Source organism: Callorhinus ursinus, unplaced genomic scaffold (assembly GCF_003265705.2).
Source record: "Callorhinus ursinus isolate GAN/ISIS: 27379988/994484 unplaced genomic scaffold, GSC_fseal_2.0 scaffold3, whole genome shotgun sequence".
Classification (NCBI taxonomy): domain Eukaryota; kingdom Metazoa; phylum Chordata; class Mammalia; order Carnivora; family Otariidae; genus Callorhinus; species Callorhinus ursinus.
The window spans coordinates 30,454,599-30,577,398 of record NW_027397065.1 but is presented as its reverse complement, the minus strand read 5'-3'; the positions used below and the strand labels follow the sequence as shown (position 1 = coordinate 30,577,398).

The following is a 122,800-nucleotide window of genomic DNA, read 5'->3' as shown; positions in this document are numbered from 1 at the left end:
CCCCCCCCCCCCCCCCCGCCCCGGCCCATTTTGTGCACTGCTGTATCCCAAATGCCTACGATAACGCCTGGCAATGTAGTAGGTACTGCGTGTATATTTAACTGAAACTGTCTCCTCACTTGGAATCAGGATTCCGCCGGCTGGTCTCTGTAGAGCTGGCACTGAGGTGCCTGCCCTAACTTGAGATCTGAGGCAGCCACGTTCTGCAAAATGGACTGAGGAATGTGCAGAGGGAAAAGGAGGAGTAAGAAACAGAAACCAGAGGGATGCAGCAGAAAGAGTCCGGACAGGCGACAGGAACATATGCCTCTATCTTCTTGATAATGTTTCCTTTTCGCCCTAAGCTAGCTTGAGTGGGTCTTGATATTTAAAACCAAATCATTCTAACCAAAACAGCATGTCTCCTTGGAGTCCCTCCCTGAAGGGATTGCTGAGAATTCCTATGCACTCTTGAAGTATTTTTAGCCTAGTGCACTTGGAGGCATGAAGGACAACTTTAATCCTTCACCACATACCTTGTCTGATCTGCTTACTGAGACACCGAGGTAGGAAGGAGGTAGGGCAACTCTAGAGCCCAACTACCTGGCTCCGAATACTGGCTCCCTCCCACCATCCTGCAACCTATGGCAGGTGATCTAACTTTTCTGAACCTCGATTTCCTCCTTTGCAAAATGGACATGTTAGTAGCATCTACCTCCATGGGTTATTTGAAAATCTAAAGTGCTTTGCACAGTGCTTAGCACATGGTTAGTGCTGGATAAGTAATAATAATGTATCCAATCCACTGAACAAGCGGGATTCCTATAAAAGCAATTTATTTTTATCCATCATTTCCCTTTATACCTATTCATTGTGTGCAATCTATTCCTTGCTCCAGAATGAGAATTTGGTGAATCCCGAGTTTCTTAACCACTGTTAGGTAATAAAAGGTCCTTTGATCACTTTAACTCAGGGACACTGCCTCAATTCAGTACTTACATCCTCTCCCCTCCTCCCCATAGGGTCTGCTGCCAGCATTTCTACTCCTCCATTAGCTTGCTAACCTATTTTCTGGATACTCCAAGAATCACGTGGGGCTAGAGGAGGAAGGTAATGGGGATAGGAAAGTTCTCAATTGTTTATATACTGTGAAAGCCTGGCTTTGCACTCTCTGAGTGTGACAAATGTTTTAGGTTGACAGTTTCACACTCAGATTTTCTGGAGGTGGCCCTGCCGGACCACCTATGATGACAACCTCTCACCTGCCTGCGTAGGGTCATGGTGCTACCTTCCCTCCTCTGGCACCATCCCCCACTTCCTTGAGCATGCGTCAGACCCAGGCCCACCACGTCCCCCACTGCAGGGCACCCAAAACAAGCTCTCTGAGAGTCCCTGAATGACGAAGGGCTAAGGCTGAAGCACAAACTTCTTTTCCAAAGAAATTTTCACAAAATCTTCCCTAAATCTTAACCACCCAACCCCGTTCTATCCTCCGAAGTGGTGAAGAGCTTTGAGAAGTGTGGGACTGGCTTGGGGAATTTTTCTTTTGTAAATTCTTTACTTGGCAGTCCCTGCCCTGCCTATGGAAGGCAGCAGCTGCTGTACCTTGGTGCCTCTGCTGAAACTCCCATTTTGATCTCCTGTTAATAATAAACTGACGTGTGCATTTAACCTTTCCGTTCAAAAAATGTGATCAGGTGCACTGTCTCAATTCCTCACAGCAACTCTATCAAGGTGGCAATTCTGCTCTCCCCATTTTGTGGATGAGGAAATGTGAGGCACAGAGAAGTTGAAAAGCCTATCAGAGATCACATGGCTGAAGATTTGGAGGCCGGTTTGCACTGTCTGCCTGACTCCTTTCCATAGCAGCACATAGCTTCCCGAATGAGGAAGGCATGGGAGGGCTCTGTGCCTTTGCTCTGTGCTTGCCTGGCACTTAGGCTGTGAGCCTTCCATGGCCCAGGGCACTCCTGATTCAAGGGATGTCCTAGAGGCCAGCTCTGCAAGGCAGTAGCCTCCTCAGTACAGAACTCAAACACAGACCGAGACTTCCCTGATGCGGATCGAGGAGGCCAGCCCTGTGACTGGCAGCTGGGTTCAGAGAACCAGCCAAAGAAAAGTCTTGCTTCCTTTGCACATAAAGCGCCCATTCTCAGCCACACACAGTGGCACAGACACTCACAGACCAGAGCCTCAGAGGGCTGGACAATGAAACAGACACAGGCAAGAGCAAGAGATTTTTTTTTTCTTTCCAAATGCAAAACCCAGATAATACTCAACACTTATATACGATTTGCATATGAGCTGAAATTTTTATAGGAAAGGCAGAGATTTCTTGTGCCAGAGTTTTGGGGGCAGATGGCTGGGGGAGGTGTCTATAAAGACAGCTTTATAGCCTGTGGCCACTTCCTCATGGTGATCAGCACATGGGCCCAAAATACACCAGCTCCCTTTTCCCCCATGTTGCTTGTCTTCTACCCATCTTCCTTTCTCCTAGGCCCTCTCCCCCTCTCTCCGTTACTGATACCTTCCTAGTGGCCAGCCCTGGGCTAGCTACAGAGATGAGTGATATTCCAACCTGCCTTCTAGGGCCTCGCAGTCAGGTAGGGAGGCAGGAAAGGAAAAACCAACAATGAAAATCCAGGATAATAAAGATGGAGATACATGCAGAGCGCTGCGGGACCATAGAGTAGGGAGGAGGGGGGAGGGAGCGAGGGGATTTTCGAGATATTTTATGACTGGTACAGACAGACAAGTGGTTGCCTAATGCCTCAGAACAGATCCCAGCCTTTACACAGAACTGAGCGAATGTCGGCCCGTAGTGGACTGAGAGAGAGCTTCTTGGAGGAGGAGAGGCTTGAGCTGAGTTGTGAGGGCACGTTCATTAGGCAGACAGAATGCAAGTTGGGGAACTACAGGCCGAAGGAACAGTCAAGGCAGAGAGGCAGGAGAGAGAGTCTGGTGTGTGATTTCAACACAACAAAGTTCCCAAACGCAAGCCTATACGTCGTTGGAGGCTCAATCAAAGAAGTAGTGACCTGGTCCAATGATGGAAATGAAACAATCTTATTGTATGACGCACATCTGATGGGCAAGTCCAGTAATTTTCAAGGGTGGTTTTTTACAATATGCAATGCAGTTTAAGCTGTGGAATTTAATGCCCCAGTAAGATGCAGTTGTGCTGTGTACAGCCTCCCAGGCTAGGAAATGGGTCAGCTAGTCTTCAGGTTAAAAGGCCCTTGGCTTGGCGGTCATCCTTACGCCCCTTTGTCCTTGGAGTGTCTGGAACCTTCTGATTCCCAGTGGCCCAAATACTTAGATTTTGTCCAAAACCCAGTACTGGTTTTCCCAGATGTAGGAACATAATGAAAATCTAATTGACCCCACTCTGGTCTTGGGATGCTAGCCTCTGATTCTCAACTGCCCCAGTCTTTGTGTAATTAACCTCTTGACCCCAGAAATGAAGGCTCCATAACAGAATTGGAAGGTCCTCTCCAGGACAAGAAGGAGCTTCAGAGCTGAGACCTTTTCTCTTTACTATCTAAATGTTAAAACTCAATGGAGTATAACAGCCATCATGTGGATCCATAATTCTAAAGTGACCCAGCCTGACAGGCACCAAATAACATCCAAATTTTACCCTACACAGTGAGAAAGAAAGAAAAATAAAATCAGGCTACTTCATTGTTTTTCTCTCATGAACGCCTCTTATGAATATTTTGCTTTAAAAGACTAATGTGCTGAGGACTTGGGAAGACGTATTTGTGTGCATTCATTAAGTCTCCAACTCAGAAACACATTCTGGGACTAATTATTTTTTAACTAACTAATCAGCATGTTTCATTCATAAATTGGGATTTATCAGTATAGCACATGAAAGGAGAGAACATATTATTATTTTAATTTGGTTAATATGCAAAAACGCGCTGTGTTTGTAATGACCTGCTTTCACTGAATAGAAGCAGCCTGGAAACAGTAGCGGCTTCCTCTAATGAGGGTGCTGGCTCCCGGCCCCAGCTGTTCACCACTAGACACTCTTGTTTGCTCCCTGACCTACCAGTGCTGTGTGTCTCCTGCAAGGAGGCAGGAGCGATTTCCTCGCAAGGGGAAATACTGAACGCCAGTGTGTTTGTTCTGCTGATAGAACCAGTTACACCCGCTTTGTTAGGGGGAGGAAAAAGCCTGGAGCATGAGGGTGGAGGGTAGTGGGAAGGAGTGTTCACTCTTGTTGGCTATAAAACACGCACACGCACGTGCGTGTGCACACACGCACCCTGAACCTGTCAAGAACAGGGCCCAAATCCATTAATAAGAGATTCCGCTGTAATCAAGTGATTCTTGTCTCCTCTCACCCCATTGTGCCTGCCGTCCCATGTGCTGTTTGTCTGTCATGCGCAGAAATCCTGTTCTGAAGTCCCCTGATAAAGGGATTTATTTATCAGCCCAACCTGAGTATCCCATTTGTTCCTGCAAATGAGCGGCTCCTCCTTGCTCCCACGCACCCTGATTTAGAGCCACGGAACCAGGGCTGCAAGTTCACCCAGTTTATCGGGAGCCTGGATTATCTCCCCACCCCCTCCAACTGTCAGGTCCGGCTTTGAACCAGAATCGTCTTGCGCCTCTGGCCTGCAGAATCGCTCTGGCCTCGCACAGAGGCGCAGTGTGGGGACGGGCGGGGGCAGAAGTCATCGCTGGCCTTTCTGGGACATACTGGAGCAGGGTCCAGCTGCATTCTTTCTGTCCAGCCCTGGTGCCAGTCTGCCTTGGTCTCCGCCCAGGGACATCCTGATGTGGCACATTCTAGAGCCAGGCGCTGCTTTTGTGTTTTAAAGAAGGACATTTCCTCTTCCTTGTTTTTTAATTTTTACTCTAGGAGCTATTTTTAAATTATGAAAGAAATACACATGCTCATTGTAGAAAATCTAGGAAAAGCAGATAAAGGACCATTAAAAAAGGTCTATAATCCCACTACCAAGAGACGACTGGCACGTGCACTCCCGTTTGGGGTGTTTCCTTGTGCCCTTTTGTGCCTGTGGCAGAACGGGCCCTCTGGGTGAGTGAGAGCACCCTGGGCTTCCTCTCTTAGTGAAGCAGGATGGGAAAAACTGTGCTGTATTTTAATGTTTACATGCAACAATCAGAGTCACGTGATTGTTAAACGGCAAGAGTGTATCTGTGGCTATGTGTAACTGTTCAGAGTATCCCTGTGATTATTTATAAAACTGCATTTAGAGATCATGTCAAAAGGCTAAATTTGAGACCTTAAGCGAACATGAGACCCTGTCAAATTGCTCTCCTGGGTACCCCACCCCACCTCCACAGGTCTTGTGTATGTGTGTTGGTGCTTTTATTATGTTAGAGATCACACTGTCTTCACATTTTTCTATTCTGACTTAATCATACTTTGTTAACATTTTTAGAAGTAAAAAAATTCTTCTGCAACCAAGTTTTGATGGCTTCCCAGCATTCTATATGCACACTTACCACCTAAGCTTTTACCCATTATCGAACAGTTCAGAGGATTCCTTTTTTTCCCCTCACTACGATAAATAATACTGCATTGAACATATTTATAGGAAAGCCTTTGTGACTTCCTCTGGATGGATTTCTGAAAGGGAAATAACTGAGTCACAGGGTAGGAACATTGTAGTGTCTTGTTTCACGTTACTCAATTTGTTCCCAAATCGGCGGTACTGATTTACCACGAAAGTTAGAACATTTTCATTGTTTTAATTAATCTTTAATTGCAGAAGTAATTCACAGAATACAGGCTCCTTGTAAAGGAATTTAAAAGGTAAGGCCAAAATCTCTTTCAACCACCTCTTCCGATCTCTAAATCCCTCAGAGGCAGCTACGGTTTGCAGTTTGGCAAACGTTCTCTGGTAATGCATTTAATTTGTTATCTGAGTGCTTATGTGAAATGTGTGCCTATGAACTAATAAAAACTTGTATATCTCTGTAACTATAGAAAACATGATATTCTTTGTGTCTGCAAAATGTAAAAATCACTTCTTTACACGAATGATAACATGTTGTATGTGCGTTACATGACTTCCTCCCCCGCCCTTCAGCTTTCTGTCTTGGAGTCTTTACTGGGTATATATAAATCTACCTCATTCTAACTTTCCATACAGTTCTGTGGGGTAGATATAGCCTCGTTTTGACAACCATTCCTCTATGTATAAATAGTTTGGGTGATCCCATTTTTTTTTCATTTTTACAAATAGTGCATGTACCCTTTTACACAAGCAGATTATTTGAACAAATTTTTTCTCTACAGCAGAAACCAAGAACTAGAATTTCTGGGTCATGGGCTATGCACATTTTGATAGACACTGCCAAATCATAGAGGGCATTTTAAATTACTTTTACTAGGGATATTCTAGAATGCCTCGGACTTAGGCTTCATTATCGGGATGTAGATCTGAAATGTTCTATTAGGTGGGATGTCACCCAAAGGTCTGTTCTTGTATTCATTCATTAGTCCATCCATCTCTAGCTTCTGAGGACACAACATGGCCCTTCAATACAGAGTACACAGTCATCAATGAATGTGGGTTAGGTGCTCGTCTCTTCACCAGCCACACCCTCGAGGGGCCCCAACCGGACACCTGATTCCTTTGCACACCTGCCTACGCCTAGCTCAGCTTTCCAGACAGCGCTCAAATTTCCCCTCTTCTTGGAAGCCCTCCCTGGAGCCCAGGCTGAGTAAGGCAGCTTCTCTCCCGTGTCCCCACGGCACCCTTGTTTACTGGCTTGTCATGCTTTCTGCACTTTGGAATTTAGTCATCTCTCCCCCGTTGCACTGGATCGTCTCGGGATCTCGTTGGTGCATGGCTTTGGGGCATCACCTGATACACGTGTGTGGACTGCTGACTGAACCACAAGCATGTACCCATGGCTGTGTGTCAGCTTCGAAAGGGAACAGGCCAAGTGTATGCAGCATTTTTCATACAGACCTTCATGGGAAAAGGTTGTAAACAATTAGATGGCTAATGGTTGACCCTTGATGGTGATCATGATGTTGATAAAAATGATGAACGATTGGTAAGTAGAGTACATCATGAACTCTCTCACACACACAAATTTAGAACCATGTCATTCACCTCTCTGGAAAGTGTTCATGACACTCCTCACCTCAATATTTCTCCATGAAATCAAGAAGTTTCTTAGGCAATTTATCTTTTAAAATGCATCGCAGGGATGACAAACAGCAGTAGAAAACCTGCTCAAATAGTTGGAGTGTGGCAGCTTCCTGTCATCAATCTCTAGGTAGGGTCTCAACTATGAAAAGGAATGGATGGAAAAAAAAGACTGGAAATAAAGATATCGAAATGTGAATAATGGTGGCATCGGGGGAGTTAGGGCAACATGTGAGGTTCTTTTTGCTTTTTTAAACCTTTTGGATTATTTTGCTGTGTATATAAATTCATTTTAAATCAGAAAGCTAGAAATCACAAAAAAAAAGTCTAGCAATTAATGGCATTTCATTTATTTTAATTTTTTAGGATTTTATTTATTTATTTGACAGAAAGAGAGAGAGAGACAGCACAAGCAGGGGGAGTGGCAGAGGGAGAAGCAGGCTCCCCGTTGAGCAGGGAGCCCGATGTGGGGCTCGATCCCAGGACCTTGGGATCATGACCGGAGCCTAAGGCAGACACTTAACCGACTGAGCCACCCAGGCACGCCAATTAATGGCATTTAAAGAGAAAATTTAAAATAATTGTGAGTGTGTACATATATGACAGAAGAAAATAATTTCAACAGGACTAACCTGAGATATCAGCTCTCAGATTACCTAGTCACTCATTCAATATTCACTGGATACCCGGGGAGGACTGGGCTAGGGGCAGAGTGGTGGATGCCACTTTCACAATGCTCACATCTAGTGGGAGCCACAAACTCAAATACTAAAGGGGGTCAGGCAGCAAAGAGAAAGAAGTGAAATCCACCCACTGACCTACTCCTAATATTTGCTAACATTTGGTGGCCCAGGGATACAGTATAAATGGAAGTCCATCTACCATATATCTAAATACTTTTAAGTTACAAATAGAATTAACAAACTGAAGTATGGTCTAGTCTCCTACCTTGACAAATACACCTTTATAATGACCTGGAAGGCCAAGTTCAAGTTAGAATTCTCAGACTCCTCAGACTTCCTTACCTGAAAATGCTAATAGGGTCCCTAGCCCGAGGTGCCCCCCTGCAACACACCATCCACACTTCTGTTCCTCCCTTGCCTGACTCCAGCTCACACAGCAAAAGACTTTGTGCAAGCGGATGGCGCCTTGGCCTGCACATTCAAGCTTCATTCCCTTCCCTCCCCACCAAAACACCCTAGCTTTCTCTGACCACTCCTAAGGCCCAGGGTATGTACTCTAGTAGGGCTATTCACCTTGGGAAAAACTAACTGCGAAAGAGGTCTCTGGAAGCAGGCACAGGTCACATGGGCAGGGAACTCGTAGGTCCCTTGGCACCGGCAGTATGGTCTATAAAAGGCAGTGCAGGCGTCCCTTGGCTTCATGAACTCCTGGGGAAGGGCACCTTTGGAGAGGGGCCAGAGTGGTGTCTCTAAGTTACGGGGCCAAAGGTAGGGACCCACTTGCCTGGTTCCCAGGGCAGCATGATCAGCTGGATGGGTAGGGACTATGGTGAACTGGATTGATGAACACCCCATCTTATGAGAACAGCAACTACTTAACTCCAGCCCCAAATTGCCCTATATGGGAATCCAGATGGCCACATCTTCCTTTTTTTTTTTTTAAATAGATACAAATCTGGGTTTTCTCATAGAAGTGCATAATTTCTACATGTTAGCAAGTAATAACTTAAAAAAGGTAAATTATTCTGCAGGCCCAATATAAAATATCTGTGAACCACCTGCCTGTGACCTAACACACAACAGAAGGAAAGAAAATTAAAATTCCATTTACACATTGCTTGATCACTCTTTGGCTTTGAAAGTGATATTCACCAATTCATTAGTGTCACTTAAGCCCATAAGTAAATGATGATATGTCTCCATTGCTGTATATGTGTTTGAAGTCCATGCAGCTTCTGTTCTCCAGCAGAAATCCAATTTACTTGGTACCTTTCTGTACTGATGAATGTCCCCGTAACCCAGCAGGAAGGGCCTGATGGATGGATCTGCACCTTTTGCTTTCGTGATGCTGGCTTTCCTCACCTTCTCCTCTGGTCTGCCATAATAACCTGAGCACATAACCCTCACTGCACTTCCCATACACTGCTGTCATTAGCTCCTTATGTCTGTCACTTCCAGAATCATCTCCATGTCTGCAGGGCCTACCACAGGGCCCGTCACATGGTAGACACCTAATCTATTTTGTTTGTTCTGAACTGAATTTGTTGGTGGTTGATGCTCCGTAATCACCCACATCTCCCCAACCACCAATTAATAATAATCGCAGCTGACATTTCTTGGACATTTGCTATAGGTTAGGTGCTATGCCAAGAACTTTACGTGTACTGCCTCATATTATCCTCTCAGCTAACTGCTTAACAATTTTTATCCCCATTTTCCAGATGCAGAAACTGAGGCTCAGAGAGACGAATAGACCTGCTCATGGGTTGTTCAGCAAATGGCAAATGGCACAGGTGGGATTTGAACCAATCTTGATTCAAAAGGTGTGTGTCCTGAACCAGTAAGCGAGTATGTCCCTAAAAGTGCCACTGACAGTCCTTGAGACACTCTCAGGTGGTACATGGGGAAACTCTGAATCACTAGGCTTTTGTTCGGCTCTGTACATATTTATTTCAGTGTGTGTTAGGAAAACATAAATAGCAGCATCTTTTTATGACATGACATTGATTTTTCTGCTTACATTAGTGATACAAAATTTTCTTTTTAAACTTATTTAGTTAAGTTCTAAAAAAAATTGAGTCCATTTCCAAATAAAGTTGGGCGAATAAGTAAGATAGGTAATATAATAATACAGCAACAATCATGTGCTTGAGTATACAAAAAAGACTAGAATTTGAAAAACTCTGCCTCATAAACCACCAGATAGGGATTCAAAAGAAACACACACACATACAATGAGACGAATGTTTAAACTCTCACCATGCACTTACAAGTTTGTAAAACGTTGCTTAGAAAATGCATCCCAGACCTTGCCTAAGGAGGGCTCCAACCAGCCTCTAAACTTCTAAATTTGAAGCATGTTTATTTCTTTTTCCTTTTTCTATTTTTGGAACTTAAATGGCCGAATGGATTAAAAAAAATTGCCTCTAAATAAAAAATGAGCTAGGGGCCTGGAGCGCTCCTCTGCCTCATTTCAACTCCGGGCAAATGGTGAATTACAACACCCCTGGACATAGTGGTTTCTAACTGCCAAGCTGCTAGGCTTTTAAATAACAGCCACACAGAAGTGTGGCCATAATGCTACCTATTTCCCTTGCTAAATTATTTATGCATTTATTTTATTTTACATGGGCTGTTGAACCTGAAGGTACTTTTGTGGAGGCCAGGTCATTTCAAGAAACCCATTACTGAGAATCAACTCAGCTACATTAGAAACTGGTACATCCAACTGTATATGATACTGCTCATTAATATTATATAATTACTGCCTCTGCAGTTGTTTTTGGGTGGTGATAACTTGACATGTATGCATGCGTGTGTGTGTGTGTGTGTGTGTGTGTGTGTGTGTGTGTGCATGCACTATCCAATGGCTTTGAGGCAATCCACTTCATTAAGGAGCTGTTTAACATTGAGGGTGTATCAATACAGACTAGCTTAATGCAATCATGGAACTGTACCTAAACTGACTCGGCCAAATGAAGCTATTACCATGTATAATGCGTTTTACACAAGATTGAAGTGGTTTACTAAGTTTATAAACCACTCTCCAGGATTTATAGTGACTGACTTGCCAGAAGATCAGCAGTGTGGTAGAAGTGTTATGCCAATAGTAACTTGATGTATGCTAATAGGAGATTGCTGTATTTTTCACAGAACAACACAGAATAACAATAAAATCTAGAGTGTTCTTTGTAAGATTTTCCAAAGTATGCTTATTGTTAAATTCAACTTAACATTTATTACTTTGGGTTTACTTGTGACTTGTATATGTGAAGGGAAAAAAATTGATTAATTCAACCTTAATTCAACACACACTCAGTAAAGGCCTACCATGTGCTGGCATAATGCTGGGCGCAGAGGATACAAAAGAGAAAAGAGTAGCTGACCCAGAAGAGCAAGACTAGTGAGTGGGATCTAAATAGTCATTAACATAATAGTCAATTATATGGCTAAGTGTCTCTGCCCACTTAGGAGAAGACACCCACCTTTGCTGGGAAGTCAAAGAAGGCCAATGAGGGTGCTTGAGTAGGAGCCCCTCTGGAAAACAAAGTAGGTGTTCTTGGCAAACAGACACATATGGAAAGGCCTAAAGAAGTTGTGTGGTAAGCATAGGAGACATTTTTTGACTTCTTTCCAAAGACTCTCCCTTTACCTTTGCTAGCAGAATCCTGATTTGGGGTTATGTTTCATGTTGGGGGTTCTTTAGTCTCAGGGAAGGTGGGCCCAGGTCTGGTCTGGATCGTGGCATGTGACCCAGTTTTGAACTAAAAACTCTAACAGGAAGTGTGCTGAGGGGCCCTCGGGAAAGACCTACTCTCCTTGATCAGAGGAAAACTCATGACCAGAAAGAAACTCAACTCTTTGAAGCCCTTGGTTTCTCACCTCTGAAAGCCATGGTATGATGACCGGGTCTGTGGCAGACATCTTAAGACCTTGAAGGAAAGGTCTAGAATCTAGAACCTAGAGATTCCAACCCAGAGTCCTGACATCATTGACCAGCCAGCACGAGCAACCACCACCTCTAGACTACTTGATGTGTGAGAAAAATAACCTCTTAATGGTTAGGTCATTCTTACTCATGCATTCTGTTACTTGTAGCAAATAGTATTCATGACTGATGGCAAGTTCATGGAACTTCAAGTTTTTCAAGATGCTTGGAACGATGTTCTGGGAGAGTTGCACAAAATGATGTTAAAATGTCATCCAGTTTGTCAGGTGCATGGGATGACATGTTAAGGAGTCTGGCAGTGTTTTTCAGATAGTAGGTCCTTTTCCAGTGGGGTACACGAGATGATTGCTGGTTACACCCAGACAAGGCAGTGCATACTCTTAAATCACACAATGAGAAATTTAGTTCCCTTTCCAATCCTTGTCAGTCCCTCTAATTATGTAAAGATCTTTCAGATTGGGCTAGTAAGTCTTTAGCACCTTTCTAACCTTAGTAATCTTCCTTTTTAACAAAAAGGAAGAAGCCCTCAACATTAGAGCTTTTGAAATGCATATAGGATCTAGGAGAAATTCATACCATTATTTTGTTTTCAATATTTAAACATGACAATTATTTTTGGTTACAGTAAGTGATAACTGTTTTTCATTTTGAGTGGTAAATCATGTTGCCCTAAATAAGGTTTTAAGTTTTTTTTAGAAGGTAAGCCAACTTACAGAAACATTAAATGTGTGACACTGCCGGAGCTATACTAATATGGCAGAAATTGTGATGCTGGAATGACAATCACTGAAGTTTGAAAAATACAGTTGAGGTGTGCCTGGGTAGTATAGTAGGTTAAGTGTCTGACTCTTGGTTTTGGTTCAGGTAGTGATCTCAAGGTCCTGAGATCAAGCCCCACGTTGGGCCCAGCATGGCATCAGCTTGTGTTTCTCTCTCCCTCTCCCTCTGCCCCTCCCCCCCACTCTCTCTCTCTCAGATAAATAAATCTTAAAAAAAAAAAAGAAAAATACAGTTGAATACATCAGGAAGCCACGGAAAGTGTTTGAACAATGGAGTAATGTAAGTAGACTCCCCATTTAGAAAGATTCAGTGAGCAAGGCCAGGTATTAAGCCCGAAGATAGCATCTGCAAAAAAATCCAGGTGAGAAATGATCAGACTTGAACCAAAGCAGGATATGGAGAGAAGGAGGAGATGCTGAAGAGAGAAATGAAGAAAACCTAGGGACTAACTATAAGAGGATGGAGGAGGAGAAGGAGGGGTTTAGGATGACTCCTACGTTTGCCTTAACCAACTGAAAGAATGAATCACGGCACCACTGAGTAAACCAAAGGAAAGGCAAGGAGGACTAAGGCTGGCTACAGTGAACTGAAGGCCCTCCTTAATCCCAGGTGGGGATGGTCTGTGAATCACTGGTTCTCAAACCAGTGGCATTAGCATCTGAAAACTTGTTAGAAACACAGATTCTTGGCTCTGCCCCATACCTATCTAATCAGAAATTCTAGTTGGTTTTAACTTGTCCTCCAGGCAATTCTGAAGCATGCTAAAATTTGAGGACTATTGGGTAGAAGAAGAGTGCTGAGTCAAGATACCTGGGCAAAATAACTGAATTATTTTAGACAAGGCCCTTCCCTGGACCTGCTTCCTCAATTGCAAAATGAGGGCATTGACTTGGCTGTAAGACTCAGGTCAGTCACTAAACTTCTCTAGGCCAAAATGCCTCACCCATCAGTATCCAACTCCCCTTTTCTTCATTGTTAATAGAATGTCACTTTTTATAAAACTAGGTACATGAGTGTGAAATAAAAACTTCTTTTGCCCAAGTTGTGCCCATATGGCCAAATGCCCACCAGGGGGAGGAGAATGGAAGTGATGTGAATGTCTTCTGAAAAGTTTCCTCAAAGAGAAGGGTCATGTCTTTCATCATCTTTCTCCTTCTTCCTTCAGTCTAAAACACAGGCATGATGGCTGGAGCTTGATCAACTATCTTGGATCACAGGCAGAAGTTACATTTTGAGGAGGGAAGCAATGGGGTAGAAGGAACCTGGTTTCTGATGACTTCTTGAAGCCACCCCACCAGCCCTATATTGACTCTCCCAAGCCTCTTTCATGTGAGAAAGGAACTTTTTGTTTTAGCCATTCTTGTTTTGGTTTTTCTGTGTTCTTGTATTATTTTGAGAAAAATCTCTTGAAGTTTAAAATTTTATGAGAAAATAGTACGAGAAAACTTAATCAGAATATCTTGGGTGGGGCCGGGCCTGGAAATCTGCATTTGATGGGCTCCTACTGGGGACCAATGCACACTGAAGTGTGAGGTTGGATGCTTATGAATCAACTCTCTCATAACAGTTCTTCAGGACTACATATACTCCAAGAATAGGGGACCAGGAAATTTGGATATAAAAGAAGAGGAGCATCTTTAGTAATTTTTTTTTTTTTATAGATGCCTTTCTTTGAACCTTTATTGCTTAAGAGTTCCAAAGTGAAACTGTTTAGGTAGCAAAAATTCTGGCTAAAAGGAAATCACCAGACAAACTGAACCAGTGTCTATGAGTTTATGGCTATGTTGGGGCTAGAATTTTGGTCTCTGACTCCCGGCTCTCTGACCTCTGGACCCTGAGGCTTCCCTACAAGCTCTAAAAAGCTATTCTTTTTCCGGAGTCACAGCTGAAAATCCTACAGCCTATCTGCAGGGTGTAAGATGGCAGCTCTTGAGAGGCACAGCTGGGGTTGGGTGCAGGGAAGTGAGGTTGCGTGCAGGGAAGTGAGGTGTGTCCAGTCAAAACAGCAAGGGGTAATCTAGGTCAGCAGCCCATCCATATAGGTGGCTGAGGCCACGAAAGAATCCAAGTCATCCCATGTGATGCATATCACAATTTGGAAGGTCAACCCCCTCTTCTGCTCACCTAAATCTTTGCCAGGATAAGGCAATTTCAAGTGAAGCATGTCTGTGTCTAGGGCCTTTCCAAGCCATTTATTCAGTAACAATGCATTGGAGGAACTGGCTTCACCACCCCCACCAAAATGCTTGTTAACTATGGACTCTATGTGAATGATAATACCTTAAATGGGAAAGCAAGAGGAAAACAGTGTTTAAAATGCAGAGGGTTTGTGCAGATTATAAAACAACAAACAAGAAGGGAAAATATAACCCAGCAATTAACCATAAAAAAAAACCACACACACAAAAAAAAACACAAAACACAGTGGCGTTTTCTAAGTAAACGTGCACACTTTTCAATATTAAAACAGGGTGAAGAGTAGAGGTGGGGTTTAATAAAACCTGCCTTCAGGACTTGGCTTTGTTTCTGTCCAGCTTGCCTTCTGGGAGTAAGCATCCAGATACTTTTAGAAAAGAAGATATTCCAAAAGTAATTCCACTCTTCTCTCTTCCTCTACCTTCATAGGACCTACCTTTAAATATTATTGTTATATTCTTTTAATTTCAGTAAAATATATATTCCACCACTACATGAGAAGGCTTATTAATGAAGCTAAGCAAAGTAACTGCTGGGCATTAATCTCTTAAGGGATAGGACCATGGACATGCCCAGGCTTGTCTTCTTGCTACAGCTCACTATTAAACAACACCAAGGACACCGTGTCCTTCAATGCCATCACAGAAAGCTCCTGGGCCACCGACTCTAAACTATAAATGGACCAACTGCTTTAAATATTTCTGCATGCAATGAGCCTGTACTCATGTAATTTACGGTAGTATCTAGTCACTTTTTTGTATGGGTGTCATATTTCCATAAGGTGCCTCTGTTTTACTCAGATGAACTGAAGCAGGGTTGCCACATTGTACAACTCCAGGGGGTGGCATTCACATAATAGTCTGTGGTGCCCTGTGAGTTGTATAGTGCACAAAATGAGCGGCCTTGAGTGGCAACCCTGGTTACTAAAGTCACCAGGCAGGCCCCTGGGGAATTGGATGTGTGCTGTTGGAAGAAGGCTAACAAATGCTTCAAGGGCAGTGGTGGAGGACATCAGAATTGGAATGGGGCAGAGTTCATTCTGTGTGATTACAAGGTGAGATTTATATCACCCGCCAAGTTTTAAAAGAGGCTGGTGAAAGAGATATTAGGGCCATGCTTCATGGGAGGCTTGGGTTTGGGGTGTGGTGGACCTCAAACCCCAGAGGGGGCTGGGCAGTAGCCAACAGGGTACATGCATTCACTAGTCTACAGGTTCTCTGAAGGTGTGTCAATCCCTTGCTGGACAGGGAGGGAGGTTTTTTTTGTTTTGTTTTTTGTTGTTGTTTTTATCCGGTAGCACCTTAATGTTTGGACGGAGCTTGCTTTCTCTGCAACCTGAAAGGTTCCCAGTGAGCATGCTTCGTGGAGGGGCTTTCTTCTGCCAGCAGAGCATTCAAGCCAGCACTCATCTGCAACTGTAGATCCCTTTGGAGATCCTAAATGGAGCTGCTGAATAGTTGTCATGGTTACCTAGGCCAGTTTCTGAGGCCAGGATGTTTTTAAGGAGGGCAGCCCTGAGCTGGGTATCCTGGGTTTCTGAGCAGGCAACTGACCCAAGAGAACTGTTTCCCCCTTCCCTCTCCCATGCTCCTACTCCCTAGCCAGGAGCCTGACGTCTATAGAGATCATCTTAGTTTCACTCCAGCCCAAACCTACTGCCCACATCTGATTTAGACTTAAAAGATCAGGCTGACCTATTAGCATCCTGACTGTGGCTCGGGTGTGTCTCCTCTACAAACCAACACAGGTTCCTGGATTCAGTCATACACACAGCTGCTCTAGGCAAAAGACACCTGTGAAATACAAGTTCTCTATGCTTCATATGTTAATAAGGAACTAATATTTTTTTAAAACCTCAGCCCAGCACTTCACATGTAGCTCATGTAATTTACCAACCTAGTGAGAGAGGAAATATCATTCATATTTTATCCATGAGGAACTAGGGGCTGGTAAAGGTAAAGCCCAGGGCAGTACAACTAGGAAGTAACAGAGGTAGGATTCAAATTACAAGGTTGGGTTCCAAAGATAGTCCTTTTTCTTTCAAGTCATGGCTGCCATTTTAGCCACTGAGAACTGGTAGCTTCAAAAGACTCAATCATCTACCGGGTACTGACCATTCATTCATTCATTCACTCAGTCTGCTTTGTGCCAGACCCTATGCCAGCCACTAGGGAAACCAAGATAAGTCAGATAAAACCTCTGCCCTTAAGAAACTAACCCACTGACAACTAGCAGTAATTTAAAGAGAGGAATCTACAAGATTTTAGAGAGAGGGCAGTCAGGGAAACCATTCTGGAGGAAATGACACCTAACTGAATCAGCAAGTCTCAAGGTATGTCCAGTTGTGGGGAATAAACAGCAGGGTAAGACCCTATGCTTAAAGAACTCAGAGTAGAGTTGCAGAGGTAAGACTCAGGGTCATGATACAAGGAAAGAGAATAAAAATCACTTCTTAAGGCTCTGAACAGGTATTCTACATGGAAGTATTGGCAGATTGAGAAACTGAGGCAGCAGAAATCAGGGCCATTCAGGGAGGACTATAGAAATGAAATGGAAGCCACCTTTGTTCATAAGAGTCTTCTTAAAAGTCTTTGATCTCTCTTTGTTTTCCTGCTCTGGCTCTACCGTGATTTCTTCTCTTCATTTCTCATTTCCTTCTAAAGGAAAACACTTATCCAATGTCCTTAGAGCCTGTGCTGAGAGCAAGGCATTACCCTAATCCCTGATGATGGTCCTAAGCAGGAATGTACAAAGATGAACAAGACACACACTGGAGCAGCTACTGAAAACCTAAAGGATAAAAGTCTGAGAGATGTGAACTCCAAATCAAACAGCAGAAATAATGAAATTATTCAGACTTGGAAAAGGGACTGTCATTCAAGGTAACTCCACCATAGTTGGTTTGTTGATTCATTTTTATCAGCATTCATTCTGCAATGCCTCCTATCCACAAGGTCCTCTCCTCAGCGAGCCAACGGTGGAGCCCAGGTCTGGCTGACCTAAGCCGCCATTACAATCGTGTGATAAATGAGCATGAAAGACATACACGCATAGGACTTACGAGCCATGTATGCTCGTAAGAGAATTCAGAAGAAAGAGCCGGTGGTAGCTTTTGAACGGATTCCTACAATAAAACAGGAGTCTACCAAGTGGAGAAGAAAGGAAAGGGCATGTTAAAAGGCACTGAGAGTATCTTTGGAGCAGCTTGGTGTGGGGCATTTGTTCGGAGATGAGGTGTTAAAACGCACTGCCCACAGAGCGGAAAGGCCTTGAATACCAGACCAAGGAGTTTGGCCTTTTTCATAGAAAGAGATCTGAACAGGTGAGGAACACAGTAAGATTTTTGTGTTGGAAATGTCCCTCTGGTATAGCCTGTACGGTGGACTAGAACAGGATGAAGAAGAGGGCTCGACTACCTACGCTTACAGCAGCTGTTATCTTTGTGCCTGACAGACCGTACCAGACGGGTTAGCTAAGCCAAGCTGGGGAGTGGGGGTGGGGGAATGGAAGGTGAAGGGAGAGTCCCGCGTGAGGGCTACAGGCAGGACAAGGACGTACGCAGTTCTAGGCACCGCACAGCTGCTGGGGAGACCCGCCTCCCCTTCCAGATCCCTCTGGGGCGGAGCTCGAGCCAAAGCACGTGATGCCTGGGGACCCACCTTTACTGTGGGCAGGCCTCCCGTTCATCCGCGGCTTCACCGGTAGCCCCTTGGATCCCCAAGACTCGGACTCTTTTTCTTAGTGCTCGAGGGATCTGTTCTCTTCCGTGCATCCCTATATGCAACTCCTGCAAAGCGTGGTGAGGGGAGAGAAACAGCGAAGGAGTCCTTTGCCCATACTAAAGATGGCAACCTGCTGCGCTCACTCTGGGTGGGGGTTCCAGGCGCCCTGCCTCACTGGGCGAGGTCCAGACGGAAGAGGCGTCCCTCGAGGTAAGTTTTCGACCTTCCTAGGAGGGGACCTGAGCCGGGGGCGTGGCCTCGTCTAAATTCTAACAGCTGATTGGTATTTCGAGAGGTGGGCGGAGTGCCCTCGGTACCCCACCCCTCCCTCTTCGAACCGGAAGTGTCTCTCGGTCTTTCCAGCTGGTTGTCATTTCACTCGGCTCGGTCCTGAGGAGAAGGACTCAGCCGCGGCTGCGGGACCCGGGCACCGGGAGGCGGTGGCGGCGGCGGCGGCATCGGCGACAGCAGAGGAGGAAGAGGAGGAAGAAGGAGAGAAAAAGAAGAGCCAGGTGGAGTCCGCAACAACGACAGCGGGGACTGCGGGACCGGGGTGAAGCTACGGCGGCGGCGGAGGGGACGACGACGGCCCAGCAACCGTGAGGGGAAACAAAAGCCTTCTAAATTATAGATTTTTCTAAAATCTGGGGGAAAAAAGAGAGAGAGCACAAAGGGGGGAGGCCCTTCTCTTTTAGAATAACTACACTAGTGGGTTTTCCCTTTTTTTCCTCTTTTTTTCCCCCTGCGGAGAATCGAACTGAGAGAACTGAACAAACCGCCCCTGGGTCCCATGAGGGAAAAAAACCCCGGAGCCGCAGAGAGGGGAAGAGGCCGAAACCGCAGGACCTTCCAGGTCGCCCCGTTGGTCCCCGCACCCCCGGGCCGCCCGCTCGCTCTCGTCGAGTCTCGCTAGATCCTTCCTGATCGCGATCCCCCCAAGAGGGAGAAACGGGTGTTTTCAGCCCATTTCATGGGGGAGAGGAGGCCGGGGGGAGCCCAGGAACAGCGACCGCAGCAAGATCTGCACCCAGAGCCTCAGGAACAGCCCCAGAGGCCAAAACTGCACCCCGTGAAAGAGCAGAAACAGGACCAGGAACAGCAGAAACCTCCCTGCAATCATCTTTCCATTAGTCAATGCTGATTTCCTCTCCTGCAACCAGGAATTCACCTCCCACCCTAGATAACCTAATATAATCTATATATATAAATATATAATATATAATGTTCTTAAATTATTCCTGATTTTTTTTAACCAAGCTGCCAAGAAAAGAACGTATTCTCCTCTTAGCCCTATTCTAATTTTTATGTGAGTGAATCTAAACTGCTGAGGAAGACCATATGTGATTGTTAAATTATATATATATATATTTTTACTCCGCGCAATGCTTATTCTTCTACATCCATAGATGCTTGAGAAGCTGTGTTTTTGTCATTCATGTACATTTTCCTTTGGAAAAAGAAAGCGCCTATTTTACTAACCAAAGACTTGATTTTTACCCTCTTCGTTTTTATTCCCTCCTAGAAATAAGCCCAGTTGGATTCATGTCAGTGTTTTAAGAGATTTTTGTTTTTAGTTTTTTTTTTTTCCTTTCAGAGGCCAGAATTCCAAATCAGAACTATTTCAAGTGATAAGCTGCGATCTTTGAGCTAGCTATAAATAAGACATTTCAAACAAACAACTGAAATTTTGGGTAGAGGATACAAAGACGTGAGACATCAGGTTGTCATTTTTTATTGTAAGAATCTGATCCTAAAAATAATAAATGGGGGATTACGGGTTTGGAGTGCTAGTGCAAAGCAATACTGGGAATAAATCTGCTTTTCCAGTCAGATTCCATCCACATCTGCAGCCTCCACACCATCACCAAAATGCCACCCCCAGCCCTGCTGCTTTTATAAATAATAACACAGCTGCCAATGGCAGCAGTGCCGGGTCAGCTTGGCTCTTTCCTGCTCCAGCTACCCATAACATTCAGGATGAGATCTTGGGGTCAGAAAAAGCAAAAAGTCAGCAACAGGAACAGCAAGACCCTTTAGAAAAGCAGCCGCTCTCCCCCGGTCCAGGTCAGGAAGCTGGAATACTGCCTGAACCCGAGAAGGCAAAATCAGAAGAAAATCAAGGGGACAGTTCTTCAGAAAATGGCAATGGGAAGGAGAAAATAAGAATCGAGTCACCAGTGTTGACAGGGTTTGATTATCAAGAAGCCGCGGGGCTGGGTACTTCGACCCAACCCTTGACGTCTAGTGCATCGTCTCTTACTGGTTTCAGTAACTGGTCAGCAGCGATAGCACCTTCTTCCTCTACAATCATCAATGAAGATGCAAGTTTCTTTCACCAGGGAGGGGTCCCGGCTGCTTCGGCTAATAACGGTGCTCTGTTGTTTCAAAATTTTCCCCATCATGTCAGCCCTGGCTTTGGAGGCAGCTTCTCCCCTCAGATTGGGCCCCTCTCACAGCACCACCCTCATCATCCTCATTTCCAGCATCATCACAACCAGCCTCAGCAGCAGAGGAGGTCTCCTGCCAGTCCCCATCCCCCACCTTTCACACACAGAAATGCTGCTTTTAACCAGCTGCCTCATTTGGCGAATAATCTTAACAAACCCCCTTCTCCATGGAGCAGCTACCAGAGTCCCTCTCCTACACCATCTTCTTCCTGGAGCCCGGGAGGTGGTGGATATGGGGGCTGGGGAGGTTCCCAGGGCCGAGATCACCGCAGAGGGCTGAATGGAGGAATAACGCCCCTGAATTCCATCTCGCCTTTGAAGAAAAATTTTGCAAGCAATCATATTCAGCTGCAGAAGTACGCTCGCCCCAGCTCTGCATTTGCTCCTAAATCCTGGATGGAAGATAGCTTGAACAGGGCTGACAACATTTTTCCTTTTCCGGTAAGATTATGTTCCATTAATAGATTAAGATGAATAAGGAAATTGTATGGTGTAATATCTATTTAACTAAGAGGTTTGAATGGTCCATGTACATATCAGAACACTTCTTGGAAAATGAGTTGATTGCTAGACATTATTTTGGCAGGACAGGGGTATAATTGGGAACAAAATATTCAGCTGTTTCTTTGATAAATTTCTAATTGTAATCTTCCCCATAGATAATAGTATGAATTGGTATAATTATGACTACCAGGTAGCTAGTGATGTTGGAATTATTAACTATAATATGTTTCTAGCCTGACAGGATCATCAGGGTTGGTTTTTCCTACTTTTTTAGGTGAGAATAAATAATATATAGATATACGTATACTTCATTGTGCAAACCGATGATAATTTTCTGCCCAGATGAAGTAACTGTATAACAAAAAAATTCATTTTTTCCTCCACGTAGGATAGTGATTTACTGAAAACCAACTATTGAATTATAGTTTTCTCACTGGTTACACTTTAAACCTGGAACCTCTCTGAACCTTGCAGTCTGAACAGTCTGAATTCATCAATTCAGCAATTCCTCTTAAACCTCTTTGCAAATTCTGGCCTGCCCCGTGTCAGTAAGGACTGGTACAGAAATGATTTAAATGTTTTCTTCATCCCCATTTATTTTCAAATACCATGAAACTGTTGATCTCAGAGTGACTCTTTTATGATGCCTTTCATCCATTTGTTTATTTTCCAGTGTTAACACTAGGGGTGTAGATAAACCATTCCTAAAAATAGATCCAGGCAAAGATCACTTGTCTTTCTTGCCACCAGTGTATCCTTACTCTGCAAGAGTCACATGGTTTGATGTTTTTGAATTAATGAGCAGCCAGTCTAGTTGATAAATATGAGATAAAGGGAATTTCATAGTTAATTGAACATCAGATGCCCCACTGCGTTTGCATATTTGAAGGTATGATTGTTTATATGTGTTTAGGAAATTTATATGGGCTAATAAGCTAACATTGAATCAGTCCTCACAGTGACCCCACAAGGTAAGTTCTGTTATTATCCCATTTTGCAGATGAGAAAATTGAGTATCAGAAAGATATAACTTGCCCAAAAGCACACTGCTGATAAGCGTACAAAGTCTAGGTTAAAAAACAAGAATTAAAATATATATCTGTATACATGTGTACACATATGTGTATGTATATACACATGCGCCACAAAGGGTTATTTTAGAGATCTTTCTGCAAGGGCTAACACAGATTACAAGACAGTTGCAATGTCCCCAAATATGATGTCAGCACAAGCAGAACTATCTGTTTGGTTAATAATTTGCTTAGTGGGAGGGCAAGTTTGCTAAGAGAATCCTGTGTCATTCCAAGGAATTAAATGTCCCTTCCCTGAAGGATTCAGGTGGAATAGTTAGGATGTATCTTACAATATTTGATTAAGTTTAGTTTTAGATTTTTAAAAATAATTTTTTTCCCTATGTATCAAAAAGCTGTTGGCTTTTGCTTTTAAAAAGGGTTTTTACTCAAACTGAATTATCTTGCATTAGTAGCTAGGTAAAAGGCTTTTAGACATTGGTAATTTCATGAAGTCCATTTTTAAAAAGTTGCTTTTAATATTCTTTTGAACGTAAATTTAAAGAAAATTTAGTGCAAAGGTGACTTTTTTGAATTATTCATTTCTTGCTAATTTTTAAATCTAAGGTGGCATTCTGTACATTTTAACTGGATTAAGATTGGCTCAGAATTGAATACACTTTTTTCATTTTGCTACAGTACGCTGACAGAACAAACTTATGTGACTGAACTTAGATGACCTCAGGGTTTATTTTCTATTCTCAGTTTACTGACTTTTGATGAAGGTTTGCTTTGGGAAAAACAAAAATTTCAGAAAATGAATGAACTGTATGCATGCATATTCTCAATATTTTGGGGGGCTAATGGAATGTGTTTACATGTGAAATCTTTTGGATCAGTTGGAGATTAAGCTGGTTTATGAAATAATAATAAAATTAACTAAGGTTGATACTAAAAAAGTGTTAGAAACTAACTCTTCCCTTAGAATTGTTGTCTTATTATGCTGAGGATGGAAAAAGGATGAGTCAATATACCTGGCTCAAATATGGTAGGATTAGAAAGTAAATTGTTGATTTCTGCTCATCATCCCCCACCACTTTTAGGAATAGGAGGGAGGGTTCAGGGAGCCAGGAGCAAGTGTGGGGGTGATTTGAAAGTCACACTGGGGTTTTTGGGTTTTGAAAAAAACACAAGAAGTTAGTAAACTGAGTACTGTATGCTTACTTAATGTATGTAGTTCTGTGTGTGTGCATGTGTGTGTGTTTTAACAGTTACCCTTTTGAATTGGTTTTGGCAAAAAAGAAAAAAATAACAGTTTTGGGTTGGTATGAATTACTTGGTTAAATTTGATATGAAAAACGTGAAGGAACATTTATTTGACTGGGAGCCTGGAAACTAGGTGTGCTCTTTGCCCTATCAGTATAACATTTGGGGGCCTCAGTTTCTCCATAAAATGCGGGGGGTGACGGAGGTGATGTCTAAGTTCCTTATGGTCCTGAGGTGAGCTCCTGTGAAACTGGAATTGCTGCAACCACAACCACACTTTCTGAACTGCTGCCATCTTATTTAAATCTATTACCCTAAACACTATTAATTTTAGGAAAGAAATTTTACAGATATTAGTAGTTCAGTTTTAATGGCTATTGTCAAGAATTCCTTAGGTGTTATAGAGAGATCTGGAAATATACCACAGAAATGACAGGATCCAGCAGTATATATGGCTACATTATAATATTAGTATTATTGAAAGGAAAGAATTTACCTGGTACGTAACTAATACTGGGCAAGGTTTGTTTTGACCCTTACATTAAGAAGAAAAAAATCCTCCGTGTCCTGCCAAACACATCCTGGAATTCCAGTGTCCAAACCAAATAATATATTGGGGCACTTGCCAATAATTTTATTTGAATACAGCACTTCTTTGGAGGGGTGCCTAGATCTTCTGTCCTTACAGGAAAGTAAAGGAGAATTGTGTAGAGTATATTCTGATAGTCTCTTATCTTCAGCTCAGTTATGCTCACACCTCCATTAGCTAAAAACCAGGAAGTAGGCAAAAAACTAGAAAATGAAAAAATAGAAAGGAGGAGGGTAGACAAAATCTTTCACAAAGACCATCTCTAAAACTTGGTAGGGAGACATTTTAGGATTTAGAACCCATTTGCTCTTACTTGAGACACAGTCATCATGGATTTGTTAAGTTGTCTTAACCAGGCAAATAATTCATGTCACTTTCATAACTCTGCTTGTGTTGTCAGTTTGTTGATCCTTAAAATTATATATGGCATCTTATATTTGAAAATAGAAAGTTACTGCATTGCTTCAGTTCTGAAAATCATGGTGAATTATTTCAATTGTCTAAGTATAACCTCATTACACTTTTTGTTTTTTAATATAGTCCCAGGAGGGATCTTTGTATGGGAAACATTTTCTTTGACTTTGTATTTATTTCTATTAGAGGAAGGGAAATTAATTTCATTATAAAGTATGGGTTAGATGGTTTTGGCTCCAGCAGAATTGAGATACTGAAAAAACTTTGGGAAAGCATACCAGGTATAATTTTACGCCTTTTGTAGAAAGCCTTTGAACTAGGTTTAATTGCTTTTCTGATGGAATCAAAACTTGGGCGGGGTAGAGTTTTTTGATTATTTTTTGTTGTCTTCACAGAAGCCATGGAATATGATCAACACATTGTTCCACACCTTTCAGGAAAAACCTATTTATAGCAAGCTTAGTGAACGTTGCAACTAGAAAGATGCTCTTAGTTCATGGGTTTATGCTTTTAAGAATAATCCTTGTTGGTGTTCATGAGAAAGAAATGGAAAACTAATCTTAAAGTTAACATATGCCTAGTTTAAATTTTATAGCCTATATTTATTTTTTTATGACTTTATCTTGCTATAAGGAAAATTAGCTTGAAGATCCATTATCCCATTTTTTTCAGCACTACATTGTACCTCAGGTTTTGGTCCCATCACAGATAAGATAATGTGTATAATGCATTTCTCTTTAAGGCAGGGAGCTCATAACATGAGCATTTGTTTTAATATTTCCTGACAAACTCATTTTATATTGTTCAAAGAAAATTACTCTTGCAGAAATTAAGGTATATTTTTACCATGATAAATTTATAGCAATCTGTAATTTTTTTTACTTCAAATTTAGTATAGATTCTCATCACATTTTATATTATTGAAACAAAGAGTTCCACTTTCAGGTTTTCAGAAAATTCTTAGTAGATGGAATAATAAAGGTATAGTCCTATTTTTAATCAGTTTCTGAAGGTGAAACCTGAATAATTACTGAGATAGGTTATTGTATGAGGCCAAACATGTAGTAGAGTGAAGCATAAGCTCTGGATCCAAGCACACTTGAATTTGACTCTGCACTGTAATTAGCTGTGTGACCTTGAGCAAATTGCTTAAATTCAGGAAGAAAACCTCATCAAGGTAATAATAATAAAACCTCATCAAGGTTTTTGTGAGGCACCTTAAGTATGTGGCCATAGTAGGTGGCTTAAATTTTTTTTTTTAATTTAAAGTATGCCTCTCTAAAATTTGTAAAATAATGAGATTAATTACAAATATAGTATCTATGAAAGATTTTGAACAGTCCTTTGTATTGCTTATCTTATTATATGTACTTTACTTCTTAGAGTACTCCTTTTGAATAAGCTAGATGTAACCTAGGACAGATAAAACATTTAGCAGAATTAATCAGTTTTCTTGAGAAGTTTTATAATTGTATATATCTAAACTTTCATTAGTATTGGTAGACTACATCTTTCAGTATTTTGAAAGATTTGGCTATGGTTATTTTAAGAAATTTAGAACATTTGATTGCTTTTGTATACATTAAAAGAGACTATTTCAAAGGAGAACTTGTGATTTTTTTGGATAAGAGATAGGAAGAGTTACCATAGATTTGAATTGGGTCTATTTTAGCTTTTATCCTGGAATTCAGTATTGTTTTTTATATTTTAATTAACTTATTTAGTACATATTTATTGAGTACCTCCAATGTTATGGACTAGGGACAAGCCTAGATAGCTCATAAAAGTTGTTTTGGTTTGATTTATAATGTATTTTTGATCTGTGCTAATCCCTGAATGATGCTAAACATGCTTTTTGTCCTCATTATAAACACATTAGCACCTGATAATTTCCTGTCATTTTAATCTATGAGCTGTTTTAAACTTTAAGGCAAATTAACAGATCCAACTTTAGGTATAAAAAAAGTGTGGTATTTTCAAACATTTTATTAATGGTCACATTTATAAATGTCTTACTTGTATGCAGCATGTGCTTATTTAAGTCTTGTGGCAAAATGGTACCACAAAAGGCAAACTTTCACCTATGGGTAGTAGAGTTCAGGTCTCATTACATGTCAAGGAAGAGACTCCATCAGCCACTTACAGGTCCTCTCTCATGTTTGCAGACTGAATTATTAAAGTTCAAAGTCTTAAGATGTACAAGTACTTTTCATATTGTATTTAGATTGGGCAATTTTTGTTTGCTGAATAATTATCAGAAATATCCCAATCATTATTTTTTTATATATCTAAACTATGTTATAGCTAATCCCTCACTATTATACATTCTAAAGCCATGTTTATATTTAAATATTATGTAACATACTTTTAATAGTAGTCCTTCCAGATGTTTTTGAGGAATGCATCTAGTGCTAGTCAGTAAAATAGCTGTTGTCATCTTACATCTGTCAGAACCTTAAAAAAAAAAGTGAGCATAAGAATGTTGCTATTCAGAAAAATCTCCTAATTATAGTATGGAAGTCAGATCTGGGTTCCAGATATGGGTCTGCCACTTACTTACTGTATGACCTAGGGCAAGCTACTTAACCTTCCTGATCCTTCATTTTCTCGTTTGTTTTGACTGGTCATCAGATAGAAATATTAATTCAAAATCTTGAAAATAGCACATATTCTTAAAATATGAAATATGGTATAACTTGTATATGGTAATTTGAGCATAATTTTAAAGAAGAATTTCATGAACCAAATATAATTTTTTAAAATAAAGTAACTGTACTTAAATAATAGTGGGAATCAGGCTAGATGATGTCCTCATTTTCTTGAACACTGCTAAAAAATTTAGTGACCAACTGTTTTTCTTTTTTTCCCTGTCTCTATTTTGGTAAAGTGTTTTCCTTCATGTCTTATTAAATTTTTTATTAGGGAAAAATTTAAGCATATTCAATAATAGACAAAATAAGTATAACAAACCCCCATGTGCATGTTATCTGGCTTCAACAATGATCGACTCCTGGACAAACTCCTCTGTCTTCTTCCTAACCTTCTCCCCTTTCATGTTATTTTAAAGCAGTTCCCAGAGATTGTATCATTCCAATTGTAAGTGCTGGAGTCTTTTTTTCTCCCCATAAAAACAACAACAAAGAAATTTCCTAGTGGTTTTTAAGAAAAGATAGAAACCTAAGCAAGGCCCACATTTCTGTTGCACCTGCTCAGCTTGTTTCACCACTCAAGCTGGTACTAATCTCTAAGGAAATCACTATTGGCCTCATCTCCTCCCTTCTGGACAGAGAAGTTGTTGGTGGTCACATGGCCATAAAAAAAATAAGGGAAGGGTGAGAGGTCCAACAAAAGCACCAAAACATCAGTTGGTGACTGAAAATTTGGGAGGAGATTCTCTAGTTTTCCTTTCTCCAGCTTATTCTTACCTTCTTAGCCCAGGTTTGGGCTTCCATGGACTTGTGGGAAGGATCTCTGAAAGGATAAGACTGAGAGCTCTTTGGTTGTGTTTTTGTTTTTAAAGAAGAATTTAGAGGTTTGGGGCCATTTGCTGGCCTTTGGACTACATCAAACTTTTTCACCTCTTGCTCTCTTTCAACCTATAAATGTTCGATACTTTCATTGGCCCATATGCTGGGAATACATGACCAAGGCAAGCATGCTCCTTCTCCTTGTGACGTGTACAGTCTGGTGACCTCTTTGTACCTGGATGTTTAGAAGTGCCTTCTGCTCAGGAAACTCTGGAGAGCTAAGGATGGGAAGGGGGGGTGGGAACTATGAGGGCCCAGAAAGGCTGACACTGGGCATAGGCTGCTTTTTGACATTGCTCTCAAGGCTCACAAGAGAGATTTCATGGGTTATAGAACACAAGCAAACCTCAGTTTAGGAATAAAGATTGTGCATTTGGGTGACCATTTTCTTTGCTGACTTTGGACCCTGATCAGGCCCAGCAGACGTAGAACAGAGGAAGGGCCAGAAGGGTCTAAATGACTTCATTCCTTAGGGTTGAGTTTTAGTAGTATTTACCTGTTTTCCTGAAATGAGTGACTTCTTGCCCTGAGTAGCTTATTATGTAGGAGGTATATGTTTTCTATTTCATTTTCCTATGAAAATGGGCTACAGGAAATAGCACAGAATAGCGGAATTATTCAGATATAACAATATCTAATTTAACATGTTAATTTCAGGCTCTTTTGCCGTTTCACCAGAGAGAGAAGTTGGCAGAGGGAATGTTTATTGAATGGATCTACTAACTGCTGCACCTTTTGTACAATCTGTCAGATACCTTATCTCATTTCTCCTCACCAGTTTTATAAGGGAGGGGTATCATCCTCATTTTGCTGATGAAACCAAGGTTCAGAGATTCTGTGATGTCAAGATCACTTGTCTAATAAGTGGTAATTTAAACTCAGTTGTTGGAATAGAATAGTTTTTTGTTGTTTGTTTTTTTCTAGAGAGAGAGCATGAGAGTCCATGTTGTGGGGGAAAGAGGGAGAGAATCTTAAGGAGGCTCCACACCTAGTGGGGAGCCTGACGTGCGGCTTGATCTCACAACCCTGAGATCATAACCTGAGCTGATATCAAAAGTCGGATGCTTAACTAACTGAGCCACCCAGGTGTCCCTTGGAATAGAATAGATTTTAATTATTTCTCTCTGCCAGGCAAGGTGAGAATGCACACGTAGTCAAGAGAAGAAGGGGTCTGTTGATCCAGGAACTGACTTAAGCAAGTCTGGAATGGCAGTTTGTTTTTTTAAATTCAATTAAGTGGTGACAAGAAATGTTTACGATTTTAAGGATTTCTAATGCTCAAAATGAGTATGGTTTATTTAATGAAGGTGGAATTAAAGAAAGTTTTCTTTTTTTTTAAAAGATTTATTTATTTTGAGAGAGTGAGAATGAGAGAGAGAGAGAGCACATGAGAGGAGGGAGGATTAGAGGGAGAAGCCAGCTCCTTGCTGAGCAGGGAGCCCAATGCGGGACTTGATCCCGGGACTCCAGGATCATGACCTGAGCCGAAGGCAGTCGCCCAACCAACTGAGCCACCCAGGCGCCCCTAAAGAAAGTTTTCTCAAAGGCTTTCTGAAGAGATCTGATTCATCAGTTCATGTGGGAACAAATGGACCTGTTGCTCCAATCGGGGTAATACACCAAAGACATTCATTTATTTATAGTTTTTTATAGGGAGCATTTGGTAGCCTATGGTCTATAAGATTCTGCCTTCATTATTAAGCTGTCATGATGAGAAAGTACTGACTAAGAGGGAACATGTTTAGAAATACAAGATGCTACTGAATGTGGTTTCTTCTACTTTAGATAATTACCTCTTTGACTTTAACCTCTGACACTCGTTCTCAACATTCAGGCCCTCTATATAGTGAAGGATGTCATACCTGCCAGGTGTTTGTTTATAAATTGAAATTTCAAGGTCATGATGAGGCTTATTTAAATGAACCACTTTTCTGAGCTTCTGCTCTGAAGTCAGACTCCTCCACTTACTGTATGACTTTGAGAGCAATTAGTTAACTTCTTACAGCATTATTTGCCTAAAATGGGGATGATACTTGTATACACTTTACGTGATGGTTGTGAGGAACAAATGCATGTAAATCATACATAATTCACATAAGATGCACAACACTGAACCAGGAGGGACATGTTAGCCACTTTAATAATGGTGGCGGTGATGATGGACTACAGTGTGCTACACATATGCTACAGTCTGTGGCTATGGAGAGGTGAGTGGTACTCACAGTCCACTGGGGGGATAGCTGTAAGGGAACTTGTCAACATCATAGGAATGGCATCATGCTAGGGGGATGGGGAAAAAGGGACTTGTGCCTGCACAGGGATGTGAGGATCATCTGGAAGTGGAATCTTGAAAGTTGACTATGTAGTCGATTTTTGATGCCTGTGGGCTTAAATACTTAATCTAAGAAGAACATTTACATTTTGGCAAATCTCAGATTAAAACTCCTGTAGTACCTTTGATTAATTATGGGCTCACTGGCATTTCAAACTTCCTATTTATTTTGGCAGCTGAAATACTGGCATATACTTTCAAACCAAAATATTTTCTTTTCCCTTCTTCACTAGGGAAAGTTTAAGCCAGAAAGAGAAACCTCATCAGCTGATACAGATGCATAGCTGTCTGGGAAGTGACGATCACAGTAATGTCTGTCTTTATAGGGAGAGTGTCAGTTAAGGGAGTAGCTGACTTTTGGCTTTGGTTCTTAATGATGTGTTATATTCAATTAAGTACTTTGTGTGTTTTAGACCCCGTCTAGTAATGGGAAAACATACTAACTCAAATATAAAAAGACAAGACCAATAATAGAGTGGTCATGGTGGTTGATTTGTTGAAATTGAACTTGACTGTAATCTTTTTCCAAGTTAGGCATCTCAGAGTTTGGAGAGGGCTTCGTTTTAGGTTCTGAGAGCAAGGGCTGCCTCTTCATGTGGAAACCTTAAAATGGTTGATGTAGCATATTTAAGCCGAACTGTATCATGGCCAGTCAGCTGCAAATCACAATGCCACCTACCTAAGGAAATTAACCTGTTGAATGTAATTGCTTAACTCAGTGCTTCTCAAAGTGTGGTCCCTGGCATCACTTAGAAACTTGTCAGAAATGTGAATTCTTGGACCCTACCCAGAGCTACTGAATGAGACACTTTATGGGTAATCTATGATTTGACAAGACCTCCAGATGGTTCTGATATGCTCTCAAGTATGAGAAACACTGGCTTAGAGTATCCATTTGGATTTAAAAAAAAAAAAAGCCACGAATGATGATTTTGGTTTGTGATATAATTGCAGTGTAGTTATTCTTCCTGTTGGTAATAGACCAACGGGTTCACATGTTTCTTTTGGCTACTTCTGGAATGTTAGGAAAAGTCATGTTATCAGTTATTTGCTGATGTAAGTCTTCCTATTTTGCCATGGCAGTCAGGATTACTGGTGTAAATTAAAAGGATGGATTCTGATTTTTGAAATACTAATTTGTTTTATCAGAAAATTATTTTTTTTTTACCAACTTTGATTTTCATATTGACTTGTATGAGGTCTAAGTATGGTAATCAAGTTTGCTTTGCTGAGCCTTGAAGATAATTGGTGCTCTTCTATTTTCATTCATGATTATTAAGCTCACATGTTGTAGAGTCAGAAGGCCTCCGTTCAAATTCTGGTCCTCCACTTACTTTGCATTGATAGAGTTATTTAATCACTCTCAACCTCCGTTTCTTCATCTGTGAAATGGGATACCTAATTGTGTAGGATTTTTTACACATGTAAAGCATTAGAGCTTGATAAGCATTAGCTGCTGCTGTTATCATTATTACTACTGTTACTACCACTTCCACTTCTGCTGTTGGCAGTAGATGACCTAGAGAGGCATTTGTGGAAGCTTTCTAGTTTGTGCACCACATCTATTTGTCACCTCAGTAGGAAGAAGGAATTATCTTATCGGGCTTCTTACCTTTTTAGTACCTCTGATATCATTCCTATATTTTTCTTATATATACATTTTGTTCTTTTTTTGATTTATGGAGAAATATTTGAGTGCCTACTGTTTGTTGGGCACTTGCCAGCGTGTTCCTGCTCCCAGGACCTTTATAGCAGAGTATCTCATTCATTCAAATGTATGTCTTAGAGTGGTCCTTTGACTGCCATGACCATTACCTTACCCAAGGAATTATTGCCTGCTTTGGAGGGAGACTTAGGCTTGAATCCCAACTAAGCTGCTGATCTCTGCAGAAACCTGTCTGTGCAGTAATTATGGAATTTTCCTTGGTCTTAGTTTTAATCATTAAAACAGGAATAATGCCATCTAACTTATAAGGAGGTATTAATTAAGACAGTATTAATAAAGTACCTAAAATAAAGTCAGGTACTTAGTAGATGCTCAGTAAAAGGTAGTTCTGTTTTTCTACCTTTTCTCCCTTTAGGCTGCCGAGAGAAACTGGTGATGGTGGCTTGAAGCAAATTTGGTTGCTGGTGTTTTTTTGTTTCATGATAGATTCTTTGCTCTATTATCTGAAATCAGGACATCCCACTTCGACCAATTGTTTTAAGTAAATTTTTTTATTTAAAAAGCTTGTTATTTTGCATTATGTATAGCATAAGAAGATGCAGTGACTGTCCTAAGATGCTAAGGGTTCATTTTCTTATTAACCTGAGATTGGCCCTCATCTTCTTGTGGGCACAAAGTGATGAGTTTTTATTAATCATTCTCCTTTACGCTTTGCTTCCTGCCATACTCACCACTATAATTTAAATTAAATCTTGGGAGAGCACAAGCTAAGGATGTCAGAAAGCTAGAATACAAATATATTTCGGAGTTAGGAAAAGGACATTAGAGATCTAATCAAACTCTTTCCTTCTTCAGATAAGCAAAGGTCTAGAAGACGAAAGGGCCCAAGCTCACCTGACACATCAGTGGTGGAGTTGGGGCTTCCTAGTGTCTAATGCTCATTCTTCTCATTTATGCTGATGTTCATATTTTGGTTATCAGCTCACATTCAATCAAGAAGAGTTGTCACTTAGCAAGGTTTCTATCTTATAGGTAGTTTACTTTCTGGGAAGATAGATAAGTGATTATGATATTTGGCCCAATTAATAATCAATACGGGTAAAATCAGAGAATGAAATATGGCAATCCAAGCCCTCTTGATCTGACACTTTATTAGGTAGGAAAACCAGGATCGTTTGTGCTGCTGTTCTTATTCCTTGGGTTTATTTATTTGTGTCTGCTCCTCCACCTACTTCCTAGTGGCACACTTACATTTTAGTTTTTTGCTTTTGTTTTTAATTAGAGGTTAAAAATTGTTGGAAAAGATCAGTGAGAGGGAATAAATCAAGAAGGATAAACTTTAGACCCTCTCTGAGAACAGAATGTTTACTTGACAAAATATGTGGCTTTTGAATTCTTTGAACTGCCAAAGCATCATAAGAAATAAAACATACAAATGTAGTCATTTATAATAATTATAATAAGGTTGGACTGTGGGGAAGAATGCATATTGGCAAGGGTTGGCAAGAATGTGGTAACTGTGCCATTGAGTCCTGTATCTTGCACTTAAATCATCAGCAATCTGTCCAGACCCTATTCTCTTCTGAACCCATACAGAGCCTGAAAATCCTTCCCAACACATTGCATCTGAGGGGTCTATACCAGTTGATCAGAGTTTGTATATTGGTATTTATTTGTCACTCTTGTATTAAATCATGACAAAGTGTAAAAAGGATTGAGGGTTTGTTTTTAATCCTATAAAGCATTACTTGAAAATTTAAAAATTCCATTTAGGATTTTAATTTTAATATATTCCACCAATTAGAAGTCAGGGGTTATCTTAGCAAAAATCTCATGTTTCAGGTAATATGTGGGGGGAGGGAGTAACAAAGTGGCTTTGCTAAAATTCCAGTACCACATTTAGAAACTTACAGGTAAAAAGGAAGCTTCTTTATTTAATGGACACAGCTGTCATAAACCAAAACACACTGTAATATTCTTTATCAACCGCTTCTCTTCAGTGATCTTGTTATTCAGTGATTGGCAAATGCAAGTTCTGGAAATTCACAAGGTTGCTTACTGCTTTAGTTGCATTAAAAAAAAAAAAAAGCTGAGTACCCTCTACCGCACTACCCATTACAGTTATTTTGGCAAAAGAAAACCTACAACACTACAGCAGGAAAGGGAAAATGTAAAAACAAACCTTAAGGAAGTAGAAGGAAAGACATGTTTTAAACATTTACAAAATTACTTGAAGGAATTCATTTATTCATTGCTTTAGCAAACACATATGCCTTCTACCTGTCAGGTCCTGTGTGAGGCACAGTGATACAGAAATGTAGGACAAGGCTTCTCAACCTGTGTCACCTCATGGCACACCTAGAAAACATAATATTGAAGCAGAAATCATCTGCTAGGGAGTTCCTACCACATCTGTCAGTCCTGTGGGCTTAGGAGATAAATATCTTGGCATGCTGTCACCCTGTGGAGTTGTATACAGTGGGAACATTTGATGTAAGATATAACTTCCTACCCTTGGGAAACTGGCCAAGGACATAGACAAGTTACTAGACATGGAGAATTATTGCCTCCAAGATTGGTTTTGTATTGGAGATAGTAGAGAAAGTGGCTGGCCTGGTTATGGGTGTGGTTCATAGATTTCAGAACAGAGGACAAATCTAGTAACTGTAGAATGAGTGGAATTTCGTATTAACTTTTTTCTCAAATTTTGCCTCAAATCCACTTTGCTTCCAAAAGAATATGCAATACAAGTTTTGATTTAATTCAGTGAAGAAGGATAAAAAATGAAGAAGGATAAAAAAAAAAAAACAACAGAACAGTATTTTCCTTTTTGTGAACACTAACCTTTAGAAATTTTGATTCTGACCATGTGTCCTCCTTCTTCTCTATTGACCATGTTGAGTAGATGAAGACGATAAGGAAAGAATCAAGAATAAAAGCGGGAAAGATGTTCTGGAGGGAGTCATACCAGTTCAGAGCAGAATAGCATGTTAAGGCACCTGCTCCCCATCCCCATCTTGATCCTCTCCACACCCCCCCCACCGGAAAAATCCTGTAATGCTCTCTGTTTTAAATATTGGATTATAGCCAAATATAACTGTCTTTGGACTCCTGGAGTTACAGAGGTAAAAAAAAATTGGTATTGTAAAACAATTACTTCAGTGAACATTCTGATTATCTACATGGTGGGGTGGGGTCAGGAGAAGTGATCCCTATTTCAGGGAAATAAGACAAGTAGTGTTATGGACGAGATCGGGCGCGTTCAGGCTGGTATGGCTGTAGACGACAAGTAGTGTTATGGACGAGATCGGGCGCGTTCAGGGTGGTATGGTTGTAGACGACAAGTAGTGTTATGGACGAGATCGGGCGCGTTCAGGGTGGTATGGCTGTAGACGACAAGTAGTGTTATGGATGAGATCGGGCGCGTTCAGGGTGGTATGGCTGTAGACGACAAGTAGTGTTATGGAAGGACAGAGGAGAAATGTCAGGTTGATCAAAAAATGCTGTCCAGTGGAGAATGTGCTCTATCAGCCTTAAGGTTCTAGAAGTTAGCTAGGAAAGGGAGAAAGTTTTAAAAAAAGTTTAAAGTTTAAAAAAGGGTGGGGGATAAAATCCGGTGAACTTTTTTATAAAGCCAAAGCTTTGAGTTAAAAAGTAATGTAAGAGAAAATACAGCTGAAAAGAAGGTTATAGAATTCTGCTTGTCAAACTCCTGTGGAAGCCCCTTTTTCTTTAATATTCTTGCAGTTGTGTCCATGTGTGTACCACCAGTTTTATTCTTGAGGTGGGTCAGAAATCTGTATTACTGCTTCCTAAAATGTTTCATCTCTTACTTTTCACTTATCAAGCCACACTTTAATTTTAGTTATTTCTAGTACTTTTCCTCCGGAAGAATGCCAGAGCAGTTGGGTCGTTGTATATTTTAAGATTCCTCACCCACTCTTGAAATACATATTGTTAAGCCAGGATTTAGACCAACAGTGTTGACACACTGTCTTCCCTTTAATTTTAATGGCAACAAAATCAAGACTACTTTGCCACTTAGTGGTCTTATAGACCTTGGATAACTACTTTCACCTATGGTTTATAAGAAGATATAGCTATTCTGAATAACTATTCTGAATATTGCTATTCTGAATATTGCTATTCAGTAGCAGTATCTGCTGAATGGCAGCGCAGTACATGACTGCTGGAACAAGTTTGGAAAGTTTTGCCTTGTTACTGCAATCTTAAGTGGCAGACAAAGATTATGAATTTTATTTTACATTTGTTTCATGTTGTTGACTGTATGGAAACTGGTTTTAGTTGCCTCTGCTTTATTAGTAAAAATAATGCTTTTATTGAAATAATTATTAGAAATCAAATCACTCTTTGCTGAGCCTTGGCTACTTTTGTGGTTTTGATGTTTTTTAAGTGTTAAAAATAAAATGCAGTAATAATGTACCTTATACATGGAGTAAAATTGCCTTTTGGATCTGTGTCCCATTGAAAGCAGCTTATTGTCTCCTTTTATAATTAAAAGCTATTTTAAAAGTGGTTTGTGGCTGTTTGTGTTTACAGGATCGCCCCAGAACATTTGATATGCACTCACTGGAGAGTTCACTCATTGACATTATGAGAGCTGAAAATGATTCCATTAAAGGTAACTTTAAAAATCTAACTATTTGATTTTAGTGAATAGTTAAAATTTTGTGTTATATGTATAATCTCAGCAGTATGGCAAATATTATGGATTCATATTTTGTATGTAGTCAGTTCCATCAATTTTATACATATACCTCTCTTATTAAAAACTCAAAAGTACTTGATGGGTATCCACTGTACGCCCATCACAATATCAATTAAGAGAACTGCAAGAGTACTAATTGCTAAGGGTGGGCAGTTAACTGGAAAGACATGAATGCTCAGTGCCTCAAACCTGTATGTCTCTCCACCCATGACAATGACTATACACTAGTAAGAGTTCAAAATGTTGATAGAGTTTTTGGTCTAGTTTCACATTTTAAAAAAATGGCCAATAGTTTCAAAGTTGAGATGAAGTTGTGTTCTGGAAATATTTTCTATGGATCATGTTAAGAAAAAATAGTGCTATTTCTACTTGGATTCTGGTCTCAATTCTAATACTAACTAGGTGTGTTATCTTGAATAAGACATTTCATTTTGACTAGGCCTCAATTTCTTTTCCTTTTTTTTTTTTAAGATTTTATTTATTTTGAGAGAGACAGAGCGTGCATGAGTACAAGTACAGGGAGGGGTAGAGGGAGAGGGAGAAGCAGATTCCATGCTGAGATTCCAGGACCCTGAGGTTATGAATTGAACTGAAGGCAGACGCTTAGCCGACTAAGCTACCCAGGCACCCCAAGGCCTCAATTTCTAATCTTTGTAATTAGGGACTTAGAATCACTGTGGCAGTAAGGGACTTATAATGGGAAGCTTTAAAAATAAAATATAGATGCCTGGGCCCCATTCCAGGTGTGGGGTAGGGCTTGGCATGTTAGTTTTTAATGTCTCATGTGATGCTCATGGGTAACCAGGATTGAGAATTACCAGAGGAGGTATTCTCTAAGGGCCCTTCCAGGTCTGATTTTGTGAAAACTACCCCACAAAATAAAATATTTTTCTGCACAAAAGTCTTTTAATTAGGAAGGAGGGTTTTTTTTGTTGTTATTTTTCTTTGCTTGTTTTTTTAAGAAATTTGGAATGTTTGGTATATTTGGTCATCCCAGTTGTTTATTCCTTCATTTGTTCATTTGTCCATTCATTCGTCTGTTCATTCATTCATTCGTTCATTCGGTGTTTATGATCCTGCTTTGTGCCAGACATAGCTTTGCACTGGGGTCAAAGGTGGCAAAACAGCCTGTGCTTTAAGTGATGACCAGCCTGGCCTGGTTTTCCTTTGAGTTTGGTTTATTACATTACTAATACAATGAAACTTTTAAGTACTTTTCAACAGACCAACAATGGTAAATTTTTTAATGAGGAGAGCTGGTTGAGGTCTGGAGAGATGAAAAATAATATGTGAAAAAAATATGCATCCAGCTGTTGAGATAACTTTGAAGTAAAAATATTTTGGGAATATCTTTACTGAATTCCTCATGGAATTCTGATGGGTGACTCTAATCCAAATACACACTCTGTTTCTGAGGAAAGATGATCTCTCATTCACAGTCAGCTTTATTTTTGCCATTTCTTAGCACTCTGACTTTGGGTAGTATTTCAGCCTCTTTGACCCTTCTTTTTGTTTTCTCATCAGAAAAGTGAGGGGAGTCTAAGGCCCTTCCTAGCACCAGAAAAACTGCACACTCTTAAAAACTAGCTAAAGGAGAAATTTGAATATGGTCGGTGGATTGATTGTACCAATGTCAGTGTCCTGGTTTGTACTATAGTTATGTAAGATGTCACCACTTGAAGACACTGGGTAAGGGACATATAGGATCTCTCTGTACTGTTTTTTGCAACTTGCCGTGAATCTGCAATTATTTCAAAATTAAAAGCTAAGTACAGAAAAAGTAGTTAAAGGTAAAGGACTTTGTTTATTCTTAATGTGTTAGATGCCTTCAGCAACTAACTTGCTTGCTTGCTTGCTTGCTTGCTTGCTTGCTTTTTTTTGGCAGGGGAGCCTCTTATGTACTTGATACTAGGGATAATAAATAATTAGAACTCATTTTCAGTATAAGTGCCTATTTCTTTTTATTTCATGATATTTTATTTTATTTATTTTATTTCATGATAAGGGCCTTTCAGAGAAAACACAGTTTATAAACAGTAGCAGATATAAACGATTTATTATGTATTGCTTCTAAGAAGCAAGCCTCTAACTACTAACTTAGGTTAAATATAAGAGTTGCACACATTATTCCAATTAGACTAACAGTAGCATTTCCTGGATTTAGATATAGCCAGGACATCTCTCAGGTTTATTTCTATTTCTTCTCCTAGTTTGCTAAATCATTGTGTAAAGTTCTGCTTTTATTCTATATTCCCTTTTTAATTTCTTCTACCAGCTTTTACTTAAATTAAGTTTCTTTAAGCTGATTCTGTAGGGATAATGAAAAGTTAAGTCTGATGACAGAAAACATTAAATCTGATTGGCCTAGTCTGAGAACATAACGGTTTTGTAAAATAGTTATTTATAAAAGGAAGTGTGGCAGAGTGAAAAGGCCATGCATGTTAGAGTCAGGTAGATCTGGATTTAAACTGCCATTCTGCCACTACAGTTTGTGGTGGTTGTGAGGATCAAATGGTATGATATATCTATGAAATGCAGCCTACTGTGTAGTTATAGAAAACACTCAGTAATTGGTACAGATTATTACTAAATATCTATTAAGTCTGTTTTCATGCCTATCAAATGAGAAAGTCAGTTTCTACGTAAACTTAAGTGCTAAAGTGACCTAAGTATATTAAATGAACTCTGTCCCTTTTTTTTCTTCAAAGAGCTGTAAAGAATTCATAGGTGAGTTCATGGTCCTAAAATACCACATTATAGTTATGCTTGTTTTTTTTTGTAAACCAAGATGATGAACTTTATATCACTGTAGTCTGTCACTACCAAAATGTAGTTTGGCTCAAGGGAATACTTCATTTCTGGTCAAACTCTCCTTTGATTTAGATAGCTATTCGGAAAGCTATGCTTGATTTTAACAGTGATTCTATTGTGAGATTTTGTTTAAAGATGATAACAAAAGTTGAATATCTTAAAAACAACATGTTGTCCTTTTAAAATAAGTATATAAAACCTGCCAATCCATTTTGAAAATAAAAACCCCTCCATGTGCTCTGCTACCTTAGAAATGGAGAACACAGAAAATGGACAATGATTCTGTCAGACTAATAGAATATAATATGCTTCTCAGAAAAAAAAATTATAAGAATTCAGTTAAAAGAATTAATTTGAGAACTGTTTTAAAAAAGAGCCCATCATAGGGAGGCAAATTTTATATTTGGGTTTATTTTATCTTAAAAATAATTTCATAAAGTATATTATGAGTGACCTCATTTATTTTTATCCTTCATTTGCAGTTCCTCATAGAAATGCGATTTGTTGTATGTGTTCAAATAATAAAGCCTAGAGTTGATACAAGAACTACAAGTTGAATGGATTGATATGGCTATATTATTCATTTAAATTTAAAATGCAAACAGAAAACTGAATTTTGCTTTTCATTTTGGGCAAAAAATAAAACAACTCCTTTAATGTAGTGCAAGTTTAAAATTTTATTTTTGCAGTCAACAGACAAAATGCTTAATATGCCTAGGAACCTTCAAATATAGCTTTTGAGTTTCTTTATGAATGTGTTATTGATTCCAACTGGCTTGCTGAAAACCTTTCATGTTTTTTTTAACATTTTAACAAATGTGCAAAAGGAGTACCTGGGTTTCATTTCATGATTTATATTAGTGTTGCTTACTGTTTAAATAGTTTCTCTAAGAATTTTAAGGCTACTATAATTTTCTCCATATACAGGGGATTAGCTCTTTGGGAGGAAAAGGGTCCTCCCCCTACCATATCTCCATGTCCTTTCTCTGATCAGCTGGCATGTCTGTATGTTATTTTTATCCACAGAATTGTATATTGCCTTCTCCATAACCAGTGCAGGTAACTGTCCGCAGAAGCTCTTCCCCCGAGACTGATTTCATTTTCTTTACTGCATACCCAGTCTCGTAAGCTAAGAGCCTAAGCTACAGACGGTCAAATGAATTTTGATATCCCAGGTGACAGCTTGCTCACTGCTGCAAAATTATGAGGCTTATCAAGTATTTGCTTCACCTGGACAGAAGAATCTTTTACCATTACAGGTAGTCAGCTGATCATTTGGGGAATATTGTATCTTACTGTTATTTGTGCCTTTGCTTGCCTGTGAAATTGGTACTTACTGTTTAGAAATGGAGCAGCATGAAATACATTAAAACCACATGTGAGTACATCTGTTTTCAGCCTTCTGAAGCATAGGTTGGACACAGTGAAATAAAGATTCATGAAATGGTATTATATTCAGTGTATAGTAGGAAAGACCTCAGAAAATTAAGGAGCCTTTTTTCTTTTCTGCGTGGGAAGGAAATAAAAGACTGTAGATATAAACCAAGAAGTAGCAGTTATGGAGTGGAAGCAGAGGGAGACCACACAGGAATAAAGAGGGAAAAAAAATAGTACTTGAAAATTATCAGATGTCAGATGGAGTAGAACAATCCAGAGTTTCATAATAGTGGTTGAGCATTTTAAATCCTATATATGAAAACAATTTAGTATCCAATGTGCTTCATTTCACCAGAAAGCCAAATGAGACAGCAAAATTATTGAGAGAAAAAAGGCAATCTGTAAATTGTCAAAACATTATAATTGTTCTTCAGATATTAATTAACTGAATTATGAGTCAGAATATCATCTTATTTTTCCTCAGAATATTGTGAAATTGGAATCTTTTTCTCTTCATATTGTTATAGAATGTATCTTGCTTTCATTTTTTGGAAGAGGGAACTCAACATATCTACCCAATCCCCTTGAGTTTCAGGCATTTTAAATACTTGATTTGAATGTAAGCAATAATGATTGCATTCAGAAATGCAAGTTGTTTCAAGTGCCAGTCTTTTACATATCCCATGGTGCCCAAAAAACCTATTGCATATGGAGAGTAAGTAGTGGGAGTTATGTTATACAGCTAGACATTACTGTCACGCTTGTGTCATGTATTCATTTAATAAGAATTTATTTTAAGAGCTGGATCTACTTCAGAGATACTATGTATTTAATTCCTGACTGCGGAAGGTATCGTGACCTTGCGTTTTGAAATATTTTTGTTATATGTTTTTCCTTTTTTACTGCACATTAAATTTGGGGACCCTTCCCCCCGCTAGTTTTCATTCCTGTGGATTTGTTTGAAACGCTTAAATGAGTAGGCAAGCGATGATTCCATCTGTGCCTCTTTTCTTTGTTGCTAAGCAAAAGAATTTATAATGATCTCTCTAGAAGAAAATCATGAAACTGTTGAAAGTTTAGTACACAAAACCTGTTTCATTTATTTTGTATAAGGTTTTTTTTATGTCACTGTAAGAGAATGACCGTTGGGATAATTTAAATTCTTTATCTTTACAGTAGGGGGAGGAAAAAAGTTAGTGCTACTTAAAAAAAGATAGCGTTAAAAAATAACTAGGAAACCTTAAATTTTCCTTTGAGGAACAATTTTTAAAATATTTCTATATTCCAAATTGCAGCCACGTAGTTCTCTATTTTAAAGAGCAGATGTTGCAGACTGATACAGATGTTTTAGAACATACATTGCATACCGGCTTTATGTAGACTGAGATAGCTCCAAAAACTTTCTATGAAAGTTGCTGAAAATAGGACTAAATTTAATATCATTGTTATAGATTTGAATTTTGGAGTAAATAAAAATATAAAAAACAAAAGGCGTTCTTACTAAAATAAGTTCTGTCGCTGTAATATTAAAATGATTTATTTAAATGGTGGTGAGGGGTATCATTTCTTACAGTATTTAACCTTTTTCTAGTTGAATCAGTTTGCCTCTGGCAATTTGAGAAAAGACTGCTATGCATTACCCTGCACCCCACTCCTCCATCACTTTTGTACGGGACTAAATGGACATTTTCCTTTAAGGGAGATGCAACAGAGCAGGATACAAAGTACGGTAAAGAAGAAATGAATAATGCAAACCAGCTCATTTTGCTTGTGATTCTTAATCAGATTTCGCCTTCCAAGTAAATTACCATTACTTGATGTCAGATGTCTTCTGGTGAACTGGGGGACCTTAAATATTACCCTTTGAAGAAGAAGGGTAATATTTAAAGGCCCTTCTTGAAGATTCAGAGTCCGCCAGGCGGCTGCTCTGAAAACCCTGCTGGAGCCTTCCTGAACTCGGCTGGTTCCTTCTAGCTCTGTTTGGATGATACCAAGTAACTCAAAGCAGCATAGCAGGGGAGTGGGCGAGGCCTCCAGAGAGTAGAAAATTGCCTTACTTCTAGAAGCTTCATAAGTAATGGAGTAAGGTACATAGCAAAGAAGACAGTTTAAACTCAGCTACAACAAGCTTTGTGTGTGGCTGTTTAGAAATGAAGTGGTTTCTTCTCCTTTTGCACTCTCCCTTTTATGACTGCTGAAATGGAACATCCTAAACAGGCTTTCTCTTTTGCTTGGCTTAGTTGTGTCGCAGGATGGGACCTGGGCTTCTGTGTTGAGGTAATTCTTTTGTGAGCAAGGAGAGGACAAAGTAGTGGGGCATGATTTTCTTTGTATTACGGATGCAGGGTGTATTCTTAATTTTGAATCACCGTCTCCTTTCTGGTTTCCTGCTGGTTAGGATTTGTTGGATTCCTCACAGCCCTGTGTAGGCAGAGTTTACAAAGGTGTGGATTTTGAACAGTGTGACTACACTTTTTCAGATTGGGGATTGCTGTTGTTTTTGGTTTTGTTGTTTTGTTTTAAGTGGGGGAGGGGAATGCCTGGGAGAACAAAATGTGATGTGTGTGAACACTGATGTGCTCATAGCATTGGATTGAAGTCCTCCTCACTCTAGCCTCTGAACTGAAACAAGCTCAGTTCATACTAAACACTCCTTGTGCGGTGTCCAGATCCTCCTCTGCCCAAATTATTGACTTAACATGTACTGGTAAGTAGAAAGTAGTGATCCTTTGCCCTCTGTCCTCCACACATTTGTGATAGAAAATTGACCCTTGTTTTTATTTGTTCTGAAAGTCATATAAGCAGTTGTCACAAAGGGGGAGTTTGTCTTATGTCATCTATGATGTGGGTCCATAATTACTAAAGCAGTCCTATTAATCCTGACCATGGAGCACAAAGAATCTTATTTTGAGTCCATGAAAATTGAGTGGTCCCCTTAAAACATTGTTAATCTCTGATTTTACCTGGGTGAGAGGTGAAGGTAAAGGGGGTGGAGGGGGTAAGTGAGAGTGAACTTTTTATAATACTAAAGGTTCAAGATCGTAAACATTTCTTTAAAAGAGGCTTTTAACTTAGTAACTTGTTTTTTCCTTTACAAATTGTGTAAGTATTTTATGGCTGTTTTGACTTAATTTTGTTGGACACCTTCAGAACGGGGAATGGTGATAGTTAACACTTAGAAATAAGAAAATAATAACTTCGAAAACAAGCAGCAGTCAGGTAGCAAAGTAACAAGTGCTTTTCTGTAATGTTTTACACTTCCACAGTGTTGTGTACAGCTTAATAAGTATTATAATATGGACAGAAATTAATATTATTTTCCATTCAGAAATGAAATTAGGATGACATTTCAGTAGTAAGGTTTTCAGACGTTGTCAGCAGTTTGTCAGTGTTAAATATTACGGACCTCTCTACACAATAAACATCGTAGAAGGAGGTCCAGAGTATTTATAGAGAATCATTTTGTTTCTGCTCTGCATCCAATTTAATAATAGAAGTGTACCTTTTGGTACTGTCACTTATTTTTCTGTTTTCCCCTTCTGAATTATAAAATCCTATGGAGAAGTGACTTGCTCTCTCATTTTATGACAGCTACTAAACCAGCCCTGTATACTAATATCTGCATAATGAAAGCTCTTTTGTTAATGGAGTAATACAATAGCAAACTGTGAAGGTCTTAAGACTTTCCTTGATCCTGTTATATAATCCTTGAAAGTTATTTGCTGACTTTGAGGGAGGGAAGCAATACCACCTGATTCATAGCTGTCATAAAAATACCCAAGATTCTCTTTGCATTCAGCTTAGTAACAGGACGGACAGAACCGTTGCACAATTGTGCCACAAAATTATTTCTTCCTTGATATGCATGGAGTTTCTACCTGACTATTGTATGCAGTTGATTCATTTATCACCTATTCATGCCTCATACAGTGAATTTCTCTACCCCAGTGCTCCTTATTTTTCTCCCCTCACGTTGCCACTGTCCTCAAAAGATGGAAAAGAGCAAAAATTCAGTGAATTTGTTGTTCAGCAGTAAAAATATGCAGCAAAAGGAATACTTTTTAACTAATTTTGAGCTAGTTACTACTTTTTTCAGTCAGGTACTGAAATGGCCAGGCTGCCTCTGGGCTTCATTATTTCGTCTAACTGACTGATTCTGAATTCAGTCCCACGCCATGCACTCTGTTCTAAAAGCAAGGCTTTGTTTTATTCCGGGTATTACCTGGTAACCAGTCAATTAAGAACATTAGTGGAACTCTGAAGGGAAAGCAGTTCTATAATCTCTTTGGAATCCAGTTGGGCTGGTGCCAGTTGCTATACATTGGGAAAGAGAAGGAGGAATCAACCAATTAGAGGACCCTTTTTTAATTCTCAAGAAACCAACAATAAGTGCAAATCTTAATTCTGAAGAGTAGCCATGATTAATTGAAGTATAAAGAACTTAAAAAAAATCTAACTTCTACTAGCTCTAATATTCCAAATAATAAGTGCCTGGTATGGTTAATTAAATACAGATATTTAAATTAGCCACTCAGTCTCTTTGTTGTAAATGATCAGTAGTTGTTAGCTTATAACAGACTTTCCCAAATTGTAAGAGGTAAAAAGAGAAGCATTTAGGATCGTGTTGCTCTGCCATTAGCAGTTATAATATGGCCTTAGGTCCATCACTTCTCTCTAGATCTTGGTTTCCTCACCTGGTAATGGAAGGACGAACATCATGACATTTACATTACTAGTAGCAATTCCATGCAGTCTCTCTGACGTGGTATTCCTGAGTGATAAAATTGAAGGTTTTTGTAGTTTAATGACTAAAAGTAGTGTATGAATTTCATGTGAGTTAGCGTGTAGCAGTATTTAATATTGAGTGGTTATAGAAAGGGTATTCCAGAAATCCGTCAAATGTAGTCAATTGAATGAAGGCTTGTTTTAGACAGCATCTTTTCTTTTTGAGATAGGTCTAAAATATGTTTTAAGAAGTTGTTTAAACTTGGCCTCATGGAATGTTTTTGTTCTCAATCTGTGGACCACAGGCCTCTTCACCCATGGGAATTATTTGATGGGGCCTGTGAATCCATTAGGACTAAGCATTCCAGTTACGTGATAGATTCATTTACATATGCAGGATTATTTTTCAAAACCATGTGGATGCTGATGTAATGCAATTAAAATACATTTAAAGGTGTTGCTAAAATCACAGAAGCCTTGTATTAAGGTTGTCGTTGTTTTACTTGTAGTATTCACTGAAGTGGGGGTTGGGGACCTCAGTTTTAGCATGATGGGGGGGCTCTCTGAAATATTTTGATTAAAGTTGGTCTTAATTACAGAAGTTTATGAAACACTGCTCTAGAGAACTTATTTAATTGTTCTGCTTTAAACTGCCATTACAGTGTACCCCATTACCAATAAGAACATAGCATAAGAAGGAATTTAGTAGAGGAAATGGTGAGGATGAAGACAAGAGGGAGGAGGTCACTTGCCCTATCCTAGATTATTATCTCCATCAAATGGCATTTTGGAACTTTGTCTCTGACTTCTGAAACCGTCTATTTGCCCTGTGAGGCAGGGCTAAGAGTGTGGGCTGTTTAGGCTGCATCTGGCACGATGCTAAGGTACAGGGGGAACCATATGACAAGAGGAATGCACCTTGGAGTTGGGTGTTAGGGGGAGACAGCTCCCCCTAACACATGATTTGGAAGTATCTTACATTTTAGCTCCTGCTTATATTCTAGTTCCACAAATATTTGAGCACACTCTAGGTACCAGGTAGTAGGAGATCAAAGGACACATTCGGTACCAGTCTACATTTTTCTTTTTTGAGATAGATCTGGACATTCTGTATAGGAAGCAGTGTTAACAACCAGTTCCAAGTGAAAGAGCACTTACTTCTGATACTATTTCTCTTTTACTTTGTGCCCCTTCTGAGATTTATATACCTTAAATTCTTACAGTAACCTTTTATGTGAGTTTTGTGATCTCCATTTTACAGCTGGAGAAATTGAAGTTCAGAAAGACACAACAGCTTCTGTAGTCACTCAACTAACTGGTACCTAGAGGATCAAGACAGGGAACACACAGCTTCTGACTCCTGGTTCAGTTGCTTGGGTATTTATTGTGTAGCATTTAAGAAGGAAACACATAAAAAGAACAAACTTTTTTTTTTTTTCAGTATGCTTTAGACGGAGAGTAGGCATTAAAGTTTCTTAATTTCTACTTAGGAGACTGGATATAGAATTTAAGAGCTGTATTTTATCATAGTCTATAAAAGACTCAGATCTCACATCTACTGGGTTCTTATTGAAGGGTACGTTTTGGGGGTGGAGGTCAAAATAGAATCATTGAGGGAACTTTTCCCAACTGGCTTATTCTTTTCCCTGATTCTGATTCACCAGGTCTGTCATGAGACTTAAGCATGTGTATTTTCCAAATGATTCAAATACACTGCTCTCCTGCCCCACCCCTGTCTTCACTCCCTTTGTGAACCACTTTGATATAAAGCCATGGGAGGCCATTCATACAGCAAATACATATCAAGAATCAGCCACGTGCCAGGCACTATTTTAGGCTGTTGGGATATATCAGGGAATAAAAACAAAGACTCCTGGCCTCGTGCACCTTATCCTTCAAATAATTAGCAGATATCTTTGAACGGCTTGTTTATTATTTAGTTTTGAAGGCTAGTAAGAGGAAGACTCTGCCTTGAATATAGATAGGAGAAAATAGAAACTAGGGCCTTCTGAGAAATAGCAAAAGGTGAAATTATAACAGGTATGAAAATTCAAGCACATTCTCCATTAAAAGTTCAATAAAGTCATCAGAATTTGTATTAAATAAATGATTAGAGTTAATGATAGGTATGTATGCAGAAAGCCAACTAATGACTTTACTGATTGCTTTTTGGGGGGTCGGACTTCAGTAACCAGTTTTAAGAGCAGTTTATCACTCTTCTCTCTAAAGTTCTTAATCTTTTGCAAGCATCTTGGCTTTTGGTCCGTAGAGATTTCCTAAGTTTGTGTTGATCTTTTATGTTCATGTCAGTACAGAGAGCCATTTCTCATAATCATTTTTTACCTTGGGGCCACATCTACAACTCTTTTATGTTTATCCACTGGCTCTTTTCAGATGTGTCTCTTGTAACACATGCGTTTTTTATTCAACCTTTTTTGCAAGGTAGGAGAATTTTAACTTACTGTCTTGACTTTTTTCTAGATTACTTAAAACTTTTCTACTACCCGTTGATCTGTTTTTCCACTTTTCTTTCCATTATGTTATCCTTTTTTTAAGATTGGCTTTTGTTAGTTTAAATTTGGACAAAAACTATGCCTCGTTTTTTAAGCTTAAAAAATTGCCATTAATCACTGGTATCATAACATCCTCTTAAGGCAAGTTATCTTGTTGCTCTGTCCTCTAAATGTAGCATCCAGAGTCAGAAGGCCTCTGGCAGGGATAAAAATAGCCTTCCTGCTTGCTAGCTTGTTGTTGGTTTACTGGCAGTAGGAAATCTTTTGAATTCCTTAATTGGGTCAGCTCTTCACTAGTTTCTCTCTAGACATTCCCTTCTGCCTGAAATTCTTAGATGCTTTGAGATCTTGCAACTTTGTAACTGCCCTGAGTTACAGTCAAAGCCATCCTTTTATATGAAACCTTCTGTAATCTATAGAAACTCACCCATTGACTTTCCTTATCTTATGGATAAATGTTGTTATTATTATTTTTTTTTGCCACTTATTACAGTCTCATATCACAATTGAAAAAGTAAATTTGAGCCATTGGTACAAAAGGAAGACCTGCTTAGTTTTTTTAAAAAGGAACATTATTCAGTTGAATTTTCAGTTTTCATTTCCTAAAATACTTCTGCTACTTTGCCAGTTTGGCTATTATAAAAGTAAGGAGTTCGATTTTTTTTTTCCTCTTGCTTACCCCAAAGAAGAATTACATCCATTTGTAAACAAGAACACTAGCAAACTCTGAGTTTTCTGAAGCTGAAAAATCCCCCAGATGGCCTACTCCCTTCTCCCAAGTTTTCAGTTTGGGTCTTATTTGGCTAAAATGAATCCTTCCTCTTTCTTTCACAAGTGGAAAATTGTTGATTATCTCTGGCTTATATTCTGAGAGGGGAAAGGCTTTAATATTAATAAAGCACCTATTCTATATCCGGGGAATTTTCTGAGCATTCTGCAAAAATGGTATCACGAATTTCTCAATAGCCTTGTGAAGTAAATGGAAATATTTGTTTTACTGAGGTTCATAGAAGCTAGGTAATTTGACCTAGCTCACAAGATGGGATTGTTTTGACTGTCTACCCTTTCCACTGCATGTTCCATGGCAGAGAGGCCACCAGTTGCTGGCTTAGCTTCATTCATTCATTCAACAGCTATTTATTGAGCCTCTTTGCTCCAAGCTCTGCAATGCAAAACCCAGAATTTATCCTTAAAGATTCTGTTGCCTTAGAGAAAGAGAGAGTTTAGAAATAGGTAGTTTAAATATAGTGCAGTAAGTGCAAAAGGTATTGTATGGAGCACATGAGGTCGTCTGAATCAGAGCAGGTGATTTGGGGCAGGGAGGACTTTCCATAGGATGTGAGGCCTGAGATAGAAGGTACCTGGGCAAAAGGGTGGTGGCTTGAGTGGTGAGACATTGGGAACAAAGAGAGGAGGGCATTCCAGACAGGGAGGATCCCAGAAGTACACATTAATGGGCCAGTAGTTCTGAATTCCTAGCGTACCACCTAATGTGGGAGAGGGGAATGGTGGTGTGGAGAGATGAACCTGGAGAGATAGACAAAGAGGAGTCAAGAAGTTTTAAGAAGCCCTGGCTTTTAAAAAACTGAAAGCCACGTCTTTCCCGAGGAGGGGTATTGTTTAGCCTAAAAGGTATATACCTTTTATATGTGTGTGTGTCTGTGTGTGTGATTTAAATGGCTCTTTGAGTGGGTGAGGGGCAAGATTCTCCAGCTGATGTCAGCCCCAGCCAGCTCCTCCTCTGTGATTTTGCATGGAAGCATCTTTACTGGAAGTTGGTTGTATCATAGGTAGAATAAGGTACTGGTTTTGATTTGGGGAGTTATTTTTGGGTCAATAGAATAAATTATTAAAATAATTATCTTTATATCATTAAATGATAGGATCCAGTGAACACATTTTATTAGTTCATATTGATATGTGTTCTGCATCTGTAGAAGTAAAAACTTGGTATTCGGAAACTGAATTTATTCCACATTTCTTGAGCCTTGCTCTGTGTTGTCTAGGTCCCCACAGCGCCATCTTGCTGCAAATCTCAGGCAGTGTTGGTAAAAACCACAGATGAAGAAAGGCAGGTGGAGCAGCACCTCCTTTAAACAATTATTTGTGGCTGTATAGCTTTGACTTAAATGTGAACTAAGGAAAATTAGCAGGAACAGGAGCAGGAGGAACACTTCTAGCTAAACAACAACAAATGTATGTGTATGGTCATGTATGGATGTGTGTGGTGTGTGTAAATCTTTGCTCTACCTTAAAAATGGGCCTAAGCCCATACTTCTTTTCCTGTTAGAAATTCTTAATGGTGTCCACCGAAAACCCTTCCCTTTTCTTTGGAGTATCCAAGTTTTTATAGTGTAAGTCAATCAAAAAAATTAACTTAGAATTTCACATTACTTGTCACTTTCTAGGACTGCATGCTGCATTTTGGATAGCCTTGCAGTTATTCTGTATTATCATTCCTTAGCCTGCACACATCACCAACAATGCTAGTATGACTGAAAAAGAGGTCATAGCATGAAGTCTAATAGCTCTGTAGAACATTTGATATTTTTCAGTGTTTGTTATTTGAAATAGCAGCATTTATTATATCAATTCCTGCTGAATCATCAGTAGCAATAATATCTGCATTACATTTTAGAAAATAACTTTATCTCTAATTTTGAAAAGAATATATACATTTATATACTCTAATGTATTAGAATATTTCCTTCTAGTCCTTCCTCCTTTCATCTCATTGACTATATTACTTTAGTTTTAGTCTTAACAGAATATGACAGTACATCGTGTTCTTTTGGGCACTTACTCACCCGAGCAGTTCTTAGTCTGGTTGGTAAATATTGGTTCTCCAACTTGCAAATGCCTGGCATAGAATTGCCTAGTTGAAGTACGGATCTTTTCTGGGCTGTAGAATTTGGTAGTGTAGTTCCCCAGAGTCACAGTGTATCAGTTGCCTATATTTGGCTAGGTTGAGTCATATCACCAAATATAGTCTATGCCTTCTGCATGATGTATGCCAGGCTTCTGGCTCCAAATGCCGCAGCTGGCCTCCAGAGACTATTACTTTCCTGTCATAACGTCCTGTCATAAGATTAGGACTGCTAATCAGGCAGTATTTCTTTATATTTATAACACAATCAATACCAGGAGCCTTCAAAGATTGAATTTTATCCACCAAATAGGGTTCACTTGCCTGAAATCCCAAAGCCTTCCTTCTCCCTTGAGAAATTCAATTCTAGATGTGCCAAAACTTCGGTTATATTTATGGATAGATGAGTTATCAAAAAAAAAAAACAACCCACAAACACTGGATTATATTCAGCTTCAGATAGCTTGTTTATTTTTATTTTACTTCACTTTATTCATTTGTGAAATGCTGGTGTTTTAAGTTCAGTGGAATGAACTCATTGAGTGCTTACATGGTACTCAAACAAGGAAACTCAAGGTACCTAGGTAAAAAAACAAAAAAAGCTCTAATTCTTAAAGGGGGCTATTATGGTAAAAGAGAGAAAAAAGTTAGTAGCTAAAATGATTTACCTAAGAAGGTTGACTGTTGCGACATAGCTAGAAAGAAAAGTTGGTGAATTAATCTAAAAAGGGGGTTGCCTTTTTGGGAAAGTTGCCCTGGAAAGAGGTGAATCTGAAGGAAAAAAAAAAAAAAAGATTTGAAAAATACCCTCCACTGGGAACAAAGGAAGAGGGCACTGTCTCAGACTGGAAAGGGGACTGTCAGTGATCTAGCTGTGGGACAGAAAATGCAGAAATGCCTGTATAAATTGGCATCCATAGAACAGAGAGGATCTTAGAGCAGAAATGAAGGGTATACAAGGAGAATGAAAGGAAGACTTGAAAGTCTCACGACACTTATAATGAGAGCTTACGGAAGATTTCCAGAAAGGAAGTGATACGGGTTATCCGTAATAGATGGCATGAATGGATGACTAGATATTGGAATTGTAGAAAAAGTTCACAGAAAGATAGGACAGGCAGGTTAAGAAAGCATTATGAAGTTAAAAAAAAGTTTTTTAAAAAATGTCATGGCTTATATTTTAAAAATTGAAATAGAAAGCTTTACTGATTGGTTAACAAAATGTCACAGGTGTATTTGTTACTCAGAGGCCAAAATTGATTCCAGCCTGACAGGACTCATTTCACAAGATCAGGTTAGAAAATTAAAAACAAGTATCACTTTCAGAGTTGAACTGTGACCTTTGCCAGTGATTTCTTCAGTGCCCTATTGTCTTAGCTGAAGGGTGGAATTACTGCATTCAGAAGTCTGAAGAGCAGAAAAAGTATCAAAGGTCACCTACCTTGGCGGCATAGGGCAGGATCTCTTCAGCAGCGGTGCATTGAGGCCAACTCTGAGAACTGAATTAAGGGACATTTTTGTGTCTGTCAAGTTGAAATAGTCTTCTTATCTCTCTCTCCTTAAAAAGAGGTACGCAAAAGGTGAGTTTCTGATAAGGTGGAACTTGATTTGTTTAAACTGGGCCAGCCAGTTTGGTAATTTGTCTTTCAGATTCTCATTGTTCATTATCCCTTCTTGGCATCAAATGAGGCGCATTTAGTTCATATGGAACAGTTCTGGTTTCAATGGAAATGTTAGCGTTAAAAAAATTAGAGTGTCTTCTCCGAAATAAAGAATTTCCTCTTAAACTCTGTTTAATATAGTTAAATACTTTGTGGGTTGGCCTACGTCAACTTAAAAAAATATTTTATGGTAAATAAAAATGGTATGTGTGATACTTCTGTTAGTTTATTTACTAGAGGGTGGTTACAGCTATAAAATGTATACGTGTGTGTTCCCTTCCAGAAAATCAGCTGCTACTTTGAGTTAACTGGTTCGGAAGCACTACTCACCCCCTCCTAACTTTTGTAACAGTTAAGGTCATGTTCTTCCAGTATCTCCAGTCTGTACTTTTAAAAAATGTGCTTGTGACAGGTTATACGATCCAGGTTTCTAGTTAAAAGCAGCTCAGATGGAATTCACTGGATTTGGATGCTTGGCTCTCTGTGTTCGCCTTAAATAATTGAGCCAATTTTTAGAAAGAAACTGAAATATCAGAATTAATTTTTGCCGCCTCCTTCCCCATCTCCATCCCTGCCTTCACTCTAAATAGAAACAAGCTGACATTGAAGTGACCTAATTAATAACTTTTAATAACCCTTGTATTTGGTTTTAAATTGTAGTAGGAAAATTGTTAAGTTCAGATTCTGTTTCATAGCAGACCCCCAAGCTTTGGATATGGGTTAATTAAAGCTATTAGCAATAGAGAATGGTTTTCTTTTTTGATAGTGTGAGTTCAGTTCTTTAGAGCCTATTTCAAAGAAGCAGAATTTTGAGAAGTCGAAGGATAGTTGAGGCCTAAAGTTCCTTTTTCCTCAAGAGTTGTAAATATATAGCTGGTGGATGGATAGGACCACTTATTAGCTCTGGTTCCCATAGTGTTGTTCAGTGGAACCAGATAGAGCCTTTCTGGCATCTTGGAAGGCTGGCCTCAGCCTTACGGCTGCTTCCCCACTTTTTCCATAGCTTTGGAGAGTCTGCTGTGATTCTGTGGAATTAGAGTTTAGGCTGCTGTTTCCTAGTAGAATGTCTATAATTATGAATCAATTTTAGATTCTCACACTACCCAATTTACAAGAGTACTGACTACGGTAGATAATTAACAGTCACATTCTCCTGTTCACTCTCTAAATGAGCAAGACTTGTAGAGGGTTTTCCATCATTTTTATGAAGGTGGGTGTAGATGTAGAATATGGAGACTTAAAAAGGTTGCCCTAATGATTTTTTATAACTTACAGCATAGAGCTAGGCATATGGTATGGTACTCAGAATAGGTATATGGTATGTGGTTTGGATACCTCAACTCAATATGTAGAAACTCTTCCAAAACAGAAATGTAATTCCTGATAAAGGGAGAAATCTCAGTGCTATTTTCCCCCTTTACTTGTGGCTACTAATTTGGAAAGATGTTGCATCCTCCAAAAAGTTTAGTACTGTCACAAATTCTTTTTTGATGGACATCTTGGGTGTCCATTTTAGGTTCAAAACTAGATTTTGAACCACTTCAAAATTAGAAGGAAACTAACCCAGCATTTTTTGAGTACCTGCTGTGCTTTGGGCATTGTGCCATGTGCTTTGATTCTTTCTGTCACCTGTAAGTACAGTGATATGTTTTTCTTACTTTCTGTACTTTTCCTCCAAAGTGAGAATTTAAACCCATTAGTGTGTCTATACATGTAGGCATAAGTCTGGCACTTTGGTTATGAATTATATAGAGAAATCTTCCTGCTAATTATGTATTTTTAAAAAACAAAAAAACTACACACATGAAAACATTTTCACATTTATGGGGCAAAGAAAACTATTATTACGAGTTTCTATTAGAATATAATGTTATAAAGAAAATTACTTTGTATGGGAGTTTGGGAATTAGAGAACAAATAGTTAAATATGAGGGATGTTTTATTTTCCCACTTTCAAACTTGCCCTTTTTGGATGTTTGTGAACATGCTGATTGATATGTCCTCTGACTCATTGTGTTCATTAGCACAGCAAAATTTTATCCCATAATAAAGCTTTTTAAAAATACCTTACCTATTAAAGCTATTAATTCAGCTTTGTTACTGAATACATTTAAACCATCTATGAAAAAAATAAATTTAGTAACGGCCTTCTTTTACCTTCAGGTCGTCTAAACTATTCATATCCAGGATCCGATAGCTCTCTGCTTATTAATGGTAAGTGATAATTGATTTACCCTAGTGAAGTTGACAGAACTGAAACAAGTTAGTCCTAGATGAGAAAATATAGTAGGTATGCTTTGACAAGTGGAAAAATGACATTAGTTTGTTCTGTAATGATAATTGCAAGTTGCTATTACTTTATTAGCTATATAATGAATAATTATTTTTCCTCCAAATTGCAGCAGTAACTTTTTTTAAACTTTGAGAACTGACTTATTCTCTGTCTTGAAATTGATGACAGAATAAATGAGAATCCCATAATTATACATAAAGAATGGTTTAATCTACCATTAGATTCTGTAGAGTGACTTTTGAAATGTCAACATGAAAACCATTTCCATGTAGTTAGAAAAATGTTCTAGGAGAAAGGGAGGGTAATCAGAGATCTGAAACCAGAAAAAGCAGCCTGAGAGCACAGGGGTTGACATTGTAAAGGACAAGGTCATTCACTATTTGCTGTCTAATGAGAACAAGAAAAATGAAGTTTTATTGACATTTACAGTGCCTTTGGTAAATTCTCCTTTCTGGTTCTAAATATTACCAATGTGCCGTTGAGTTCTCTTTTATGTGCCTATGCTGCAGCGGACTGAATTGCACAAGGAAGGGGCATCTCCTCGTAGAAGGAATTAAAGAATCAAAAAGTGTCTGTTTCGTACTACTATAGTTTAATAGGATAAAATACAAAAGTCTTATTTACTTCTTTCCTCCTCATTCACTATTGAATATGGGTTTTAAATTTGTGTGTTCACAACGCCTTCCATCTGTCAAAGCTCGTTGTAAGTCCCACCACCTCGAAGAAGTGTTCTTGGCTAAATAGCTATATTCTCATCATTATTACAAAAACAAAACAAAACCAAAAAAAAAAAGCCCCCCAAAACAAACAAGCAAACTTTGTACTTGTCTATGGTATATTGTGAATGGAGGATTGAAAATTATTTTTATGACTGGATCTACTTTTGGTTAGTATTTGACATCAGTATTCTGTAGAACGTAGGATTGTTGAGCCAGGAAAAGTTAAAAGGAAATTTGATTTATGAGAGTTGCCGTGGGTACATCAGATCCTCTGAAGACTGTACAGTTTATAAAAGCCTCACTTATTCATCAGACTTTGGTCTTTTCATGCTACAGCTACCAGAAATAATGCCAAAATATAATATTTCACTAGAAATGTGTGTAGACTGAAAACCAAACCCAGTGGTGATAATGGCATCAAGATAAGTGGGAATAATATAAGGGTTGCCATTATAGCAGGATTTTAGCTTTTCCTGTGGAACGAGTTCCCGAGTCTGTGTGCTGGAAATGGCAATGAACCCAAGATTTGAGATGCTGATGTGCGATCTTAGGCAAAGTGGTCAACTCTTCTTTGTCTCAATTTCCTCATGCAGTTGCTAAATTAGATCAGTTGCCCCTGGAGTCCATCTTTGTTGAGGTGAGACTCTCTAATGGGTTTTCCTTAAAGCTAAATTCACTTCATTTTTTTTTTTTAGAGTCTGTTATTGTGAGATTGCCTCCTCTGCCCCTGCCATTAATATCCTTTCTTTTATGAATAGATTATTTTTTTGTGACCCTTACTTGGCAATGAAAAATAAAGGTAATTTTCCCCCCAAATAATTGTTTTGAAATTTTACTTGTCCATAGATTCTAAAAGGGACTGGATGGTTTTTGCCGTCGCGTGCATGGAAACTGTGTTTATTAGAAAGGTATACCAGCTGAGGTTAATATTGTCTCAAACTGAAAGACAGGAAGATAAAGAACAAAGAGTTGTCAAAGAGGGAGAACTTGCTGGTTCCTTAAGCATAATCCCAGAGGGGTTATGACTGCCATGGTCTCAGATCCAGTGTTCATCTCAGAGGGTCCTAGAACTTGATTTTATCATATTTGATCAAGTGTTAGTTCTTAATAACCAACCAGCTAGGACCAGATACCAATTTATACATTTTAATAAGGAATAAAACTAGGTAGACCAGGTGCTGGAGGTGACTGACAGAGTCACTCTTTCTCCAGTAGCAAAGTCCAGATTATAGCAGATTACTTTAAAATCATGAAATTAAAGCAAGGTGGGGGTGGAGGGATGTTAAGACAGTTTTTAGTCACCTTGGTGTGGATGTAGGCATTGCCCATTCTCTTCAGTCAAATTTATGAAACCTCTTCTATGGCGGATTGCTTCTATAGATAAATTAATCTCATTTGTGTGTTGATGTTTTAGTATCTTTGCTGGCAATTTAATTCATGATTTGGGGGTACCTATCGTATAAATCTACTGTAAAGCACTATTTGTATTTAATGAAGATAACCTTTGGACTCATAAATACTACCCATTTCACAGAATTGTGATGAAGATGAAATGCATGTAAATCACTTAGCGTTGAACTGCTACATAGTTAAAATAATTAGAATGTTTGGGAATATTTGTGGATAGGAATATTAGTGCGAATATACACATAAGTATTTTGGTTAGGAATATTAGTGCTGAAAATTTATAAGGAAAAAACAAAACGGGATTAAGATGAATGTAAAAATCATCTGTAGTTGAACATGCTTTCTTTGGCTGATTATTGAAATAAATAACATAAAAACTACTACATTCATTTTTAAATGCAGTCCCTTTGTATCTCCTACTATGCAGTCTTTTCTTAAAACTGAAATAAAAGCCTAGTACATTGTGTTGCTTTAATTCATTATTCAATTTTAAGACTTTAGGGACCTGTAAGGAGCTGCTCTTCCCTGTCCACCATAAATAATCTATTCAGGCTTAAAAACCTTTAGAAAAGTGATTTTATATAGCTACTCTACTTGTCTCAACTGTAACTTTCAGAGCTTTTTCTTCCAAGCCGCTGTTGAGTTGAAAGCCATTTCTTTGTTTAGATAAAAATATGTGAGAACTGTTTACTCTCTTCACATGAACATCTGAATTTCGACTATGATTTTCATTGTATATCTCGTTTTGAAATTTTCAAGCAATCCCAAAGCTTTTTGGAAAAGAAGTGGGGTTTAAATCCTGAATAAATAAAATGAAAAAAAGATTCAGAATAGTCTACCAGCTTCAGCAGTTTATATTGGAGTAATGTTGGGATTTGCATGTACAAAGATAAAAAGAGCTTACTCATCTAGTGGGTCAAATTACTTTTTTTCCCCTTTGGCCATGCTCAATCATCAGTTTTTATACTACGCAGTGACCTTCATATACCACTCATGACTTTTAAAGACACTGCCCGTATAATTCAACAAATAATAATTGATAACTGTGCTAAGAGTGTTGTGGTGCACATTCTGGGGAAATTATTCAATCCATCACTGTTATTAGTTGTAGAGATTTTTTTTTTTTTTTTAGAGGACATTCTTGGGGGAAATCCTTGGATTTTAAGTGTATTAAAAAAACCAAACTTCGTAGCTACTTTCTGGATGCTGTATTAGTTTGCTAGAGCTGCCTTACGTACCACAGACTGGTGGCTTAAACAGAAATTTGTTTCCTCAGAGCTTCTGGTCCTGGAGGTTAGAAGTTTTTAGATCAAAGTGCCAGCAAGGTTCATTTCTTCTGAGGCCTCTCTCCTTGGTTTGTAGATGGCTGTCTTCTCTTTGTGTTCACATGATTTTCCCTCTGTGCATGAATGGTATCCTCATCTCTTCTTTTAAGGACATCAGTCATATTGGATTAGGGCCTACCTCCATGACCTCATTTAACCTTAATTACCTCTTCAAAGACCCAGTTGTCAAATACAGTCCTACTCTGAGGTTCTGGAGGTTAGGACTTTAGCATATGAATTTTGAGGAAGAAACACAATTCATCCCAGATCACATACCTTTTACTAGTAAATTTTATGTAATAGGAATGTAGTTAGAACATCCATTTTATGGTTATGAAAAACAAGCCTGAAACTGACTCAGTTTCTCAGCCAAGTCAGAAAGGAGTGTTAAGCTTGGGCCAGACTTACCTCAGATTCCTTTGGTATGTCTTGGTGTAGTTTTGAGACAGACATCAGATTGAAAGGTTAATTTTCCCTTTACCCATCTTGAAAAGTTAGTCTGCCTGAGAAAACTAACATGCAATCCCAACCACATCTGTATAAAAGTGCTCCTGCATGGTCCTTTCTCCCCCCACCTTCCATTCCATTGTGTTAGCCTTCCTAGGTGGGGCATAACACAAAGGCATTGTGTTAATAGGATTAACTGCTTCAAAAATGAAACCGCAGGCAGACAGCAAAATATATTAGGTTTTAACAGATTTATGTATGTATTTCCTTTTCTCTGTGGATGTCTCTTCCTTGGAAGCATCCACTAAAACATTTGCTTGTCCCAGAGGAGGAGATTACTTAAGAGATCTTTTTAAAAAAGGTTAGCATAGAACAACTCTTAATTATAGTTCTTTGGTTTGGAAGGAGGAAGATTGTTTGCTTAAACGTTGGGGGTGGTACACAGAAATCTATGAACGGGGGGGAGGGTATAATTTACCCATGAGAAATGTAGATTATAGTCACTTACTGAAAATGTATATAGTGTGGATCTAGTTGCTACAATAAGGAGGATGTTGACAGATGCCTTCACAAAAAAGATACTATGGAAACATATTGTAAATTCTAAAGTGCTCTGCAGTTGTTAGCCTTCGAATAGTAATGAAAAGCTGAGTAATTATTGAAGGCAACCTCAGAATATAGACACAGGAGTTTACTTTTGCGGAAAGGAAAAAATTACTACTTACTGAACATCTGACTGTGTGGTCATCATGTATACATAGGGTATCTTTTGTTATTCTCTGATCAGCTCTCCATTTTTAAAAAACTGAAGGTTAGGGACGTAGAGAAACTAGAGTCCCATTCTTTGCCCTTTTTTTCCTAAGATAGCTCTTTACAAATAATATCTTAGTCTCATCTTTATTGTATCTTATTGACATTCTTTGAATATTGTACCACCAAGTTAGTATAAACACAAGCCAATGTGACATATGAAATCTTAACCACTAGGCATATATTTAAAATAATTTTGTGACAGTGAGTCAGTCCATTACATTATGGGTTGATTTATAAGATCATTTAACAAAAAATAAATAAATAAATAAATAAAATGAGTCTTTGCATCTTTGTTGAATTGTATGCCCTGGTCTTTATGATGGTTGTCTGCTTTTTGGTTCTATCATCTTTATTCTTTTGTTAACAGATTAATTCCTTTTAGCTTCCAGTCTTTGACTTACATCTTTTTAAATGATTTACTAATTTAAGTAATTCCCTTACATACTTTTTTTTTAGTCCTACTGAAAAAATCAGTTATTTGATAACATCTTTTAATCTGAGCCCTCTCCCCTTGTTTTTTTCCAAATAGAATTGCTGTCTGCTTTCTCAGCTTGGGGGCAATGAGAGGTAGATGGAGGGCCTGAGGTGGGCCAGAGTAGCCTGAGTATGGGCAGTCTTTCATTGCCTACTAAAATCTAGTAATATCTTATTCATCTTCTTTACAAAGATGATTAGGTCTTCTCATGTAGGAAAGGATGTTTTTCTTTAATATACCATTTGTTTGTTTTTAACATAAGTACCAAGAAGAAAACAAAAAAGGGTCTGTGAACAAGTGTAGTAATATAGTTAATGTAAATAGTACAGAAGGGGGTAAATCAAGAAGTGAAATCCTTCTTTCTTTCCCCATGTCAGTTTTTCTCTCTAAAGGTTCTTGTGGTTGTTTCTAGAAAAAAATTTTACGCATATTCCCACATACCTGCTTGTATTTTCTTTATTTCTACATGTACACAATAAGAATCATACAGTACACACATAGAAAACTCATGGAAACTACATCTTAGAGAGCTTTAGATATCAGCACATGAATATGTGCCACTCTTTTTTGTTTTTTTTAAAGGTTTTATTTATTTGAGAGAGAGAATGAGAGAGAGAGAGAGAGAGAGCACATGAGAGGGGGGAGGGTCAGAGGGAGAAACAGACTCCCTGCTGAGCAGGGAGCCCATGCGGGACTCGATCCCGGGACTCCAGGATCATGACCTGAGCCGAAGGCAGTCGCTTAACCAGCTGAGCCACCCAGGTGCCCCTATATGTGCCACTCTTAAAATGGCTGCATGCTAGGTATTTACTTCTTATGATTGTATCGCTGTTATGGATACTTTATTTCTTTTTGATTATAACAAATGTTATAACAAGTGAGAAAATGATATTTTCTAAGAAAAAGTCTCCATTTTTATAATGAAATATATATAGATATAATGTATTTTTTAAAAAGATTTGAAAAGTCTTTCTGTACCTTCTTTGCAAATCTAGTCTCCCAGAGTAGTAAAATGTTTTACTAGAGGGAATTTAATGGTGAATATAGGACATTTGTAAGCAATCCTATGAAGACATTTTGGGAAAATAAAGTGCTTTTCAATAGCTCTAATAGCAACATGTATCCAGAAATTATAAAAATTTATAGCTAGAATATTTCCAGTCTATTAGAACATTCTTGAATCATGTTAGTACTGAATATGAAGTTATCGAGGACCTTATAAGTAAAAACTAAGAAATAAAAATAAAAGATAAATGTATAAATAGTAGTCATTTTAAATCCTATGGGTACTAGAAGATTTGTATTCAATAGCAGCTTGCATTTTAAAAATCTTTTTAACAGTGTACTCTTTGGTGATTAAAGGAAAGATCTGGGCAGAGTTTATTTCAGCCAACTTAGCTAGAAGTTTTCCGAAATGTAGATTTCTTTAAACATATTTAAAATGAATTATTTTTTTTTAACTTGCCACTTCCTTGGATGTTTCAGAACCATCAAATAATATGCAACAGTTGATAATCATGAGATTGAAAATCTGTCTGACATTTTCCTCAGTAAAGTGGTAAAGATCTGTGTTACAAGTATGGCATCATAATAATCTTAAGCCAAGTATAATTTGAAATAGTTGGGAAAAAGGTGCTTAGTACATCTTTCACGTGTAGGGTGAGGGGCACTATTTACCATTTTGTTACTGTCTGGGTTCTGATTACATAGGTATGTTCATGTTACCAGAAATTCATTGAATTCTGTACTTACGCTTTGTGTACTTTTCTGTATACATGTCATGTCAAAATCTACACTGAAAATAATGTATAGTTATTAACAGCATTATAATAAGTAGAAGTAAAAAAATTAAACACTCTCATTTTCTATGTTTCAGAATATCATTGTTTTTAATTTTTAATACCAATTTATATTAATTTCCCTTTCTGATTTGGCAGATTTTATGGTTGTAAGCATTGTACACCTATAACTTATTTTCTCTCAATGTGGGAAAACATTTCTAGGTAGTTTTCAGAATTTAACCATGAATTCTCTTAGATTAACCAGCTTAATTATGTGGTACAAGATCAAAGTTTGAAAGAACATATTTAAAGAATTTGAGATTTGATTTTTGCCTTTAATCTGTAGTACTTACTATTCCTGAAACTGTAGTTATTTTTGATAAATGGAAGCTGTGAGAGTTTTATGTTAATTTTGTAGCTTTTAAAAGTCTCTGTTCTTTCCAAATATCTTTTTTCTTGGAAATCTAAGCAGCATCAATCAACTTTTTAAGATTGACAGAACCAAAATTTTCAAATCATTTATTTTCCCAAACTCCCTTATCATTGAAGCAGTCATAGGAATAGAATGTTCTTAAGCATCTGTTTTTATGATATCTTTGTCTTTTTAGCCTATGTCAGGTTGACTGAGAAAATACCTGCCCCCCCCCACCCCAAATTTAAGACCTCTAGCAAAGTGAAATCCTAGCTGAGGGAGATTTTATGTGGTTTTAATCCATTTGTTCAAGTACTTTGGTGAAATTCAGTGTATCTAGTAATGGAAGAAATGTATTTTGGCATAAGACAATTTCATTTTGGAAAATATGCACATGGTACTTCCAAGTTACAACTCAGTTATAACTGAGTTATACATATTGAGCATTTATGTAGTGGGCTAAGAATGAAAACCCTGACCAGTCTGTATAATGACTTCTTAAAGGTGCTACACCTTCTAACTCAGGAATCTTTCCCAGCTACCTATTTGAACACTTCTCTCTAGTCAAGCCCTCGCTTGTTCCGTATGCTTCTGTTCTAGGCATCTTTCCCTGAACATTATAGCAACCCTATTTGCTGTGTTGCCAGGCCTGCAATGCCCTTTCTCTGTTTTTTCCTTAAGGTCTCAAATGCTATCCCATCTCCTCCTCAAATGCCACACCCCCCTCTCTGATTCTTTAATCGGAGCCATTTGCTTCTCCTCCTCTGTTCTTGTTGTACCTAACACATAACTACAATAGCAATAAAAATAGGTATGCTGCATTGTCATTACTTGCTTACGTGGCTGTCTGGCATTTAAGGTTGCTAGTTCCGTTGTAGTCAGGGCCATGTGCTGTTTATCCATAGTCCCTAGCAAGACAGGCATTTAAGCAATGTTTGTTGAATAGGATTAAGGTAATTGGACAAGCTGGGCTTATAAGTGCCAGTTTTGTTTCAGGGAAGACATTTTCTCAAAAGTTTCTTGATTTAAAGTTTATACTACCATTTCCCAAGTATTCAGGGAAATACATATTATATTATATTATATTATATTATATTATATTATATTCTTTTCTTTTCTTTTTTCTTTTCTTTTCTTTTCTTTTTTTTTTCTTAGCTGTAACCTACTTGGCAATAAAATGCCAGACCTTATACTTTTCAGCATTTGGGACATGGTGGAAAATTTGACAAGGGACAAGAAACTTCCTTTGGCTAAAAGGAAATTTATAAGTTGCCTAAAGATTTCATTTGTTATGATTTTCTTTATTAGGGATTAATCATAAAGCCATGGTGTAAAATTGCTGTTTATCCTGTACTGGTGAAAAAGTCATGAATTAAATATTGAAATATTTACTGAATTGCTAGTTAGCAGGGAATTTTGGGAGCATTTAAGATCAGTGTGGTAGGAATTGGTTTAGATCATGTTACATATTACCTGAGTGTCGTACTAGTCTGGATCCTGAGTGACATGACAGTTACAGCCAACTACTTATCTTACCACAAGTAAAATTCAGTACAGCTTTACAGTGTCCTTGAAGAACTTAAAAAAAAAAAAAGCGTGCATTAAATTGACCTCTCACCATCCAAATTCCTTGTTTTTGAGACATTTACTAGGAAATGAGGAACATAGCCAATTTTTTTTTTCAGGTTCAAAAGCTGGTAGATGAAATCACAGTTGATTCTTTTGACAATGTTTGAAAGGTTGTTTTTTTTTTCTCATTTGACATGCAGCAAGGACATATGGGCGAAGGAGAGGTAACATTATTGTTTCTAACTTTTGAACGTACCAGTTGTATTTGGAGAGGACCTAAGTTTGCTCAATTTCTTACCCTTGTGTGGAAGGTGGGGAGGGGGAAATGCGACATAGCTTTGATCCGTACATACTTTGTATGTCATAGTTAAGATTATAGACTTTCTAATTTGAAGGAGTCAGAATGGTAGGATCTGGATTCGAATCAATAATGTCCTGTATTATAAACTCAACTTACTTATATCTGAAGATTTATTTCACCTTTTTCTTTTCTGAAAGGAATTTCTTGGAAGAAAAAAATTAAGGATCTTTAAAAAGGAAAATATAGTGTGACTTGATTATATTGGAAGCTCAGTTATACTTGAATACCTTATGTCTATTTTTTTCTACTAGGTTAGCCTAATACATTTGGTTTAAAATGAGATTAGCTAAATAAGTGACTACTCCTGTAAATTTCAAACATTGGGGGAAAAAGCTCTAGAAATTTTAGAGAATTTTAAAGAATCATTTCCTAGAGGTGCCTGAATAAACCTTATTTTTGCCGCCTGTCATAGCTTTGCCTTTTTACAAGCAAGTAAATTAGATAGTCAAATAGCTCAACTTTCGAATGTAAGTGACTTTTAAAAATTATTTAGGAAAAAACCTCCAATTTTATAGTCCTTTTTTATCTTCATTATATAACTAGAGTTTTGTAGGGTAAATTCATAATAAATATACTATTACTTGGGTTTAGTTAGGAAAGCTGCAAGGAAGACAAGTGTGGCAACAAAGACATTGGAATGTTTCAGTAAAGGAAGAGCACTGAACCTACATTTCTATCGGATCCATTAACAAACTCCTTATGTAGTACCTAGAAGTAAATTGGCCAGCCCGACAAGTGACGAAACAGTGCTTGAAAGATTCTGGTTTTTTGTAGCTCCGTGTTTTGCTTATGATTTCCAAAGTTCATATTTTGTTGTCAGGTAAACACGGGAATAATATTAACCACATTGGCATCTCTGGTCTTTTCTGCTTATATATTCTGTATGATAGGATTTTCAAACAGCAAACTTCATGATGACTTTTTAGAATTAGATAGCTCTAGTGGCAGCTGCTAATTACTCAACTAAAAAAAAAATAAATCTTTAGCATGCCTAAAAATCTTAAATTCTTTAATACTAGGCAGTGAAGTTGGATAACAGCCATCAATGGGTTTTGGTTATATCCCATTAAGGTAAACCAAGATGAGTGCTCACTTTAAAAATGGACTTGTTCATTTTAAGGACAGTCTTAGAGGAAATTGGGTAGGCTATATTATTTTGTGTTTTAAAAAAATTTAAGTGATCTAGCATCTGATAGTCGAATCTAATCCTTAGTGTACATGTCTAGGCTGCCTGTGGCCCTGGGGCCCTGCCAAGGCAATGCAGTCTACTGCCAACAGCTTTCAAAAGAGTGCTCCCTCCTCCTGTACTTCCGTTTCACCTCACTGAAGTTTCTGGATCCCAGGGGGATAGTTGAGCAGCCTTCTATTTAACCGTGTACTTTCTCTCTGACTCCACTAAGACTTCAAAGTGATGGGAATTCAAGAGCATATCTAAGTGATTCGCTATTCAGTGAGAAAAATAAAAGCCATTTTATTGAATCTGCTGTTTTCCTTGTTTCTTGTGTAAGATCAGCAATGGCAAGGAACATTTGTTGTTAGCTTTTTTTCCTGCTTTCTATTCCAGGTCAGTCTTCACTGTTTCCAATGGAAGATGGATTCTTGGATGATGGCCGTGGGGATCAACCTCTTCATAGTGGCCTGGGTTCACCTCACTGCTTCACTCACCAGAATGGAGAAAGAGTGGAACGATATTCTCGCAAGGTGTTTGTGGGCGGATTACCTCCTGACATCGATGAAGGTATATTTACAAAGAACTGCTAATTGTACAGTGCCTGGACTGTGGCACATAGTAGCTAACTCATAGATAGTGGTTGCTGTTATTCTAATAACAATCTTATCTGGCTCCAGGTATTCAGTTTTGATTGCATTGTTCTCTTGTCCTGTCTTTCTATCCTGGCATATAAGATTAGTTTACAACAGAAAGGGCGCAGGACTTCGGGAACCAGCTGAAGCAAGTGATTAGACTAAATGAAAAGAGTACCTCTCGTTGGGAAACCCATCTCAGGGGTTCTGTTGTGGGCAAACATAGTGCTTACTGCATTTTTGTCTGTGTGTGGTGCCTTGGCCAGATATGTTTTCCTGTTTGTTTCCTACCTGCTCCAGAAATGTAGTTAATTAAAAATTTGAAATCTTAGATTAAGGATGAATTTTTGAAAAATAAGCCCTAAAGTTGTACCACAAGAAAGGGAATCTTAAGAGTTTTATCATTTTCTGAGTATTTTTTCACTTGCCAAATATTTACAGGCTTTTTAAAAGTCACACACTGTTCTTAGGTTTGTTTACAGTATAACCAAGATAGAAAGTCTTTGTGTGCATAGAGTTTCAATTCTAGTAGGGGAAGGCAGATAAAAAGTGTGTAATCATGCAAGAAAATATCAGAGAGTAAGTATTGAAAAGAAAATAGCGTGATATTGTACTGTTTTGTGATATGATTCAGGGTATCTTCTTAGATTAGGTGGTTTAGGAAAGCCTCTTTTTTCTTTTTATTTAATTAATTAATTAATTTATTTATTTATTTATTTATTTTTAAGTAGGCTCCATGCCAAGTGTGGAGCCCAATGCAGGGCTTGAACTCATAACCCTGAGATCAAGACCTGAGCTGATATCAAGAGTTGGATGTTTAACTGACTGAGCCACCCAGGTGCCCCAAAGAAATACTCTTTAAAGGAAGTGATATTTGAGCTGAGATCTGCCTTAGGAGCCAGCCAAAGGTTTAGAGGTCTTTAAAGAATCTTTAAAGATTAGTTGTTCAATATTTTCTGCATCTGTGGGCCTAAGTGACCCTAGTTCAAGTTCAGACTAAAACTCAAGTAGCAGACCATGTAGCAACCGTATATCCTTAGTGGTGGTGGTGGTGGTGGTAGTGGTTTCCCTAATCTCTTTTGTCTTGGTTTCCTAAATGGAAATGGCAATAAACCAATTAATGTTATGGAGAATAGAATCGTTTTCTCTAAAACTCTATAAGGTCTAATAGTAAGGTTTTAATAACTTCCAATTTAGACTGAGATTAAATATATTGAGTCACTTCATTTTCCTTAAGATGGGCAATCTTTTGGAAGGTTGAGACAAAGTTTTCAAAAAGCCAAAGATTGAAATAAACACAGTTCTCTTTTGTTTTGTTTTGTTTAATCTATGAAAAATTGTCTTGGGTGGAAGCTGTGTTGGGATTTCAGGCTAGACCGAATCAGTCTTCATCCCGCTCTCAGAGGACCTAGCTTTCCAAAGTGTTCATCCTGGGCTGACCATGTGGTCACAATATTGGCCTCTCTAATAAGCTCCTGGGTGTGGCCTGCTCTTTTCTTTACCTGGAATTCTCATTTTCCTTAGTATTGTGGATTCTTGTTTTTTTGACCCTTGAAAGTCAAGTCTTTAGCCCAGATGGTGTTTAATGAATGAATTATTTGCTTACATACAAAAAGAGAGCAAAGAGTGAATTTTATCTGACCTTGCCTGGAATAAACTCCTTCTGGCCCAGATAGTCTATATCTTTTTGGAAAATTACTGAGCAATCTTAAATGTGCAATTTCTAAAATTCTTAGGAGCACAGATAAATATGACTAGTTTGGCAAAGGAGATGGTTTAAACTGAGCAAAATTAATGGGAATTATGATAATTATCAAGCATGTTGATAAATCAGTAGCAATTTAAGTAGACAGACCTTTCTACTATAATGTAAAATATGTATTCCTGAGAATAGTGTGTTCTGTAGAATTATACACTAAAGATTATAAGGTTTCTGGGGAAATAGGGAAGCAAATAATTCAGAACCCAATGACCTTTGTGCCGGAAGCACTAACAAAAAGAGAATTAATACCTTGAAAATAACTTGGACAATTCAGGCAAGTAGCTCAATGTAGTTAGAAGCTGCCTCAAGGAATACTGAAAATGCACAAAACCAACAGAGCAGAAATGCTGGCTTGCAGGCTTGGAGGCAGCACAGATGTAATCAGACCTCTGAGCACCTGAGAAAGTGCACACTCCCAGGAGATGAGAGCCCTGCAAGGTTGGGAGTGTGCCTCTCTAGCAAGAGAGCCCTGGTTGCTGTGCTCTTTTTTTATTTCCTTATAAGAGAGTAGGAGGGCTCCTGCCTGCATATCAGACAAGCGAGGGGCTTTTTCTCTTCCTGGTGAAGGTTTAATTCTACTACCAGTATGCTAGCTCACCTTGCCCAGGAACAATCATTTGCGAACCAGTACAACTTCCAGATTATAGTGATTTCATTCCTCTCTTCACCAGTCTGTCTTCATGAGCTAAATGGTACTGCAGAAACAGGCAGCATAGCAGAGCAGACTGTACTGTTTTCACAATCTGGAGGAGAGGAAAACAGTTCTGCCGGCTTGGAATTTGAACACATCCCCCATCTCTTCTTTTCCTCTGTCCTGCCCTCCTCCCAGGTCTTATCTATACATGCTTACCTACTCTTTCCAGAAGCTCTTTGGAAATTTATTTTCCTGTTGTCTACTCATGAGTCTGGTCATGAGGAAATGGTACGGGCTGGGAGTCATCTTACAGAACAAATGGCCTCTATACTTCTAGGACTGTCAAAGATGTAAAAGATAGGAAAGAATGAGAAGCTGTTCCCAAAGTGAAGAATACAGATACCCTATAGGGACAGAACATCTAAGTGTATCGTGTGTTCTGGATAGGATTCTGGATCAGAAAGGGGAAAAGAGATACTATTGGGATAGTTTGAAATTTGGATGGAGTCTGTGAATTGGGGAGTAATATTGTATGAATATTGATTTCCTGATTGGGAAGGTTACATGGTAGTACATGAGGAAATGACCTTGCTTTGAGCAGGTGCCAGTGGTTGTATTTCTGGGTTATAGAGCGTCACGTTAGGAAAAAAAAAGGTAGGTAGGTAGATAGGTTGATTCATGCATACATAGAGATAGAAAGAAGGAAGAAGTGGAAGGCAAATGTGTAAAATAGTAACAGTTGGGGGAATCTAGATGAAGGGGCTACAGGAGTTCTTTGTATTGTTCTTGTAAATAGTAGATTTGAAACTGTTTTTTTCTAAACTACTTCCCCAAAATGATTATAGAAATATTTACATTTACTTGTTTTGCTTTGCTTTGTTGTTCATTAGATGAGATCACAGCTAGTTTTCGTCGCTTTGGCCCTTTGATTGTGGATTGGCCTCATAAGGCAGAGAGCAAATCCTATTTTCCTCCTAAAGGTAATTCTCAAGATTCAATATACGTGTACAGTGTATCCTTATATTGTTTAATGTTTAGCCTTTTCATAAAAGTTTACCTTTGCTGTAAGATTTTCCATTGTTAAACTTATATTTTCCCAAATGCATCTTTAAATTTATACCTAATACATACTTTCAGTGCAAATTTAATTTTACTTTAAAAGATGTTTCAAGATAACAAACTGAACTTAATGTTGATACTATCAGACTTTGCGTAGGAAGATTTAAGTTTTCTTAATTTTTTTTTTTTTACTCTTTTTCCCTTCCTTAGTTTCAGCTTATACTTCCTTTCTGTTGAAGAATTAAAAAAAAAATTTAGGGAACAAATAAGTCTTTTTTTTTTTTTTTTTTCCTTTTTATCAGGCTATGCATTCCTGCTCTTTCAAGATGAAAGCTCTGTTCAGGCTCTGATTGATGCATGTATTGAAGAAGATGGAAAACTCTACCTGTGTGTGTCAAGTCCCACTATCAAAGATAAACCAGTGAGTGCTGTCTAACATGAAAATAGCTTCTTGTTTTTGCCTTCATATCTGCTTTGTTTGGAAACCCACAGACATCTTGATGTATCTGTTAATTGGTGTTTGTTATCCACTTACAAACTACTGTTGTTGCCAACCTCATAATGTTGACATTCTATATTATTTACACACATTATTTTGACATTGAATTTTTTTGTTAATTAAAATAGTGGTAAGTCTTTACCATTAAAAGATTTAACTTGATAATGCATTTGATAAAGATAAAGTAGCTGAATTTCCTCTGAATAATAGAACTCAAAAATCACAAATAGATATTTGTCTGTCTCCTTCCTCTCTTTGTTCAAGATTTTGCCCAATACTATCCTTAACTTTTTGCACATGGTACTCTCCCAAAGTAAAATGAATTATGTATATACAGAAATGTGCATGGCCTACTGTTTTTTCTTTTTGAAAAAGTTTATATCATAAAATTTAGTCTTTAGGAATAGTAGCAACTGGCCTATTTGGACGAATCTGGCAAATTAACAGTTTATTATCACTCAGCCAGATCTAGTAATGGGGTACAGTTCAGAATGGAGGTGCCTATGGGTTCAGCTCAAGCAATAGCATTTTAATGGAGCTCCTCTTGGTATCTTGGGATTGCCTAAGTCCGGAACACTTTTCCCAGAATTCCCATGGCCTAAATTCTTTATACTTGACTTATGTTCCCTTGCAGTCCCCATAGGTATTTGAATTTGGGACCTCTGGCTTAGGACTTTGTTGATGTGCATATTAGGAATATCCTACTATGAACCCATCCATAGCCTTTGGTGTGGGCATTTCTAACAATTAATAAATGCAAACAATAAAAATAAGGTACACGATTCTTAGTTGACTAAAGCAGTGGACACATTGAAGTGTTTTTTTTTTTTTTAGATTTTATTTATTTATTTGAGAGAGAGAGAATGAGAGAGAACACGAGAGGGAAGAGGGTCAGAGCGAGAAGCAGACTCCCTGCTGAGCAGGGAGCCCGATGTGGGACTCGATCCCGGGACTCCAGGATCATGACCTGAGCTGAAGGCAGTTGCTTAACCAACTGAGCCACCCAGGCGCCCCACATTGAAGTGTTTTATCATAAGTTTACTGCAAATATATACATTTTTACTTGGAAATGCTTTTTGAAATAATGCAACAGATTTGTTAGGATCAGGAGTAGTTTGTGTTTGTAGGATTGGACACACAATCCTAGTTTACTTAGCACTGTATTCTGATCAACATCAAATACTGTACTAACTTACATGATGTGGATATTGGGGGGTTGGGGAGGATAGAAGCCCAAATAATTTGAGAAGTAGCTGATTGACTTACCAGTAATTAAGGAAATGTTAGTGATTTAGCTTATAATAGATAATAAAAATCGAACTTTCCACTTTGGTTCACTTAAAAATGGTTCACTTAAAAAATCATTTGGTTTACTCTTAAAAATGAAATGAAGGGTTGGGCTATGCTATATGTAAGTCTTCTAATTTTACAGCTTTATTGATTTATAATGATGTGGATTATTGTTTCTCTTAAAATACTCTGCAATAATTTTTAACTTATTTTCTCATAAATTATCTGCATTAAAAATGAGACATTTCGGTTTGTCTGCTCTCTAGGTACAGATTCGGCCTTGGAATCTCAGTGACAGTGACTTTGTGATGGATGGTTCACAGCCTCTTGACCCACGAAAAACTATATTTGTTGGTGGTGTTCCTCGACCATTACGAGCTGGTATGATGAAACAAACAGAAATGCCCCATTTACCCTTCAGCATAAGAAATACCTTATAAAGGTTATTAGGAAAATTCTCCAGGAGCATTTGAGTTAATGTCCAAGAGCGAGAGTTTTAGAGTCAAAGTATCTGATTTTGAATTCATGTGCTCTGCTCCCAGTTAATAGTAGAATGATGTTGGACAAATTATTTTCCCTCATTTTCAATTTCCTCATCAGTCAAATGGAGTAATAAGTGTATCTGCTTCATATAGAATTGTTCTGAGGATTAAGTGGGAAAAAGTGGTGCCAAGTGCTGTGGGTGGTGTTAGTGAGCATCATTCTCATCATCATCTGGAAAAACCCTTCGAGAGTAGATTGTATGTCAAGAATTTCAGGGTTTGTTTCCCATGCCCGCATTTGCTTACCAGGTATCTACTGAGCTCCGAAATATAGTAGGGTTCTCAGCAGTGCATCATATTTTTAAGAGTAGTATTTACAGGAGAAATTTCATCCCCAACTTCAAGTAAAATGAGGTTTATTGGTGTAAGTGAGGAAGAAAAACATAAAATGGACAAGAATGCTGTTTCAGAATTGTAACATTTCATGGAGAACACGATACATTCATTATTTCAGGTTTTTATATAAAAAATTGGTGAATAGCTAGACTGTAGGGAAAGGTAACAAGGATTTGATGATGATAATGTGGAAGGACCTCCACACAAAGTCTGCCAATCAATTTTCTAGTGTTCACATGATTGTTTATATTAAGCAATACATTATTAACTGTAAATATATGGTGTCAACATGGTATAGAAGCAGACAGACCAGGGTGCCAAGCCCAGCACTATCACTTAACCATCTGTGCCTCGATTTCCCCAGGAAATTACTACCTACTTCCTAGGGTTGTTTGTGAAGATTAAAAGAGAACATACATGAAGCACCCAGCAGAGCACCTGCCCTTACTTAAAAGATTAAAGATTAATGATTGATTTAGTAATTATTATAAGGATATGAGCTCAGAATACAGATGAACTGCTTTAGATGAAACCTTTGGTGAACTAGATGGATTTTCCTGATTTCACATACCCTCTTTGCTCCTTTTTCATTTAGTGGAGCTTGCCATGATAATGGATCGTCTGTACGGAGGTGTGTGCTATGCTGGCATTGATACCGACCCTGAGCTGAAATACCCAAAAGGAGCTGGGCGAGTTGCCTTCTCTAATCAACAGAGTTACATAGCTGCTATCAGTGCCCGCTTTGTTCAGCTGCAGCATGGAGAGATAGATAAACGGGTAAGTCGTAGATTATGTTCCAGAAAGTTCTAGAAATGGCCCTCTCAGTGTGTCATTACCAAGATTGGAATGGGGGGATTTTATATGACAGTAAAATTGGCAGCTGACAGTTATGCCTCTAGGACCAATTAGATGTATGCTTTGTAATACATCTAAGGATTCCTACGAATTTTTTCTATCCCTTCGTGTTTTGAGTAGCCTAACCAGAACGCTGTATCAATTTCCTCGGGGCAATTTAATCTCCTAAGCTATCGCCTCCGTTCATTCATTTATTCAGTTAGTCAATCATTCAGTAAATATCATTATATCAAGTACAAACATCAATGCCCTTGAGATCTCCTGACCTTTTTTTTTTTGATCATGAATACCTCAGTAAGCCCTATTTTTCCAGTGTACTGTGTAACAAGTGACTGAATAAATTCACTTGTAGGACTGCATATCTTGGCAATATTTCATTGTAACAAATTAAGTAGAAGTCATAATCTTTTTATTTGTAGTGTATTCTACCACCTGAAATTAGGTAGTAATTAGCATTATTTTCAGCACTTTAAATTCCTCTTTGTTGGTTTAGCTTCCCAATTAAAAAGCTGGAGAAAACCTCAGAGATAGTGTTCTCCTCTGTTTTCTAAGGTACTGTATTTGAAACTCTGTGTTCCATTGTCCATCTTATTTCTTTGCACTCACAGATTTATTTCTTATCTTTGTGTTTCATGCATTCGACCAACGTTTTAGCCTCTAGGACAAGAAGTCCCTGTCCTCAGGAGTTTATGTTCTGATAGATATAAGTGTGTCTTATACCACTGATACTACTCAAAGTGTGGCCTGGGTATCGACTGCCGGCAGCCAATGGTTACTAGCTTGTGGTGAGATAGGAATTTACACCAGAATGTGAATCAGCTACATTAGTAAGCATAATGTTTAGTTCAGCTGACTTGTTTTTTTTTCCCCCTCGTAGAAAGACTCTCTTGATGAAAGAAGCAATGCGTTGATTTATATTCTGGTGTCAGCTCCTTATTTCATGGGAGACTGGCACTTTAATTAGGACTGACTTAGGTATCAACACTCTGAGGCATTGTGCTCAAAAAAGTCCTTATTGATTGATTGTATTGTGCTGTTCTCAATTCATTATGTAGAAACTATCAAGTCAGTAGTGGTTTACACTTACTGCTTATGTTTCATTTCATGTTTATGCTACTTCAATGTCAGTATAAAATATAAGATTATAGTGGATATCATACTATATTGTGAATCTATAAAAAGAAAGGTATAGATTCTATTATAAACACAGAGGAAGAAGGCAAGACAAGTTGCAGTATACATTAACAAGCCCACTTGTTTTTTATTCACACTAAAAAATACCTACATCTGTGTAAGCAGGGTCCTCTGCCTCGCTGCTTCATCCCAACAAAGGTGTCAGAGGTGTAAGGTTAGTCATTGGAAATGCAGACTTCATTTGTGTTCCTCTGCGATCAAATCTTTGACCAGTGTTCTTGCCACTCGGTAGATGTTATGGAATGGCCTCAGGGCCAGAAGGCTGATGCTCTAGTTTTGTCTGCTCTTCCTGTCTTCATGTCCCTCGTCTTGTTCACAGCTAACCCTTGTCAGGATTCCTTGTCAGAACTAGATAGCACCAGTGGTAGTGATAGCCTGGTATAGGGGAATTTAACCATGAATCTCTCCAGGGGTAAAAGTAACCTACTCTTTTCTCACTGGTGAATTAATAGCCAGATTATTTTTAGTGCTTGAGAGACCCAAATGACAGGTTGGCCTATTGAACACTGGAACAGACCCAGTTTTATAAATTCACCTCTGACTTTTAGACTGAAGTCAACCATTCTTACTGACAAAGAACAAAGCAAGGTTTTAGGTTGTGAGGACTGTGGCTGAATCTTGTTTTCTCAGAGTTCTGAGTTTGTGGTTATAACCCAAGATGTGTACACTGTAAATAGAAACCCTGACCCAGGCTTTATTACAACTTAGAAGCTCATGACGCAGAAGCCACGCATCTTCCCTCTGATGTGAATATTGAAGCGCTGTTTTGTGGAACTGGGAAGCCCTTAATTGGTTTGTTTACATTATAATTCCACATATGACAAAAATCCAGATCCACTAAATAAGTGATGATCTGGGCCTATAAATACTCTTCTGTGGGTTTAATCTCATAATGTTCTAAACAGTTGGCTTCCCTTTGTGATTTCTGGTAGAATCGCATTTTCCTTTGAAAAGTGGCTTTTTCATAAAACAGAAACGTAAGATGATGGGTGTAAAAACCTTCCCAGGTTCTTAGAAGATGGATTCTCTTAATTCCAATGAAAGAGATACTGACCCTTGTTTTTGGGCACCCTGGCATAGATTCACTCAGACAGTGGACGGAAACGTACGCACCGTAGTCAGAGTTGCCTGGGCCATTCATGAAAAAATGTGAACCCATTTCTTTTCTTTTTAATTGCAGGTGGAAGTTAAGCCATATGTCTTGGATGATCAGCTGTGTGATGAATGTCAGGGGGCCCGTTGTGGGGGAAAATTTGCTCCATTTTTCTGTGCTAATGTTACCTGTCTGCAGTATTACTGTGAATATTGCTGGGCTGCTATTCATTCTCGTGCTGGCAGGGAATTCCACAAGCCCCTGGTGAAGGAAGGCGGTGACCGTCCGCGACATATTTCATTCCGCTGGAACTAAAGGGTAACTACAGTGCTCGTTTTCAGGCCTCAGAATAAGTGCACTCTTCTGTTAATTCTGACCCCTTCCTCAACCTCTTCACGCCGGCATGTCCTTTTGTAGCAGCCCGTAACTTAACAATAGTATAATGCAAAGAATGACCTATAATATAGGCGTTTTGTAGATTCTTGTGTCACTGGAAACAATATGTAAGAACTCCTTTTTCATATTGCCATCATGTTGCGTGGAAGTTTTGTTCTCTTGTTTTGCTGGAGACCAAGAGGATCCAAACTTCCTGTAACATTTTCTTAGAGGAGAAAGAGAAATATTAAAAGAGAAATGAAACAATAGAGTATTTTGGGTTTTTAAGTAAATTATTGTTAATAATATAACATATAAGAATACTTTTATGAAAATTAACCACGCACCAAGAACACTATCAGTCTGTCCTGACACAGTTTTTCCCCCAGAGAAGTGCTTTTGCCTTTTCCTTTCTCTCTTTCTTTTTTGCCTCTCTTTTTTCCCCTCCCCCCTTTTTTATTCATTTCACAGCAGTGGAGGAAGTTAACAATTATTAACAGGAAAGAGCATGTTAAAGCAAACACAAATGCATGAGCAAGATTGAAGCAGCATTAGAACAAAAATTGTAAGGGTTTAGAGGCCGAATAGAATTTCATGACGCCTCAGAGTTCCTACTACATCAGACAAAAAATAAGTAGGCAGAGCTAGGTTTATTTTCTCTCCAACCATTTTTAAAACTAGAATGTAAAAATTGGGTAAATTTACTACTGAGGGGAGTGCACTTACTTCTTTTTAAACTTCCTTATCTGGTCACAGCCCCAGGAAACCTACCAAAGCTAGAATTAATGACAACTGGTGGGAAAACTAGCATTTCCTCTCCTGAAGAACAAATGTATAAATTTTATTTTTGATGTTATGTATAAACTCTCTATCCTAATTTACTAACACTCATCAGGTGTCAGCCTTTGCTCCATTTTGACGTTCAAAAACAAGACAGAACAGAACGGACCTAGAGATACCTCAAGGATATCGTTTTTGATTTTGTGTTATAGTACAATTGTAGCCAAAACTGGAAAACAAAACCAATATACAAATTGGCTGTTGATTGGCTTACTTTTAGATTTAAAGTTACTTTGGGTATCCTGTAATTTAGTTGTAACATAGAAAATGAAAAAAAAAAAGTTAAAAAAAAAGTTAAGTAGTTGCAAAGTGTTTTGCACTGTTGAACTAAGTAACTGTGTAAATCTGTGCAAAGGTACGTATGTTTATCTTACTCTTCCTATAAAATAAAATAACATTACCATTTCAGAACTTAGCATGGGACATAGTCAGTGTTTGAAGTGCCAACTTCATCAAGTAATGCATGCTTTATTATAAATAAAATTCTAGCTTTGAAAGGCGTTATTATGTGTTGAACAGTATGCTTCAGGAGTAAATTTAAAATAGTCTCTTGAAGCCCTGGTCATGGAAGTAACTTATTTTAATTGACATTCTCTTATCAAATGCCCTACCCACCATTAAAAGGATTTTTACCAGTGTGCAAAACATTAAGAAAAAAAAAAATCTAATGGCAATCTTGCTAGTTGTGCTACCTAACAGTACCATCTTGGATCCTTCAAAACCAAAGACTTGCCCCAGCACTAAGGTGGAACCACCTGGCTGATGACCCCTACTGATTATCGTTAGGAAAAGCAGTCCTTTATTTTTAATACAGGCTTTAATGAACTATATACCTGTTAAGTTCCAAAGGTCAAAATGGAGGCATATGCTGTCTAATGGTCAAACACAGAAAGGGAGCTGCTTTTAAAGAATTCCCTACAAATATTGAAAGCAGTCATGCGAATGGAGGGTGCTCTTGTGTAGCTGGTCAGGGACTTTTTTTTCTTTTCTCCTGAACTACATAATTCTAATCAAAATGTTCATTTGCCTCTTTTTATTCTTTTAAATGCTTGTAGGTGGCTTGGGGTGTGCTATTGTGCTGTTCCTACTCAGTAAACAGGTGTGATGAGTTAACAAGAAATAACACTGTTTGAGAACTAGCTTTGAATAATTTTTCCCTTTGTACATGACCTGCTGAATTTCGGTACAGTGTTTTTGTAGCTAACTTATTTTGTCATGCACATAATGTATATTTGTTATGCACTACTTTTGTATATCTTGTTTTTCCAACAGTGAACATTTTTAGGCACACTTTTCACTGACGGGATATCTCTTTATGCAATACCTCAATTTTTCATATTGCAAAGAGTAGCTTTTTGTACTTTTATTACTGAGAGATCTTCATATACTTCATTTTTTAATATAAATAATTTTAATAAATTTTATTTTCTTATATTCTGCTTTTTATACATTTCAGTGCTCTGCATACATTTTAAATTATGAATGTTGTGCACTGGCAATGCTATTTTAGAGTCTGCAGAGAAGAGAAAGCATGTTGCTTAAACATCCTTCCCCAGCACCAGCTATTGGTGTACCTATAACTTAAGAAATAGTTTATGTAAAGTCACAAATTAATGAAGAAAATTCGCATGAAAATGACAGATAACACTGTAGTTCCTAAAAAGAAAAAAAAATTAAATGCATAAGCATAGGGTAGAAATTTAAAATAACAAAATTGTCTACAGCTTCTTACTAAGTTTTTAAAATTATTCATAACGCAGACATTCTTGGTGAATGTTTAGCCATTTTTAATATTAATAAATTGATGTTAAGTGTTCGATTCAGAGATGTCTGCTCTTTTAATTATAGATAAAGAAAAAAAATAGCCTGCCGTGGGACAGGTGTGTAATGTTAGTATGCATGACTAATGTAAGAAATTGTTATTCTACTAATATTTACTTGTGATTGTGTGACAAGCGTGTTTACAGATTATTTGGTTACACTTCAATTTACAGGGCATAAACAATTATTATCTATTACTCTGAACTTTATTGATTACATGTCCTTCAGATTACATGGGATTGTAGTTGGGAGTTACCATGTAACTCAAAACATAATTAACATGTAATTAGTTTACAGATTTTAGGGTATCACTTCAATTTACCAAGCATGTAGTTCTAGCGCACTAGCATGGCACCGGCCATGTACTTACAATGTAGTTACAGAGTAATTACATGGTTATTTTTGCAATGTAAAATAAAGTGTTTCTGATTATTTTCTATGTAAAGGAACCCTCTCCCTTCCCCTTCGGGCCCCACGCTTTGGTATAATATATATACTTCTCCATACACAGACCTCTGCAGAATGCAAAATAAAACTTGCAGTGAATGAATTTAGCATTTTATGAGAGTGCTGTTGGAAAGACTTGATAATTCACCCCTTTTGTTTTGAAGAGTTGAATCTTCTGTTAAAAGGTGATTTAAAACTTGAATGTGATGAATTGTGGCAAGTTAACTTCAAGTTATGTGCAATACTTATTTCAAACTTTTGAAAGATCTTTGCAGTGTAATTCTTTGTTTTTAATTGCAGACATTTAAAAATGTCATTTTCTACTGTTAAGAGTAATCCTCTTTCTTGCTGGTGTTTCTAAAGAAAAGAATCAGAAATCAATCTTTCTACTAATGTAAATTTGAGATTATTTTTAAAAATGGAATAAAAGAGGTTTTGGTCATTTGCTTTATTTTATTATCTTATTTTAAAGCTACTGTGATTGATAGCATTGTAAGAATTGGGACAATATTGTATTCAACTGTTTTATTTTTTATATTTTTAAAATTTAAAGTATAATTAGTTTTTATAATTTTCATCAGATTTTTGTTATATTTTTTGGAAGTGAAACTTTTAGCAAGTGGGTGTCTAGTTTTTACTAATCCCTAATGTTTTTTTTTCCAGTGTATTGCTCATATTATCAGAAGGAAAAGTTATTTAAGTATGTCAGTTAATTGTACTACTTGGCTGAATTTCCATATAGTTTTTACTGTGTATGGGGAGGTTGTAGTATTTATTATAGCATTTTGAATAAGGGTAATTCATTTTTTATTAAAGTCATTTTCACGTTAAGTTCCTATTTTTGTATGTTCTACTCTTAAGTTATATAACACAGTTCCTTTTTTAAAAGAGTTCATTTGTTGAAGTGCTAGTGGAAAATTAATGTTATTAAATAGTTTGCAAATGACTATTTATACCAGTATGCATATAATTTTTAAATATTTGTAATGTGAGATGTTGAATGAATAAAACTTTTAACTCAGCTTTCTTTTAATATACTTATTTATTGTGGACATAAATAGATTATGCTTCCATGATTAGGAATGGATCATTAAAAAGGTATGAGGTATATACTCTTGGGTCAAGGCAGGACAAACTGATACGAAAAGATGTCCAGTCGTACGGGTACTATAGTGGCAAGTGTGCATTGCTTATGTAAGTTTATAAGTATCGATGGGTTGTTGTCTTTGATCGGCACTATTTGTTCGCATACTGCCCTGCGGAGTCTTTTTTTTTTTCTTTTTGCCTTCAGTATGTGTGTGAGGCCTCAGTCAGGATCCGAGCTTAAGGCCAAGTCAACTGCTTAAGGCCAAATGTCCAACAAAAGTAAGGGAACATGTGTCTTCACAGAGAAGGTCACTATCTGGGAAGTTTAGTTTGGGGGTCTTTGCCAACGAAGAGCCTTGATTTTTGGCCACCGTACAAGAGGATCATGGCCAACAAGTCTTGACTTTCAACCCCCAGTTCCTCCCGAGATCCTAACATCATAGGAGACGGCCTCAGGGATAATAATCTCTATAGCATGTGAATTGAAAGTACTGTCTTTGATCTGGCCCATTAATCATGTGCACTACCGAGTACTGTGATGTATTAGTATTTACATTTTAATTCTTTTTTTAAAGATTTTATTCATTCATTTATTTGAGAGCGAGAAAGAGAGAGAGAGAGAGCATGAGGAGGGGAGGGTCAAAGGGAGAAGCAGACTCCCCGCCGAGCAGGGAGCCCTATGCGCGACTCGATCCCGGGACTCCGGGATCATGACCCGAGCCGAAGGCAGTCGCCTAACCAACTGAGCCACCCAGGCGCCCAGTATTTACATTTTAAACTGCATTTTCAAACCTTTAACTTAACGCTTTATTACGACATAAAGTATGACACGGAGGATATTCTGTTTTGTCAAATTTAATTTCTGCTCTTTCTCACCTTGAGTGTAGTATTCTTAAGCCCAGAAGAAGCAATTCTTGTCCTGAGACAAATGGACCGTAGAGGTCTTTTGCTTCTAAATTTTTTTTTCCCAATATGCAGCTCTGTGAACTGTAGGGGGCGCATGAGGGGCTGAACCAGCAGCACATGGGCTCTCCCAGGAATACCGGGTCACAGAAAGTTTGGCTGACAGTAGCTAAAACTCCTGTTCAGAGTTCAGTGAAGGGTCCCTAAGGAAGCCCCGGGGACATCGGAGATGTGGGTGGCGTTTGGTTGCCACTTTCTACAACATCCCTTGGCATTCTGGGTTGGTTTAGGCACTTGAAGAGAAAAAAAACAAACATGAGTAGATTGTGTTTTTTTATTTTAGGGCTTTATTTTAGGCAAGTGCATATCAACTATAAGTGATGTAACAACTGAATCTTGAAATAATACGTAGGTGCAGTACTTTGGTGTTTTAAATCACAGAACAGTGAATCTGGAAAGGGTGTGAGAGGCCATCTAGGCTGTGTTTCCTTATTCACTGGTAGTTCACCCAAACTCACCCAAAAAGGAAAGTTCTCTACCCCATTCTTAACCACTATTAACAATTAAGTTATTTCATAACCTCTTTTGGTAATGGTTTTGTATCCATACCCAGTTCAAAAGGAAAATAATCTTCTTAGGAATTTTTTTTTTTTTTAAAGTTTGATAAATACTCCCCTAATGTCTGGTCAGAAGTCATGGGGAAAGTAAATTCCTGATTTTAAAAATTAAAGAACTGTGAAGATATCGATGAAATAAAAACATTTAAAGGGCAATTCTTTTTCTGAAGTATGTAATGACGGAATGATAGACTTAAGAAACTCTTAATATTTATTTCACAAATTGTGATCTTCAGATCACTAAGGTCATCCTCTCTACAAGAAACAGACAAAAAAAATTTAAAGTTCTGTCATTAAATAAGCTTAGAAAATAAGGTACCCTGTTTTGTAGAAAATCAAAATATGCAGCTAGCTTGTGAAGGCTTTGAGAAGTTGTACAGTGAAGAAATCTGTCTTTGTTTGTTTCAAGTGTCTCTCCCCCCACCACCAAATTACTTTGCCTATAGTCTCTGATTACAGAGAACATGGGATCCCACGGGACATGCTTGGGATACGTTGCTGTACATTTTGGTATGTTTACTGGTATGAGGAAGTCGAAGAATCTCACTTTGGTTTTCTTTTGTTCTGCAAGGGCTCTTGCTCCTGTCCCTCCCTAGTCATACCCAGGGCTGTTGTCCTTGTCCACATTTAACTTTACGGGGTTTTGACATAGTTGCCTTGCTTCTAACCCCTGCACCATTTGCAGTTCATCTCCCTTAATTCCCCTCCCTCTACTCCCAGTTCCAAAAGAGAGAAATTGCTTTGCAGAATGAACCATCACCACCTTGTAAAGCTGTTTTGACTTTGCCACTCCCTGGCCCAGATCAGCCCGTACTTCTCATGAGGGCCATCCCAGGTACTACTTCAGACAAGCCGCTTGTTTGAATCTGCCATTCATGACATGCTATCTTTCTGATCATTTATATCATTTCCCCCCTTGGAAAATGTCCCCCTGCACCCCTGCCGATGCTCTGAGAATAGGGACCGCAGGCTTTGAATAAACTCTTAAGAATTCGGAAAATGAGCATTTGTGCCCTACTATGAACTCTTCAGCAGTACCAATGCAGTCTCTCTTATTAAAGAACATTTTGTTTTGGCATGCCTGAATCTTGTTGGGATATTTTAAGTTCGAATCTTTTTCTAGGCAAATTGGGTGTCATTGTTGACTGGCTGGAAAAAGTGTCATATTGTGATTCAGTGTGGTGACCAGAGGTGGAAAAGTACAGTTTGTCTCAAGGAAGTTAAAAATGAACAGTGGTGTCCAAATCCAGTGCATGCGCAAGTCACCAGTGTTTTCTATTGGGTATAATCTGATTAAGTGTCAGAGAAAAACTGCTGGTGGGTAGATGGGGGTGGAGGGTGGTGAATCAGTGAATACAAATGCCAAAAGCTAAGCTTGAGCTTTCTTTATCCTTTTCACTGGAGTTCTATTTCAGTAAGCAGGGCTTTGATACCATAAAAATGTCAATGTGATTAAGCAAATGTCACCATTTTAAAGAGATTATTTTCAACTCATCTCTCACCCCCCTCCAACACCAAAAGAGAGAGAAAAGAACCAAACAGACCCAGAAACAACCCTCCCACCCCCACCCCGCTGCAGAATCCAGTAAGGGCAACACAGGGCATTTAAAATTTGTTCTGAAATGAGTTACCCAGGATGAGAACTGGTGGTAATAAAAATCTGCGAAACTTCATAAAAGGTTTTAGGCAGGGTCCAGTACAGACCTGAGCCTCCTTATTTGAATGAAAGGAGGCATCCTTCACCTCTCATGGTTGAGGGAAAAGTGAAGCAGCCCTTGTGTGTTTAATGAAGATTTGATTTCAAAGACCTGCCACAAGGGTGGGGAGTGGGGGGTGGGGGCGGGGGTGTGGAATGGGCTGGTCTATCAGGTGACTCTCGGCTCTCCCAACTCAGCAATGATGGAATGGTTCTGAGAGCAAAACCACTAATTGCTGACCACCTTGGTAGGTCAGGCACTTATACATTAGCATAGTTCGCACCCATGTGAGGTACTGAACAGAATACAGAACTATCTCCAGGAAAAGTTGGGTGACTTGCAAGGTTACGCAGCCAGTATGTGGTAAAGGTTGGATTCAATCCCCATCTACCAAATCCCACATTTTTTCCCTGTAAACCTCACTGCCAGGGGAATAGCAATAGACAGGATATTTTTTTTCAGCTGGTATTTGCTTTTTTTTTTTTTTTATTTGAGAAAGAGCGAGAGAGCCAGCCGAGCAGGGGGAGGGGCAGAAGGAGAGGGAGAAGCAGACTCCCCACTGAGCAGGGAGCCTGAGGCAGGGCTCCATCCCAGGATCCTGAGATTCTGACCAGAGCCTAAGGCAGATACTTAACTGACCAGAGCCTAAGGCAGATGCTTAAGTGACTGAGCCACCCAGGCGCCCCTTGCATTTGCTTTTAAAACAGAAGCTTCGGGGGCGCCTGCGTGGCTCAGTTGTCAGGTCACGATCCCAGGGTCCTGGGGTCGGGCCCCGCATCAGGCTCCCTGCTCAGGCGGTGAGCCTGCTTCTCCCTCTCCCACTCCCCCTGCTTGTGTTCCCTCTCTCACTGTGTCTGTCTCTGTCAAATAAATAAAATCTTAAAAAAAACAAACAGAAGCTTCATTTTTTTTTTTTCAGATTTTATTTATTTGACAGAGACACAGCGAGAGTAGGAACACAAGCAGGGGGAGTGGGAGAGGGAGAAGCAGGCTTCCCGCTGAGCAGGGAGCCGGACGCAGGGCTTGATCCCAGGACCCTGGGATCATGACCCCAGCCAAAGGCAGACACTTAACGACTGAGCCACCCAGGTGCCCCAAACAGAAGCTTCATTCTTAAAACGAATCTGGGTGCTAGGTATCATGTTCGAAAAGTATAGAGACAGGAAGATGAAACAAAAGTTGCAGGAGAGAATGGGAGTTTTGACTGTGAGTCCTAACATGAGGCTACTTGCCCCTGAAGAATTGACTCTTGCTTGAGGGATTCACTCAAGGTGATGGATTTGGATATTGGAAACTGGGTAAGAAGGCCAGATGGAAGCTCTTCTGTCATCAAGCCTGGATGGCTCTGGCTACCTCTATGGTTCTTGTCTGCCTACTGGCTTCCCTTAAGTGTGTGTCTGTGGTTCAGTGGCCAGACTTGGTGTACCGTTCATTCCAGGAGATGGGACAAGGGAGTTAAGTGTCATTTCTATTCACTTTGAAAACTTCTTAATTCATATCTTTTCTCTTTGACCACCAGTGAAAGATCAGTCTGGGGTAGGAAACAAATAAAAAGGACTGTTTTCTGTAGTACTACGAATCCCCAAATCCCAGAACCACAAGCAGTTCTGGGAGTGAGAAGAACAACAATAATTACAACGACAACTGGCAGGGATGCCATGCTTTCCAAGTGCCAGGCATCTTGCTCTCGAGAGGTGTTTCCTCTTTTCAACATCCCACAACTTCATGCGATAGGTACTGTTAGTGCAGTCACTTTTAGGTGGCTAATGTTCCGAAAGGTTAACTAATCCGCAAAGCCGGGATTCAAACCCAGGCACACAAATACTAGGTCCTGTTTCACCTTGCCCCGTTTGAGTTTCCAACCAGCCGAAGAGGAGTTTCATTAAAATTTCACCAAGAAGTTACACTGAAAGGATACCATTTTACAAGTGCATTGAAAAGTTATTTCTCTTTATTTTGTCTGACGAGGATGTCTTTAACAATACTGTGATTTTTGTGGTAGTTATATCATCTCCTAAATTGAGAGAACTAAGAAGTGGCGCAACCAACCGAATCACATGGGTGCCAAGAAAGGATATCTAACTAGCCAGACGGATGGATGGCTGGGTGGATGGATAGATGGGTGGGTGGATAAGTAGGTAGGTAGGCAGATAGACTGACAGATTTACATACATATTATATATATATCTATACATCCAATTTTTTTTTTTTTTTTTTTAGATTCAAGGAAAATCCCCCCAGGAGAAAGGGTTTTATTTCTTTCTATAGAACTATAATTGAACACGTTCTATACATAGAAATCAAGCCTTCCCTCATGCATCCCTCATGCATCTGCCCTGCAAAGTCTCTGTAATCTCGCAAAAATAGTCCTGAAATCCAAAAGAGCAGGGAGAGGCTTTCATACTGATGAATTTTCCTGGTGAATTTTAAAAGAACACTTGAATATTTTGCTTTTGGACTGAGATGTCAGAATTATTAAAATAGATTTTTGCAGAGAATATATATATTCCCTGATTTTATATATATATATTTAAATTATATATTAAATATACATATATACTTGAAAAAGAGAAGTGTTTGCCATTTTTAGAGCCCTGGAACTCTGGAATGCCAAGCTTTGATCATTGCTGCAGCCTGAACAGCTGTTCCTGAACAGATGTGATGCTGTAGAGCCTGGAAGAACCAACTTAGAATGTTTGAACATAGATTTGCAGCAAAACGCCCTTCTGAGGGAGACATTAAGGCCACAGCCAAATACAGTCGTCAGCAACTTCCTTTCTCTTTGCCACCCGAAGAATTCAAATCTAACAAAGACCAAACACCACATTCTAAAATTGGAAGAGATACAAATGGGGACGCCGATTTGGTCCCCTAAGGTGTCCTACTTAAGTCAGAATCAGCAGCCCTCCCTGAGGGGTGTCCCAGGGTCGGGGAACGAGAGTGGGTAAGGGTGGACAGTAGGGGAAGGGGGAGGACAGGAGGAGAAGGGGAGTGGAACTCAGTTCATCAAATGCAGCTTCGTGTCAGAAGTCAGTAGCACCTCCCTCCACACACAGAGCCAGCAGCTGGGGCCACAGCCTTCCACACCATCTCTCTCTTCCAGAATGAGGATATTTTTGCAATGACGGCAGTAGTCGCCCATGATGGCAGAAAATCGGAATCTTTCTTGGCTTTCATTATACTTATTTTCTAGTACTTTCCCCTTTGAGTTAATATGGAGAGCACAGCTCCATGGCCTTCCAAAGCGGGGTCTGTGCATGTCTTAATCTGTTTCTGACAGCAGTTAGTGCCCTGGGTGTATGTTAACTATTACTATTAGCATCCTAATGATTCTTGTTGCTGTTATTATCTGTACACTTAACAAAGTGCCGGTCCGGTCCCCGGGCTGGGTTGGAGGCAGGAGTGGGTGGCAGGGTGACCGTGTGTGTGGCTGGCAGGAGCCCTCTGCCGCCGCCATCCTCCATCATTTCCCTTCCGCGTCTTCTCTGGGCTCTGCCCCATCCAGCCTGCCAGAGTTGCCATGGTGACGGAGGAAGTGTGGAGGCTCCAGGCCGAGTGTCTGCCCTGGCTGCGCCTTGTCCTTGTGGTCTCCTTCGCACGCTGGGGACGGGATTCCTCCCCCGGTGGGAAACCATACACTGCGGCGGAGGGCCCCGAGTCTGGGCTGCCAGCGTGAACACAAACTCCCAGGGACTGTGCCCTGGACCCCTGGTGAGTTTCAGCTCTGGAGAGCTGCCGATGAGCCGAGATTCTTTCTCTTTAGGGAAAGAAGCAGGAAGACAAAGGCAGGAGCTAGAGATTCGGCCTGGAGTCTGTCAGCTGACAATTGAGTTACACTGCCTTCGAGGAAATCTGACTTTTAGTTTCTCGGTTATTTCCCCTCTGCCTTTATAAATGGCAAAACGTAGGCAAAGGTGGACCCGGGCATGGCGCGAGGTAGTAGAGGTGACATGGATTTTGAAGTCAGGGGTCCCTGGGGTTAGGGATATAGTTCTGGGGTGAGACCCCAGGATTTCTGTCCCACTGCCATCTCTGGGCGAGTGAATTTGGCCATGTTAGGTAACCTCTGAATATTGGTTGTCTCACCAGTGAAAAGGGGCAGAAAATAATATCTCCATCATCGGGTTGAGGTAAGGCTTCAGTGAGACAATCGGGGAAAAAAAAGGACTTACCCTGGGGCGCCTGGGTGGCTCAGTCATTAAGCGTCTGCCTTCGGCTCAGGTCATGATCTCAGGGTCCTGGGATCGAGTCCCAAGTGGGGCTCCCTGCTCAGTGGAGGGCCTGTTTCTCCCTCTCTCACTCCCCCTGCTCGTGTTCCCTCTCTTGCTGTACCTCTCTCTGTCAAAGAAATAAATAAAATCTTAAAAAAACAAAACAAAACAGCGCTTACCCAGTACACATTCAAGACTGTCATCATCACCTTTTTTGTCCCAGATTGGGCCACTGCGAGGCACAACTACCTTGGGGACGTCCCCTCCCCTCTCTCCCTGAGATAGTACACTCACTGTCTCTGTACGGAGGAGACAGTGATACCCACCTCCCAGGACTGGGGCGAGAACCAAGTCAGGGGAATGCCCTGTGACCTGCCCTGCCTCAGCAGGGCCTCCTTGCTGTCACGTGGCCACTCCTCCATCCGCCTCCCCCCACCCCCACTGTGCCGTGCCTTCTCCTCCTGCCACTCCTTAGCTGGAGTGGAACACAAATCTGGCTTTGCCAAACCCTCCAGTGGCATCCCACAGCCCTGGAGATAAATCTGCATCTGTTTTCTCAAGTCCGTAGGCCCCGTGGCCTCTGGTCCCGGCCTCCATCTCTAGCTCCTCTCCACTGGGCACTCCAGCCACACTGTGGCCCTCAATCCATTCCTCTGATACAAGGCCCCTCCCCTGGGGCAGGGTCTTCTCCTCACCCCCACCCCGGTTGTTTCCTCAGGGAGAAATTCTCTGCCCGCCCCGCTGCCCTGTCTCCCCGACTTCAGGCTTCAGCTCAACTCCCCTTTGGCCCTGCAGGACTTAGCTCAGACATCACCTCTGAGAATAACTTCCTGGGTCATTCTTTCTAAAGCACCCCGCCACCCCCCCATCACACTGTGTCATCAGAAGCACTCCTTCTGACTAGTACTTCTTACAATGTGTAATTAGCATTATATATAATTTGTTTACCTGGTTTTTCTGGGTGGGGGAGATAAACATTGTCTTAGGCATATTTGTGTCCTCAGGACCAATCATGTGCCTTGTGCATCGTAAGTGCTTAATAAATGTTTACTGGACAAGTGACTCACAGGATCCGGACATTAGTTCTTTTTCCTAGACTTGCTCTCAAAACAGCCACTAAAGGATCTGTGCCTCAGAAGGGGGTGCCTGACAGCTAACAGGGCCCCAAGGCTCAGGTATTTCACAAGTAAAATAGAGATCGGAATGCCAGATAAAGGTAGCTCAGAGCCCCGCAGTGCTCATGGGCACCAGGTTCATCTGGGGATATTGTTCCAATGCAGGTTCGGATTCAGCACTGCTGGGGGCCTGAGACTCTGCCTTTCTAACAAGCTCTCAGGTGAACCCAGCGCTGCCGCTTCTCAGACCACACGGAGAAGCAAGAACTCAGTCCCTGAGGAAAGCCTTGGATTTTTAAACCTTGGAGTACCAAGGACAGGGTGAACGTAGTGACTGAGAGAGCAGACCCGAACTGGGTTGTGGGTGCACCTCCTGAGCTGGAAGCTGCTGGAACCCAGGACCCAGGGACCAGGAGGGGAGGAACATCCTCCCGAGGCCAGAGCAGACCAGCCAGATAGGATGAGAGGCTGGAATCTTGTTATTTAGAATGTGCCTTAGTTCCAGAGCGAGATTTCTCTCCAGGAGTTTGCTCATTCATTTATCCACTCATTTCTCCAGCAAATATCTGCACATTATTTATCCTGACGATACTGTGGGGACAGGACAGGTAAAGTCTCTGTCCTCTTGGCATTAACATCCCGGAAACAACGACCTGGATTTGAGACCTCAAGTAAGTATGTGTGTGTGTGTGTGTGTGTGTGATTTGGGTGAGTCATTTCAGCTTTTGAGCCCTGGTGAAATGTGATGCCCATTCTCAACATAGGGAGTAGCTGGGAGATTCTCAGGAGATAGCCCCTGACAAAGATAACACATTCTTATTATGCACAGAACCACTCATCTGAATTGTGAACTTGCTCTCTGTTAGCCAAAGGTGGAAATCTGCAAAGGAGAATTACAACGAGGGGTTTCCTTGTTCGTTCAATCATTCATCCAAGTGTCTGTACTATTCTAGGCTCTGGGGATATTGTGTGGGCAAAGCCATCGAAGTCTCTGTCCTGTTGGCATTTACATTCGGAAGGGGAAATCAGATAATCAACAAGAAAGCACAGACATAAGAAAATGTTCTGAGTGTTATGAGGAAAATAAAACTGGATAATTTGGCGAGACTAGAAGTGGGGCTACTTTAATTGGAGGTTTAGGCATTTCTGAGGTGAGATTTAAGCCGACCCCTGAATAATGAGAAAAACAAGCCATGGTGAAATCTGAGGGAAAAGTATTTTGGGCAGAGGGAACAGCCCATGCAGGAGTCCCGAGGCAGGACCAAGCTTGGCATATTTAGGAAAGGAAGAGCAGTGCATCTGGACACAGTGCCAGGAGGAAGAGGTCATGACATGAGCTCAGAGAGGCCAAAGGGCCAGAGAAGGCAGAGGACTATTAGCCACGGTAGATCTGTAGAGGTTTTGGGTTTTATTTTAAATTAGATGGAGAGCCGCTAGAGTAGCTGCAGGGGAAGGACGGGAACTGATTTAGGCTCACTCTGGTGATGGCATGGAGAAGAGGCTGTAGGGGAGCAAGCGTGGGAGCAGAAGAACAATTTAGGAGGGACGGCAGTGTGTTTGGGGGTGAGGACAGTGGATGTTGGTAGATGCCGGTAGCGTGGGCCAGGGTGATAGCAGAACAGAGAGAGGTGGGCACGTTAGGGCTACAGGTTGGAGGGACAGATACAGGAGAATGACTTGGGTTTTGGTAAATCTCACCTGCTGTGCTATTTTTGGAGGAAACACAATTTACCCTGTAGTACTAATCCTACTCCCTTGGAACATTTTGGCAAAAGCAAAACCGTTGTGGAACCAGGAGGAAACAAGGCAGTTCTAATCCCACCTAGATACACAGAAGCTTCGAAAGGAGGATATCGCTTGCAAAGGGAAATTTTTACCCCATTCCCTTCCCTGTCCTCGGAGGTCTCATTGAAATTCTTTGCTTGTTTGAAAGGGCACGAGAGATCCCGCTTTAACAAGTTATGAGTGGCACTTAGACGCCTTGAGCAGGATCTAATTCTGATTAAGCATTATTTTAATTCAGAGGGGTTGTATGGAAGGAAGATGAGATAGATGGGGGGACACAGACAACTTAATTAATCTTAGAGATGGGCTTAATAACCAGGGGCCGAGGCGTGTGTACACACATGTGTATGTGTGAGAGAGTGTGTTGAGTTGGTGGAGGGGAGGCAGCAGGGGAGGGAAGGAATGCTCAGTTTCCCTGGGACCAGGTCTAGAGAAGTTTCTCTGTATTCCCCACAGGGCAGGGTCCTCCCATCCATTCAGTCACAACAAACTCAGGTGTTCAGCCAGGTCCCCTGGGGCCCAAGGTTCTCTCATTCACAAAAGGCCAAAAAATGGAGTCAGTCGACATTATCCTGAGGTTAAACAATGGCCACAGAGATTCGCTGACAGGATAGAACCTGAACCATCATACACATTTATGCTTGGGTACCATTATCACATCCTCTGCCTGTAACACATAAAGAATCCAGTTTTAAAAAGGAATACCTATAGTTTCTGAGAAACACTTAATTCTGTTATGTTGTATTTTGGGAGTTAAAGCTTTATTTGTTTAATGTAAGCATTTTTAAATATATCAGAAATTCTTCATGTTAAAAAATGTACTTTCCCTCATGCTTCCTTCCCCCTGAAATGGAATTGGCCTGGGCCCCTTTCTTTCTCAAGAAGCCCTGGGCTTAGCATTTTGAAAGTTGGGGCTGGCTTAGCAGCAGGGACCATTCCAGGTCCCCCACCCTTTATACTCCCAGGAACATGGTGGAAGCTGCAGGAAGGACTTGTCAGTACCAGGGGAGAGCGAAGGAAGAGCATTTCAGACACAGATGAGGTGGGAAGGCCCTTTTCCAACAGTCATCTGCAGCTGCCTCCTTGGAGAGCCATATGTCCCCATGCCTGCGGCTGGCCAAATGAAATTCATGACTAGGAATATGCATCCGTTGGTTTTTCTCTCAGCTCCTGCAGCTGTTTGATGAGGGGTGCGGGAGGGACGAGCCAATCATCTCTTTTGTGGGCTGAGATGACATCTTCTACAATTGTTCCTGGTCTTTCTATGCAGTGCGCTACCTGAACACAACCCCGCCACCCCCGCTCCCGCCCCGGCAGCCAGGGCCACTCACCCCACAGGGCATAGGGATTGGAAATGCATTTTCCGCAAGTGTTATTTTCAAAAAGCTCACATGAAAGAGTCGTGGTTTGAATTCAGGCTACTAACTCTTGGTAAAAATAAAAATTGAGTGGTCTCTTTTTTAAAGGGTGGGGAAAAAAAAAGGGAGACTCTTTTTTATATGGGAGCCGTGACTGCCACCTGGTGGATGATGTTAGCTGAGCAACTTCCTTCTGTTCCTGGCTTTTTCTAATGTGTCTAGTCATTTACTTCTTTCTTTATAGGCACAGCACATGAGTCTGGAATGCCTGTGTATGTCAGGCACTGTGTTAAGTGCCTGGGGACATGTTGTGGGAACAAAAGGGTCAAGGTTCTTGCTTTCATGTAGCAATTATAGGGGTTTTGGTGTGACAATCAAGGAGCAAGCCACTAAATTAGATACTTCCAGACTTCCATGAAGGAAGAGACTGGGGGCAGGGAGAGAGGGACCCAGGGTGGCTGCTCTCAGGAGGGTCCTTGGCTGAGATCTGAACCCTGAGAAGGTGCTGGCTTTGTGAACTCCTTTCATCTGCCAGGCTCTCCTGACATCCCACTGGTTGTCCCGTCAGGGGCCATCCCCCCTGACTACTAGTAGAGCACTGGGTGGGCCCCAGGGGACAGGGGCAGTGAGAGTGAAATCTGTGTTTGTTCCATGTGGGTAGGCCAAAATACGCTCATGAGGTACAGTCGCCTTGGTCTTCTCCGTTCCCTGCATCTGCCCCAGGGGGCACTAGTTTGTGTCAGATCCATTGTCTCTCCTGCCAAGAAAATCATCAAACGCTGGATTAAAGAGGAAAAATAAATCTGTCCAAAAGGATTGGAGAGCTTGGGCTGAGGTGAGAGGACCTCAAGGGGTCAAGATTCCAAGGACAAGAAAAGCACCAAGGTGACTCTACACCATAGCTTTCCCCCACCACCAGTTTATGAGTGGCAGCCTAGTGTTCAGGATCACCCAGGGAGGCCCTAGTAAATGCCCTAGACTTTAAGGTGGGACACCTGAGGAGAGCAGATTAGATAGTACTGAAAAGAAGGTCAGGGGACTGGTCTACAGATGAGTAGAAAATAACCAGACAGAAGCATCGAGAGAAACAAGGACAGAAACCACAGAAAAGAGCAAAACGGATATACGGAGCAGGGTAAAAAGGTTTAACATGTGTAGTGGGGTCTCAGGAAAAAAGGGAAAGAATTTAGCAGAAGCAATGGTGGAAAAAATAACAGCCTAGAATTAACCAAAACTGATAAATGATATCAAAGTACACATTCAAGAAACACTATGCAGCCCAAACAGGATAGATGCAAAGACCATTATACTGAGTCATTTCATGATAAAACTGCTGAAAAGTAACGACAAAAATAAAATCTGAAAAACAGAGGGAAAAGATGCATTATTTTTAAAGGGGCAGTAATATGACTGACATTTGATTTCTCAAAAGAAATAGAAATTGTAAAACAATAGAATTTCTTCAAAGCACTGAAAGAAAATAGCTGGCAGCCTTGAATTTGATTCCCACCAAAAATGTTCTTTAAAAATCATTACAAAAAGACATATCAGATAAACAAATACTAAGTGAATTCATCACCAGTACAACCACACTAATGTAAAATGTAAAGGTTGTCCTATAGGTAGAGGGAAGATAATCCCATTTGGAAAAATGGATATGTATGAATGAATAAAAACACAATGGAGAGGGTAAATATATCAAAAATCAGTAAATCAAAATGAATATTGACTGTTTAAAACAGTAATAATATTAATGTCTCATGATGTTTAAAATAATTGTAGAATTACCAAAATAATCTATATGCTGCTTACAACAGACATTATAAACTCAAGAATGAAGAAAGGTTGAAAGTAAAATAATGAAAATGAAAACTGAATAATGAAAAATGAAAATGAAACACTAACCACTAGAATATATGCCAAGAAGCATCATTAGAGATAAAGAGAAACTCTTCATAAAAATAAAAGGGTCAAATTACCAGAAGATATAACAATTCTAAATGTGTAGGCATCTAATAGCAGTTAAAGACATACTAAGCAAATATGGATAGAACAAAAAGAACAAACAAAAAATCCAGAGCTATAGAGGGTGATTTTCAGCATACCTCTGCCAGTAACTGATAGAACAGTCTGACCTAATTTAGCTGATAGTACAAAATAGATAAAAAGAAATCAACAGGATACATCGATTAAGAAACCTAGATAAGACACTTCACAAATTTGACCAAATTGGCATATATAGAACACTAGACCCAACAACTACAGAATACACATACTTTTCAACTGCACACAGTTAGTTCCCAAAAGTAGACCCTAAGCTGCGTTCTAATGCAAGTCTCAGAAAATTTCGAAGGACTGAAATCATTCAGAGTATGGTCACTGACCACTATGGAATTAAGCTAAAAATAAATAACAAAAAAAAATTGAAAAGCTCCCAAATGTTTGGAAATGAAACAATATACTTATACACAATCCATACCTAAAATATTACAATTAAAATATCTTGAATAATGAAAATATGACACACAAAACTTGTGGCATGCAGCTAAAGCTATGCTCAGAGGAAAATGTATAGCTTTACGTGCCTGCATTAGAAAAAAAGTTTCAACATCAATGATTTAAATATCCATCTCAGCATGTTATAAAAAGAATTAGGGAACAATAGAGGGAATTGACAAAGTCAAAAGTTGATTCTTTGAACATATTAATAAAATTGATAACCTACTGTTGAGAACAAATCAGATAAAAAGAGTGCATAAGTTATCAATATCAGGAATGAAAAGGGGGATAACCCAATGCTGCTAGAGACATTAAGAAGACAATGAAGGAATATTTGAACAATTTTTGCTACTGAGTTTTAGATGACAGAAGGAATCAACAAATCCTAGAACACAGTTTACTAAACTGACCCAAAAAGAAATAGAAAATCTGAATAATCCTATAACTACTAAAGACCTCACGAAGAAAACTCCATGCCCAGATGTCTTCATCAATAAATTCTACCAAATACATAAGAAGTTGTAAGCCATTCTCTCTCATGAACATAGAAGTGAAAAGTCTAAAGAAAACATTTAAAAAAATCAAATTTAAAGGTATAGCAATCATATAGTATGATAATATGTTACAAGAAAGTAGGATTTAACTCAGACAGAGGGGTGGTTTAACATTAGAATTCGATCAATTCATCACATTTACAGAATAAGGGAGTAAAATTACATAACAATCTCAATAGATTATAGCCAAAGTATTGGATAAAATTTAACACCAAACTAAACTCAAAATAGAAGGCAACTTCCTTAATCTGATAAATATCATGATAAAAAAACAAATTTACAGCAAATATTATACTTAATAATAGAACACCAAAACTATCCTTTGAGATCGGAAATAAGACAAGGATATTCACTATCATCATTTGTATTCACCTTATATTGGAGGTTTTAGCCAAAGTGGGCTGGATATCCATATAAAGAAATAATTAATCTTGACTCTCTACATCATACTATTCATAAAAATCAATTCCAGGTGGATTGAATATTTAAATGTGAAGATAAAACCATAAAGCTTCTGGAAGATAACAGAGGAGAATATCCTGGAATATGTAAAGATTTATTAAACCAAATGCATTAAGTATAATTCTAAAGAAAAATATTGATATATTGGACTACTTTAAAGTTAAAAAACTTTTAAGAGTTCATAGAATAAAAGGTGAGTCAGATGAGGAAAAAATTTGCAATACATACAGCTAACAAATAGCTAATATACAGAAATATAAAAAACTCCTCGTAATGATTGAGAACAGCATGAAAACCCCATATAGAAATAGACAAGAGATTTTTTTTAATTTTTAAATATTTTATTTATTTACTTGAGAGAGCGCAAGCAAGAGAGAGAGAGAGCAGAGTGCGGGAGAGGGGTGGAGGGAGAATAGCCAATGAGCCCAACTTCCTAAGTCATCAGGAAAATGCAAATTACAAGAAAGCAATACCACACTGTGTCCGTTAATTTTACGTGTCAAGTTGCCTTGGCTACAGTACCCAGATGTTTGGTCAAACATTACTGTAGATGTTTCTGCGAAGGTATTTTTTGATGACATTAACATTTAGATAGGTAGACTTTGAATACAGCAGATTACCCTCTATAGTATGGTTGAACGTCATCCAATCATCACTTGAAGGACTTAATAGAAAAAGACTGACCTCTCTTGAAGAAGAGGAAGTTGTGCCAGCAGATGGTCTTCAGACTTGAACTGCAGCATCATCTCTTCCCTGGGTCTCCAGCCTGCTGGCCTATCCTGAAGATTTTGGACTTGGCAGCCTCCGTATTTATGCAAGCCAATTCCTTAAAACCTCTCTCTCTCTTTACACCGCCCCCCCCAAACACACACACCCACATCTTTATTGGCTCTGATTCTCTGGAAGGCCCTAATACACATATCCATCACAATGGCTAAAATGAAAAGCACTGACAATGCCAAGTGATGCTGAACATTTGGAGCAACTGGAATTCTCATGCTCTGCTGGTGGAAGTGAAAATTTGTACAAGCACTCCAGGTACCTGTTTGTCAGTAGCTACTAAAGTTGAACCTATGAATGCCCTCAGCAATTCCACACTAAAATATATACTTTTTAATACATGTTCAACAAAAGATATATATTAATGTTCCTAGCAGCACTGTTCACAACGACCCCAAACTGGAGACAACCAAATGTCCATCAACAGTGGAATAGAGGAATAAACAGAGTTAGAGTCAGATGTACAAACTCATATAATAACTTGTATCTCACAAACATAGCTTGAGTGAAGGAAGTCAAACAGAAGGGGCAAACCTCACTGATGCTGTTTGAATCTGAAAGAAAGCAAAGGGACTGGGCTTGGGCGAGGACATGAGGTGCTTCTACAGTGCACCATTTCTTAACCTGGGTGGATATTACATGGATATATTTAGTGTGTTAAAATTCATCCATCTGTATATTGATGATCGGTGTACTTCTCTGCACATATTTATAATTCAATTAAAAAGATTCATCTTAAGAAAATATGTCTCTATCGCTGCCTATTACTTTGGGGAAGTCACTCGTTCTGGAGCCTCAGTTCCTCTGCTGTAAATTGCCGCATGGATTTAAAAGGATGGTCTATGGGAAAACCATCTGCAAAGTATAAATGTAAAGATATTTCCACATGCACTTCATAGGGTATGTACTCAATAAATGTGACATGAAGGTTAAGTCTAAGGGAACACTCTCTATGTGCCAGATGCCTAATATGCCTTATTTTGATTTAACAACCCAGTCATCCTGAATTTACTTCTGAGGAAACTGGAAGCTTAGAGAAGAAGAGTAGCTTGCCCAAATAATCCAGCTGGGCAGCAGCGGAACAACGATGGGCCTCAAGTCGGTGTAAGACGCTGGCCTCAGGCCCACGGCCCAGCACAACATATACCAGGCCGAGGTCCCGCTGGAACGCTCTGGCAGCAAAGGGTGCTGTCTCCTCTCCCCTCCCCCAGGTCCCCAACCTCATTGACCTACGCTCCAGATTGGTCAAACCCAGGGTCGGCTCCTCACTCGGAAATCTTCCCCACACCCAGCCGCGAGGAGGGTGCCCAGTGGCCTACTGCCTTTCCCCCTACCTCATCTTAGTTCAGCTCATTTCTTCAGAGGGCTGTGCCCCCATAGTCTGCTCCCTACCCCCAATGATCCGGTCCCCAAACCTTAACACCACGTTCCAGCTGAGCGGTCCACCGTCGCCCCAACCAAACCCTTCGCGCTCCGCGCCTCACTGCAGTGCGGTCGGCCCCAGGCGCTGTCCTCCCCGCCCACCCTCGACCACCCGGCGTCCCGCCTACCTCGCGCACCCCACCTGCACATGCCCCGCCCCGCGGTCCCGCTGCAGCGCGCGCCCCTCACCCCCGCACGTGCACAGCGGCCCCGCCCCCGCCGCCCGGTCCTCGCCGTCCGCCCGCGTCCTCGCGCGCCGGCCGTGCGTTCCGCGGGTCGCTGAGGAAACTTGGTGGCGGTTCCGCGACCAGGGCGGCGATGGCGGCGGCCGGCCGGGAGCAGGAGCGGGACCTGGCGCGCTTCGTCTACGTGACACGCTTCGGCTCGCACCGGTGCGGCGGCATCTTGCAGCTCGGCGGCCGCCGGGCTCAGGGCCGCGGGAGCACCGGGCGCGGGGCCGACTGCAGCCCCGAGGAGCCGCGGGCGGCGGCTCCGGCCGGCGCGGAGCTGACCCCCGGCCCTCGGTCCCGGGCCCCCGCGGCCTCCCCGCCGGCGCAGGCGTCGAGCGCGCGGAGCTGTCCCCGGCCGGCGGCGCGAGCAGGTGGCGCCTAGGGGGCGGTGGGTGGGCGGGAGCCTCGGTCCCGGGGCGGTGGGCGCCTCAGCCCTCGGCCTTCCGGCAGCGTCCTGTCAGCCTTCCGGCCCAGCTGCGGCGGAGCCAGCCCAGCGGTAACCCGGAGCGGCCTGCGGCCTGGGGGGCCCCTCGGGCCGTGGGCGGCCGGGCTCGACTTCCTGTCAGTCCAGCCGCCTGCGCGGGGCCGAAATATGAGGCCCGCGGGTCCCTGGCTTCACGCGAGTCCCGGATAGCGCGCCGAAAGGCACGTGCCGGTCATGTAAAGTCAGTCAGACTGACAGGAGTGGTCTCTGGATGGAGCCCCTTGCGTCCCCCACAATGAGCGGGGCCAAGGCGTGCTTGTTGGTATTCCTAGGAGTCACTGAATTTTTATATTAGCTTAAGGAGAACTGACGTCTACCAGGTTGAGGCACTTCCTCTTTGAAAATAGGATGTCTTAACATTTGTTCAGTCTGCTTTTGTGTCTCTTGGGAATGTTCTAGATTTGACATTTTCCTATAGGTTTTGCGTGTATCTTTGCTAAATTGATTCCTAGGTGTTTGATTTTCTGTTGTAAATGGGGTTTCCTCCTCCATAATCCCCTCTATTTATTGTTAGTATATAGGAAGTTTCTTGATCTTTATTTGAGAGAGAGAGAGAGAGAGAGAACAAGCAGGGGGAGAAGTTGAAGGAGAGGGAGAAGCAGACTCTGTGCTCAGCGTGGAGCCTGAGGTGGGGCTTGATCTCAGGACTCTGAGATCATGACCTGAGCTGAAGTCAAGACTGGGAAGCTCAACCAACTGAGCCACCCAGGAGCCCCACTTCTTGATCTCTAAAAAAAATCAACTGTATTTAGGATTGATTTTATATACATTTTGAGGAGGTTTGATAAAGTTATATCTCTAGTAACACACCACCACAATTAAGATACAGAGCATTTCTATCTCCTGGAGAGGTCTTCCTTCTTTTTTGAAGGCTTATCCCTCCACCTGCAGTTCATTCAACTCACCTATTAAAAGTGTACAACTCAATGCTTTTCACAGAGTTGTGAGACCATCACCGCATTCAATTTTGGAACATTTCTTTTTTTTTTTAATTTTTTATTGTCATGTTAATCACCATACATGACATCATTAGCTCTTGATGTAGTGTTCCATGATTCATTGTTTGTGCATAACACCCAGTGCTCTACGCAGAACGTGCCCTCTTTAATACCCATCACCAGGCTAACCCATTCCCCCACCCCCCTCCCCTCTAGAACCCTCAGTTTGTTTCTCAGAGTCCATTGTCTCTCATGGTTCATCTGCCCCTCCGACTTACTCCCCTTCATTCTAATTTTGGAACATTTCTAATGCCCCAAAAGAAAACCTATTCCTATTAGTACTGTACACTATACCCATTAACACTCACTATTCCCTCTCACTGCCCTCCCCTACCCCTAACCCCAGTGCTAAGCAAAGGCTAAACTTTTTGTCTTCATAGATTTGCTTATTCTGGATATCTCATATAAATTGTCTCATAAATATGTGAGATTTCTTGATTATCTTCTTTTACTTAGCCTATTGGTTTTTGTATGTTAACTTTTCAATCCTAGCACTTCACTGCATTCTTTTATTATTAGAGTAAGTTTTATTATTGATACTAATGATTGTCCAGGTATACTGTGATGTTATTTGTAAATAGAGATAATTTCATTTTTTTTTTTACCCATTCTTATGCCTGCAGTAGATTTGTTTTGTCTTACTACATGCATTACTAATACCTCGAGTACAATGTTCAATAGTAGTGGAGATTGTGGGCATCCTTGCCTTATTCCTGACCTCAGGGGAATGCCTCTAGTGTTCCTCATTAAATAAGGTACTGGCTTTAGGACAAAGGCATATATATTAAAAATATTAAAAAGTATTCCTCAGTTTTTATTTTCTTCATTTTTTTAAATTGTAAATGAGTGTTGAATTTTGTCAAAGGCTTTCTCAGACCTATGGAGATAAACACATTTTTCTGTTAGATTTATTAGTATGGTATATAATATAAATGGATTTTCTAATATTGAACCAACCTTGCATTCCTGCAATAAATCCTACTTGGTTATGATGTTATTTTCTTAAAGTAGCTTGGACTTTGCTAATAATTTCTTCAGAATTTTACAGTGGTATTCATGAGAGATAGTGATCTGTAGTTTTTCTTTCTTTGTACTTCTTCATCTGGCTTAGGTATTAGAGTTACACTTACTTCATACAAGGAATCACAAACTTTTCCTTCTTTTTCAGTGCTCTGGAAAAATTTATAGAACAGTGGGACTACCTGGTAGAATTTTTCTGTGAAATCATCTGGGTCTAGTGCTTTTTGTGGAATAATTTCTTAACAACTTTTTCTATATCTTCTGTGAAATTGCTCTTTTTAAGCTTTCTAATTCTGATGGGTCAATTTTGGTAATCTATATTTCCCTAGGAAATTCTCTATTTCATCTGCGTTTCTAAATCTATTTGCGTAGAATTCTGCAAAGTAGTATCTTATAATTAAAAAAAAATGTCTTGTGTTTCAATGGTTGTTTTCCAGTTGTCATTTTTTTCTGTATGTATGTGTATTCCCCCTTTTTCTTGATCAAGTTAGCCAGTGTTTTGTTTGTTTTAATTAAAAAAAAAACAGGATTTCAATTTATTGAGACATCTTGTTTTTCTAGTCTCTTCCTCATTAAAAAATAAAGATAAATAATAAAGATGAAACTTTGTTATCTCCTTACATGTGCTTTCTTTTGGCTTACTTTGTTCTTTTTATACTTTTTTTCAGCAGGACATTTCATTCATTTATTTTTATTCTTTTTATTGATAAGTGTTTAGTGCAATGCATTTTCTTCTAACCACTACTTTAAATCCCATAGATTCTAATATGTAGTGTTTCCGTTGTCACTATTTTTTTAAATTCTGTAATTTTAGTTTGTGTTACCCTTCTCACTCTAGAGTTGCTTAATAGATTCAAGTTTTGTTTTTGTTTTTGTTTTTTTTTAATCTCCAGGACTTTTCTGTTTTGTTTTTGTTAGTAAACTGTCTTATTGCATAATTTTTTAAAAAAAGATTTTATTTACTTATTTGTCAGAGAGAGAGAGAGAGAGCAATCAGGGGGAGCAGCAGACAGAGGGAGAAGCAGGCTCCCGCTGAGCAAGGAGCCCAATGTGGAACTCGATTCCAGGACCCTGAGATCATGACCTGAGCCAAAGGCGTCCCTGTTTTATGGCATTATAATCTGAGTGTTTATAAGGTCTGCACTTTTATGGATGCTACTGATGTTTTCTGTGTGACCTAATTTATGATCCTTCCATTTTGTTCTTTTTCTCTCCTGGAAGCCATGCAATTGGAAAACTGTCCCTTTAAATCATGCTTGCCCCTTTAAACTGAGTCTGTTCCAGTAAATGGCATGTTTGGTACTTTATGTGGTGTCTGGCCCTTTAAATTGCCCATTGAAATCCCTTTTCTGTAGTTTTTGCTCTAATCTGTAGGGTTTTGTTTTAGTATTTTCAGATTTAGGGTTGGTTTAATCTTTCTGTTGGTTGCTCCAGCTCTCCTGCAGGCACTTTTTTTAGTGTCCGTCTTCTCTTCCCTGCTGGCCACAGAGCCCTGCTTGGGGTGGGGCTGGAGCATATAGGATCAGAGCCCTGATAATTGTGCGACTGAATGATTTTTCTTATTTTACTTAAACAGTTATTTTGCAGTTTCAGTGTTCTCTGTCTTCAAGTAATGCTGAAGGTGTGGTTTTATGTAGAATTTTCAAAACGTGAAGTTGTTTGGCATGAAATTTTGGGAAGTCAGCTACTCTACATTCCCCATTGTCTTCAGTGACTCAGAAAGTCCAAAACTGAAGGTTTTTGAACAAGAAAAGTGAGGGGCATCTGGGTGGCTCAGTTGGTTAACTGACTCTTGGTTTCAGCCCAGGCCATGATCTCAGGGTTGTGGGATCGAGCCCCACATCGGGCTCCGTGTTCTGCACAGGGTCTGCATGTCCCTCTCCCTGTGCTTCTCCTCCTCCTCCTCTCTTTCTCTTTCAAATAAATCAATTTAAAAGAGATAGAGAAGTGATAGGGTTAGATTTCCTTAGGCCATGCTATATAAGGGAGATTGAATTGGAGGCAGGCAAGACTGAAGCCCAAGTTGAGGAATATATACATATTTTGTTTGGTATCCTTCCAGACTAAATTTACTCTGATAATTTCGATGTATGAAATTGTGCTCTGTGTGACTTAGATTGACTGCTGAGAATGAGCTGTGGCGGGAAGCCTTCAGAGGTACCTAAGCAGGGTCATGATTTTGGACTCCAAGCCCCTCTAATGGCCTCATTGTTAAAAGGCACTCACGTTTTTGTTTTGTTTTGTTTTTTTCTGGCTCCTCTGCCAGGAATCAAAACATCCAGGGGCAGTAGAAGACACTTTAGCCCTGGGCTTCCAGCTTCTTTGAATAGTCGAAACAGGGTAAAAGGTTTATTCTAGGAAGAGGAGAGAGTATGGTGATGGTGGTAGCGGTTGTGGTGGTGAGGAGCTCCACAGCTTAGGCGAGAAGCCAGAAAAAAATACAGTGGATTCGAACAAGAGCTTGTATTGCTTTAGTGCCACAAATCAAAGGACAAATAGTAGTCCATCAGCAAGATAGTGGATTGAAAGCGAAGAACACTGGAAGCGGCTGAAGAAGCTCCCAGAGGGGAGGGGGACAGAATGGAAGGGATGCCTGAATTTGTGCTAGAGATCCCCACCTATGTGGGTGAGGAGTAACTGGGTAGCCGAGATTATGAAACCTGTGTTATGCTGTTGTAACTTTGCACCGTGCAGACCTAGGATGGCTTTCCTCTGGTTGACTTCTCTGCTGGGGTGGGAAAAGACAATAATGCAGTTTGCCCTGAAGTTTGGTTTTGAAATTTTGGGATTTTTGCTGCTCCTTTGTGGTAGGGATGACATGGTCAGATGTGGAGGAAGGAGAACTAGAACGGAGCTGGGCTGGGAGAGACTGGAGGCCAGGGTCCTGTTAGAGGGCAGTCATAGTCGTCCAGTGCAAAGATAAAAGGTCTGACCTGAGACAGCAGCAATACAGAAAGCAGAGGATCAATGACTGACTAAAAGATGCAGAAGGAAGGGTTGATGCCAAATCTGAAGTTTCTTGCTGAGCAGCTGGGCAGATGATGGAGCCATTAACCTCAGAGCCCCCTTGCTGTGCTTGTGAGACCAGGAATAGAGTCATATATTTATATTTAAAGCAAGCCAGAAAGTGCTTAAGTTTTACTCAGTTTGGGGTGTATTTAATATTAATATCAAAGGGAAGTTTATTAAATACTTATGCCTGCCACTCTATGGGGAAGTAGGTAAATTATTTATCCATTCAACAACATTGAATGTCTTCCACACTGTGGGCACTAGATTAGGTGCTACTGACATAGAAGAATCAGAATATTCTGCTGTCAAGGAACTTCTAAATGAATAATATGAATACAAGCTAGTAGACTTGAATGCTCTAAGAAAGACACCTGAGAAAGGCTTTGATAGTTTAGGGAAAGGAGAGGCATAAAGGTAGGAAATCAAGGGACATGAATAGAGAAATTGCTAGTGGAAGGTAGAGATTATCAAGAGCATTGGCTTTGAAGTCAGAAAGACATAATCTTGGCTCTGTCATTTATTAGTAGTGTAATATTGTCCAAGTTAACTGCTCTGATTCTCCGTTTCCTTATATGTAAAATGGGGATAATAGTTCTCTCCACAACAAGTCACTACAAAGACTAAGAGAAGTACAGAATGCATGCAGAGTCTCCAGCACAGTGTTTGATATAGAATAAATGAACAGAGATGGCTTGGAGGAAAGGGGAGATTATCCCAGTGAGTAGTATATAGTGGGCCTGACTAAATATTTGTTGAATGAATGAAAAGTAAGTTTTGGACCAGATTGCAGAATGCCTTGGAGACAGTCATTGCATAGTCACTGAAGATTTTTGAATGGTGGAGTGAACAATCAGAGACAGGTACACTTCTGGAAGGTATACTTTGTAAGCTGTTTCTGTAAAACGTAGTGGAGTTTAGAAATCCAGGGGCAGGCAAATCAGGAAACTCTTCTAACATTTCAAGCAAGACTAATACATCAATTCTCACAGAACTTGGGAGATATATTCATAATTTATACACAACAGAGGATGACAAGTGCTTTTGTGGAAGTATAAATAAATGCTTTGGAAGTGGTGAATAATTTGGGGTTGAGGGAATCAGGGAAGGCTTCATGGTGGTGGAACTCCATGAGAGTCACACATGTTGCTGAGTTAGGAGGGAATTACAGGTGGGAAAAATTGTGTGAGCATAGCCCTGGATATGGATCTGTGATGGAGACTGATTAGGGAAGAACTGGGAGTATATTTGGAGTGTATAGAAACTGTGTGTAGAAAGAAGGTTAGAGAAAGATTGAAAACATTAAGTTGGGACAACGTCTTTGGTATACACTGGAGCTACCCTTAGTGAAGTATGCAAAACAAATAGAAGAAATGATTTTGTCTTTTTCTTTCTCACATCCTCTATACTCCTTGACATATTTTAGATCCCCAGTAATTATAGGTAGACTTGATGGCTCCTATCCTGACCTCAAGGAGTAATGTCTAGGTTAGGTAAGACTTACAAATGGAAAATATTTGAGAATGATGCAAGTATAGTATTCCAAAGGCGTAGGCATTTAGAGGGAAAGGTACATATGGGTATGTGAAGAAAAGAGATTCTTAGACTTGAGTTATTTTCCTATGCTATATCTGCATATAAATCTGTACTATCATTTACTTAATATATTTATTTAAATATGTGCATTTTTCCCTCTCAACTAAATTTCTTTTTAGAACACTTTACATCATTATCTCAGTGGCAAACCTGTACCATTTGCCACGAATAGAAATTAATTAAAAACGATCTAATAAAAGCAAAGCAATATTATTACATTCTAGCCAAATAGCTTGTCTAACAAAGGTTGTCTGTAGTCATAGAGAGAAGCAAATCTCAGAGAAGTCTTAATAACATACCAGTTTCAAACTTATACTTTCTCCCTGATGTCATCAGATTGAAAAATAATGGGAAAGAATGAGTTTCTCACTGTGTGATTTAAGGTTCTTTAGTGCTAGGTCTGTGTCCCATCCAGAATCAGTGGTATGCTTCTCACAAATTGGGAAATGCCATTTTAGAACATACTCGAATTCACTAGCAAATGGAATACTTACTGCGTATCTAATGTGTATGGTATTAGATACTGGATCTCTAATAAAGAATAAAACACACTCCCCAAGTAAACAACATGATAAATCTCATGATAACTGAGCATAGGGTGCTTTGTGAAATCAGAGAAGGTTCCTGGAAAGCTAAATATTGAATGAGGGGAAGAAAGCCAGGTATAGAGTGGTAGTGGTAGGGCAGGGATAATGTGGGTAAGTTTTCGGGTGGGCAGATTACAAATATAAAGGCTTTTAGGGAACGCATGCTCAGTGTTTTATGATTTTGTCCTTGGACACACAAGCCCTTGGGTTTTCTTCTAACAGTTAATACTTGGGAAGGCAGCATGGTTTGGGGAGTAGAGGGAGGAGGCTTACTCACTCTGACAAACCTTTATTAGTACCTACTATTTGTCTGGTAGTGTGGGTAGAAAAATAACTAAGACACATATAGCTATTGCCCTCAGGGAGGTCACAGCCTAGTGGAGGAAACACATTATAAATATGTGATATAAAAGTGTGCTAAGTGATGTGACCTCAGTGTTCCTGGAGCTAGTGCTGTGTGGGGGACTGTAGAGAGGAGGTGATGGTGTGAGCTGAGTCTTGAAGAGCAGGTAAAAATTTGCCTGGCAGGTGTGTGTGTGTGTGTGTGTGTGTGAGTGTGTGTGTGTGTACACACATGCATGTACACAGAGTGTTTTAGCCATATACAACAGCATGTGCAAAGGCTGGGAAGGATAAGAATGAGGCATTTGAGGAACCACAGGTATTTGGGAGAGTTGAAATCATAATGTGTGTCTGGAGTTGAATGGAAAAGAAAGGAGACTATGGAGATGCATTGGGTCAAGATGTGGCTTCTGGTATTTGGTGTTGCTGACTTTGGGTACTCACCTTTCAAATAAGTAAAGAAAGGAGATTTCCTAGGCATTCCAAGGTAGTTTCTTGGTTTTCTCCCCCAGCATAGTATTAGCTAATTGGTAAACTGGTATTATCTAGTGAACAGAAATATACCAACAAGTGTAAAAATCCCCAGAGACAACTCAAGAGACATTTATAATTGTCTTTATTATCAGGATAGTGAATCATTTAAAATATGTGCTGGCCTTGATCTTTTATCTTTTCACTCTCTTTTTTTTAAAATTAGGTTTAACCCAGAAGAATTTAGCTAAAAAGTTTGATTTCCCCATCCCTTTGAATGAAGTTTCCAAAATAATGAAGAAAAAGAAAAAGGTATATTATAAAGGAGAATGAGCAATATTTGAATTTTAAATTAACCTCTCTAAATACAAATGTGTGAAGATACTCAGCAGTAAAAATAGTTCCATCTTTTGAAAGTTTAATTTACTGAAATGAGAAAATAGAATTAATTTAGTGGAAATGGAACTGGGTTTGGAAATATTTATTAACTGTAGAGAACAGTCCTTCCAGTGTTTGAAGATGTAAACACATTTTAATCAAAATGTAATGGGAGATTTTTCAAAGCATGAAAATATATGTTTCATAGAATATAGCAAACTTTGATAGATAGTGTAATATAAAGAGAAAATCATGGATTTAACAGAAAAGAATAACATATTTATACTGGTGTCATATTGCTCTTTTAAAGAGAAGGGATATACATTTAGTTTGTAGAAGGAAAGCTAACAAGGATGAACCTTTATTGCTGAACCATTTTCACCTCTAGTTGTCCAAATGTCATGGTAACGTGAGTGTTTTAAACTTATTCAAGATCACTAGCTCTACAGATCTTTGTTTTCCACCATATATTTTACACTTTGGTTTAAAGAAACTGTTAGTTGATAATGATACATAAAATTGTATTGTTTCTAAGCTTTGAGTTTGTATGAGTTACAACCCAGGCATGGTATAAAATAGCATTCAAGGTGATTCATCCTAAATGTATTTTGAGTGTGCATCTGATCTTCCCACTATACTAAGAATTATTTCTTCCAAGAACCAATTCCCCTTGGGTGAGGAGAACAGAGCAATAGCCAGTGTTTACTTATAACTACTATATGTCACTTACTGGGGTATGTGCTTTACATACATTTCATATATTTACATATATTTTTCATTAATTCTAATAATCCAGTATATGAAGTTATTACTAGATGAGATGTAGAACACTTACCCAACGTCAAGCAACTGTTAAGTGGCAAAGCCAGAATCCGAGCCTAGATCTGTTTGCTTCCATAGCTCTCACTCTTTCTATTCTAGTATATTCATGGTGTCTGGTAATTTTTGCTTTGGTATGTCCTAGGAGAAATGTTTAATTCTTAACTAGAATAAAATACATTAAAAATCTCTAGAAACTCACTATTTTTATAACTGTTGAAAACAAAATTGAATGTGTTGGAACAACTTAGGTAGGACTTTATAGACATTGCCTTCATCCAGGAGAGTTAATGTAAATACTACAGAGAGGAAATGCTAGGAAGTTAGCAGAAGAGATCACTGATTATGGGAAAACAATTACATTTAAGTTTTAGGTCTCTAAGTGCTATTATTGTTTTATAGTGCTATCAGTTGACATGCAGCACGGTTGAGTCACTGCCAGTTGCCTCTGTGAAAATGTATTCCTGCTTCTCTGCTCAGTGTTCCTTAACTGTGATTATATTTTTAAGATTTCAGTATGGAATAGAGTGTACAAAGTCATTTCTAGAATGCTTGAAGAAAATGAAAAATATAGATTCCGGCTGAAATGCCAACAACTGTCTTGTGAAAGTAAGTTAACACAATTTTTGATTGTATTAAAGAAGACTGGCTTCCCTAACCGTTTAGTCACCCTTGGGTCACATTATTCTAGTACTTTTCCTAATTGTCACATTCAGTGTACAGAACTATAGAAATGCGGCCACCATTTTATCACTGTTCATCATAATTAAAAGTACAAAACATTTTAAAGCACTGAGTTATAGACTAGACCACAGGCGTAGGTGTGAGTGGAGGAGCATAGAAGGTAAATGTTGACTAAATTTACTGAGCAAAAGGAACACACTTGTCTGTTAAATCTGAATTTTAATGCCAGCTTTGTAATACAGATTACAAAACTCATCCATATTGATGAAGGAAAACATTTTAACTGCAATATAAAATGATAAATTCTGTGTCAGTTCATATAGTCACTTCCTTCCATGGATGCTGCAGTCTAATTTAATGTATTTAACAAAACTGCCCTTGAATTACGGCCTTGATGTCGTTAATTCATTCCTGGAAAACAACTCATAAATTAAACCATGTTCTAAAGCTGCATCAATATTGAATTGATATTGTGGGCAGAGCAAAATTAGATATAATCTAGTATACTTATTAAAGTAATAGGAAGTTCTGGATTCTCAAACAATTAAGTTGGATAAAATTTATGTAACTAATAATGCCACATGAATTGATAGATCATAATAGTTATTCCCTTTCCTTCACATACTTGTCATAATACTCATGTTACCATGCTGAACACTTCTATAGGTTCTTAGTACAGTCACTTGTTGACAGCTTCTATTTTGACAGTCAGTAAATCTGCAGAATTGAGTTTTGTGAAAAATATTTTCATAAGATGATAATTAGAATAGAAAGCCATTTTGTAAGCAGTGTTACACTGGAGACTCATTACTGTTTGTGTAATATTGCATTAATAATAGCATAAATTGTTTGCAATAATGACATATAAGCCAATGTTCAGATTAGTGATACTCTATTTATTCAATTAAGGAGAATGAGACAGAAGTGGGGATTAGGAGGAAAAAAGAAATCTGTGGTTTTTTAGGTGAAAAGGATGTTTGAATAGGCAGAGCAATGCACACAAACCCTGGACATTGTTCTAGGTGTTAATCCAGATCCAGTTACTTTAATAAACAGATTACATCTAATTTTGCTCTGACCATAACCTTGAACTTGTCAATTCTCATGTGACGTTTATTACTAACCGTTAAGTAATCTTGCAAGGCTTATTTGGCAACTTAAAATAATATTCTGTGTTTTCCAGAAATAGCCTGTTATAAACAAGTGCCTTGTAATTTATTATGTTGCATTACAATTTTAAACCAGATTACAAAAACTAATAATAATGTTTTAGAAATGTATTATAATTCTTATTTTTTATTACATATTTATTAAGGGGAAAAACAGTGCTAGAGGCCAACTTGAATCTTCTGTATATTTTATGTTGTTCCTAGACTCAAATTACACAAGATGAATCTTCTTATCATCTTCTGGTAAGAATCCATTTATATAACAATTACAAAGTATAGGCTTTATTTCCTTCCCTTTTACATCTTACCTTCTCCAACCTTTAGTGTATACCCATTGCTAATTCCAGCCTGTTTCCTTCCTGAAACCCAGTGCTTGGCACATAGTAAGCCCTAATTAAATATTTGTTGAAATTTAATAAACATCATTTGGGCCCCATATTCACGGTGCTATTGAAACTACTCTTTCCATGGCCCATGATTTTTGTGGGTTTGTTTGTTTCTTTCTTTATATCTTCTAGGTCCCTTTTCTCTTTGAACTTGTCACATTTAATATTGTCTTCCTACTACTTTCAATTTTTCTTCTTTCTTAGTGTCCTGGAGGTTATGACATGGTTCTCTTTCTGCCTTTCTGACCATATTTTCTGTATATTTTTTATTTGTCCCTTTTGCTACCACTTAAAAACAAATGCTGCCCTGGGAGTAATTGTGGTTCTGCTCTCTCTTTACATATTTATTCTGAGATAACATACCCATTTAAAAATTTTATTTATTTATTTATTTATTTGACAGAAAGAAAGAGAGCGAGAGAGAGAGCACAGGCAAGGGGAGCGGCAGGCAGAGGGAGAGGGAGAAGCAGGCTCCCTGCTGAGCAGAGAGCCTGAAGTGGGGCTTGATCCCAGGACCCCGGGTCATGACCTGAGCCAAAGGCTGACGCCTAACCGACTAAGGCACCCAGGAGCCCCAACATACCCATTTTTATAGCTTCAATTACTGTGTGTATGACCCTTAAATGACATCTTCCTTCTGTCTTTGGACTCTGAATTTCTGTAGGCGATTCTACAGTTATTTTGAAATATTACATGTTTTGAATCGAGTGAATCATCTTTCCTCCTTTCATTTCATTTGGGCCTTGGTTTGCTAATGATCTGGGTTCATTGAATTTCTAGGGAGAGATTACATCCAGTTTGGTGGGGTTTGGAAAGTACTAGAAAAGTAAGCTGGGTGTTGGGAAAGAGAAATCAGACTTTTGTACATGTGGATGTGGGGGGAGGGGAGTATATTTCAGACACGGACATGAGCAAGTTCTATGGAGTCCAAGAAAATGTTCAGGAATGAACAGTTTGATTAAACCTTGTTTACGGTAGTCATTGTGAAGAAAGGTATAAAAATATACTAAGACTATATTTCAAAGGGTCTCAGGTGAGTAATATTTGTATTCCATTAAGTAGGCAATAAAGAAACATCTTCTTAACCCTTTATTCTAAATGATTTCAAATGTACAGAAAAGTTGCAAGAATAATACAAAGAACTCCAGCACACCCTTTACCTAGTTTCACTGATTTTTAACATCTTGTCACATTTGCTTTCTAATTCTTAGACACTTTCTCTCTTTCTCTGTGTGTATATGTATGTGTATAAAATATTACCCCTTAAGGGGTGCCTGGGTAGCTTAGTCAGTTAAGCATCTGACTCTTAATTTTGGCTCAGGTCATGGTCGCAGGGTGGCGAGATCAAGCCCTGTGTCAGGCTGCATGCTGAGTGTGGAGTCTGCTTGAGATTCTCTCTCTCCTTCTCCCTCTGGCCCTCTCCCTAAGCTCTCTCTTTCTCTAAAAATATATATATTATATATTTATATATAATTTATAAATATTATCCCTTAATACTTTAGTGTATATATCCTAAGGACAAAGATATCTTTTTTTTTCTTTAAAGATTTTATTTATTTGACAGAGACACAGTGAGAGAGGCAACACAAGCAGGGAGAGTGGAGAGGGAGAAGCAGGCTTCCCGCCGAGCAGGGAGCCCGATGAAGGGCTCAATCCCAGGACCCTGGGACCATGACCTGAGCCGAAGGCAGATGCTTAATGACTGAACCACCCAGGTGCCCCAAAGATATCTTTTATATAACCACACAACAGTGATCAAATTTCGGGAATTTATTTTTCCTTTTGTAATTAATAAGTATTTTATGGAAACACGATGAAAGACTATGCAAATACCTTGTACATCATCAGTATAGAACATTTTAAAGCAGTGGATTGATCAGATCTGCATTTTAGAAAGAATCTGATGTTATTTTGTAGAAAGGTTTGGAATGGAGGCAAGACAGGAAGTGAAAAAACTGGGGATTCTGACAGGGTCCAAGTGAAAGTGAAATGCACTTAAATGGGAGTAGCAGAGTGGGTGGAGAGGAGACAAAGGATTTGCTGTAGGGGAAAAGAGAGATGATCCTAAGTTCTGCAAATGAGTAGTTAAGAAAGAAGGAAGTCAAAAGAAGAGCTGGTTTTGTGAAGCTACTGAATTTTATTTTGGTGTGTTGAACTTTAGCTGTAATGAGGTATTCAGGTGAAAATTCCAAGGGCGCAGCTGGAAGTGTCCTGTTGGAGCTAGTGTACAATCTATGCTGCATGAAGGTCATAGGTAGTGGTGGCAGTAGATGTGCATGAAAACCTCAGTGTGAGAATGGAGGGAGAGGAGAGGACTGAGAACACAATGTTGGTGATGTCTAGGATGAAGAGGAATCTTAGTTTCAAAGAGTGATTCTAGGAGCTTAATCAGAAGTCATGAGCGGGGTACAAATGAAGCTTATAGGAGATTAGGGGCTTGGCAGTTCAAAGGGTTGCAATGGTCTTGTTCGGTGACAGTGTAGGGGTACAAAACTTAGGAGTATAGAAATACATCAGCTAGGAACAATTTGAGAGTTTCTGCACCTAGAAGTAAAGCAGAAGTGCCAAGTGATGACATTGTCCAAAGTGATAATCCTGCTTGTGAGTGGCTTGAAGCGGCCTGGAGATGAAGGACTATGATATAGTGTTTTTGTGACACAGTTTCTGTAACTGGAGCTGTTGAAGTCATCAAGATTATTGGCAGGAGCTGGAGTGGAGAAGAAAAATGAGTTACATATTGAGTGCGTTAGAAGCTTTTTATGGTCAACTAGAGAACATAAAAGTTATCAAAACAGTAAATACAGGGAGTGGCTAACTGTTGCTTAGCAGTCTTAGAAATGTTAAAATATTTCAGTGACTATTGACCATGACGTTTTATCTTAACAAGATTCAATTTTGTCATCTTTTATTTAGGATTAACCTGTCTTTGGATCTGTTTACCAGAGAAGACTCTGAAGAGTTTGAAGATGGAACTTTAAATTGAATCATAATTATATGTTAATTTTGGTGTGTTTTGTTGGAAGTGGGACTTTCATAGTTGAATAGAAAAACTATCTTCATTATAAATTCATAATTGAATAGGAAAACTACCTTCATTATAAATAATGTATTTCCTTGCAAGTTATAATACAGATTTTTGTTAAATATTATTATCATATGCACACAAGTGTTATGCAAGTCTTATTCAAATGTGAATTAATGCTTATTCCATATCTTTCTAAATTAATCTTATACATAAAATTTAAATTTTATGGTAAAATTTAAATTTAAATAGTAATATAATTGCAGGCATTTACAATTGCCAACTTCTTTTATTAATGAGTCTGCAACAACCACTTTATTCATCCTTCATTTAGATGTAAATGATTTAAATTAAACTCAGATTCCATTTAAATTGTTTTTGGCTTCCTTACTTTTTCTAAATTTTTCAATTGTTTTATCATAAAAATCTACAATTTACATAGTAATGATTATTTTGGGTGTTAAAACTAATGGTATTTAAGCCATCTTTTCATTTTAAGGAAAATTAGAAAATTTGTGCAAATTAAATTGTAATATGGAGTATTTTAGGAAAATTTGGAGGTAAAGATCACAGGAAACATTCTTCTCCTTTCCAAGCCCCTAATTATTAGATACATTATTTTTTTCAGTAAATAAATGAGAGATATAGTACTTTGGAAATAATTTAGAAATGTTTCTCAGTAAAGTCCCATTATTTTCTACTCAGTATTAAGTAGTAATTAACTATTGCCTAGACCATTTTTTTTTGCTTTTTGTTGATGCAGTCTCTCTCCCTAAATTGTATCAAAGGCCTACGTAGACCTGAAAACTTAGGAGGAAAAGACAAAAAGAAGTTTGCCCATGATAAAGGCAAATAAATCAAAACAAAACAAAGAAACCCCACATGCATACTGAATTCTTTACCACAAAAATTGAATCCCATGCATGGTAGACCTCTTTGGTTCTAGAGGCAGTACATTCCTCATCTAGAAATATTGACCAGGCCCTTATGTTAGGTGACACAGAAGGTTGCCAACTTTGAGTGGGACCCAGTGCAGGAAAGGGCTCTGCAGTAGGTCCAGCCTGGGGTATAAGCAGTCCTGCTGCTTCGGTCATATGATTTGGAAAGACCCTACGGTGTTGGAGATATCATTAGTGGGAAAAGATGTAATATGAAGCTTATGGAAAGCCAGCCATAGACCCTGTAATGGAATTATAAATCAAGGCCATGCTGTCCACAGCACAAAATTAAATGCCACTAGAGAGATGGTTTTGACATGTTTGGGGGCCCTGGTGGAGACAAATTGCTTGGCCATGAGACAAACAAACAAACAAACAAACAGACAAACAAAATACCATCAGCAGACTGCCATAAAGTGAAAATAGCACATCTGGGAAGGAAGACTTCCCAGCAGGAGGTTCCTAAGTGGGACCAGACAGCACAAGTAGGCTATGTGAGCAGGTAGTCCAATCCTCGGGTCACCCACATCAGTTATTCTAACTCCCCTCCTCCTGCTTGTACTTATGGCCATATGAGCAGTCCCATATAATCAGTTGAAAGAGGAGGAAAAGTCTGAGCTTTGGTTTATGAATGGATTGGTTCACTTGTGGGTACAAACCAATAGAGATGGTAGCAATACTATGACCATGTTCCAGAGTGGCCCTGAAAGAAATTGGAAAGGGAAAAGGTTGGAGTTGCAAGCCACACACTTGGTCATCCACTTAGTGTGATGGGGGAGTGTCTCAAGCTGAGAATCTTTGTGGATTCCTGGGCTGCAGCCAATGGCCTGGCCATTTTATCAGGAGCCTGGTAAGAAAGATGAATATTGGAGACAAAAAGGTAAGGTATAGAGTCGAGGCATCTGGATGGACATATGGGAAGGGACAAAGTGTGAAAATGTTTGTATCACATGCTAACACTCATGAGAAGAGACACTGGACAGCTAAGTAGACAGATTGATGATGAGTTGATATTAACTACCTGTCATCATTGGCTACCCAGGAACTTGATTGTCTTTCTGTTTTCAATTTCTTTAATTTCAGTTATTATTTTTTTCCTAATGCCTGCTTTGGGTTTGTTTGTTTGTTTGTTTGTTTGTAGATCCTTAAACTGGAGGCTTAGATTATTGATTTGAGAATCCTCTCTTCTAATGTATGCATTTAGTGCCATAATTTTTCCTCTTAGCACTGCTTTATGTCCCATGGATTTTGATATATTGCATTTTTGTTTTTTATTTAATTGTAAATTAGTCTGTTCTTTCAGTTCCATCAGCTTTTTCTTCACATATTTTGTATATTTTTTGGTGCACGCATATTTAGTTTTACTATGTATTCTTGGTAGATTGACCCTTTATCATTATATAATGTTCCTCTCTGTCTCTGGTAATTTTCTTTTCTCTTAAGTCTGCTTGATAGGATCTTAATATAACTATTTCTGTTTTAATTAATACATCTTTTTCCACCCTTTGACTTTCAATTTGCCTGTATCATTCATTACACTTGAAATGTTGCTTGTACGCAGCATATAGATGGGTCATGTTTTTTAATCCATTCAGCAAATCTCTGTCTTTTAATTGATATACTTTTACCATTTATATTTAATGTAGTTCTTGATGTATGAGGATTTAACTCTTCCATTTTATTTTATGTTTTCTGATTTTTCTTCATTTCTTGGTTCTCTTTTTCCTGCCTTCCTGCTTCTTATGTGATCTCCGTTGACACTTGAGTGAGTAATGGAAAGGGTGGTCAGGGAGTGTGGGAAGAAAGATAAGGCTCATTACTTGCCAGTGGGGTTGAAAATTCTGGCTCCCTACTTAGCCTTTTCTGACAATCTCATTGGGTTATGAGGGGGCAGTTTGATTCAGGGGAAAGTTCGAAATCTGGGGGCCCCACTAAGCCTTTGTTGCCATAGGTGTTTTTGGGATCCAGTTTTTTCTGTGGCGTTTGGCTGGTGAAGAGAAGTTATTAAAATTTTCTTTCTAAGCTATCCTTTTCCAGATGGATCAGGCTTTTATTGGGACTTTTTTGTTTGTGCCCATTGGCATTTCCGGGGTGCTGGCTTCCTCAGCTGCAAGTCTGGGATATATATTTGAGACCATAAAACAAAACAAAACCCCAGGAACTTACCACTGTGCTGTTACTTGGGTCCTGAGGTCCTTAGCTGATTTGTCTTCTTTACATATTTCAGTCTTCTTCTGTTTGTTTTATATATAATATCCAAGATTTTTAGTTTTTAATACTTAGTGGGAGGAATAGGGAAAAGTATATCTATTTTATTTTCCTAGGAGCATAAGTGTCAATTGATATTTTACAAAGGAAATATACAAAGGCATTTCAGTGAAGAAAAGTAGTCATTTCAATAAACAGTGCTGAGACAATTGGATATCCATGTGCAAAAATATGAACCTCTACCTAAACCTCACACCTTATATAAAAGAATAACTCAAAATAAATCATACATGTAAATGTAAAGTGTAAAACCATAAAATGTTTAGAAGAAAATATAGGAGAAAGTCTTAATGATATAAGATTAAGGAAAGAGTTCAAAGTGGATAAGTTTGATTTCATCAAAAAAATACATAAATATTTATAGCATCTTTATTTGTAATAGCCAAAAATTGAGAACAACTCAGATGTCCTTCAGGGGATGAATAATTAAACAAACTGTGGTCTCCATACCATGGCATACTACTCAGCAATAAGAAGAAGCAAACTATTGATACACACAAAAACCTGAATGAATTGTCACAAAATTGTGCTGAGTGAAAAAAGCCAATCACAAAATATGTATTCCATTTATGTAGCATTCTTGAAAGGGGAAAATTATAGAAATAAAGAAGAAATTAGTGGTTTCCAGGGTTGAAGGAGTGGCTGGGGCTTGAAAGAAGTGCATGAAGCTATAGTAAGGTGAATTATATTGATTGATTATAAAACTTTAAGCAAGCCTTGCATTCCTGAAATAAACCCTGCCTGGTTGTGATGTAATATATATATATATATTATATGTGATGTAATATAATATATATATATATATATATATTCTTTATGTATTATTGGAATTGATTTGCTATTATTCTGTTGAGGATTTTTGCCTTTATATTCATGAAGGATATTGGTTTATAGTTTTTCTTTTATTGTAATTTTTGTCTGGTTTTAGTATCAAGGTAATGATGTTCTCATGCAGTGTTATTAGGTGGATACACATTTAGACATGGATCATTGTTATGACCTATGATAAAGGTCAAATTGGCAACTTTATCATTAAGTAATGTCTTTCTGTATTCTTGGTAATATTCCTTGTTCTGAGGTCTATTTTGATATTAACATATGTATGTCAGTCTTCTTTTGATTAGCACTTGCATGGTATATCCTTTTCCATCCTCTTACTTTTAATAGGTCTGTGTTTATATTCAAGGTCTATTTCTTATAGAAAGTCTATCGTTTTTAAAATCCGATTTGGCAAGTTTTGTCCCATTTGGGCCTCTCCAAAATAGCGAGAGTCTGTAGCAATGTGAAAGTCATGGTCTTTTATAGACTACTCACACAAATGATATTACATTACTTTTGTCAAATTATATTTTGACAAATTAGTTTGAAGCATGTCACTAGTTTCCTCCCATATTCAAGGGGAAGCAATTACATGAAGAAATGATTACAGAAGAGGAGATCATTAAGGACCATCTTAGAAGTCTGCCTACCACAGCTTATTCTGTATTACCTCTTTAAAAAAATTTTAGTGGTTAAAATGTGTATACTACCTAAAGCAATCTACACATTTAATACAATCCCTATCAAAATGCTAACAGAATTTTTCACAGAGCTAGAACAAACAATCTTAAAATTTGTATGGAACCACAAAAGACCCCAAATAGCCAAAACATCCTGAAAAAGCAAAGCAAAGCTGGAGGCATCACAATTCTGGACTTCAAGCTATATTGCAAAGCTATAGTCATCAAGACAGTATGGCACAGGCACAAAAACATAGATTGGTGGACACATAGATCAATGGAACAGAATAGAAAACCCAGAAATGGACCCATAACTATATGGTTGACTAATCTTCAACAAAGCAAGAAAGAATATCCAATGGAGAAAAGAGAGTCTCTTCAACAAATAGTGTTGGAAAATATGGACAGCCACATGCAGAGGAATGAAACTGGACCACTTTTTTATACCATACACAAAAATAAATACAAAGTGGATCAAAGACCTAAGTGTGAGAAAGGGAACCATCCAAATCCTAGAGAAGAACACAGGCAGTAACCTCTTCGACCTTGGCCACAGCAACTTCTGGCTAGACACATCTCCAAAGGTAAGGGAAACAAAAGCAAAAATGAGTTATTGGGACTTCATCAAGATAAGAAGCTTTTGCACAGCAAAGGAAACAGTTGACAAAACTAAAAGACAACCTACCAAATGGAAGAAGATATTTGCAAATGATATATCTGATAAAGGGTTAGTATCTAAAATCTAAAGAACTTACCAAACTCAAGACACAAAAAGCAAATAATCCAGTTAAGAAATGGGCAGAAGACGTGAATAGACATTTTCCCAAAGAAGATAGCCAGATGGCTAACAAGACACATGAAAAGATGCTCAACATCATTCATCATCAGGGAAATACAAATCAAAACCATGGGAGATACCACCTCACACCTGTCAGAATTACTAAAATTAGCAATACAGGAAACGACATGCGTTGGCAAGGATGTGGAGAAAGGGGAACCCTCTTGCACTGCTGGTGGGAATGCAAACTGGTGCAGCCACTCTGGAAAACAGTATGGAGGTTCCTCAAAAAGTTAAAAATAGAACTACCCTATGATCCAGTAATTGCATTACTAGGTATTTACCCAAAGAAAACCAAAGTACAGACTTGAAGGGGTACACACCCCCCAATGTTTATAACCATTAACAATATCCAACTATGGAAAGAGCTGAAATGTCCATCAACTGATGAATAGATAAAGAATACACACACACACACACACACACACACACACACTGAAATATTACTGAGCCATCAAAGAGAATGAAATCTTGCCATTGTAATGATGCAGATAGAGCTAGAGTGTATTATGCTAAGTGAAATAAGTCAGTCAGAGAAAGACAAATACCATATGATTTCAGTCCTATTTGGAATTTAAAAAATAAAACAGGTGAACATATGGGAGGGGGAAAAGGGGGCGAAAACAAACTATAAGAGACTCAACAATAGAGAATAAACTGAGGGTAGATGGAGGAAGAAGGGTGGAGGATGGGCTAGATGGGTGATGGGTATTAAGGAGGGAACTTGTTGGGATGAGCACTGGGTGATTTATGTAAGTAATGAACCACTGAATTGTAGTCCTGAAATGAATATTGCACTGTATGTTAACTAGAATTTAAATAAAAATTTGAAAAAAAAATAGTGGTCTCTTTCAGGTTTTCAATATACATCTTAAATTATTTGGTCTACCTTCAAATAATCTTTTAGAGCAATTAAAAATAATTTAAAAATGAATTATATATTTACCTTAATTTATGCCATATCTAGTGATCTTCATTTATTTGTGTAGATTCAAGTTTCTGTCTGCTATCATCCTGATTGGAGAACTTCCTTTAGCATTTCTTGCACTGCATGTCTGCTGGTAATGATTACTCTTATTTTTGCATCTCTGAAAAAAAATATTTATTTTGTTTTCATTTTTGGAGCGTATTTTCCCTGTGTAGAACTCTGGGTTACTTTTCCTTTTTAAGAATATTAAGGATGGGGCGCCTGGGTGGCTCAGTCATTAAGTGTCTGCCTTCGGCTCAGGTCACGATCCCAGGATCCTGGGATCGAGCCCTGCATTAGGCTCTCTGCTTGGCGGGAGGCCTGCTTCCCCTCTCCCTCTCCCCCTACTTGTGTTCCCTCTCTCGCTGTCTCTCTCTCTGTCAAATAAATAAATAAAATCTTAAAAAAAAAAAAAAGGAATGTTAAGGATGACACTCCACTGTCTTCTAGCTTGCATAGTTTCTGATGAGAACTCTGTTGTTATTTCGGTCTTTGTTCATTTGTATGTAAAGTTTCTTTTGTCTCTGGATGCCTTTAAGAGTTTCCCTGTTTTTGGTCTTCAGCAGTTTGAATATGATGTGTCTAAATTGTTTCAGTTTGTTTGTTTTTGTTTTTATCCCTGGTGTCTTTTCAACTTTTTGGATATTTGGTTTGGTGTCTTTTATTACTTTTGGAAAAATTGCCATTATCTGTTGAAATATTTCTTCCATTTCATGTTTTCTTTTTTCTCCTTTTGGTATTCCAGTTACACATATTTTAGACATTTCATATTGTCCTACAGCTTGTGAATGTTGTTCTATTTTTTCCACTCTTCTGTATCTTTGCCTTTCAGTTTGGGCAATTTTTATTGATTTATCTTCAAGTTCATTAATTCTTTCCACCACTGTTTCAAGTCTACTGATGAACCTTCAGAGGATATTCTTTATCTCTGTTTACTAGCATTAACATTTTTGTATTCTAGCATTTTTTTGTTCCTAATAGTTTCACTTGATTCTTTCTTATACTTTTAATTTTCCTGATGAAATTTCTCATCTGGTCATGCATGTTGTCAATCTTTTCCACTAGATAGGGAAGAAAGATATGAACAGAACTTTGTGCCTTCCCTTTAGTGCTGTTATTTTCCTATCCAAGTTCTATACCATAAAGGAGGCTTTCTCTAGCCTTTTGCTCTGTCCACAATCTTTGTTGTGAGCACCTGGTAAAATATGTGGAGAAGACATGTGAATGGGTGAAAATTCTCATGTCTGTTTCTCCTGGGGATTCTATACTCTCATACTGCCTCTAATTCAGCTTTTAGCCATCCATTTAAATTTTAGTTATTCTTAGCAACTTGTACAGTGTCTGACACCTATCCCGGGTAAGCAAGTGTTGGCATGCTTGTCTTTCCTTAGCTTCCAATAAGTTGGTTGCATTGGAACCTCAGCACTCTGATGAGTTAAAGAAAAATTGTGGTTTTTGTAGATATTCAGCTCTTTTTTTATTTGGATGGGAGTGATGCTCTTTCCAGTTTGGTACATACTAAGCTGAATCCAGAAATGTGGGCCATTCACTGTTTCTTGACTATATTTAGTCATTCATGTCATCATGAAATTTTGATCGCCATGTCTCTCCCCTGTCAAATTTATGGATCTCAAGGATAGAGATTTCAGTAATGATTAATCTTTGATTCATGACATTCTCATTGATCAGTGCATGGTCTGCTTGTATTTAGTTATTTTAAATAATACAATAAGCAACTGTGAACCTACCCCCACAACAATATCTTGAAAATAAGTTATATCTAATCACATTGTTCAATACCTTCAACCCATCCTCCCTGCCTTTCCTGTTCAAGATAACCATCCTACTGATCCCTATGCATATGATTCCTTTACTTTCCTTTTTATGTAGTTTTATTATAATCATATGTGCCCTAAAACTTGCATTATAAACCTAGGTGTTTAATTTTCTAATGAGGACATGCTGCATATGATCTTTTTGGACTTTTAATATTACATTAATATTACTTTTTAACATTACATTGCTAACATTCATGCATATTGTTGACTTTCATTGTGGATTGTTTTATTCTGTACTTTTTAAAAGTTAAGTGTGGGAAAATATCCACATTTCTGGGAATAACACAACTTAAGCCTAGATTTTCCTACTTTTTCTTATTATAAATACATTGTCCACTTGCTTAATTTTATTGATGATAAATGATAATCCTAAATGAGTTCTCTGGTTTCTATGCTTTCAGAAATCTGATTGCATGTATAGAGATACTTTATATTCCTAGAAAAGTTACAGAATGAAATCGAATTAATCTGTAGACTCCTACTTCAAGGACCTGACTTTCTGTTTCAGAAATATCCTCATTTACATTATTCTATACTTTCTAAGAATCTGAGTGTGAGGGAGATTTTTTATATTTCTGGAAGTGCTCCAACAGAATCTCAAATGGCTCCATTTAAATGTCCGTTGTCATATTGGCCTTTCTGTGACCCTAATGTGTCCTCATTGGACCCTATTGTTGCAGGAATCTGGTTAAGTTTAGATACATTTTTCAAACAACCTGAAATAGCCTAGTTGATTTTGTAATTTTTTGTTTTCATTTTAAACAATCACCCCAAAATAGGATCTTCTGGACGTCAAGAGACAGAGACCAGCTGAAAACTGAAATTGTCGGAACAAAAGGGAGTGCCATGTAGTTAGCAAATGTGTACTACCCACTCCTGCCTGAAGGTGGGAGTCTTCAATTATATAACAGCCCAGGGCAGAGGTTGTGGAGGGGCAGTGACATCTGGTCAAAAGTCTCCTGCCTTTGTGAGTCAGGTTCTAGTGGGACATTCATTCATTCACTCAGTACTTACTTATGTAATAGTTATTGAGTACCTATGTTCTAGATTCTGTTCCAGGCCCTGGGGGAACGGAAGTGAACAAAACATGCAAAAATCTGTCCTCAGGGTAAGACAGATAATAAACAAAATAAATAAATGTTAAAAAATACTATGGAGAAAAATAAAGGAGATGAAGGTGTATCAAGGGATGCAGTAATAAGTAGGGAGGTGAAGTGAAGGCCTCACATAGAAGGTAATATTTAAGTAAAAAACTGAAGGAAGGAAGCCCATAAAAGAGGCCCAGGTGAGTGAGTGAGAGTGGTAGGAGATGAGGTGAGAGGGTAACAGAGACCAGATTACATTATGCCACTTTGAGGATTTTCCTTTTCTTCAGAGTTAGATGAAAAACTACTGAATAGTTTTGAGCAGAGGACTGACATGAGCCAACTAACATTTAACAGAACTACCTCGGCAACCATTATAAGCATTGATTGAGAGGAAGCAGGGCCTTACCTTATATGAGTTAGAGAGGGATGATTTTTCCTCAGTTCTTTAATATAAACATTAAAAAATCAAACAAGTAGAACTTCTCTACAAAAAGGAAATTTTCATGGGAAATTTTCAAATACTGTAAGTTTTCATTCCTTGGCAGAGATATATAGTCCATATATATATATATATATATATTAATTTTTTATTGTTATGTTAATCACCATACATTACATCATTAGCTCTTGATGTAGTGTT

The 122,800-nt window shown here is 39.0% G+C and overlaps 2 protein-coding genes across 5 annotated transcripts; both read left to right on the top strand.

The window, feature by feature from the left end:
- The first annotated feature begins 18,822 nt into the window (after positions 1-18,822).
- CPEB4 (cytoplasmic polyadenylation element binding protein 4) lies at positions 18,823-80,062 on the top strand. 4 transcript variants are annotated; one of them, XM_073889796.1, is made up of 10 exons: positions 18,823-21,339; positions 36,767-36,848; positions 55,052-55,102; positions 64,330-64,353; positions 66,055-66,228; positions 69,580-69,669; positions 70,051-70,169; positions 71,804-71,918; positions 73,011-73,192; positions 75,645-80,062. In XM_073889796.1, the coding sequence occupies exons 1-10, from the start codon at positions 20,215-20,217 to the stop codon at positions 75,870-75,872; spliced, it is 2,190 nt and encodes a 729-aa protein (XP_073745897.1). In that variant the 5' UTR covers positions 18,823-20,214; the 3' UTR covers positions 75,873-80,062. The 4 variants fall into 4 exon arrangements, with proteins under 4 accessions (XP_073745897.1, XP_073745901.1, XP_025722804.1 ...); XM_073889800.1 differs by lacking the exon at positions 55,052-55,102; XM_025867019.2 differs by lacking the exon at positions 64,330-64,353.
- Positions 80,063-97,847: 17,785 nt separating this feature from the next.
- Positions 97,848-113,000, top strand: CUNH5orf47 (chromosome unknown C5orf47 homolog). Its single transcript, XM_025867524.2, has 5 exons — positions 97,848-98,130; positions 106,493-106,578; positions 107,973-108,072; positions 109,521-109,559; positions 112,616-113,000. The coding sequence occupies exons 1-4, from the start codon at positions 97,848-97,850 to the stop codon at positions 109,538-109,540; spliced, it is 489 nt and encodes a 162-aa protein (XP_025723309.1). The 3' UTR covers positions 109,541-109,559; positions 112,616-113,000.
- Positions 113,001-122,800: the final 9,800 nt, after the last annotated feature.

Excerpts from the sequence above, each read along its gene's own strand:
- CUNH5orf47 (XM_025867524.2), top strand. The coding sequence starts at position 97,848 with ATGGCGGCGGCCGGCCGGGAGCAGGAGCGGGACCTGGCGCGCTTCGTC. Across the intron at positions 98,131-106,492 it reads CCGGCCGGCGGCGCGAGCAG|GTTTAACCCAGAAGAATTTA; the intron begins GTGGCGCCTAGG and ends TTTTAAAATTAG. Across the intron at positions 106,579-107,972 it reads TAATGAAGAAAAAGAAAAAG|ATTTCAGTATGGAATAGAGT; the intron begins GTATATTATAAA and ends TATATTTTTAAG.
- CPEB4 (XM_073889796.1), top strand. The coding sequence starts at position 20,215 with ATGGGGGATTACGGGTTTGGAGTGCTAGTGCAAAGCAATACTGGGAAT. Across the intron at positions 21,340-36,766 it reads ACAACATTTTTCCTTTTCCG|GATCGCCCCAGAACATTTGA; the intron begins GTAAGATTATGT and ends TTGTGTTTACAG. Across the intron at positions 73,193-75,644 it reads ATGGAGAGATAGATAAACGG|GTGGAAGTTAAGCCATATGT; the intron begins GTAAGTCGTAGA and ends TTTTAATTGCAG.